A 144,179-nucleotide genomic window follows, 5' to 3' on the forward strand; every position below is an offset into this window, starting at 1 on the left:
ATAGGGATGTGAATGTGTTACGCTCGGGACGACAAAACGACCTTGACAGGGCAAACTTAGTAGTGCTACAATACCTAGATGTGCTAGAAGATTTCGTGACACTGCACAAAGAGACCATCGCAAAGAAGTACCGTGACCGTGGGGTGCATAGGACGGACGCTGAAGTTATTAGAGAGCACAACTCCACTTTCGTGTGTTGGTTCAAAGAGTGAGTTCTGGCTAATCCCTCGGAAGAGGGTTGTCCGAACGGAACACTCATATACGCCTTAGCACATGGCCCCTCGACCAACCTCGCGACTTATCAAGCATACAATATCAACGGATACACGTTCTACACGAAGGAGAAAGATATAAACAGTGATGACCAAAACTCAGGGGTGACGATGGAAGCCATGACCGGGAATGTAATTGAAAGATATTACGGAAGGGTCGAAGAGATATGGGAGCTTAACTACTCTGGATTGCATAGCACGACGGTGTTCGGTGTCAGATGGGCTAAGAATGTACACAGAGAAAACCGACATTTCACTACCATGTGTATACTTGACTCCGATAGCGGTACTGTCAATGCCATCACCAAAAATGAGGCATGGGTACACGCTAAACACGTGACACAATGTTTCTTCATAACTGATCCGATCAATCCCAGCCGTGTTGTCATGAGGAGAAGCAAAAGGAGTATCGCCGGAATGGATGGAGTCGTCAACGAGGAAGACTATGACCAGTACGGTGATCCGATGAGGGAAGAAGATGATGATGATGACGACGAAACATATGTCAAAATAAGAATGAAGATTACATTAACTACGAAAGATCGTAATCCCTGGAGAAGGAAAAGTCACGACCATGGGCTCAATTATTCGACAACGAACAAAAGAGGGAAGAAGATCAGTCTGAAGCATCGTCGTCGCCCAAGCTGACAAACTAATCCCCTAAGTTTGTGTGTGTCTAGCTATTTTGTATATTATACTAATTATTATCCAGAGGGTCAAATGATGTAAGATATATTATACTAATTATTATCCGGAGGGTAACAGTGGTATTGCTCAAACGACAGACCAAATTAAAGGAAGGAAAGTGCAAAAGAAAGATAACAAAAAGAAAAGTGCAAATGAAAGAAAAAGAAAAAGGAAAAGAAAAAGAAAGCAAGTTTTGCAAAATGTAATGAAAAGAAAAACAAAAAGGAACTAATAAGTTGTGGAAAATGAAATGCAAGAAAAATAAAAAAGAAAGAAAAAAAGTTAGCAGTAGCACGTTTTATCCAGGGCAGCGCTATAGCTAAGAAAAATAAAAAGAAAAAGAAAAGGAAAAAAATTAAAAAAATAAAGAAAAGAAGTTAGCAGTAGCGCGTTTTATCCTGGGCAGCGCTATAGCTAAGAAAAAGAAAAAGAAAATATAAAGAAAAAAGTTAGCAATAGCGCTGTTTTGCTAGACCAGCGCTATAGCTAACTTATCTATAGCGCGTTTTGCCCACACGCGCTATAGCTAACTTGCCTACAGCACCGGTCCGCTAGCTCCCATCTTTCCTATCTCTCACTCGCGCCGCTCGTCGATCCCCTTTTTTGTGACGCCACCGCCGACGCCGCACCGCCCACACTGCCGCCGACGCCGCCCCGCCCACGCTGCCGCCGACGCCGCCCCGCCCACGCTGCCGCCGACGCTGCCCTGCCCACGCCGCCGCCGACGCGGCACCACCCACGCCGCCGCCGATGCCGAACTCGACCTCAGCCCCAACCTTGACACCGGCTACCGACCCCCTCCCACTTTGGTATGGCCCCCGCCCCCTCTTCCTTCCTCTCTGACCCCTCAGCCCCGGCTCTCTCTCTCTCTCTCTCTGAACCCCTCTCGCTCCGGTATGTCTTTGCAGATCAACAAGGCTCAGCGACCCCGGCGACCCTAACGCCGGCCACCGACCCCGACCCCTCAGCGCCTCCCTCCATGAAGCAGCCGGCGACGCCCAGCAACGCCAGCGAGCACTTTGTGGACAGGTGCCTTTCCCTCCCCTCCCCCCTCCCCCTCCACGTGCGTACGAGCTTAATTTAATTGTTTTTAGTGTTAGTGTTAGCCCAGTGATGGTGCTTAGCTTAATTGCTATTAGTGTTAGTTAGTGTACTCTACTGGTTTCTGTGGTGGTTTCTGTTTTGACAGAGAATTAAAATGAGCTTTGACAGAATATTGAAATGAAAATTAGCTTATGTTGCTTTGTTTTGAAATGAAAATTAAAATTAAAATTACAGTTTTTGCAAATTAGCTTATGTTGCTGTCCATTTTGAAAATGAGGATTTTTAATGGAAGTGTTTGAAAATTTGGTCTCTCTCTCTCTGACCAAATTAGGTCTTTCTGCAGATCAAAGCTAGGCGCAGATCGACGAGGAGGAGAAGGACGCCCCCAACCCCCCCCCTCGGCCCCCTCTGCCCCGGCGACCCCTGATGTCTACTACACAACCTTCTTCTGTAGACGTTGTTGGGCCTCCAAGTGCAGAGGTTTGTAGGACAGTAGCAAATTTCCCTCAACTGGATGACCTAAGGTTTATCAATCCGTTGGAGGCGTAGGATGAAGATGGTCTCTCTCAAGCAACCCTGCAACCAAATAACAAAGAGTCTCTTGTGTCCCCAACACACCCAATACAATGGTAAATTGTATAGGTGCACTAGTTCGGCGAAGAGATGGTAATACAAGTGCAATATGGATAGAAGATAATAGTTTTTGTAATCTGAAAATATAAAAACTGCAAGGTAGCAATTGATAAAAGTGAGCATAAACGGTATTGCAATGATAGGAAATAGGGCCTAGGGTTCATACTTTAACTAGTGCAAGTCCTCCCAACAATAATAACATAATTGGATCATATAACTATCCCTCAACATGCAACAAAGAGTCACTCCAAAGTCACTAATAGTGGAGAACAACGAAGAGATTATGGTAGGGTACGAAACCACCTCAAAGTTATTCTTTCCAATCAATCCGTTGGGCTATTCCTATAAGTGTCACAAAAAGCCCTAGAGTCCGTACTAGAATAACACCTTAAGACACAAATCAACCAAAACCCTAATGTCACCTAGATACTCCAATGTCACCTCAAGTATCGGTGGGTATGATTATACGATATGCGTCACACAATCTCAGATTCATCTATTCAACCAACACATAGAATCTCAAAGAGTGCCCCAAAGTTTCTACCGGAGAATCACGACGAAAACGTGTTCGAACCCCTATGCATAGGTTCATGGGTGGAACCCGCAAGTTGATCACCAAAACATACATCAAGTGAATCACGTGGCATCCCATTATCACCACAGATACACACGGCAAGACATCCATCAAGTGTTCTCAAATCTTTAAAGACTCAATCCGATAAGATAACTTCAAAGGGGAAACTCAATCCATTACAAGAGAGTAGAGGGGGAGAAGAAACATAAGATCCAACTATAATAGCAAAGCTCGCGATACATCAAGATCGTGACAAATGAAGAACACGAGAGAGAGAGAGAGAGGGAGAGAGATAGATAGAGAGAGAGAGAGAGAGAGATCAAACACATAGCAAATGATACATAGCCTCAGCCCCGAGGGTGAACTACTCCCTCCTCGTCATGGAGAGCGCCGGGATGATGAAGATGGCCACTGGAGAGGGATTGCCCCTCCGGCAGGGTGCCGGAACGGGTCTAGATTGGCTTTCGGTGGCTACGGAGGCTTCTGGCGGCGGAATTCCCGATTTATTGTGCTCTATGATGTTTTTAGGGTATATGGAGATATATAGGCGGAAGAAGTACGTCAGGGGGGCCACGAGGGGCCCATGAGGGTGGAGGGCGCGCCCTAGGGGGGTGGGCGCCCCCTACCTCGTGGCCTCCTCGAAGCTTCCTTGACCTAGACTCCAAGTCTTCTGGGCTTCTTTCCTTCCAAAAATGAGTTCTGTGAAGCTACAGGTCAATTGGACTCTGTTTGATTTTCCTTTTCTTCGAAACCCTAAGTAAAAACTGGCAATGGGCTCTTGGTTAATAGGTTAGTCCCAAAAATGATATAAAATTAGATAATATAATATCATGGAACAATCAAAAATTATAGATACGTTGGAGACGTATCAGCATCCCCAAGCTTAATTCCTGCTCGTCCTCGAGTAGGTAAATGATAAAAGAAAGATTTTTTGATGTGGAATGCTAGTTGGCATAATTTCAATGTAATTCTTCTTAATTGTGGTATGAATATTCAGATCTGAAAGATTCAAGATAAAAGTTCATATTGACATAGAAATAATAATACTTCAAGCATACTAACTAAGCAATTATGTCTTCTTCAAATAACATGGCCAAAGATAGTTCATCCCTACAAAATCATATACTTTAGTCATGCTCCATTTTCGTCACACAAGAATGCTCTCATCATGCACAACCCCGATGACAAGCCAAGCAATTGTTTCATACTTTAGTAATCTCAAACCTATAAACTTTCACGCAATACATGAGCGCGAGCCATGGATATAACACTATGGGTGGAATAGAATAATGAGGGGGTTATGTGGAGAAGACAAAAAGGAGAAAGTCTCACATCAACGAGGCTAATCAATGAGCTATGGAGATGCCCATCGGTTGATGTTAATGCAAGGAGTAGGGATTGCCATGCAACGGATGCACTAGAGCTATAAATGTATGAAAGCTCAACAAAAGAAACTAAGTGGGTGTGCATCCAACTTGCTTGCTCACGAAGACCTAGGGCACTTGAGGAGGCCCATTGTTGGATTATACAAGCCAAGTTCTATAATGAAAAATTCCCACTAGTATATGAAAGTGAAAAAACAAGATACTCTCTATCATGAAGATTATGGTGCTACTTTCAAGCACAAATGTGGCAAAGGATAGTAGCATTGTCCCTTCTCTCTTTTTCTCTCTATTTTCATTTTTTTCTTTTTCATTTTTTTGGCCTTCTCTTTTTTTTATGGCCTTTCTCTTTTTTTGGGCCTTCTCTTTTTTATGGCCTTTCTCTTTTTTTATTCCTCACTCGGGACAATGCTCTAGAAAATGATGATCATCACACTTCTATTTATTTACAACTCAATGGTTACAACTCGATACTAGAACAAAGTATGACTCTATATGAATGCCTCCGGCGGTGTACCGGGATTGCGATGAATCAAGTGTGACATGTATGGAAAATTATGAACGGTGGCTTTGCCACAAATACAATGTCAACTACATGATCATGCAAAGCAATATGACAATGATGATGCGTGTCATAATCAACGGAACGGTGGAAAGTTGCATGGCAATATATCTCGGAATGGCTATGGAAATGCCATAATAGGTAGGTATGGTGGCTGTTTTGAGGAATATATAAGGAGGCTTATGTGTGAAACAGCGTAACATATCATGGGGTTTGGATGCACCGGCGAAGTTTGCACCGACTCTCAATGTGAGAAAGGGCAATGCACGGTACCGAAGAGGCTAGCAAGGATGGAAGGGTGAGGGTGCGTATAATCCATGGACTCAACATTAGTCATAAAGAACTCACATACTTATTGCAAAAATCTACATGTCATCAAAAACCTTGGCACTACGTGCATGCTCCTAGGGGGATAGATTGGTAGGAAAACAACATCGCTCGTCCCCGACCGCCATTCATAAGGAGGACAATCAAATAACACCTCATGTTTCAAATTTGTTACACAACGTTTACCATACGTGCATGCTACGGGACTTGCAAACTTCAAAACAAGTATTCCTCAAATTCACAACTACTCAACTAGCACGACATTGATATTATTAGCTCCATATCTCAAAACAATCATCGAGCATCAAACTTCTCTTAGTATTCAATACTCTATATGAAAGTTTTTACTATTCTTGAATACCTAGCATATTAGGATTAAGCGAATTACCATGCTTCTTAAGACTCTCAAAATAATATAAGTGAAGCATGAGAGTTCATCTATTTCTATAAAATAAAACCACCACCGTGCTCTAAAAGAATATAAGTGAAGTACTAGAGCAACGACAAACTACTCCGAAAGATATAAGTGAAGCTCAATGACTAGTTGAATAATTATGAAACTATGTGAAGACTCTCCCATTTAATAATTTCAGACCTTGATACTTTATTCAAACATCAAGAAAAACAAAAGAAAATAAAATGACGCTCCAAGCAAAACACATATCATGTGGCGAATAAAAATATAGCTCCAAGTAAAGTTACCGATGAACGAAGACGAAAGAGGGGATGCCTTCCGGGGCATCCCCAAGATTAGGCTCTTGGATATCCTTGAATATTACCTTGGGGTGCCTTGGGAATCCCCAAGCTTAGGCTCTTGCCACTCCTTATTCCATAGTCCATCGAATCCTTACCCAAAACATGAAAACTTCACAACACAAAACTTAACAGAAAACTCGTAAGCTCCGTTAGTATAAGAAAATAAATCACCACATCAAGGTACTGTAATGAACTCATTATTTATTTATATTGGTGTTAAACCTACTGTATTCCAACTTCTCTATGGTTTATAAACTCTTTTACTAGCCATAGATTCATCAAAATAAGTAAACAACACATGAAAAACAGAATCTGTCAAAAACAGAACAGTCTGTAGTAATCTGGATCAAACGTATACTTATGGAACAAATAAAATTCTCAAATAAATTGCTTGACCTTAGGAATTTATCTTTTAATTTTCTGAAAAAATAATTAACTAAATAGCACTCTCCAAATAAAAATGGCAGCAATTCTCGTGAGCGCTAAAGTTTCTGTTTTTTACAGTATGAACAACAATACTTTACCCAAGTCTTCCCAAAGGTTCTACTTGGCACAAACATTAATTAAAAGCATAAAACCACATCTAAGCAGAGGCTAGATGAATTATTTATTACTAAACAGGAGAAAAAAAATAAGGAATAAAAATAAAGTTGGGTTGCCTCCCAACAAGCGCTATCGTTTAACGCCCCTAGCTAGGCATGATGATTTCAATGATGCTCACATAAAAGATAAGAATTGAAACATAAAGAGAGCATCATGAAGAATATGACTAGAACATTTAAGTCTAACCCTCTTCCTATGCATAGGGATTGTGCGAGCAAACAACTTGTGGGAACAAGAATCAACTTGCATAGGAAGGTAAAATAAGCATAGATTCATGATTTTAAGCACATAGAGAGGAGACTTGATATTATTGCAACTCCTACAAGCATATGTTCCTCCCTCATAATAATTTTCAGTAGCATCATGAATGAATTCAACAATATAACCAGCACCTAAAGCATTCTTTTCATGATCTACAAGCATAGAAAATTTACTACTCTCCACATAAGAAAAATTCTTCTCATTCGGAATAGTGGGAGTAAACTCAACAAAATAATTATCATGTGAGGCATAATCCAATTGAAAGTTAAAATCATGATGACAAGTTTCATGGATATCATTATTCTTTATAGCATACAAGTCATCACAATAATCATCATAGATAGCGGGAATGCTCTCATCTTAATAAATTTGCACATCAAAACTTGGGGGACTAAAAATATCATCTTCATCAAACATAGCTTCCCCAAGCTTGTGGCTTTGCATATCATCAGCATCATGGATTTTCAAGGAATTCGTACTAACAACATTGAAATCATGCTCATCATTCAAATATTTAGTGCCAAACATTTTATAGATTTCTTCTTCTAGCACTTGAGCACAATTATCCTTTCCATCATACTCACGAAAGATATTAAAAAGGTGAAGCGTATGAGACAAACTCAATTCCATTTTTTTGTAATTTCCTTTTATAAACTAAACTAGTGATAAACAAGAAAGTAAAAGACTCGATTGCAAGATCTAAAGATATACCTTCAAGCACTCACCTCCCCGGCAATGGTGCCAGAAAAGAGCTTGATGTCTACTACACAACCTTCTTCTTGTAGACGTTGTTGGGCCTCCAAGTGCAGAGGTTTGCAGGACAGTAGCAAATTTCCCTCAACTGGATGACCTAAGGTTTATCCATCCGTAGGAGGCGTAGGATGAAGATGGTCTCTCTCAAGCAACCCTACAACCAAATAACAAAGAGTCTCTTGTGTCCCCAACACACCCAATACAATGGTAAATTGTATAGTGCGCTAGTTCGGCGAAGATATGGTGATACAAGTGCAATATGGATAGAAGATGATAGTTTTTGTAATCTGAAAATATAAAAATAGCAAGGTAGCAAGTGATAAAAGTGAGCATAAACGGTATTGCAATAATAGGAAATAGGGCCTAGGGTTCATACTTTCACTAGTGCAAGTCCTCTCAACAATAATAACATAATTGGATCATATAACTATCCATCAACATGCAACAAAGAGTCACTCCAAAGTCACTAATAGCGGAGAACAAACAAAGAGAGTATGGTAGGGTACGAAACCACCTCAAAGTTATTCTTTCCAATCAATCCGTTGGGCTATTCCTATAAGTGTCACAAAAATCCCTAGAGTTCGTACTAGAATAACACCTTAAGACACAAATCAACCAAAACCCTAATGTCACCTAGATACTCCAATGTCACCTCAAGTATCGGTGGGTATGATTATACGATATGCGTCACACAATCTCAGATTCATCTACTCAACCAACACATAGAACCTCAAAGAGTGCCCCAAAGTTTCTACCGGAGAATCACGACGAAAACGTGTGCCAACCCCTATGCATAGGTTCATGGGAGGAACCCGCAAGTTGATCACCAAAACATACATCAAGTGAATCACGTGGCATCCCATTGTCACCACAGATACGCACGGCAAGACATACATCAAGTGTTCCCAAATCTTTAAAGACTCAATCCGATAAGATAACTTCAAAGGGGAAACTCAATCCATTACAAGAGAGTAGAGGCGGAGAAGAAACATAAGATCCAGCTATAATAGCAAATCTCGCGATACATCAAGATCGTGCCAAATGAAGAACACGAGAGAGAGAGAGAGATCAAACACATAGCTACTGATACATACCCTCAGCCCCGAGGGTGAACTACGCCCTCCTCATCATGGAGAGCGCCGGGATGATGAAGATGGCCACCGGAGAGGGATTTCCCCCTCCGGCAGGGTGCCAGAACGGGTCTAGATTGGCTTTCAGTGGCTACGAAGGCTTCTGGCGGCGGAACTCCCGATCTATTCTGCTCTTTGATGTTTTAGGGTATATGAAGATATATAGGCGGAAGAAGTACGTCGGGGGGGCCACGAGGGGCCCATGAGGGTGGAGGGCGCGCCCCCTACCTCGTGGCCTCCTTGAAGCTTCCTTGACGTAGACTCTAAGTCTTCTGGGCTTCTTTCCTTCCAAAGATGAGTTCCTTCAAGTTTCAGGTCAATTGGACTCTGTTTGATTTTCCTTTTCTTCGAAACCCTAAAACAGGTTGGTATAATAAACCCTAAAACCCTTCCAAAGATGAGTTCCTTCCAATGATGATGCGTGTCATAATAAACGGAACGGTGGAAAGTTGCATGGCAATATATCTCGGAATGGCTATGGAAATGCCATAATAGGTTGGTATGGTGGCTGTTTTGAGGAAGATATAAGGAGGTCTTTGTGTGAAAGAGCGTATCATATCACGGGGTTTGGATGCACCGGCGAAGTTTGCACCGACTCTCAATGTGAGAAAGGGCAATGCACGGTACCAAAGAGACTAGCAAGGATGGAAGGGTGAGAGTGCGTATAATCCATGTACTCAACATTAGTCATAAAGAAATCACATAATTATTGCAAAAATCTACAAGTCATCAAAAACCTTGGCACTACGTGCATGCTCCTAGGGGGGTAGATTGGTAGGAAAACACCATCGCTCGTCCCGACCACCATTCATAAGGAGGACAATCGAATAACACCTCATGTTTCAAATTTGTTACACAACATTTACCATACGTGCATGCTACGGGACTTGCAAACTTCAAAACAAGTATTCCTCAAATTCACAACTACTCAACTAGCACGACATTGATATTATTAGCTCCATATCTCAAAACAATCATCGAGCATCAAACTTCTCTTAGTATTCAATACTCTATATGAAAGTTTTTACTATTCTTGAATACCTAGCATATTAGGATTAAGCGAATTACCATGCTTCTTAAGACTCTCAAAATAATATAAGTGAAGCATGAGAGTTCATCTATTTCTATAAAATAAAACCACCACCGTGCTCTAAAAGAATATAAGTGAAGTACTAGAGCAACGACAAACTACTCCGAAAGATATAAGTGAAGCTCAATGACTAGTTGAATAATTATGAAACTATGTGAAGACTCTCCCATTTAATAATTTCAGACCTTGATACTTTATTCAAACATCAAGAAAAACAAAAGAAAATAAAATGACGCTCCAAGCAAAACACATATCATGTGGCGAATAAAAATATAGCTCCAAGTAAAGTTACCGATGAACGAAGACGAAAGAGGGGATGCCTTCCGGGGCATCCCCAAGATTAGGCTCTTGGATATCCTTGAATATTACCTTGGGGTGCCTTGGGAATCCCCAAGCTTAGGCTCTTGCCACTCCTTATTCCATAGTCCATCGAATCCTTACCCAAAACATGAAAACTTCACAACACAAAACTTAACAGAAAACTCGTAAGCTCCGTTAGTATAAGAAAATAAATCACCACATCAAGGTACTGTAATGAACTCATTATTTATTTATATTGGTGTTAAACCTACTGTATTCCAACTTCTCTATGGTTTATAAACTCTTTTACTAGCCATAGATTCATCAAAATAAGTAAACAACACATGAAAAACAGAATCTGTCAAAAACAGAACAGTCTGTAGTAATATGGATCATACGTATACTTCTAGAACTCATAAAATCCTCAAATAAATTGCTTGACCTTAGGAATTTACCTATTAATCATCTGAAAAAAGAATTAACTAAATAGCACTCTCCAAATAAAAATGGCAGCAATTCTCGGGAGCGCTAAAGTTTCTGTTTTTTACAGTATGAACAACAAGACTTTACCCAAGTCTTCCCAAAGGTTCTACTTGACACAAACATTAATTTAAAGCATAAAACCAAATCTAAGCAGAGGTAGATGAATTATTTATTACTAAACTGGAGCAAAAAGTAAGGAATAAAAATAAAGTTGGGTTGCCTCCCAACAAGCGCTATCGTTTAACGCCCCTAGCTAGGCATGATGATTTCAATGATGCTCACATAAAAGATAAGAATTGAAACATAAAGAGAGCATCATGAAGAATATGACTAGAACATTTAAGTCTAACCCTCTTCCTATGCATAGGGATTGTGCGAGCAAACAACTTGTGGGAACAAGAATCAACTTGCATAGGAAGGTAAAATAAGCATAGATTCATGATTTTAAGCACATAGAGAGGAGACTTGATATTATTGCAACTCCTACAAGCATATGTTCCTCCCTCATAATAATTTTCAGTAGCATCATGAATTAATTCAACAATATAACCAGCACCTAAAGCATTCTTTTCATGATCTACAAGCATAGAAAATTTACTACTGTCCACATAAGAAAAATTCTTCTCATTCAGAATAGTGGGAGTAAACTCAACAAAATAATTATCATGTGAGGCATAATCCAATTGAAAGTTAAAATCATGATGACAAGTTTCATGGATATCATTATTCTTTATAGCATACAAGTCATCACAATAATCATCATATATAGCAGGAATCTCTCATCATAATAAATTTTCACATCAAAACTTGGGGGACTAAAAATATCATCTTCATCAAACATAGCTTCCCCAAGCTTGTGGCTTTGCATATCATCAGCATCATGGATTTTCAAGGAATTCGTACTAACAACATTGAAATCATGCTCATCATTCAAATATTTAGTGCCAAACATTTTATAGATTTCTTCTTCTAGCACTTGAGCACAATTATCCTTTCCATCATACTCACAAAAGATATTAAAAAGGTGAAGCGTATGAGACAAACTCAATTCCATTTTTTTGTAATTTCCTTTTATAAACTAAACTAGTGATAAACAAGAAAGTAAAAGACTCGATTGCAAGATCTAAAGATATACCTTCAAGCAATCACCTCCCCGGCAACGGCGCCAGAAAAGAGCTTGATGTCTACTACACAACCTTCTTCTTGTAGGCGTTGTTGGGCCTCCAAGTGCAGAGGTTTGAAGGACAGTAGCAAATTTCCCTCAACAGGATGACCTAAGGTTTATTAATCCGTAGGAGGCGTAGGATGAAGATGGTCTCTCTCAAGCAACCCTGCAACCAAATAACAAAGAGTCTGTTGTGTCCCCAACACACCCAATACAATGGTAAATTGTATAGGTGCACCAGTTCGGCGAAGAGATGGTGATACAAGTGCAATATGGATAGAAGATGATAGTTTTTCTAATCTGAAAATATAAAAACAGCAATGTAGCAAGTGATAAAAGTGAGCATAAACGGTATTGCAATGATAGGAAATAGGGCCTAGGGTTCATACTTTCACTAGTGCAAGTCCTCTCAACAATAATAACATAATTGGATCATATAACTATCCCTCGACATGCAACAAAGAGTCACTCCAAAGTCACTAATAGCGGAGAACAAACGAAGAGATTATGGTAGGGTACGAAACCACCTCAAAGTTATTCTTTCCAATCAATCCGTTGGGCTATTCCTATAAGTGTCATAAAAAGCCCTAGAGTTCGTACTAGAATAGCACCTTAAGACACAAATCAACCAAAACCCTAATGTCACCTAGATACTCCAATGTCACCTCAAGTATCTGTGGGTATGATTATACGATATGCGTCACACAATCTCAGATTCTTCTATTCAACCAACACATAGAACCTCAAAGAGTGCCCCAAAGATTCTACCGGAGAATCACGACGAAAACGTGTGCCAACCCCTATGCATAGGTTCATGGGCGGAACCCGCAAGTTGATCACCAAAACATACATCAAGTGAATCACGTGGTATCCCATTGTCACCACAGATACGCACGGCAAGACATACATCAAGTGTTCTCAAATCTTTAAAGACTCAATCTGATAAGATAACTTCAAAGGGGAAACTCAATCAATTACAAGAGAGTAGAGGGGGAGAAGAAACATAAGATCCAGCTATAATAGCAAAGCTCGCGATACATCAAGATCGTGCCAAATGAAGAACACGAGAGAGAGAGAGAGAGATCAAACACATAGCTACTGATACATACCCTCAGCCCCGAGGGTGAACTATGTTGGGGAACGTAGCAGAAATTCAAAATTTTCCTACGTGTCACCAAGATCTATCTATGGAGAAACCAGCAACGAGGGGAAGGAGAGTGCATCTACATACCCTTGTAGATCGCTAAGCGGAAGCGTTCAAGAGAACGGGGTTGAAGGAGTCGTTCTCGTCGTGATCCAAATCACCGGAGATCCTAGTGCCGAACGGACGGCACCTCCGCGTTCAACACACGTACAGCCCGGTGAAGTCTCCCATGCCTTGATCCAGCAAGGAGAGAGGGAGAGGTTGAGGAAGACTCCATCCAGCAGCAGCACAACGGCTTGGTGATGGTGGAGGAGCATGGCAATCCTGCAGGGTTTCGCCAAGCACCACGGGAGAGGAGAAGGACTTGGGAGAGGGGGAGGGCTGCACCAGAACATTGGTGTGCGGCTTCCCTCCCACCCCCTCATATATATAGGGGCAAGGGAGAGGGGGGCCGGCCCCCTCAGATCCCATCTGAGGAGGGGGCGGCGGCCAGGGGGGTTGCCTTGCCCCCCAAGGCAAGGGGGGGCGCCCCCCTTTAGGGTTCCCCCAAAACCCTAGGCGCATGGGCCCTAGGGGGGGAGGCGCCCAGCCCACTAAGGGGATGGTCCCTCTCCACATACAGCCCATAGGGCCCTCCAGGGCAGGTGGACCCCCGGAACCCCTTCGGTGGTCCCGGTACAATACCGGCAACCCCCAGAATTATTCCGGTGACCGTATGATGACTTCCCATATATAAATCTTTACCTCCGGACCATTCCGGAACTCCTCGTGACGTCCGGGATATCATCCGGGACTCCGAACAACATTCGGTAACCACATACAAACTTCCTTTATAACCCTAGCGTCATCGAACCTTAAGTGTGTAGACCCTACGGGTTCGGGAAGCATGCAGACATGACCGAGACGTTCTCCGGTCAATAACCAACAGCGGGATCTGGATACCCATGTTGGCTCCCACATGTTCCACGATGATCTCATCGGATGAACCACGATGTCAAGGACTTAATCAATCCCGTATACAATTCCCTTTGTCTATCGGTACGATACTTGCCCGAGATTCGATCGTCGGTATCCCGATACCTTGTTCAATCTCATTACCGGCAAGTCTCTTTACTCGTTCCGTAATACATCATCCCATGATCAACTCCTTGATCACATTGTGCACATTATGATGATGTCCTACCGAGTGGGCCCAGAGATACCTCTCCGTTTACACGGAGTGACAAATCCCAGTCTCGATTCGTGCCAACCCAACAGACACTTTCGGAGATACCTGTAGTGTACCTTTATAGCCACCCAGTTACGTTGTGACGTTTGGCACACCCAAAGCACTCCTACGGTATCCGGGAGTTGCACAATCTCATGGTCTAAGGAAATGATACTTGACATTAGAAAAGCTATAGCATACGAACTACATGATCTTGTGCTAGGCTTAGGATTGGGTCTTGTCCATCACATCATTCTCCTAATGATGTGATCCCGTTATCAATGACATGCAATGTCCATGGTTAGGAAACCGTAACCATCTATTGATGAACGAGCTAGTCAACTAGAGGCTTACTAGGGACATGGTGTTGTCTATGTATCCACACATGTATCTCAGTTTCCTAGCAATACAATTCTAGCATGGATAATAAACGATTATCATGAACAAGGAAATATAATAATAACCAATTTATTATTGCCTCTAGGGCATATTTCCAACAGTCTCCCACTTGCACTAGAGTCAATAATCCAGTTCACATCGATATGTGATTAACACTCAAGGTCACATCCCCATGTGACTAACCCCCAAAGAATTCTGGGTTTGATCATGTTAAGCTTGTGAGAGAGGTTTCAGTCAATGGGTCTGCTACATTCAGATCCGTATGTACTTCGCAAATTTCTATGTCATCTTGTAGATGCAACTACTACGCTACATTTGGAGCTATTCCAAATAACTGTTCTACTATACGAATCCAGTTTACTACTCAGAATAATCTGGATTAGTGTCAAAGTTTGCATCGGCGTAACCCTTTACGACGAACTCTTTTACCACCTCCATAATCGAGATAATTCCTTAGTCCACTAGTTACTAAGGATAACTTTGACCGCTGTCCTGTGATCCATTCTTGGATCACTCTTGTACCCCTTGACTGACTCATGGCAAGGCACACTTCAGGTGCGGTACACAGCATAGCATACTGTAGAGCCTATGTCTTAAGCATAGGGGACGACCTTCGTCCTTTCTCTCTCTTCTGCCGTGGTCGAGCTTTAAGTCTTAACTTCATACCTTACAACTCAGGCAAGAACTCCTTCTTTGACTGATCCATGTTGAACACCTTTAAGATCATGTCAAGGTATGTGCTCATTTGAAAGTACCATTAAGCGTTTTGATCTATCCTTATAGATCTTGATGCTCAATGTTCAAGTAGCTTAATCCAGGCTTTCCATTGAAAAACACTTTCCAAATAAATCTATATGCTTTCCAGAAATTCTACGTCATTTCTGGTCAACAACATATATTCATCAGAAATTCTATAGTGCTCCCACTCACTTCTTTGGAAATACAAGTTTCTCATAAACTTTGTATACACCCAAAATCTTTGATCATCTCATCAAAGCATACATTCCAACTCCGAGATGCTTACTCCAGTCCTTAGAAGGATTGCTGGAGCTTTGCATACTTATTAGCATCTTTCAGGATTGACAAAACCTTCCGGTTGTATCACATACAACCTTTCCTCAAGAAAATCGTCGAGGAAACAATGTTTTGACATCCTATCTGCAAGATTTCATAAATAATGCAGTAATCGCTAACATAAATCCAACAGACTCTTAGCATCGCTACGAGTGAGAAAGTCTCATCGTAGTCAACTCCTTGAACTTGTCGGATAACATCTTAACGACAAGTCGAGCTTTCTTAATGGTGACACTTACCATCATTGTCCATCTTCCTTTTAAAATCCATATGTACCTAACAGCCTTACGACCATCAAGTAGTTCTTCCAAAGTCTACACTTTGTTTTCATACATGGATCCTCTCTCGGATTTTATGGCCTCGAGCCATTTATAGGAATCCGGGCCCACCATCGCTTCTCCATAGCTCGTAGGTTCATTGTTGTCTAGCAACATGACTTCCAAGACAAGATTACGTACCACTATGAAATAATACGCATCCTTGTCATCCCACGAGGTTTGGTAGTGACTTGATCTGAAGTTTCATGATCACTATCATAAGCTTCCACTTCAATTGGTGTAGGTGCCATAGGAACAACTCCCTGTGCCCTGTCACACACTAGTTGAAGAGACGGTTCAATAACCTTATCAAGTCTCCACCATCCTCCCACTTAATTCTTTCGAGAGAAACTTTTCCTCGAGAAAGGACCCGATTCTAGAAACAATCCCTTATTGCTTTCAGATCTGAGACAGGAGGTATACCCAACTGTTTTGGGTGTCCTATGAAGATGCATTTATCCGCTTTGGGTTCTAGCTTATCAGCCTGAAACTTTTTCACATAAGCGTCGCAGCCCCAAACTTTTAAGAAATGATAGCTTAGGTTTCTCTAAACCATAGTTCATGCGTTGTCATCTCATCGGAATTACGGGGTGCCCTATTTAAAGTGAATGTGGTTGTCTCTAATGCCTAACCCATAAACTATCGTGGTAATTCGATAAGAGACATCATGGTATGCATCATATCCAATAGGGTGCAGTTATGATGTTCGGACACACCATCACACTATGGTGTTCCAGGCTGTATTAGTTGTGAAACAATTTCCACAATGTCTTAATTCTGTGCCAAACTCGTAATTCAGATATTCATCTCTATGATCATATCATAGATCTTTTATCCTCTTGTCACGACGATCTTTCAACTTCACCCTGAAATTACTTGAACCTTTCAATAATTCAGACTCGTGATTCATCAAGTAAATATACTCAACATCTACTCAAATTATCTGTGAAGTAAGAACACAACGATATCCACTACACGCCTCAGCACTCATTGGACTGCACACATCAAAATGTATTACTTCCAACAAGTTGCTTTCTAGTTCCATTTTACTGAAAACGAGGCTTTCAGTCATCTTGCCCATGTGGTATGATTTGCATGTCTCAAGTGATTCAAAATCAAGTGAGTCCAAACGGTCCATTTGCATGGAGTTTCTTCATGCATATACACCAATAGACATGGTTCGCATGTCTCAAACTTTTCAAAAACGAGTGAGCCCAAAGATCCATCAACATGGAGCTTCTTCATGCGTTTTATACCGGTATGACTTAAGTGGCAGTGCCACAAGTAGGTGGTACTATCATTACTATCTTATATCTTTTGGCATGAACATGTGTATCACTACGATCGAGATCCAACAAACCATTCATTTTAGGTGCAAGACCATTGAAGGTATTATTCAAATAAACAGAGTAACCATTATTCTCCTTAAATGAATAACCGTATTGCCATAGACATAATCCAATCACGTCTATGCTCAACGCAAACACCAAATAACAATTATTTAGGTTTAACACCAATCTCGATGGCAGAGGGAGCGTGCGATGCTTGATCATATCAACATTGGAAACACTTCCAACACATATCATCAGCTCACCTTTAGCTAGTTTCCGTTTATTCCGTAGCTTTTATTTCGAGTTACTAACACTTAGCAACCGAACCGGTATCTAATACCCTGGTGCTACTAGGAGTACTAGTAAAGTACACATCAACACAATGTATATCCAATATACTTCTATCGACCTTGCCAGCCTTCTAATCTACCAAGTATCTAGGGTAATTCTGCTCCAGTGGTTGTTCCCCTTATTACAGAAGCACTTAGTCTCGGGTTTGGGTTCAACCTTGGGTTTCTTCACTAGAGCAGCAGCTGAATTGCCGTTTCATGAAGTATCCCTTCTTGCCCTTGCCCTTCTTGAAACTAGTGGTTTCACCAACCATCAACAATTGATGCTCCTTCTTGATTTCTACTTTTGTGGTGTCAAACATCGCGAATATCTCAAGGATCATCATATATGTCCCTGATATATTATAGTTCATCACGAAGCTCTAGCAGCATGGTGGCAATGACTTCGGAGAAACATCACTATCTCATCTGGAAGATCAACTCCCACTCGATTCAAATGATTGTTGTACTCAGATAATCTGAGCACAAGCTCAACAATTGAGCTTTTCTCCCTTAGTTTGCAGGCTAAGAAAATCGTCGGAGGTCTTATACCTCTTGACGTGGGCACGAGCCTGAAATCCCAATTTCAGCCCTCGAAACATCTCATATGTTTCGCGACGTTTCAAAACGTCTTCGGTGCCTCAATTCTAAACCGTTTAACTGAACTATCACGTAGTTATCAAAATGTGTATGTCAGATGTTCGCAACATCCACAGACAACGTTTGAGGTTCAGCACACTGAGCGGTGCATTAAGGACATAAGCCTTCTATGAAGCAGTGGGGACAATCCTCAGTTTACGGACCTAGTCTGCATAATTGCTACTATCAACTTTCAACTAAATTTTCTCTAGGAACATATCTAAAACGTAGAACTGAAGCGCGAGCTATGACATGATTTGCGAAGACCTTTTGACTATGTTCAGGATAATTAAGTTCATCTTATGAACTCCCACTTAGATAGACATCCCTCTAGTCATCTAAGTGATTACATGATCCGAGTCAACTAGGCCGTGTCCGATCATCACGTGGGACGGACTAGTCAACATCGGTGAACATCTTCATGTTGATCGTATCTTCTATATGACTCATGCTCGACCTTTCGGTCTCTTGTGTTCCGAGGCCATGTCTGTACATGCTAGGCTCGTCAAGTCAACCTAAGTGTTTCGCGTGTGTAAATCTGGCTTACACCCATTGTATGTGAACGTAAGAATCTATCACACCCGATCATCACGTGGTGCTTCAAAACGACGAACTTTCGCAACGGTGCACAGTTAGGGGGAACACTTTCTTGAAATTTTAATGAGGGATCATCTTATTTACTACAGTCGTTCTAAGCAAATAAGATGTATAAACATGATAAACATCACATGCAATCAAATAGTGACATGATATGGCCATCATCACTTTGCTCCTTTTGATCTCCATCTTCGGGGCTCCATGATCATCATCGTCACCGGCATGACACCATGATCTCCATCATCGTGTCTTCATGAAGTTGTCTCGCCAACTATTACTTCTACTACTACAGCTAACAATTAGCAATAAAGTAAAGTAATTACATGACGTTTATGTTGACACGCAGGTCATAAATAAATTAAGACAACTCCTATGGCTCCTGCCGGTTGTCATACTCATCGACATGCAAGTCGTGATTCCTATTACAAGAACATGATCAATCTCATACATCACATATCATTCATCACATTCTTCTTGGCCATATCACATCACATAGCATACCCTGCAAAAACAAGTTAGGCGTCCTCTAATTGTTGTTTGCATGTTTTATGTGGCTGCTATGGGTTTCTAGCAAGAACGTTTCTTACCTACGCAAAGACCACAACGTGATATGCCAATTTCTATTTACCCTTCATAAGAACCCTTTTCATCGAATCCGATCCGACTAAAGTGGGAGAGACAGACACCCGCCAGCCACCTTATGCAACTAGTGCATGTCAGTCGGTGGAACCGGTCTCACGTAAGCGTACGTGTAAGGTCGGTCCAGGCCGCTTCATCCCACAATGCCGCCGAATCAAGATTGGACTAGTAACGGTAAGCATATTGAACAAAATCAACGCCCACAACTACTTTGTGTTCTACTCGTGCATAGTAACTACGCATAGACCTAGCTCATGATGCCACTGTTGGGGAACGTAGCAGAAATTCAAAATTTTCCTACGTGTCACCAAGATCTATCTATGGAGAACCAGCAACGAGGGGAAGGAGAGTGCATCTACATACCCTTGTAGATCGCTAAGCGGAAGCGTTCAAGAGAACGGGGTTGAAGGAGTCGTACTCGTCGTGATCCAAATCACCGGAGATCCTAGTGCCGAACGGACAGCACCTCCGCGTTCAACACACGTACAGCCTGTAGAAGTCTCCCATGCCTTGATCCAGCAAGGAGAGAGGGAGAGGTTGAGGAAGACTCCATCCAGCAGCAGCACAACGGCTTGGTGATGGTGGATGAGCATGGCAATCCTGCAGGGCTTCGCCAAGCACCAGGGGAGAGGAGAAGGACTTGGGAGAGGGGGAGGGCTGCACCAGAACATTGGTGTGCGGCTGCCCTCCCACCCCCTCATATATATATAGGGGCAAGGGAGAGGGGGCCCGGCCCCCTCAGATCCCATCTGAGGAGGGGGCGGCGGCCAGGGGGGTTGCCTTGCCCCCCAAGGCAAGGGGGGGCGCCCCCCTTTAGGGTTCCCCCAAAACCCTAGGCGCATGGGCCCTAGGGGGGGAGGCGCCCAGCCCACTAAGGGGATGGTCCCTCTCCACATACAGCCCATAGGGCCCTCCAGGGCAGGTGGACCCCCGGAACCCCTTCGGTGATCCCGGTACAATACCGGCAACCCCTCGAATTATTCCGGTGACCGTATGATGACTTCCCATATATAAATCTTTACCTCCGGACCATTCCGGAACTCCTCGTGACGTCCGGGATCTCATCCAGGACTTCGAACAACATTCGGTAACCACATACAAACTTCCTTTATAACCCTAGCGTCATCGAACCTTAAGTGTGTAGACCCTACGGGTTCGGGAAGCATGCAGACATGACCGAGACGTTCTCCGGTCAATAACCAACAGCGGGATCTGGATACCCATGTTGGCTCCCACATGTTCCACGATGATCTCATCGGATGAACCACGATGTCAAGGACTTAATCAATCCCGTATACAATTCCCTTTGTCTATCGGTACGATACTTGCCCGAGATTCGATCGTCGGTATCCCGATACCTTGTTCAATCTCGTTACCGGCAAGTCTCTTTACTCGTTCCGTAATACATCATCCCATGATCAACTCCTTGATCACATTGTGCACATTATGATGATGTCCTACCGAGTGGGCCCAGAGATACCTCTCCGTTTACACGGAGTGACAAATCCCAGTCTCGATTCGTGCCAACCCAACAGACACTTTCGGAGATACCTGTAGTGTACCTTTATAGCCACCCAGTTACGTTGTGACGTTTGGCACACCCAAAGCACTCCTACGGTATCCGGGAGTTGCACAATCTCATGGTCTAAGGAAATGATACTTGACATTAGAAAAGCTATAGCATACGAACTACATGATCTTGTGCTAGGCTTAGGATTGGGTCTTGTCCATCACATCATTCTCCTAATGATGTGATCCCGTTATCAATGACATGCAATGTCCATGGTTAGGAAACCGTAACCATCTATTGATGAACAAGCTAGTCAACTAGAGGCTTACTAGGGACATGGTGTTGTCTATGTATCCACACATGTATCTCAGTTTCCTAGCAATACAATTCTAGCATGGATAATAAACGATTATCATGAACAAGGAAATATAATAATAACCAATTTATTATTGCCTCTAGGGCATATTTCCAACAGTCTCCCACTTGCACTAGAGTCAATAATCCAGTTCACATCGATATGTGATTAACACTCAAGGTCACATCCCCATGTGACTAACCCCCAAAGAATTCTGGGTTTGATCATGTTGTGCTTGTGAGAGAGGTTTCAGTCAACGGGTCTGCTACATTCAGATCCGTATGTACTTCGCAAATTTCTATGTCATCTTGTAGATGCAACTACTACGCTACATTTGGAGCTATTCCAAATAACTGTTCTACTATACGAATCCAGTTTACTACTCAGAATAATCTGGATTAGTGTCAAAGTTTGCATCGGCGTAACCCTTTACGACGAACTCTTTTACCACCTCCATAATCGAGATAATTCCTTAGTCCACTAGTTACTAAGGATAACTTTGACCGCTGTCCTGTGATCCATTCTTGGATCACTCTTGTACCCCTTGACTGACTCATGGCAAGGCACACTTCAGGTGCGGTACACAGCATAGCATACTGTAGAGCCTATGTATTAAGCATAGGGGACGACCTTCGTCCTTTCTCTCTCTTCTGCCGTGGTCGAGCTTTAAGTCTTAACTTCATACCTTACAACTCAGGCAAGAACTCCTTCTTTGACTGATCCATCTTGAACACCTTTAAGATCATGTCAAGGTATGTGCTCATTTGAAAGTACCGTTAAGCGTTTTGATCTATCCTTATAGATCTTGATGCTCAATGTTCAAGTAGCTACGGAGGCTTTTGGCGGCGGAACTCCTGATCTATTCTGCTCTCTGATGTTTTTAGGGTATATGGAGATATATAGGCGGAAGAAGTACGTCAGGGGGGGCACGAGGGGCCCACGAGGGTGGAGTGCGTGCCCTAGGGGGGTGGGCGCGCCCCCTACCTTGTGGCCTCCTCGAAGCTTCCTTGAAGTAGACTCCAAGTCTTCTAGGCTTCTTTCCTTCCAAAAATGAGTTCCGTGAAGTTTCAGGTCAATTGGACTCCGTTTGATTTTCCTTTTCTTCGAAACCCTAAAATAGGGTAAAAACAAAACTGGCACTGGGCTCTCGGTTAATAGGTTAGTATCAAAAATGATATAAAAGTGTATAATAAAGCCCAATAATTTCCAAAACGGATAATATAATAGCATGGAACAATCAAAAATTATAGATACGTTGGAGACGTATCAACCCCGACCCCGATCCCAACCCCAAGGTGCGCCACCCCCTCTTCGCTCCCTCTTCATATGTCAGCACATAATGATGCAAGGGGGAGTGTTCATAATGTGGCTGTTAAAGTGTTCATAATGATGCAATGGGGAGTGGAGTCTGTGATGTTTGTTTCAGCTTCTTAGAGTGCTCATAATGTTGCTGTTAAAATGGTTGTTAGAGTGCTGAAATGTTTGCTGTTAAAAAAGTGACCTATGTTTTGCCGGAAATGTTGATTCATTTCCATTTCGGCAAATTTCAGGCGCTCTATATTTGCACTTTCTAGCAAAGGTCATGCCGAAATTTTACGTGAATTTCGGCATGACTTGTGCTAGAAAGTTGGACATATCGAGTGCTTGAGATTTGTCGCGAGGGGAATGAAACGACATTTCTGATAAAACAAAGGTCACTTTTTTGTCATTATTCACTTTTTTATATAAAGCTTGATAATTAAACGACTACGACATTGAACCCTAGGAAACATGACCAACACCGATGAGGCCGGAGGTTCTCAGTCCCAATTAGGTCGAGCACACGCCTACCTCGAGTTTCTGGCGGATCAGCAGAGACAGGAAGCTGGGTGTCCGGACCGCCTTATCATGACGGATGACGACGATGGTGGCGCCGGTGCCGACACTATGCCACCAACGACACCGGCATTGAGACTGGCGCTGATGATGTTCCTAACTATAGCACAGAAGGTGGGCCCTCCCAAGCCAGGGAGGGAAAGAAGGAAAAGAGGACACGACGCCCAAATGAGCTCGGCACCGGAAGACTGGTGGTCACGGTGGTGCACCTCGGCGAGTTCGAGCCAATAGAGCCGCGAGAAGTGGCAGCGTGTTGCGGCAACCAACTAGCATGCATCCTACGGGATACCGCTAACATCAACACCACAAAAATACGGAAGAATGAACATTTGAAGAAGCTTCTTCTAACTAGGTTGCACACAAGATTCCTGTTCCCCGGTCGGAATGACGAAGTCGACCCATGGGATGATGATGCCATGAAAAAAAATCAACAACAAAGCCCTAGGGAAGTTCAACAACGCATTGAGTGCTTGGAAAAATAGGGTGAAAAAGGCGATTCAGGTAGACCATGAAACCTACGCCGAGATTGTTGCAGACAATCCGAAAATTACGATAGAGGACTTTGAAAAGTTCAAGGAGACTTGCAATGAAGAAGCTGCCAAGGCCAGGTCGGAGAGAGGCAAGCAGCTCCAGGCAAAGAACATGGGGAACCACCACCTTGGATGTCGTGGTTACACGGGAAAGAGGCCCGTGTGGGCTAAGGAGGACGCAGAACATGAACGTCAGGGGATCCAAGACCCGTTGGCGGAGTTCACCGACCAGCAGGAGCACGACTTCATCAGGGCCCGATTCTCATGGGACCCCAAGAAAAAGATTTATTTTCACCGATGGGCCGACTAGGAAATTCATGAGAATACTGGTAATTATCCTTTTACCACCTTACATATTAGGTTCTGATCAACCAAGTCTACTACATTCTAGTCGCATTCATAAATGATTCACGGTCCATTTTGTAGAGAGAGCAACACAAGCTTGCGGCCGAGAGCGACTCGTCGACTCAGTCGACTCAGTCGTCGGCGAAGTACAAGTGGGACACTCCTTTTAACCGGGCCATGAACATAATGATGGGACACCCGCCCGGCCAGCGGCCGCAATATGGACGTGTGCACTGCGCCGGGGATGGGGCCATGTGGAAGTACTATTATAACGAGGACCCCGAGGCCAAAAGACATAGAAAGAAGTTCAGTCAAGTGACTATCGACGAGAGGGTGGCGTGGGCGATGGAGAAAGTAAAAGCTGAGACCAAAGCTGAGATAATCACTGCCTGTAGATCTGATATGGTGGCTGCCTTTACAATCTTGATTCCAACAGTGGTCACATGGGTGCAACAAAATCCAATCGCGCCACCAAGTGATTTTCCCATGCCCAGCTTCACCGGGAGCAACTCAATGAACACCGCACCCATACCCATACCTAGTATGGCAACCGCACCCGCACCTCCTCCGCCACCTGCTCCTGCGCATAGCTCTCAGAGCAACCCTAGCTCCGTCTTTGGCTTGAATGTCGGGCCGTCGACATTGGTTGTGCTCAACGCCCTCACGGTAAATACGCGTCATCGCACCTTCATCAACTCAACTAATTAATTAATCTTCAGTTGTCGTTCTTTTTGGATCTCTGACGCCGCACGTATATGTATTTGTAGGCTGACTCCACTCCGTGTACCCTCCTTTACAACATGAAGGGCGGGTTGGTGGATGTGGGGAAGGGTACTGTCGCTGTCAAAACCGGCGGATCTTGGGTAGGGGGTCCCGAACTGTGTGTCTAAGGCGGATGGTAACAGGAGGCAGGGGACACGATGTTTTACCCAGGTTTGGGCCCTCTTCATGGAGGTAAAACCCGATGTCCTGCTTGATTTATTCTTGATGATATGGGTATTACAAGAGTAGATCTACCACGAGATCAGAGAGGCTAAACCCTAGAAGCTAGCCTATGGTATGATTGTTGTTGTCCTACGGACTAAACCCTCCGGTTTATATAGACACCGGAGGGCGCTAGGATTACACAGAGTCGGTTACAATGGGAGGAGATCTACATATCCGTATTGCCAAGCTTGCCTTCCACACCAAGGAAAGTCCCATCGGGACACAGGACGAAGTCTTCAATCTTGTATCTTCATAGTCCAACAGTCCGGCCAAAGGTTATAGTCTGGCTGTCTGGACACCCCCTAATCCAGGACTCCCTCAGTAGCCCCTGAACCAAGCTTCAATGATGATGAGTCCGGCGCGCAGATTGTCTTCGGCATTGCAAGGCGGGTTCCTCCTCCGAATACTTCATAGAAGATTTTGAACACGAGGATCGTGTCCGGCTCTGCAAAACAAGTTCCACATACCATCGTAGAGAGAGAGTAATGTTTTCACAAATCTAATCTGCTGACGTATTCTATAGCGTGACATCACACCACAGCCAAGCCTTCATTCGAATTGTTTTTTACTGTCCCACCTCAGCGCGTTTTGCGAGGCGGTTTCCTTGGCACGTCTTGTCGAAGCAGAGATCGTGTCGCCTCCTCACGGGATTCTCATCAATATGGGTGTGGGTAACCCAACCGTGCCATTGATTACGGCGCTGAGGGATAAGCGAGTTTTACCAGGCTGCTGGGGACGCATAGTTTCGTCCGCCCATATAAAGGGATAAGGATTCACCTTTTCATCCATGCCTTCTTCCTCCTTTGCTCATCCATTTTCGCACACTTGAGCTCCAGCGCCCAAGTCCGCATTTCCCACCTCAACCTTCTGCAACCATGTCCGGAGCGGGAGGCAGGTGGATGGTCTCCTCCATCACGGAGGGACACATCAAGAAGCTGAGGAGAGCCGGATACCTGCCCGACGACATCGCGCACCGGCTCCCAGATTAGGGGCAGCTCATCCCCACCCCTAGGCCCCACGAGAGGGTAGTGTTTCTTACCCATTTCCTCCGCGGACAGGGATTCCCTCTCCACCCATTTGTCCGGGGGCTCATGTTCTACTACGGCCTAGATTTTCGCGATCTGGCCCCGAACTTTATCCTCAACATCTCGGTGTTTATCGTCGTGTGCGAGGCCTTCCTCCGCATCAACACTTCGGCTTATGGCTGAGGACCTTCAATGTCAAGCCGAAGGTAGTGAGCGGCCGCCAGGCGGAGTGCGGAGGAGCCATGGTGGGCAAGATGCCCAACGTCACACGGCTCGAGGGCTCCTTCGTGGAGACCATAAAGGGGTGGCAATCGGGGTGGTTCTACATCACCGAGCCGCGTGACCCTGAATGGGCAACGGCCCCCGAGTTCCGATTTGGCATCCCCACGCGACTCACCTCCTAGCAAGAGAAGGGCCTGTCCTGGGGTAGTTCGGGAGAGCGGAACGGACTCCAAACATGTATCCAAAACATGGTGAGCAAGAAGCTCAAACTCGTCAACATATTGCAGGTCATGCTCATCCGCCGGATCCTCCCGTGTCAACAACGGGCTTTCAACTTGTGGGAGTTCGACCCGGCCCAGCACCAAACTCTGAACAGGCTCTTCGACACAATACACGAGGATGCCTGGAAGGTGCTATTCAAGGGCGCCGAGGTTCCCCCTCCCACTATCGAGGATCGCGGATTCTGCGTGAAGCGCCAAGCCAGCGCGGTAAGCTGTTTTACCTCTTACAGGATACTCGTTTTTCATAGTTTGACTCTATGCGAGATCTAAGCTCCCGTACCTTTGACAGGATTGGCGGGAGACGGCTGGACAGATCGACTGTCCGGCTCCTTTGCCCGAAGGCCCAGCAGACGCCCACTTGACGGAGCTGCTGGTTCCGGCACCTTACGTGGTGCCGGAGAAGAAGGCCAAGAAGAAGGCCGCGGGAACCCGAAAGAGTTCCCGGCGCCCGGTGGTGTCGGACTCATCGTCTGATGACTCTGAGGCATACTCCTCCCACGAAGATGAGGAGGAGGAAAAAGAGGCTTCTTCCCCTCCAGTAGGGGGAGAAAAGAAAAGGAAGGCCGCCCCAACTGGGGAGGCCGGAGGGTCCCAGTGGGGAAGGACCCTTCCTCTGGACTACTCCACCAACGCCGCCGACAACAAAGAGGAGTGGCCGCCCAGGGCCAAGCCCCTGGCGAAGTCGTAAGTATTCGGACACCAGAGTGACTCGTAGCGTTCCTTTATTGCACAGCTTCCCCTAACGCCGAATATAATCATGCAGTCCGTCCCGAGCCCAAGTCGACATATCGTCGAGTGGTTCCTTGGATTCGTCAGACGTGAATAGCTTTTCACTTCTGATCGCTTCCACCCCTCGCCCTACGGACAACGCCGAGGTGTTGTCCCAAAAGGCTCCAAGCCAAGGGGAGGTGGTCCTAGAGGCGCCGCAAGGCGACCTTCCGGACTGGAGGCGAAAAGGGAGCAAGGCTCCCAAGGGCTCCAAGTCCGGCCCTGGGCCGAACACCGCACCGGAACCTTCAATGGTTCCGGACTCCGGCAGGCGCCCCCCCACTAAGAAGGTCAAGCCTACCGCACCGGTGACCTCCGTCCAACCGGAGGCACCGGATAACTTGCTAGAGGTGCTTAACGGCGCCTCCATCGACGAGGAGCACCGCACTATTATGAGTGCGGTGATCCATAAAGTTCAGTCCGCCAAAAGCGGGCTGACTGAAGCCTGTGCCAGCCTTCTAACAGGCTTTGAGGTATGTAAAAATATATGGAAATATTACCGCATAGACAGTAGCCCCTGATGTTCTGTTTGGTGTTCAGAAAGAAAAACCGAATAGAGGATCTAATAATATTCGCAGGAGTCTAACATAATTATGTCAATATGGGTATGCAGGCTGCGCTGCTGACCTCTGCCGCACTGACTGCGGAGGTCAATGCGTTGAAGTAGAGCCTCGGGCGGTCCGAGAAAGAACTCGGCCTTGCCAAGAAGCAGCTCGAGGAGAAAGAAGGTAAGTAATACCTTGTGTAAGTATATATTAAAAAGATGTGGTTGCAAAAAATGACAGGATCATCGTGGCTATGGCAGGGGCCACGAACGAGGTGGCGACCCTGAAGCAAGCGTTGTCCGAGGCCAAAAACAAAGCGGCCACGGAGCGCACCGCGCGAGGGAAACAGGAAGTGCGGGTGGAGGAGGTGCAGCAAGAGCTCCAGGCTCTCGTGAAAAAACACGATAGTTTGGAGCTTGACTCGAAGACGCGAGAGTACGAGCTCGCGGCGGCCCTTGAAGGCGCCAAGTCTGCCAAGGCCGAAGCCCAAAAAGCCCTCCAGGAAATTGAGGCGATGAAGAAGATAGCGGCGGGTAAGGCATTCATTATGCAAAGCAAGCACGTGAAAGTGAATTACTTGTTACTTACCCGAGTCCGGAGCTCTCTAGGAGCGTTCACAGATTTGCCCCGCAGCGTGTCAGATGCCGCCACCTACTACCGGGCCGAGGAAGGGAGCTCAACGGAAAAGGTGTTCTGGTCTCAGTATGCTTAGGCCGGACACCCGGTGCCCTTGAGCGACCAGCTGAAGCAGTTGGTCGAGCTCCATAAGGTGGCCGAACAGGCCATGAAGGGTCTTATAGTCTGGCTGTGGCCTGGAGAGGCCATGCCTGGGAGCTACTTTGGGCTGGTGAGGCGGCTGGCGGATGCCTGTCCGTGGCTTGAAGTCATCAAGCGCTCCGTCTACATCGAGGGCGCCCGCAGGGCGCTTGCCCGTGTTAAAGTACACTAGGGCAAGATGGATGCTGAGAAGCTGGTGCAGGACGGGCCACCGCAGGGCAAGGAGCATCACAGCCCCGAGATGTACTATGAGGGCGTCCTGAAGGGTGCCCGCCTTGTGGCGGATGAATGTTCCAAGGATGTAATTTTTTAGTGAACTCGCATTTGTGATCCTGTATGCTGAAAAAAATTCATATGCGCTATGCAACGCTTGTGTGAATTTAAAATATTACCTTCTGTACGGCCATTTATTAAATCTGAGAGATGGCGAGTCGTCGGCTTCTGCCCCCATGCCACGAGTGCTGGGGTGTTCGGGATAAACCTGAGCACTCTTTTTCCCATTCTTGGGTCCTTCGAGGGAGGTGCTCAGCACAACGAACAAGGCAATCGGACTATAATGCGTTATCGCTCTCACTTGGCCAGAGAATTCTATAATTTTAAATTTTGGCGAAGCCCCTAGTGTTTGGAAGACCGAGTTCGGGGCGCTATACACGCCTAGGCCAGACAAAGCCGAGTCCTCTCCCTAAGCGACATAAGTCTTCAGGGACTCGAAACCTCTCGAACAGCGACCAGCTCTCGCCCTATCATGACAGTCAATTTTAGCTTTCTCTACTGAGGTGCTTAGCCCAGCTGAACCGGGGCACAATCGCAGTAGTTCTCCCAGTGCTACCTTAGCCGATATAGCGGAACATAAGGTACCAAAACATAGGAGCCTGGCAAACCCAACTATTGACCAAAGACATGATTCGGAGCTGATGCATATAATGCTATAAGTTCGGAGTGCCGCACTTGTGAAAGGGTTCGGACTTCTTCATGTCGTATTATGGGGTGCTTGAGCCCCTGGCGTATTAGCCGTACCAAAGTGTACGGGTGCTAAATGTCATGAATGAACATATATACATAAAAAGGAATGAATAGAGAATGCAATAGTAGACTGAAGCTAAGCATTGTTTATTCGAAAAAGGTGCGTTAAAAGCAAGACGATACAAATAGTGCGATAAGCAAGAGATGGGACTATTTGACATGTCCCCTCCAAGGGCGAGCTGCGGGATAGTATTTAAGACAGGTATTTTGCTCGTTATAGAGACCACCTGGGAATTCCACAGTGTGACGTAGCTTTCTGCCTCCATGGTTGTTGTATCGTGTGTTCGGCAATTGTACTGCCGAACAGGTCTTCCAGAGAGCGAAGTCCCGAAAGTAAGAAAAAGTGATAAAATCGGCAGCCCCTAGTGCGGTTGAGCCGCGTTTTGGGCGTGCCGTGGTCGTGCCCCCCCCCCCCTTGTGCCCATGGTATTTTCAGAGCGTAATTATGTACGCGTAGCACGGATTTCACCGTTTCGTGAGGGCTGGGGTTGGGGCCACATTGCTATGCTTGCTCGGAACGTGCCAGGCGATCTTGTTGTAGGTTACTCCGAGCGCGCTTGACGGTGTCCGGACGTTTTATCGCCAGACTAGAGAATTGCCTTGAGAGGCTGCTTTGTACTTCCGCTGCGAGGGCCGCTGTGTGCTCCTCCGTTCGGAGAGAGCGCTCGGTGTTTCCATTGACTGTAATGACTCCCCGAGGTCCTGGCATCTTGAGCTTGAGGTATGCATAGTGCGGCACCACATTGAACTTTGCGAACGCGGTTCGCCCGAGCAGTGCGTGGTAGCCACTGCGAAACGAGACTATATCGAAGATTAACTCTTCGCTTCGGAAATTATCCGGGGATCCAAAGACCACTTCAAGTGTGACTGAGCCTGTGCAATGGCCTCTACACCTGGTATGACGCCCTTAAAGGTCGTTTTTGTGGGTTTAATCCTCGAGGGATCTATGACCATTTTGCGCATTGTATCCTGATAAAGCAGGTTCAGGCTGCTACCGCCGTCCATAAGGACTCGAGTGAGGTGGAATCCGTCAATAATTGGGTCTAGAACCAATGCAGCAAATCCTCCATGGCGGATACTAGTGGGGTGGTCCCTGCGATCGAAAGTGATCGGGCAGGAGGACCATGGGTTGAACTTTGGGGCGACTGGCTCCAACGCGTATACGTCCCATAATGCACGCTTCCGCTCCCTCTTGGGGATGTGGGTTGCGTATATCATGTTCACCGTCCGCACTTGTGGGGGGAAACCCTTCTGTCCTCTGTTGTTCGGCTGCCGGGGCTCCTCCTCGTCGTCGCTATGTAGCCCCTTTTCTTTGTTTTCGGCATTTAATTTGCCGGCCTGCTTGAACACCCAACAATCCCTGTTGGTGTGGTTGGCTGCCTTGTCGGGGGTGCCATGTATCTGACACGAGCGATCGAGTATATGGTCCAAACTGGACGGGCCCAGAGTGCTTCTTTTGAATGGATTTTTCCGCTGACCGGGCTTAGAGCCTCTGAATCCGGCATTAACTGTCGTGTCCTCCGTATTGTCGCTGTTAATGCGGCGCTTGTGCTTGTTGCGACATGACCTGCCATTGCTGTCCTTGGTATCCGAATTACCAGGGCTCTTTGACATGTTATTGCTGCGAGCCAGCCAGCTGTCTTCTCCCGCGCAAAAGCGGGTCATGAGTGTCGTGAGGGCGGCCATGGATTTCGGCTTTTCCTGTCCAAGGTGCCGGGCAAGCCACTCGTCGTGGATGTTATGCTTGAAAGCTGCTAGGGCCTCTGCATCCGGACAGTCGACGATTTGATTTTTCTTGGTTAGGAACCGTGTCCAGAATTGTCTGGCCGATTCCTCTGGCTGCTGAATTATGTGGCTCAGGTCATCGACGTCCGGTGGTCGCACATAGGTGCCCTGGAAGTTTTCAAGGAATGCGGCTTCCAGGTCTTCCCAACACCCAATGGATTCTGCTGGCAAGCTGTTGAGCCAATGCCGAGTTGGTCCTTTAAGCTTGAGTGGGAGGTATTTGATGGCGTGTAGATCGTCGCCACGGGCCATGTGGATATGAAGGAGATAGTCCTCAATCCATACCGTAAGATCTGTCGTACCATCGTATGATTCAATATTCACGGGTTTGAAACCCTCTGGGATTTGATAATCCATTACTTCATCTATGAAGCATAGAGGGTGTGCGGCGCCTCTGTACTGGGCTATATCATGACGCAGCTCAAATGAGTTTTGTCTATTGTGTTCGGCCCGGCCGGATTTAATTTTACTGTATCCGGCGTGATGGCTATCGTCTCGTGTCGTGGGGCGCCCACGTGATCCGTAGATCGATCTTGTTTGCCTTGCTTTGTCCTCCAATATATTTCGCAGGTCTAATGCATTTCCCCGTGCCTTGGTGTTTTTTTGAGTGACGCCGGGGTGCGGCTTGAGTTGTGGGCCGAGAGGCCTCTATGTCGCGGCCGCGAGGTGGTCGGTCAGCCGCTAGAGATGTGGGTTTAGATGCTATCTCCTCTAATCAGGGTAGCAACATGCGCTTTGAGTACCTTTTGGAGGGGCGTTCGAGTTCGTATTCCTCGGTCGCAAGGACTTCAGTCCATCTATCGGCTAGCAAGTCTTGATCAGCTCTAAGCTACTGCTGCTTTTTCTTAAGGCTACTCGCCGTGGCCATAAGCCTGCGCTTGAAGCGCTCTTGCTCGATGGGACCCTTAGGCACGACAAATTCGTCGTCGTCGAGGCTTGCCTCGTCTTCGGAGGGAGGCATGTAATTATCATCCTCTACCTCTCTATCTGCCGCTCTCTCAGGGGGGCTGGCTTCTCCATCCTCCTGCGCTGAATCTTGCTGGAGGGAGTTGTCTTCAGCACTGTCCGGGGTGTTATTATCTCCTGAGCTGGTATCATCGTTTTTGCTTTGGCGGGACTTAGAGCGGCGCCGCTGACGCCGGCACTTAGGTTGCTTCTTGGAGGGGTCATCCCCCGCTGTTCCGTCGCCATTGCCCTCTTTGGGTGTGTCCACCATATATATATATCATATGACGAGGTGGCTTTCCAGTGCCATATAGGCGCTGGTTCCTGTTCATCTCCTACATCGTCGTCCATACCGTCGATGTCTTCAGAGTCGAAGTTGAGCATGTCGGTCAAGTCACATCGACAGTGGCTATGAAGTGGGTGGTGGGTGGGCGTCGAATTTCTTCGTCGTCCGCATCCCAATCATGCCGGTCATAATCCGGCCAGGACTCTCCTGACAAAGAGAGAGACCTTAGTGAATTCAGTATGTCGCCGAGGGGTGAGTGCTGAAAGATATCCACGGCAGTGAACTCCATGATCGGCGCCCAATCGGATTCGATTGGAAGGGGCGCGGATGGTTCAGAGTTCGGAGGAGAGTCCGGCAATGTGGAGTCACGGGCCTCGCAAAGGATAAGGTTCGTGTTCGGCTCGATCGCCGTTGAGGCTGCAGCCTCCGCGCCGGGGTCTAGCCACCCGCCCTCGGTCGGTGCAGTTGGCTCCGAATTAAATGTTGGAGCGGATGCGGGTGCAGCCTCCAGGACACTGTTCGGCTGCAGAGCTAAATCATGCCCATCGTGACAGTGCGGCGCACTCGGCAGGGGCTCCAATCCATCGAAAATCAAGTCTCCGCGGATATCGGCCGTGTAGTTTAAGCTTCCAAACCTGACCTGATGGCCAGGGACGTAGCTTTCAATCTGATCCAGATGGCCAAGCGAATTGGCCCGCAATGCAAAGCCGCCGAATACAAAAATCTGTCCGGGGAGAAAAGTCTCACCTTGGACTGCATCGCTGACGATGATCGTAGGAGCCATCAAGCCTGATGATGAAGACACAGAGGAACTCTCAATGAAAGCACCAATGTCGGTGTCAAAACCGGCGGATCTCGGGTAGGGGGTCCCGAACTGTGTGTCTAAGGCGGATGGTAACAGGAGGCAGGGGACACGATGTTTTACCCAGGTTCGGGCCCTCTTGATGGAGGTAAAACCCTACGTCCTGCTTGATTTATTCTTGATGATATGGGTATTACAAGTGTAGATCTACCACGAGATCAGAGAGGCTAAACCCTAGAAGCTAGCCTATGGTATGATTGTTGTTGTCCTATGGACTAAACCCTCCGGTTTATATAGACACCGGAGGAGGCTAGGGTTACACAAAGTCGGTTACAATGGGAGGAGATCTACATATCCGTATTGCCAAGCTTGCCTTCCACGCCAAGGAAAGTCCCATCCGGACACAGGACGAAGTCTTCAATCTTGTATCTTCATAGTCCAACAGTCCGGCCAAAGGTTATAGTCCGGCTGTCCGGACACGCCCTAATCCAGGACTCCCTCAGGTACTATAGTGAAGCCTAAGAATCGATTGTTTCACCACCGGCAGATGCCTGATAACGCCTTAAGGGTCTCCGTGGCGAGTGTGAAAGCGGGCTACGAGGGTCTCCCTCGTCCTATACAAACCGATGGAGAGGATGACGAGACCCCCACGCAACTTGGGCAATGCAAAAATTGGCCGATCCTGTGGCCGAAAAATCTTCTTCGTGTCGAGGTGGCCGGGAGCACACCAATGGGACCAAAGGAAGGTATGACCACAACACCACCTACACAAGTACAACCATCGTCTGTGCTACTTGCTGAGATCGGGAGACATGAGGAAGGAGGGCCAACCGTTCCGCCGGCAGATGATGCCATCTGCCCCATGGAAGAGGATATGGATCATGACATGGAGGAGGCCGATGACCCTCTCCATTATCTCAATACTGCCTTTGATAACGAAGTAACGATGAGTCAACCATATGAATATGAGATGCATGTACCAGAGCCGGAACGTCCTTGTGAGTGCAAGAAGTCTTTGTTCATGCAATCCTCGCAGGACCGCCTCCAGATGCCGGCTCCACCCAAGCTCAACTAATTAGCCAGAGTCGTCCAAAACTGAGCCCGACAACACTAGGGGTGGTGCTCAGGGAGGGTCTGACAGACCCACCAGCACCTGAGGCCACCAAGAAGAAGCAGAGGAAGAGACCAGCATTGCCAGCACCTTGGTCGAAGGCGGCTGGCTGCTAGAACCAACATTGCCAGCCGCCTTCGACCAAGGTTGACCGTGTACCGATGAAACATGCGCCATTAATCCATGTCGCGGGAGAGCCAATGGTACCTGCGAATGCACTAGCTGCCATAGAAGGGGATCTCATGAGACTCCATGACCATGTGCTTTCGACAGAGAGAAGCCTCCTCGCCCCGGATGATCCAGGATACCCACTTTATACGGTTCATGTGCCAGGCAGTTGCAAGATGTATGTCCACACATGCCTCGCGGACCTCTTCTTCCTGAGGTTTGATTACATCTTCTAGATGTTTCAAATGAGGACACTCGATTTTACGTTCGTCTGCCTGTATGCGCTGCACATGAACTACATCGTCAGGAGAGAGCAAGTCACCGGTCTTGCGGTCGCGGACCCATACTACATGCATGAGGGCTTCTTGTCAATCAACGACGCCAACCGTCAATATGCGAGTCAGTACATCGAAGAATTCTTGGTCAGCAATAAGGACAAAGAAACGATTCTCCTACCTTATCATCCCATGTAAGTCATCCGCGGATAGCACTATAACACATACATTCTTTCGTGCATTTCAATAGTTACTTTGCACCCATGGAGGCTAAACTTGATCGTGTATTTTGCGCAGCGAGGGGTGTCGTGCCGTTCTCATTGTTCTTTACCCGCGTTACTCCCGCGCTCTATATTTGGACGCGTTGAAGAACATGCAGAAGAAAGATTACACACACATAAAGTATGTTCTGGACAGAGCTATGCTGGGCTTCAGCATGCGGGGTGGCTACATCCAATGCAAAAAAACAAGTAAGGCCAGGCTTTGTTTCAGCCACAAGACTGACTTCTGTTGCATCCAGCAACCGGCAAGAAGTGAGAATGATGGATTCTACGTCATCCATCTAATGATGGAGTACAGAAGGGATGTGTAATCACTTTGAATGAAATCTTCATCCGATACCCATATCCAAAGATCGGCCGAAGCCTTTGGAGCCGTGCCGGATAATCAACGTCAAAATGATTTCTACCGGATCCAACAGGAAATTGCGTCCATCGTCATGAAGGATGTCCTCGAAGAGAATGGGATGTTATACGGCGGCCCAATATCGCGAGCTGACGTCCGAACCCGCATTGCCCTACAGCGTCAGGACATGACGCCTTTCACTAAGCTTGGGTGCACCCTTCTAGATATGCACAGATGGGAAGAGTGCACTGCTTAAAAACAATGTGTCTGTTTAGTTACTTGTTACTTTCTGTACGACGAAACTTCGAATCTCTCAATACGACGAAACTATTAGATGTACAACAAAACTTCGAATCTCTCAGTACTTTCGGTACGATGAAATTTGTTAACTATCTTTACTATATATGTTGCTTCTGTTTAGTAACTGTTTTGTTGAATTCGCTTCATGGTGTATATATGTGCATCTCTGACACGTATATAGATCAACGATGGCGAGGAAGTGGTATGCCGTGTATGTAGGGCATGTTCCAGGTGTGTATGATGAGTGGCCAGAGTGTCAGGCCCAAGTCTCTGGCTTCTCCGGCGGAAGCCAGAAAGGGTTTGATAGCAGAGCGGAAGCCGAAGCTAGTTACTTGAGATTCATAGCACAACAGGGGATTCAGAACCAGCGCCGCTGCAAAAACTACTACATAATACCGCTTTTGATCATCGTGATCACTCTTATCGTGTATGTCTTAGTTTAGGTAGATGATGAAACATGTGTCTACAATGACAATGTAAGAGACATGTGATCATTAACTTGTATCGCTATTTCGAGATGATGATGAGATCGACATCATTTGTGTTGACACTATGTTGATATGATGAGACTATGTTGTACCACTTCGATGATGATGATGAGACATTCCTTTTTCATACAGTTCCAGTGTATGTGTATGTTGTAACTGTATAAAACCTGTAAAAATACGAATACAGCAACATAAAAAAAAGAAAATACTAGCAGTAGCGTGGGGTATTGGAGTAGTAGCAGCGCTGCTTACCAGTAGCGTTTTTTCGAAGGGGCACACTACTAGTATTAGCATTAGTGATGGACAGAGGCGCGCTACTGCTAGATATAGATAGCAGTAGCGCTGGTTCAAACAAGCGCTATTGCTAAAAAATAGTTGTAGCGTCGTAGCAGTAGCGCGCCTGCCCGCGCTACTAATAGCCAAAAAACCAGCGCTACTGGTAAGGGTTTTCCTAGTAGTGACTGGGATGTTCGCCTCGAAGAGGAGGTAGACCTCCCAATCGTGGAGCAAGCGGCGGCCGAAGCCATTGGCCGCCGCCGCGTCTCCAGGGAATCGCTCGGCCATTCGATGGGCTTGGGGAGAGAGGGGAGGGGAGGATCGTCGGCAGGCCGGCTGCGCACGGGAGAGAGGCAGAGCTCGGTGGCAACTGTGGGTTGGTGTGGCCAGAGGCGAGGGGTGGCGCTGGTTTTATAGCCCCACGCCGTGTGTACGCGTGGCGGGAGGGGAGGCGTCGCCGTGCCGCCCGTGAGGAATCAATGGCAAGGTTGTCCCTGCGGGAACCCGAGGCGCGTTTCTGAGGACAACGAGGCGCATGTCGCTGACTCGACGGGCCCGCGGCTCTTTCGCGCCAAAATCGCTCGCCCCGGCGCCCCCGAGCGCTCCCAGCGCGCCGGGTTCGGGCCTGGGTCCGTCGACGCCAGTTTTGGCCCAACCTAGCGAAAAACGGCCTCCTGGGGCGCGACTGGGCCGATTTTTGGGCGCCGGTGCTGAAAAATCGCGTGGGAAGGGCCTGTTGGGGGGCGCGGCTGGAAATGCTCTAAGATCTTAGCATTCGGTGCCACATTTTACATATATAATGTATAGACTACATAACTTCAATATACTAGTTTAGAAGATGTTACAATTACAGTACAAATAGTCTGAATATACCATTAAACTATTAGAAAAATAAGTGTACAAATTATCTTGCATTTTTAGATTGGGTGCCGCGGTCAATGGCTCCCATGGCACCCCATGGATCCATGGGGACAGGTATAACTGATATTAACTAGCTGATAATCTATCAATCGAAATATGTGGAAAGTGAATCACAAGATGACGGAGGTGGCAGCAACCGCGGCAAACCTTAGGCGGCCACAATAGCGACCAGTTTTTTTTTTGTTTTTTTAGGATAATAGCGTTCCAGTTTGGGGTGTGTGTCTACTGTGTAAAGTGAGGGCATATGAATTTTACTTTCCTTTTCCAATCCTTTTAAATCTGAAACTAAATTCCTTTTTATGTATCGAAGTAAATCACCATTCCTTTTTTTATGGGAAAACCATCATTTCCAGTAATATGTTTGATAAAAAATGTTCTACAAATCGTACATGATGATTTCAAAAATGGCATGTCCAACTTTAGTGTTTCAGCTTCCCCAGTTTCTGTTTCGAAGAAATATGCATTTTAGACCAATGCTTTGTCAAACCGGGCCCAGCTGGCCGGGGAATAAAAAAGTGATTTCTCATTTATCTCCGTCCAATAGAGAATCTACGTTCCTGATTGTAGGAGGAGAAAATAGAAGTATCTCATTTGGCTTTCAAACACGGTTTTTCTACTACAGAACAAGACCAAAAATAAGAGCAACTCCAACGGGCCAACCCAAATAGACGGCGCTTTTGTCCGCTTTTTGTCCGTTTGGGTTGGCCCGGCGGACACAAACGTCCGGTGCTGTGTTTGGGTCGGCGCGAGCGCCCAACGTTGACCCGACCCATTTCATCGGTGCGCCAAAAAAAGTATTGCAAGCATTTTGAAAATAAATACATGCATTTAATTAAACATAAAAGCCGGCCACGAAGGCCGGTGAAAGTCCATGTTATATTAATTAAAATACTAAAAACTAGATGACGCGCTGCCCTAGGCGTCCTCGTCGGTGGCGGCGTCTGCGTCGAGACCGGTGAGGTTGATCAACGTCGGCGCAGGGCCGACCCAGGGGAACGACGTGTTCCAGACGGCGGTGATGTCGTGCTTTGTCGTCTCTGCCTGCGTCGCCGCTGCCTGGGGCTGGCGCGCCTCCTCTTCGGCCTCGCGCTCGAGCATCTGCAGGCGCTGGCCCTCCCGGCGGTCCTCGGCAAGCCGAACGCGGCGCCAGTGGTCGAGGTAGGCCGCCTTCTGCTTCTCCGTCGCCCCGAGCCAGATCGGCGGAGCGCTGACCCACTCGCGGACTACTCCGGTCCAGGAGTAGCGCTCGATGTGGGCCGGGTCCTTCGGCTCGGCTTTGGGCGGGGACGGCGGGGCCACCGGTGGCACAATGCAGTCGCCCGCCGCGGAGAGGGCCATGGCCTCCGCCATGGCCGCCTCGAAAGCCGCCTCGTCCGCCTCCCTCCACCGCTCCTTCTCCTCGCTCTCCTTGATGGCCGCCTGGTAGGCGGCCTCGGCCTCCTGGTCCTCGTCGCGGACGACGAGCGCAGGCGGTGGCAGGCTGTGGTCAACGTCGCGGACGCAATGTCGCCTCGCCTCCTCGTGCTCGATGGCGAACCATCGAGCCCAGTTGAGCGAGTCGATGGCGACGCGCAGGTCGGCGCGCTGCTCCTCGCTCAGCAACGCCCGCCTGCGATACACCTCCTCCGCATGGGCTCTGGCCGTCCGCGGCGCCGCCGGCACTGGGATCCTCTCCGGATCCAAATGTCAGTCGTGCGGCAGCGTCACGTCCAGGTTCGGCAGAGGCACGCGGTGGTGCCAGTCCCACTCGGCCTGGTGCACCGGCACGTTGATGCGATGCCTCGGACGGGGAGCGCGCGCCGGCGCGGGGAGGGCGGGGAGGGAGGGGGAATGGCGGGCGGGGGCTTTGCCCTTGCGGCTGCTGCCGACGCCGGAGAAGAAACTCATGCTGGCGGTGGCTAGGGTTGTCGCCGGCGTGGGGGCAGGGGTGGCCAGATGGGGACGGGACGAGTGGTAGTGGATGAGGACGGCCCCGCCGCACGCCCGGCTTAAAAAAGGACGACCACCGTCGCTGACGCGTGGGCCCAAGGTGGGCGGTCGTCATAAATTATGTTGACCGTAGTAGTTGGACAGCCGCCAAGTGGGGACGCGGCGGACGGCGAGGAGACGCGTGGCGCGTCCGCTTCGCGTCTGCGCCGACGCATTCCATGCGCAATTTTGGGCCGGAAATGGGTCGGCCCAGACGCCGGGCAGACACGATTTGAGTTTGGGTCTGCGCGTTGGGCCGCCACTTTTGTCCGCGCCGACCCAAACGGACGCGGGCGGACGAAATGGGTCGCCCCATTAGAGTTGCTCTAAGGGGAGAGACCAAACAGTAAAAAAATAGCTTCACAATCCTAAAATCTGATCAGACGCTTCTCAGCAAAAATGCTAGACGTACAAAAGAATACATGGTTTTACAGGTTCTTTTCATCTAGAAACCAGTCACAAACTTGCCTCCTCTCACCTATTGACCAATCAAGTTAACCCTCTTTGTAAGGCCAACTTCACCGCCCGACCCATCTGGTCCGGCTTTGTCCGTATGGGGTAAAATCTGGCCCAACGAGCACACCCAAACAGACAAGCATGTCTGTTGGCGTTCGTTTTTGTCCTGCCCAACCCCAAAACCAGACCAAACACGCGCCACAAATGCTCCCGAGCGGACAAGAAACGGACGCTCTCCTCGTCCCTCTCGTCCGCTCCCGTCCGCTCGTGCCTTCTCTCTGGTCCACAAATCAGTGAGATTGTGCCGCCGCGCGCGCCCATTCCCGCCGCCGTCGCTGGAGGCCACTGCGCCCGCCGCCGTCGCTGGATGTCGATGCTCCCGCCGCCATCGCCGGAGGCGCTGCGCCTGCGCCCGCACCCACACCCTCGTGGCGCAACCACCAGCTCGCCGCGCAGGCCACCAACGCACGCGGCCGTACCTCCGCAGTGCAGCCAGCGCGAGCTCGCGGAGCCGGCAACGAGGTAGAGTGGGACGGGGCGGCGCGACGCGGGGCGTGCCGGCGGCGAGGCAGAGCGGGACGGGGCAGGGCGTGCCGCCAGCGAGGCAGATCAGGTCGGGGCGGGCGCGGCGCGGTGCGTGCTGGCGGCGAGGCGGCGCGGGACGGGACGGGGCGGGGACGGGGTGGCACGGCGGGCGCCGGCGGCGAGGCGGCAAGGGGCGGGACGATGAGCCTGCCTGGCCTGGTGCAGCTTGCCGAGGACATGGACGAGTGGATCGCCGGCAACCTGCGCCGCACGGGCTGGTCACCGTCACCTGCGACCCGCACAACCTGGAGCACGTCCTCAATGCGCGCTTCGACAACTAACACAAGGGCCCCTTCTGGCACGGCGTCTTCCAGGACCTGCCCGGCGACGGCATCTTCAACTCCGATGGCGACACCTGGCTCGCGCAGCACAAGACGGCCGTGCTCGACTTCACCACAGACACGCTTCGGACGGCCATGTCCCGCTGGGTCTCGCACTCCATCCAAGGAAGGCTCATGCTCATCCTTGCCGACGCGGCCAAGGTCAGGGCGCGGGTGGATCTCCAGGACCTCCTCCTCCGCCTCACCTTCAACAACATCTGCGGCCTGGCGTTCGGCGCGGCGCGGCGCGTGCTGGCGGCGAGGCGGGGCAGGGGCGGGATGGGGCCGCGCGGTTCGTGCCGGCGGCGAGTGTAGGCGGCGAGGCGGCGCGGGACGGGCCGGCGGCGAGGCAGAGCGACGAAGCAAGGCGGGATGGAGAGCTAGGCGGGGCGAGCGCATCCGTTTGGGGTCCAACGAGCCCTGCAGTGTTGGGTGGGGATGCATCAGTCGCCTGTCCGCCCCGTCCGCCGAATCACACCCCAAACGAAAGAAAGCGGACGTTTGGATGGGGTCTAGCACTGGAGTTGGCCTAAAACCTAACTCATTTGTACGTGTAGCGTTACTCCGCTTCTAAGCGATGATTGAAAATGTTCTCTTTCAGCCCCTTAGAAATAGCAAGACCAAACAAAAGAGTGTAACAGGACCACAGGGTATAGGAACCTCCGCCAACGGCCCTTGGGTTTCTCGAGAGTCCACATTCATAGCATAACTTAGTTTAAAATGTGTCATTTCGATCAGTGTCATGGCACAGGTTAATGTCCCATAATTTTCGGCCAAACACGAAATAGGATTTCATGCCGCTTTACATATAAAACAACAACCAAAGTACACGGCTGAACCATTGAAGCTACGTAGCTCATACTAGCTCTGCCTATAGATTGGCACGTATTCTGCTTACTCTGAAACAACAATCAGTATTAGCTTGGTAGCTAGAGGTAGCCCGCTCCCTAGTGCTTTCAAGTACGTACTAACTAATCAAGCGAAGATCAAGATTGCTGCCGTACCATGGCCTGGCAGCCAACGATCGCCACAGCATATACATGCTTTCGGCCATCGTCGTCTCCGGCAGCGGATCAGCTGCGCCGGCCGGCTCGCTGCTCATCGGCGCCCCATCGGCGGTCGGCCAACTACCCTCCCAACTCCTGGGACTACGACTCCGTCCTACTGTCTCTGAGCAACCCCCGCTATGATCTGGTAATCCCTTCAAGAATATGGAAGTTAGCAGATATATAGCCGATGAAGATTGTACTAAAAAAAGTAAATACATATGCGCATTCATGGACGGTACAGGTCGGCGGTCCAGGGAGCTTTGACAAGTTGAAGGCCGGCGTGAGGGAACGGCTGGTGACGGTGGGAAGAGGTGACGACCAGCCTGCAATGCTCAGACTCATCGACACAATGCAATGGCTCGGTATCGCCTACCACTTTGATGACGAGATCGTTGGTATCCTCACCTCGATCCATGGTACCAAACCTCACCCGTGCAGCTGGGAGGATAATGGTGATGTGGCTTCCGCGGCCTTGAGGTTCAGGTTACTTAGGGAAAAATTTATCCCAGTGTCCGATGCAGGTACCAAGCTAGTTACATACTGTAGCAAAACCAACCCCTTTTAAGGAAGACTTTACTTAACTTGAAATGTTACATGCATGGTACCCATGTAGAATCTCTGAAAACTCTCGCAAAGAATTACCTCACACGCACACTCCAGAGGGATGATATCAAGGGACTACTCTCACTCTATGAGGCATCATACCTGGCATTCAGAGATGATGAAACATTGGATGAAGCAAGAACATTTTGTGCCAATGGTCTCAAAGAGCTCCTGCCATCCTTGGATCCCCACTTACAGAGTAGTGTGGTTCATACTTTGGACATTCCCTTGCATCGGAGGTCTCCTAGACTAGAAGCAAGATGGTTCATAGAACACTATGCTAGTGATGTGAGTAATTCCGACCCGTTTCTTCTTCGATTTGCTATGAGAGATTTCGAGAGGGTGCAAACAGTGCATCAACAAGAACTTCAGAGACTTCTAAGGTAAGTACAATATGAGTAAGCTTCCAGAAAGACAGCGTGCGCTAAACGTAATTGATTACTTTCTTGTAGACTATATGTACATGATAGTGAAATTATTTGCCATGTTATGATTGATCATACATGTTTACACTAGTAGAAAAAGGATCAAACGTGAAGCACATTAGTGCCGATTTGTATTTGAACCGGCACTAATGTAACCGGCACTAATTGCCGGTTCCAACGGCTAGCCGGGCCGCTTTCATTAGTACCGGTTCGTGGCGAACCTTTAGCACCGGTTCGTGCCACGAACCGGTACTAATGAGAGTGGTGGCAGGATGTTGTCAGAATGGGGCCTCTCCAGCCCCTTTAGTACCGGTTCTTGGCACAAACCGGTACTAAAGGTCGTCCTACATAAACCCTTCGTCCACCCGAGCTCGCTCTGTTCTTCCCCTTTCCCCTCTCCTCTCTGTTCTTCCCCTCTTCCTCTCGAGCTCATCACACATTTTGCCCAAAATTTATCAAGATTTGAAGGCCCCCATCCATTCAAATGATCACAAAGGTTAGCAACTTTGTCCTTTCATCTCTCATTGCTAGATTAGCTCTTGCAATGCTTTATATAGTGATTAATTTGTGAGTTTAGTAATTTGGGAGGATATATATATATGTGCTAGTATTTGATTTATATGCAATTTGAGGTCAAAAATAACACTTAGTTTGCATATGTAGGTGTGGTTTACTTAGTGCCTTCTAAATCTCCATCGTAGCCACCGTCGATCGCCCGCACCGTCCCGTCGCCGGCACCACCTTGTGGTGAGCCTCTTGTTCATGAAATTTTATATAAAAATTGATGTTTGTGTGATTTGGATATATAGTTACTCGTATAATTATCTTACCCGTACGTTGTTTGTTATACATATAGTGTCATGGTTTTGATATCCGTCCCCGTCGGCCCTAGTCCTTGTTATGATTCGGATGTGGTATGTATATTCTCTTTTAAAACTAGTTGCATTTCGTGTTTATGACAAATTATGCCCATCAAGTTGACATAGAAATTTTTTCCAGGAGGTATGTGAACCGGAAATTCCAACCGACCCTATTGCCGAGAGGTTAAATTTAGTTGAAAGAGAAAACGAGTACTTGAAAGAAAAGTTGAAAAGAATTGAGGGCGTGCATACTTTTCTGCTTGCGGCTGAGGCAAACAAGCGGGCGGATGGTTTTATGCCTTGTCCATGTGCTCGCTGTAAGAATGGTCACAATTACTCTACGTCAAGAACCATTCACGTCCACCTGTTTAAGTCCGGTTTCATGCCCCATTATAATGTTTGGACCAAGCACGGAGAAAGAGGGGTTATGATGGAAGACAATGAAGAAGAAGAGGACGACGACAGCTATCCTGGCCATGGGTTCCCTGAATACGATGATACAACAATGGGGGAAGAAGCTGAGCCGGTAATGCGGGAAGAAGCTGAGCCGGCAATGCGGGAAGAAGCTGAAGAAGAGGCATCAGATGAGCCCGTTGATGATCTAGGTCGGGCCATTGCCGATGCAAAGAGAAACTGCGCAAGTGATTTGGAGAAGAAGAAGTTGCAGCGCATGTTAGAGGATCACAAAAAATTGTTGTACCCGAATTGCGTAGGTGACAAGAAAAAGCTGGGCACCACACTGGAATTGCTGCAATGGAAGGCAGAGAATGGTGTATCTGACAAGGGATTTGGAAAGTTGCTGGTAATGATAAAGGATATGCTTCCAAAGGACAACGAATTGCCCGAGAGTACGTACGAAGCAAAGAAGGCTGTCTGCCCTCTAGGGTTAGAGGTGCAGAAGATATATGCATGCCCTAATGATTGCATCCTCTACCCGAGCATCCCGTTAAATGATGAAGATTTTCCATGGCTACGACGCAAAGGGACACACGCGAAGAAAAAGTTTCACACCCAAAGATCTGGGATGTGATCGGCTTAACTATCATCACTTTCTTCTGTGTTTCACACCCAGGAGGGAATCTCTGTAATAGTTAGGGTAGCTAGTTATGTGTTTTGGCATTTGAAACGCGAAGAAATTTTATGTGCAAGCAAATTCTTTCATGCATTTACTGATTTTTTCAGCTAAATGACCCTGAAATTGAAAAGCATTTCAAATGAACTCGGAAAAGGTTGAAAGTTGGCATGGTATCATAATTTCACCCACATAGCATGTGCAAAAAAGTAGAGAGGGTTACCGCAAAAACTGGATGCACTTCGTGTACAAAATGGACAATCTGTTTCGAAGTATCAGGGTTTCGGACAAAAACTCATCCGTTACAAAGGCATTTCATTTTTTAAATAACCTAAGCATTACCAAATTGAATATAATGATAAAACACACTAATATTAAACATAAGAAAAAAGAATCACTGAAAAATCTATTTTCAAAGTTAAGTTGTTCACAAAAATAAATAAAGCAAAAAAATAAGAAAAAAAAGCCCACCTACTGGGCCACAGCGGCCTGCATACGACTAGAAACCCAAATTCAAGTTGGGCCAGGATGCAGGCCCGCTAGCCCAGTAGGCCCAACAGGGCATCGTAGAAGAGGTAGGCCCAGAAGGCCTGCTTAAGAGAGGAGCTCGAGACAGCAGCGACGGCGGGGCTTATAAGCAGGTGCGAGTGCCCCTCGGCTAGCGAGGTGGGACTAAACTTTTATGCCCCTCGCCTGGCAGCGCACACCCTTTAGTACCTGGTCGTGGAACCAACCGGTACTAAAGGGGGGGCCTTTAGTACCGGTTGGAGCCATCAACCGGTACTAAAGGGGGTCGCTTCCCGCCGCTTGGGCTATATAAGAAAACACTTCAAAATTTCGTCAGTTTCTCATCTCTCCCTCTACTTCTTCTCCTCTGCACCGTCGCCCGCCACCCCCGCCGTCTCCATATCCCTCGTCGCCGCCCCGGTCCGTCGCAGCCCCCGTCGCCGCCCCGTCCCCGTCGTCGCCGCCCCGTCGTCCCGTCCCCGTCGTCACCGCCGCCCCGTCCCGGCCGCGTCGTCACCGTCCCCGTCGTCGTCGCCGCCCCGGCCCGTACGTCCCCGTCCCCGTCGTCGCCGCCCCGTCGTCGTCGCGCCCGTCGTCGTCCCCGTCGCCGCGCGCCCCCCGTCGCCGCCCCCCGTCGCCTCTCGCCTCGCCGGCCGGTGAGCGCGCACACACACATACATTTTTAGTTATAGATTTTTCTGTTTTTTAGAAATTGTTAGACATTTTTCTATTTTTTAGAAATAGTTAGAAATGTTAGAATTGTTAAAATAGTTAGAAATGTTAGAATTGTTAGAATTTTTTCTGTTTTTTAGTTATAGAAATAGTTATAAAAAAGTTAGAATTGTTAGAAATTTTTCTGTTTTTTAGTTATAGAAATAGTTATAAAAAAGTTAGAATTGTTAGAAAATTTTCTGTTTTTTAGTTATAGAAATAGTTATAAAAAAGTTAGAAATTTTTCTTTTTTTAGTTATAGAAATATTAGAAATGTTATAGAAATGTTAGTTATATATAGCATTGTTAGAAATGTTATAGAAATGTTAGAAATTTTAGTTATCAAAATCCAATCATTAAAAAAATGTTACTTTTTGCGGGCATATAGCTAGTATTTGTTGTCGACGATGCCCGGCCCGCATCCTCGCCGTCGACACGTCTGCGACGACGTCCAGCTGACCCATGTCCGGGACTGGGCTCCGCCGGGCTGGCACTGGGAGGTGCTGCCTGGAGGGGCGCGCCGCTTGATGAGGAACCCGACCCCGGGTCCCGTCGTCGATCCTGATCTCGTTTGGTGGCGTTCGCGTGGGCCAGTTTCGGTGCGGAGGGAGCCGGCCCCGCCGGAGGTGGTACGTCGTCGTGTCAGGGAGGAGGACGAGCACGTCCATCGCTACATGGTTGCGTTAGAGGGCGGCAGGTTCTCCAATACCTGGCAGTTTCTTCAGGGATCTCACTTCAGCTATGATCCTGTGAGGGTTCCTTCTCTTTGGGTGTCCACCGCCCGCGCCGCAGGAACCGCGAGTGTCCTAGATTCTTCTGTAGTATTCAATCTTTATTAGCTACCTAGCCAGTGATGTATTTGATATTATATCTATTATTCGAGACGATGTATTCGAGATTATATCTATTATTCGAGATGATGTATTCGAGATTATATCTATTATTCGAGACGATGTATTCGAGATTATATCTATTATTCGAGACAATGTAATTTGAATACTAAATTGTTTTATATTTCTTTTGGCATAGTTAAATAAAAGCTATGTCGGACAATACCGACAGAGAGAGAGAACAGACCATGTTCGATATCATACGCGGGTCAGATGATGATCAGAATGAAGAAGATTTTGACGGCTCCGAATTTCTAAACAACGCCAGAGAGGGTGATATGATATTCGATCGCGACGACCGAGAAGATGAAGTCATGAACTACGACGAAGAACATGTTGATCCTGAAACAACAAACACCGGCGAGGTATATATATTTATATAAGCAGGAATCTGGTGATCATCGCATGTTTTAAATGAGTTGAAGATATATTAACGAATCGATCTTTCTTCTTTCAGCCATCCGGATCGAGCAAATCTTCAGGCAAAAGGACGAAATGAGGCCCGAACAAAAAGTTGAAGGAGGGCGTAAAGTACAATATCGAGGCATTCAAACCTAATGGCGAACCATTAGCGCCTAAGAAGATTGCGGACAAGTTCGTTCGTCAGTGCGGAGTTCTTGTGAAGGACCAACTCCCGATCTCCCTTCAAGAATGGAGAAAGCCAGCAAAGCCATGTCCAAATGTTACTTTTGTCGATGAGAATCAAAAAAACTGCTTTGGGATACTCTCATGGAACATTTCACCCTACCAGATCATTTCACAGAAGCAGATGTGCGGAAAGTCAAGGATGCTGCTTTTAGGAAGATGGCGGTTGCATTCAAGAACCACAAGAGAACGACGTGGGAGAAGTACGTCAAGGGAGGAAGGAAGACTCCAGTATTCGAGGGGATACTAGAGAATCAAAGTGCTCATTGGGACGATTTCGTGAAATTCAAGGATTCAGAATTAGCTAAGGAACGGTCGAGAATAAACAAGAAGAATGCCGAAAAAAGGGATAAGTTCCATAAGCTGGGGCCAGGTGGCTACGCGGTGGCAATGCCTAAGTGGGATAAGTCTGAGAAAGAGATGGAGGATGCAAGTGTCACTCCGGTTACTAAGAGCTGGCCCCCCAGGTGCAGGACTTGGTTCTATGCGCAGGGGGGGAGTTGGACCCGAAGACAGGCAATGTTTCGACGAAGGCATGTCTGAACGGAGCCGACGATGCGCTACTTGTTGCAATAGAAAAGGCTCGATCAGGGGTGTTCCAGCCCAACAGAGAGAACGACGAGCTTACGCGTGCCCTGGGAAATCCTGAACACCCGGGAAGAACACGAGGCAAGGGCGCTATTCCGTGGTATGAGGGGTTTTCGGACTGGAACGCCGACTATAGAACCCGTGCGAGAAAGAAGATTGCGGAGGAGAAGAAGAGGAACATGGAGGAGGAGCAGAGGAAGCGGGACTATGAACGCCTTCAAGGCCTAGAAGCAAGTCAAGCGGAATTGGCAGCTAAATTCCAGCGGCAGCAGGAGCAGATCGACTCACTTAGCCAGCAAAGGGGGTCTCAGCAGCTGCAGCAGCTAGCGGATGATCCAGCATTGGATACCACCACCCCATCCATGCCGAGAAGCAGCGTGGGTTCCGCCCCGGGCGACGCACTGCTGGATAGATACCCCGTGGATGATATCGCGGAGAACACTAACTGCGAGCTACACTTCAAAATTAAGAACATATCCTTGAAGGTGGCGGACGGTGTTGCTTATACAAATTCCCCCGATGCAACCTTCCATTGCAACCCGATTCCAGCAGGCTATGCTCGTGTCGTGGTTGATGAGGTGGTGGACCAATATTCGGGGCTAGAGCTTGACATTCCTGGAGGTGACGAGGAGCACACACTCGGAGATGCCAAACATCGTATCATCCTATGGAGACAGGATTGCATCATCTTTCGAAGGCCACTGACACCGCGTCACCCGACTCCTCGTCGAAGTCCGCCACCGAGTCAGCAGACTCCCACTCCTCCAAGTCCACCAACGCGTGAGGCCACTCCTCCTCCTCCAAGTCCGGCAAAGTGTCAGGCCACTCCTCCTCCAAGTCCGACACAACGTCAGACGTCCACTCCTCCTCCAAGTCCGGCACAACCTCAGGCCACTCCTCCTCCAAGTCCGGCACAGCTTCAAGCCACTCCTCCTCGTCCAACTCAGCCCCGTCAGCCGTCTCCGCCGCCTCAGCAATCGCAGAAGAGACACCCCGCAGCTATGGTGCGTAGCGGTACGAGTCGAGGTGATAGTACAGGAAGTACAGGCGGAGGCAAGCGATATAAATATGGTCCAAACCTCAGTACTCCTCTTCCTGTGAGGGCTTACGACAGGACCGAGGAGCAAACCAATGCCATAGTGCGGGCAGAAGTCGACGCCCATTTTGGACCGAAACCGCCACCGCCGCCAAGGGAGAAAGTGCCTGTGGAAGTAGTTGACCACTTCATTCGTATGGCTCAAGCACCAGCTCCTAAGCCTGTTGACACAGACTATGAGCGCCACATCAGGAAGTTACATCGACAACGTCTACAGAAGGAGGCGAGCTCGAGCAAGAGCAAACAACAAGCAGCTGTCAAAAAATGCGGGAAAACCGTTGCCCAGCTGGGAAAACAGGCGGCGCAATCGATCCCCCCGCTTGTTGTGCCGCCAACAACACGTGACAGTACGCGTGCCCAATATTATTGTGGCCAAACAGTTTACGTTCCCGAGGTGGGCGATGTGGTAATAACCCAGGAGCATATAATGCAGGCTGAAGAACTCAAGATCACTGTTGGACAACTCCTCGAGATCGAGGACATGCCTCTGATTACAGAGGAGGAAATAAAACGGAAATTTGTCCAGGGCCAACCTTTGGTCAAGCCAGAAGATGTCAACAAGCTCCCAACGAGAATGTATGAATTGCATCAATGGTACATGGACATTATCAAGAGATCCGATCAAGAGTCCCTCATGGTGTATGTCAAGAAGGATGATTACTACCATCACAAAGCTGTGGTCGTTGAGTATTCTGAACTGTTTCAGTTATACAATCAAGCCGCACTCGACAAATCTATCGTCAGTTGCTATTGTCTGTAAGTGATTTCTTTCTATAATTTAAGTCTCAAGCTAGCTGTAGTGATCCTTTTGATCAATCATTACGTGTAATTATCCTCACTATATTCTTTTCTGTGGTATTATGCAGGATGAAGATGTATCAAATGAGAAAAGGTGGACGCTATGGCATTGGGTTCATTGACCCAAACACCGTTAATGAATACACATGGAAAATAAACAAGCATCATGAAAAAGAGGTAGAGGACAGCATGTTCGAGTTCTTGAAGCGCCTCAAATACAATGAAGATATACTACTTCCTTACAACTTCCAGTGAGTCACACTTTCTTGTACTACAAATTCTCTGTTTTTGCCTACTAGCTAGCTACATGTTTTTGCTTACATATGCCCGCTTAATTAAGACATGCAAACATGTGTGCATGCAGATTTCACTGGATCTTGTGTATCATTAAAGTTGACGCCGGAACAGTTGAAATACTGGATCGCTACTCAAAGCAAATAGTGACTATAACATCTTGTTTGGGATAGTCAATAGGTAATTTCAATCATTATTAACTATATATCTCGGCCTATTTAGTTCGTCATTTCATGATATGAACTATTTAGTAACCCCTTTATTCATATTTTTTTGTCGGCGGGCAGGGCTTGGGCAAGGTTCATCAGCGTCACGGAAGGAGAATGGAAACCAAAGCTGAAATGGTTTCGAGCCAAGGTAAGTAATTAAGTAGTACTAGCTAGCTAGCTAGCTGCCATCTCTTTAATTATCATGCTTGATTAATTATTATCTGATCAAATTAAATTCCATTCTCGTAATAAAGGCCCTGAAGCAGGCGCAGGGGACTGATCTATGTGCATTCTGCGTTTGCGAGAACATTCGCATGATGGCGTCCGAAAGGAGCAGATCTCAAAGACAGGAATGGGTACGCTTGTCAGAACACTATTCACAATTTTTACACCATTATCGATATCTAGTCACACAACTAATACACATGCATATTGATCTCCTTCTTAACAGTTCAAAGAGGTGCGGGACAAGCTCCTAGAAACGGAGCGCGTAGAAGCACTTCAAGAGGAAATAGTAGGATTTTTTCTCGACCAGGTCATAAATCCGAAGGGAGAATACTATTACCTGCTACCGCCCCCATCGACCAAGTCATGAACCACTTCCAATTGTCATCGTGCTCCGAAGGCACCAATCAGGCTAATGCCACTGGCTCCGAAGGCAACATGCATATGTAGGAGAAATTGTATATAGCTATACATGTGTGTATGTGTGAACTAATATGGTGGTTTGTGAGACATGATTGATGATATATATATGATTGGTTCTACTAGAAATTCTATTTATATATATATATGCATAACGTGTACAATGTGTAGTACCGTAAAATACCAGCAAACGAAAAAGAATTAAAATGGAAAACACAAAATTAAATGAAAAAGAAATCATAAAACCAAAAACTCCCCCAAACATTTTAGTACCGGTTGGTGTTACCAACCGGTACTAAAGGGCTCCCGGCCCCCGGAGCTGGCTTGTGCCACGTGGTTCCCCTTTAGCACCGGTTCGTGCTGAACCGGTACTAAAGGGGGGGGGCCTTTAGTGCCGAAACGTTAGTGCCGGTTCCTAAACCGGCACTAAAGGGCCTTACGAACCAGTGCTATTGCCCGGTTCTGCACTAGTGTTAATGTAGATGGAGGACGGAGACTGGACTTGGTGAGAAGTTCGGGTTTGCAAGAGATCGTCTCGTAGAGTGCTTCCATTGCGCGAATGGAATTGTCTGGGATCCAAACCTTGGATCATGCCGGGAGGTGCTTGCCAAAGTTATTCATCTAGCCGTACACTTGGATGACATATATGATGTGTATGGAACCCTGGACGAACTCATCCACTTCACTGACGCGATTGGAAGGTAGAATTTAAAATATAAAACACCCAATAATTTCAATTTGACTTCTGCTGAAATAAATACATTTCAGGTGGGAACAAAGTCCTAGGGAAATTCTTCCTGAATATATGCGAGCACTTTACTCTGTTATGTATGACACATCCAATGAGGTGTCTGAAAATGTGATGAAAAAACATGGCTTCAATGTTATTCCTTTTCTCCGTGATGCGGTAAGCACTAAGTCCTATGCTTTATCACTAACAACACAATGAACTTCTTAATAACGTATGTACTTTTTCACTAAAAATTCCAACAAATTTTATGTAATATTATAGTGGCAAGGCATGGCGAAATCATTCTTGGTGGAGGCAAAGTGGCACCATGGAAATCACATACCAACCCTAACCGACTACTTGGAAAATGGGTCGGTTTCATCTACTGCACCACTATTGTTGCAACATGCATTTCCCATGCTCAACATGGAGTTCACACCAAAGTTTCTTGATATATCCCAAAGCTACCCAAGATTAATTCAATCTACATCACTGGTTTTGCGGCTATGCAATGATTCCGCGACACACTCCGTACGGAAAATTCTTATTTCTATTTGTTCCTTCATGTTCCATTATCATAATCTCATGTGATATATTTATGTTTTTATATTTTGATAAATGTTTATTGCAGGCTGAACTTGAGAGACGGGACACACCATCTTCCATAGCTATCCACATGTTGGAGAACGACACCAGTGAGCAAGAGTCTCGGAAAGCCATGGAAGATCTTATGATGGATGCTTGGAAGTCAATTAATGAAGATGCTTTCTTACATTGCCAATTTTCTAGATCTCTTGCCATGGCTTGTGTGAATTTGGCTCAAACCTCACATTGTGTTTATCAAGGTGGGGATGGTTTTGGGGCACCAGATGGTAAAAAAAAAGGAGCAAATCTTGTTTTTGCAGCCTTTTAATGCCGACAAAAAAGAATGAATGTAAGCCCTCAAATATTGATAGGAGTTTCTCCTTTCAAGTCGTAAATATGACATTTCACCAAATAAATATGTTATGTGTAGTTGTTGTATGTACTGGTCGTGCTTTCTACTAAATTGTTAAAACGGCAATGTCTTTGCTAAAATCCCTTTGAGCATGGGCCCATGTAAGCACTTGAGAAGGAAGGTAGATAGCGAAAAGGCAAGTCAATGTTTCAAAACCATTTGGGACTACCTATATGCAGCGATCCAGGCGAGACTCTGATGAAGTAACTACGGGCGGAATAGATAATTAATAAGAGAATGTAAATTAGTAAAGGCTTTGGATTTTTTATGGCCTCTTTTATTGAATAGAGGGTGCAAATCCTGGGGTTCTGCATCGAATGATGCCCACAACCATCTACTATATCGGAGTTTTAAGATCTAAACACCTCGCATGGGTACAAAAGGCTAAAGTGCAAAAGAAAAAAAAAGACAAACCATCTGTAAGTTAATGGAGCGGTACACGGTATCGAGGGACCAGCGGGCGCCTTTTTTGGTGGAGCGGTACTTCATCCTTCACATTGATGACGGCGGATCTCGGCGGCGTGGTGCAGTGGAGACTCGGCGCCCGATGCGCGGTGATGGACTCGCGCAGGTGGAGGTAGTTGTCTGGCGTCAAGATGGCGTCGATGGCGAAGTGGCCTGACAAGGTAGAAGCCTCAATATCTGCTCTGAAGATGGACCTGTGGAAGATGGCTGCGATGACACATGTGAGTGCGTCAGACCAGTTTATGCCCCAGACCCGGTATGTGGCTCGGCTGGGGCTTCTGGCTTTTGATAATAGGTTTAGGTGAGTAGACCGGGTATGTGGCCCAGGTAGCACCCCTTCATCATATGGATAGGAGTAATGGCATATGTTGCCAAGATGGCGGATTCAGACATATTGTTGTAATACTTTGTAAGGTCTTCGAGAATAATCAATAAAGTGGTCGTATGCATCTCCCAGATGCAGAGGCCGGAGGTCATCCTCCTTTTCTAAAAAAAATGTAAGTTAATGGATCACCATTACACGACGCATCATCCTTCACTAATCCATTCAATGGACCACCATCCACATTGGATGAATATAGCCTCTAAGTGATAAAAGAACCCATAGTTACTTATTTTAGCAAGGCCTAGGCAGAAAATTAAGAGCTCAACAATTGTAAAAGTTTTGTGTTTTGGACTTATAATTACTTTTAATGTCTAGAAGGGTTCATATTAGGGAGTTTAGCTTAGTACTCCCAATGTACGAGTTTAAATGTCCATCCGGTCTCGATCCGGTGTCCATAACTCCAAGCCCAGTTGTGATTGACGCATTGCTTTTTCCGCTAGGTTCTGCTAGCACTACAATGTTGATTGGCAAAAATTAATAAGTTTGAGAAAAGCGCGGCGCACACAAACACAAACTAGCGATGAACTGAGTGTCATAAACACATCACCCATGTTACAAAAACTGAAAACTTGTGCTAGAAATTGAAACATGTGGGATCGTTAACTCAACTCCCATTATTGTGAAAAGAGAGACATATGCAGTGTCGTGTACACCATTCTAATTACCAAATCATGTGCAATAACTGATATCACCACAAGCGTTTTTATGGAGATAAGAGCATCTCCAACAGCCGCCCCAAAAGGTGCGCGCGGTAAACCGTGTTTTTAGCGCGCGCGGGACGTTTCGACGCGCTCGAGCGGTGGCGGGAAACACACGCACGCGGGAACCGTTTCCGCGCACGCGGGAAAAGGCGGCAGCTCGCGCGCTGTTTCTGGCGCACCGCTTCCGGCGCGCCTTTAAATTGCGGCGCTCGCCATGCGCCTATTCCACACACTTCTCTTCCTCTTCCGCTGCCACGCGCGCCTCCATCGCTTCCTCGTTGCTTCCGCTGCCACGCACGCATCCACCGCTCCAGCGCCCCGCCATCGACGTGCCACCATGCCGCAGCGCCGCCGAGGACCGTCGGGCTGCCGCGGCGTCCGCCAACGCCCCAACGGCGGGTACTACTCCGAGATACGGTCCGGCGAACTCCGGCTCGGCCTCGGCACCTTCGAGACGGCGCACGAGGCCGCCCGCGCGTACGACGCGGCGGCGTGGCGCTTAGGCAGGCCGCGCCCGTAGATGAACTTTCAGGATGTCTACACGCTCCAGCAGGCGCTGGACGTCGCCCCACCGCCTCGTCTTATCACGGCACAAGACCGTGCGGAGCACGCTGAGAGGCAGCGCCGCCTCCTCGTCGCCCAAGAGGATGAGCGGGTCATGGCGGAGTGGTGCCGGCGCCACCCGGAGGACGTCACTCACGAGCAAGCCTACTGGGCAAGGCGCCGCGATGAGCGGTTGGACAGGCGTCGGCGGAAGGCCCTGGCGATATCGCAGTGCGAAATCGTTCAAAATGGTGAGCAGACGATCTTTACGTCTGATGATGATCGTTGGGAGGACATGTGACTCGATACCTCGGACCAGACCAGCGACGATGGCGATAATGATGATGGTGACGATGACTGTGAGTAGGCTGTAGTTGCACTATCTAGTAGTTTATGTGGTTGCACCGTGGTTTTAACTATCTATGCTATGGAACTATGTAAAATATCTATGTATCGTTTTTTATCTATGATTTTATTTATCGTTTTATTAAAAAATGTACGCAATGTTTAGCACGCGCTGCATTTTAGCGCGGCCACTGGAGCTACGCGCGCGCGCTTAATTTTGACGCGGCTGCTGGAGCCAGCGCTGCCGACCGCGCCAAACCAGGCGAACGGCGCGCGGCAAATGAGTTTTTAGCGTGCGGCACGTTGCGTGGCTGTTGGAGATGCTCTAAGCATGTGCATTGTATCATGAACAATACAACACTAAACATAAGAAGACGAAAAACAGAAAAAGACCCAAAATATCATGCAGTTCACTTGGACTTGTGTCGTTGTTCATTTTCCTCTCATTTGAATTGCACTCGACCCGTGCACTATCATGTGTTTCGGAATCAGTCAGTTGTAGTGTGCTTGGTCCTCGGATGTAGCTCACATGGTGTCTGACTAAAAAAATCAAAATGCAACTCGGGCTCAATTTAATTTTAAAATTGCTCTTAAATCATAATTAATTAGGAAGAGTGTTCTGCACGAAAGGGTTACACCTCGTAGATATATTTCCAATGTTGTATCATTGGCATCATTTTGTCAAGCGGTTCAATTTTTTTTTTGCAAAATACTCTCGCTGCCACTTGATGGACACGAAACTGTATTCTAAATTCATTTAAAACCATAACGAATTGTAAAAGGTGTTATACACAAAAAAGTTTTGCCTAATACATAAGTTTTCAACGGTATGTCCCACGCCTCATTTCAACAAACGGTTCAAAAATTATAGCAAAAACAGTACCAAAATAACCGCAGGCAGTTCTCTCTATCGATATTGCAGTATAGTTGCCCGTCAGATGCAGTTCACTTCGTTAATTTTTTAGTCTGCAAAAAATAGAGTGTCCGCGCTTCGGTAAATTAGAAACTAGTCTTAAATCTTAAGGAATTAGAGAAAGTATTTTACATGAAAAAAAATTGCCTCGTCGATACCTTTCCAACAGTCTCACGTTCAATGCAATATGGAGAATTCACCTTTGTTTTCCACTAGTAGAAAATAGGGCTTTGGTCCAGGCAGGGTCAGCCCATTAGTCCCGGTTCATGAGCCCAGGGGGCCGGCCGGGCCACGTGGGCCATTGGTCCCGGTTCATCTGGACCTTTTGGTCCCGGTTGGTGGGATGAACCGGGACCAATGGGCCTCGCTCCTGGCCCGCCACCATTGGTCCCGGTTGGTGGCTTGAACCGGGACCAAAGGCTCCCCTTTAGTCCCGGATCATGTCACCAACCGGGACCAATGACGTGCCTATATATACCCCTCGCTCGCGAGCAGAGTGCTCTGTTTTTCTCTGGCCGAGGGGAAGAGGGCTTGGTGGTGCTCTAGCTCACCTCCTATGCACACAAGGTGTTCGATGGAATGCCCGAGCCACACTACTTAAGCTTTCTCCTCTCCAAGCTCGACCTCCAAACTCCATTTTCCATAATATTTGTCTAGGTTTAGCGGTCCGTCACGCCCCGTCCCTGTCTTCATCGCCGTCGATCACCCGTGCCGAGCTCATCGCCGGCACCACCATGGTGAGCCTCTTGTTCTTATCTTCTTTCTGAAAGGAAAAATATTCTTACTTGTATGTTTACATAGATACTTGTATTATTTTCTTACTTTTATTATTGCATCTTATATAGTGCGATGGTTTTGGTATCCTCCCCCGTCGGCCCTCGTCCTGTCTATGATTCAGATGTGGTATATATATTATCTTTATAACTATTGGTTCATTTATTGTTTATGAAAATTATGCCGACCAACGTGACATAGATTTTATTTATGTAGGATGTATGTGAATCGGAAATGCCAACCGACCCTATTGTCGAGAGGTTAAATTTAGTTGAAGAAGAAAACAATTTGTTGAAGGAAAAAACAAAAAAATGAGGAGGAGAAGATGATATTGGAGTTGCATGTTGTGGATGTCGTCGATGATCACAAGATCAAGATGGATGCAATGCGCTTGAAGATTAGAAAGATTAGAAAATATGCCATTCATACCGAGGCTTGGTATCATTATGCCGTTGGATCAATTGTTACCTTGGTTGCGATTATGATCGCATTTGTTTTCGCATTGAAATGTTTTACGTAGTTTCAATGTATGGTTTAATTAATTAGATGCTCTGGAGAGCTATATGTTGTTAGATGAGAACTATGTATGCACTTTGGTTTTAATGTGATGATGAACTTCTATTAATTTGGACACTTAATTATATATAATGCACGCAGATGAACCGGCAATGGATGTACGGTGACAGACACACCCGCGAGTACATTAAGGGTGTGCATGAGTTTCTCGATGCGGCTGAGGCAAACAAGCAGAATGGTTTTATGTGTTGTCCATGCACTGAATGTGGGAATACGAGGTCTTACTCTAACCGGAAAATCCTTCACTCCCACCTGCTTTACAAGGGTTTCATGCCACACTATAATGTTTGGACGAGGCACGGAAAAATAGGGGTTATGATGGAAGACGGCGAAGAAGAAGAGTACGATGACAACTATGTGCCCCCTAAATACGGTGATGCTGCAACGGGGGGAGCTGGTGAAGATCAAGAGGAACCGGACGATGTGCCCAATGATGCTGCAACGGGTGAAGCTGCTGAAGATCAAGAGGAACCAGACGATGTGCCCCATGATGATGATCTCCGCCGGGTCATTGTCGATGCAAGGACGCAATGCGAAAGTCAAAAGGAGAAGCTGAAGTTCGATCGCATGTTAGAGGATCACAAAAAAGGGTTATACCCCAATTGCGAAGATGGCAACACAAAGCTCGGTACCGTACTGGAATTGCTGCAGTGGAAGGCAGAGAATGCTGTGGCTGACAAAGGATTTGAGAAGCTACTGAAAATATTGAAGAAGAAGCTTCCAAAGGATAACGAATTGCCCGACAGTACATACGCAGCAAAGAAGGTTGTATGCCCTCTAGGATTGGAGGTGGAGAAGATACATGCATGCCCTAATGACTGCATCCTCTACCGCGGTGCATACAAGGATCTGAACGCATGCCCGGTATGCGGTGCATTGCGGTATAAGATCAGATGAGATGACCCTGGTGATGTTGACGGCGAGCCCCTCAGGAAGAGGGTTCCTGCGAAGGTGATGTGGTATGCTCCTATAATACCACGGTTGAAACGTCTGTTCAGAAACGAAGAGCATGCCAAGTTGATGCGATGGCACAGTGAGAACCGAAAGAAAGATGGGAAGTTGAGAGCACCCGCTGACGGGTCGCAGTGGAGAAAAATCTAGAGAAAGTATTGGGATGAGTTTGCAAAGGACCCAAGGAATGTATGGTTTGCTTTAAGCGCGGATGGCATTAATCCTTTCGGGGAGCAGAGCAGCAATCACAGCACCTGGCCTGTGACTCTATGTATGTATAACCTTCCTCCTTGGATGTGCATGAAGCGGAAGTTCATTATGATGCCAGTTCTCATCCAAGGCCCTAAGCAACCCGGCAACGAAATTGATGTGTACCTAAGGCCATTAGTCGAAAAACTTTTACAGATGTGGAATAGAAACGGTGTACGTACGTGGGATGAGCACAGACAGGAGGAATTTAACCTTAAGGCGTTGTTGTTCGTGGCCATAACCGATTGGCCCGCTCTCAGTAACCTTTCAGGACAGACAAACAAAGGATACCACGCATGCACGCACTGTTTAGATGACACTGAAAGTATATACCTGGACAAATGCAGGAAGAATGTGTACCTGGGCCATCGTCGATTTGTTCCAACCAACCATCAATGTCGAAAGAAAGGCAAGCATTTCAAAGGCGAGGCAGATCACCGGAAGAAGCCCGCCATGCGCACCGGTGATCACGTGCTTGCTATGGTCAATGATTTACACTATGTAATCTTTGGAAAGGGTCTCGGTGGACTAGCTGTTCCGAATGACGCTGAGGGACACGCACCCATGTGGAAGAAGAAATCTATATTTTGGGACCTGCCCTACTGGAAAGACCTAGAGGTCCGCTCCTCAATCGACGTGATGCACGTGACGAAGAACCTTTGCGTGAACCTGCTAGGCTTCTTGGGCGTGTATGGGAAGACAAAAGATACACCTGAGGCACGGGAGGACCTGCAACGTTTGCACGAAAAAGACGGCATGCCTCCGAAGCAGTATAAAGGTCCTGCCAGCTACGCTCTTACGAAAGAAGAGAAAGACATCTTCTTTGAATGCCTGCTCAGTATGAAGGTCACGACTGGCTTCTCGTCGAATATAAAGGGAATAATAAATATGCCAGAGAAAAAGTTTCAGAACCTAAAGTCTCATGACTGCCACGTGATTATGACGCAACTGCTTCCGGTTGCATTGAGGGGGCTTCTACCGGAAAACGTCCGATTAGCCATTGTGAAGCTATGTGCATTCCTCAATGCAATCTCTCAGAAGGTGATCGATCCAGAAATCATACCAAGGCTAAGGAGTGATGTGGCGCAATGTCTTGTCAGTTTCGAGCTGGTGTTCCCACCATCCTTCTTCAATATCATGACGCACGTCCTAGTTCATCTAGTCGACGAGATTGTCATCCTGGGGCCCGTATTTCTACACAATATGTTCCCCTTTGAGAGGTTCATGGGAGTCCAAAAGAAATATGTCCGTAACCGCGCTAGGCCAGAAGGAAGCATCTCCATGGGCCATCAAACAGAGGATGTTATCGGGTTTTGTGTTGACTTCATTCCTGGCCTTCAGAAGATAGGTCTCCCTAAATCGGGGTATAAGGGGAGACTGACTGGAAAAGGCACTCTTGGAAGAGACTCAATAATATGCAGGGACGGATATTCTTGGTCTCAAGCAAACTACACAGTTCTACAGAACTCTACCTTGGTGACCCCGTATGTCGATGAACACAAGAACAGTCTGCGCTCCAAACACCCGGAGCAGTGCGACGATTGGATTACATGTGAACACATCAGGACTTTCAGCAGTTGGTTGGAAACACATCTCAGAGGTGACAACACTGTTTGTGATGAGTTGTACTTGTTGTCCAGGGGACCATCTTTGACTGCATTGACTTACAAAGGATACGAGATAAATGGGAATACATTTTACACGATCGCCCAAGATCAAAAGAGCATCAACCAAAACAGCGGTGTCCGCTTTGATGCAGCAACTGAGAGCGGAAAGGACACATATTATGGTTACATAGTGGACATATGGGAACTTGACTACGTACCTGATTTTAAGGTCCCTTTGTTTAAGTGCAAATGGGTCAATCTGTTAGGTGGCGGAGGACAGGTAGACCCACAGTACGGAATGACAATAGTGGATCTAAAAAATCTTGGGTACACTGACAAACCGTTCGTCCTAGCCAATGATGTGGCACAGGTTATCTATGTGAAGGACATGTCTACCAAACCGAGAAAAAGAAAAGATAAGGAAGCGAATACATCATACGATGAGCCAAAGCGCCACATAGTTCTTTCAGGAAAAAGGGACATCCTGGGAGTGGACGGCAAGACAGACATGTCTGAAGATTATGAAAAGTTTCATGAAATTCCTCCCTTCAATGTCAAGGCTGACCCAAGCATCCTGATAAACAATGAAGATTATCCATGGTTACGGCACAATAAGCAAATGACACAAGCGAAGAAAAAGTGAAGACTTTCTCCCGCAACTATTATGATGATACCATGCCAACTTTGTAACACACGAACATGCTACCATTGTCCGTTTTGTACATGCACATGCTATGTGGGTGAAATTATGATACCATGCCAACTTTTAAATTTTTCAGAGTTCATTTGAAATGCTTTCATGTCTTATGGTTCGTCCCTCGTAATACCATGACCATTAGTCCCTGGCCCATGCCAACTTTCAACTTTCAACTTTCTAAAACTAATGGCACTAACAGAAAGTTTATAATTTTGCTCCTCGCCCCTGGCCCATGACCATTAGTCCCGGTTTGTGCCACAAACCGGGACTAAAGGGTTGGTCCTCGTTGCGGGCAGAGTTTAGTCCCACCTCGCCAACCGAAGGGGGCTCACACCGGTTTATAACCCCTTCCCTCTCTGCCTTGTTGAGCTCCTCTCAAAGTGAAAATAGATGCCCTAATAGAGAAAAGTTTAACCTAAATTCATAGTGAATTTCTCTGAAATTCATAGAAATTTACTAGGAATTTAGGTTGAATTTTCTCTATAAGCGCATCTATTCTCATTTTTTTAGTAAGTTAATCACAAACTTGTGATTCAAACAATTTTCAAAGAATTCAAATTTTAACTATTCAAATTTGAAAACTAATGGCACTAACAGAAAGTTTATAATTTTTCTAAAACTAATGGCACTAACAGAAAGTTTATAATTTTGCTAACCTAAAAGCAAACAGAATTAAAAATTAAAGCAAAAAACAAAAGAAAATAAATAATGCAAAAAACAAATCAAAAAAACAGGAAAAAACAATTTTTATAGTAAAGTTAATCACAAAATAAAATAAATAAAGCAACAAAGAAAACTAAAAAAGTGTTTTCAAATTTGAAAACTAATGGCACTAACAGAAAGTTTATAATTTTTCTAAAACTAAAAGCAAAAGGAATAAAAAAATAAAGCAAAAAACAAAAGAAAATAAATAATGCAGAAAACAAAACAAAAAAACTGGAAAAAATAGCCACAATAAGTATTTTGTTGTAAGTAGAAACAAAATAAAATAAATAAAGCTACAGAAAGTTTATAATTTTGCTGACCTGAAAGCAAAAAGAATTAAAAATAAAGCAAAAAAAAAGAAAATAAATAATATAGAAAACAAAACAAAAAAACTGAAAAAAAAATAAAAATAGCAAAAATAAGTATTATGTTGTAAGTAGAAACAAAATAAAATAAATAAAGCAACAAAGAAAACAAAAAAAAAGAAAAAAATCTGGAAAAAAGTGAATTATCCTATCTAGGACTCCGTTCCAAAATAACTTTCGAGAGCTTCGTACCATCATGCACCTGTTACTTTCGCCTAATGATGAAGACATGGTTTTGTTGAATCCTTTTACACTAGGCAACCTCCCGACCCCTCGGAGATCCTCTCGAACATGAGAGGAAGAAGAGGATAAAAAAAGAAGAGGAAGAAGAAAAAAAAGAGGAGAAGAAAGAATAGAGGAGTTTCTCCTCTATTCATTCTTCTCCTCTTTTTTTTCTTCTTCTTCCTCTTTTTTTTATCGGGAACGAGGGTCGTCGAGGGACATAGATGTAGTGTCGTCGTTGTCGATATACCCCCTCCCGATAGCTTCAACACGTGGGGGGGTCGATATTACCCCCTCCTTGAAGCGTTCTCGAGACCACCCCAAACCCTTGAAGCGTTGTCGAGGCCACCCCAAACCCTAGAGAAGCAGCGTCGAGGCCACTAATTAATATATATGATTCCTTACTATGATTAGGTAGCTAGTTCTATGTTTGCCACTAATATATCCATCTGTCATGTTTGAATAATAATTGCCATGTTGTAAATATTTGTAGAAACTATGGACACCGTCCGAGACGAAGCAAAAGAAGCGTTGTTGAGGGACATAATCGCAGAAGGAAGTGATGCCATCTCGTTCTTTCTCAACGACACCGATGGTCTGGAAGGAGAGGGTGAAGAAGCTGGCTACGGTGACCTAATGCCGGTGCAAGAAGAAGAACATGAGGACGGCTCCGGTGACCCAATGCCGGTGCAAGAAGGAGACCGTGATGACGGCTCCGGTGACCGAACCGAGTCCGGCCAGGTATATATATTAGTTAAGCCTGTGCTGACTAGCTAATTGATGCATTCATTGTTTTGGTATGTACACATATTAATTAAGTCTTTGTTCTTTTTCCTAGACCTCCGGATCGAGCACAACTTCGGTAAAGAGACGAGGCACGAAGAAAAAGTTGAGCTCGGATGAAAGGTTTGAGATCATAGCAATCGCGCCCGATGGCCAACCGATTGAACCCATCCGAATAAAGAACGCATTTGTTGCTCAGTGCGGGGTTCTGGTTAGGGACAAGATCCCGATCAGCATCCAGCAATGGTTTAAGCCGGCTACAGAAGACCCTGAGGTGTCTTATGTCAATGATATGCAGAAAAATGATCTTTGGACTGAACTGAAGTCAAATTTCACCCTACCGCCAGAGGATAATCCAGAGAAGCCAGTTAAAGAGCAATTAATCAAGTCTTTTGCTCTTAAGAGGATGGCAGAACTATTCAGGAGGTGGAAGAAAGAGCTGAATAAGTTTGTCGAAAATAATGAGACACCAGAATTCAAGGGCAGATATGAGAAGATCAGAGATCACTGGCCCACATTTGTGGCCCACAAGACATCGGAAAAGAGTAAGAAGATGTCGGTGACAAACAAGCAAAATGCTTTGAAGAAGAAGCATCACCATCGCACGGGGTCAGGTGGCTACCTCGTAGCCCGGCCTAAGTGGGCCAAGACTGAGAATGATCTGGTTGATAAAGGGATCGAACCAGAGACAATTAACTGGCCAGACCGTTACCGGACTTGGTTCTTCGGGGCTGGCGGAACCTTGGATCCTGTAACAGGGAAGTGCATTTGGACGAACGATCAAATGGACATACCAGTCAGGAAGCTTAAGTAGTATATCGAAGCAGCGCAGCAATGGACATTCTTTCCAGACAGAGAGAACGACGAGCTCACAATGGCCCTCGGGAATCCTGAGCACCCTGGACGGACACGAGGCACGCCAGGCTCCATTCCGTGGAAGGTTGGGTTTCCGGACGCAGGCGGTTACAAATCCCATGATAGGAGGAAAAAAGTGCAGCAGACCCAAATGCAGGCGCTGCAAGAAAGGGTACAAGTGATAGAGGAACGAGAAGAAAATCGCAGCAAACGTACTGCCGAAGCTTCCCCCGAATCTACCCCGCCATCTCAGCGGAGAAGCAGCGTGACTTCCACCGAGCTGCTTCAGCCGGAGCATGCCTTGACGGCTCCTGCCAGCTATCCCGTGGATGCTATCACGGAGTCTCAAAATTGCCACCTTATGACGCAATTGATGAATTTGAAGGTCAAGGCGGCTGTTGGCTCTGTTTATCCTACTGAACCCGGCGCAACTTTTCACTGATGGTGGATGAAATAACGGAGGGATTTGAGGACCTCCAGCTTGACCACCCTACCGGTGAAGGGGAGACTAGGCTGGGGTCTGCTCTGAAGACTCCATGCCTATGGAGGAAGGAGCTCATCAACCTTCCGAACTGGACGCCTCCGCCTCCTCCTCCTCCTCCGGCAAGTCAGGGCACTCCGCCTCCTCCACCGCCTCCTCCTCCGGCGAGTCAGGGCACTCCGCCTCCTCCATCGCCTCCTCCTCCGGCGAGTGACGATCAGGGCACTCGACCGGCTCCTTCTCCAGCGCGTGGCGGCACTCCACCTCCTTCTCGGCCTGCGCCGACGCGCCCGAGCAGCCAGCCTCCTCCTTCTCCGCCTCGTCAGCAAGGGCGGAAGAGACCTGCCGCCGCTCCGGCTGCTCCGGCGCGTCGTAGTCCTTCTCCTCCGCCTCGTAAAAAAGTAAAGAAGACAACCGCTCCGTCTGCTCGGCCGGCGTCTAGCAGTACAGCTAGAGGCGGGAGGACATACAGATTCAGTCATTCTCTGAAGACTCCAGAGAAGTTACCATACGAGAGGACCCCGGAGGAGAATGCTGAGATCGCTCAAACCGAAGTGGATGACTGGTTTCAAGGGTTGAAAGCAAAGAGACATCCACCTCCGGAGGAGAAGGTAGATCCGGTGAAAGCGAAGCGCACTCTGGCTGCCCTGACAAAACCACCCAAGTCTCCGCCGAAAGGAAACTATGACCACATTATTGGAAAGGAATTTGCCGAAGCGGAGCGGTCGGGAAGTACTGTCAGTGATCAAAGGCTGAAAGAACGACGAGCTAGGAAACAAATTGCCCAGCTCGGCGAACAAGCGAAGCAATCGTGCCCCCCGCTCAAGGTGCCTAGCGACAACGTCGCTAATGATCCGAGGATGGTGCCCGGTTATAGCAATCTTGGCGATTACCTGCCCGACGATGTACATTATGAACCCATGGAGGTGCAGATACAAAGATACGAGTACGGGAAGCCTCTCGTCAAAGATGAAATATCTCTATCAACGATGATGCGAAGATTGCATGATTGATACTTGAAAATCTGCAGAGACTCTGGGGGAGGAGTACTTTGTATGTGAAAGTTAAAAAGGAGCATGACCTCGTTGGAATTGAACTGTTGCCTGTTTCATTTGAGGAGTTCTTTCATTTTTTCAATCAATTGGCCCTCGATAAAACAACGGTCACCTGCTACTGTCTATAAGTAGTACTACTTCTATCATTAAGTCTCACTATATAGCTCAGCTCTTTCATTGCATGTATTTATAATCATCCTCACTATATTATGCAGATTGAAGATCGCCGAATTGAAGAAAAGACCATTCGGTGATATTGGGTTCATTAACACATATCTCATAGATGCAACTCAGGTTAAATTTCATGCCGCAGCTACGGAGGCCAACTTGCTACGATCGTTGGTAATAAATGAAAACAAAGATATAATACTCTTTCCTTACAACTTCAAGTGAGTGTTACTGTCTTGTGCGTATTCGGTTTCCCTTATATATTAGTCAAGGTTATAGTAATGTAATTGATGAGTTATGCATGCGTGTGTAGTTTCCACTATATTCTCCTAGAGATTAAGCTTCAGCAGGGACTAGTAACCGTTTTAGACTCAAGACGAAAAGATCCCCAGGACTATGCAGACATGACTCAAATACTCGAGAAGTAAGTTAAATCGATCATTATCTACCATATCAGCAACTTTGTTCATTTCCTGATATATCAAGTAATTGTTTTCTTTGTCCGGCAGGGTTTGGAGAAAATTCACCAGAAAAGCTCCGGGACTGCCGAACGAGCTGCAATTTAGACACCCGAAAGTAAGTACTATAGTAGCATGTTCCGCGCATCTACTAGTGATTCAAGCGCTAGTTTCATCAATACCATTTGGCATTCTTGCTTATCAGTTTGATTGACCTCTATTTCTTGTAAAGTGGTTGTGGCAGGAACAAGGGAATGATTTCTGTGGATACTACGTTTGCGAGTCCATCCGCCACACGACCTGTGAGCGGGGCTATACTGACGAATAATATGAAGTACGTAAATAACAACATTCACAATTTTATTTTATTACCATCATTTGTGTTGAGTTTCATTCATTCATATATATATGTATTGACCCCCTTCTTTAAATTAGATGTTTCGGAAGCGGGATGAACTCCTAGCACCAGCTCGCATGCGAGCAATTCAAGAGAAATTGGCGGCATTCTTTCTTGACCACGTGATCGCTGAAGACGGAGAATACTATGTGGACCCTGAGTCCGTATGATTATATTTGTAAGAGATAATTATTGTATATATGTAGCCGATAGTGTCGGATAGATATACGAGAACTTGTTGTTCGACCAATCTCTTGGAGAAGGAGAGGTGGTCGATATCACTTCTCTCTGTATGCATATATGTTCATGACGATCTTCTGTTTCCTTCGTTTGCTTACTAGCTAGTTAGCGTGTCTAGTCCTCTCTATACGTATGTATAGTACGTAGCGTCGACCAAGCACGGACATAAGAGAGGACACTTCTCTCTATTAATTATAGCTAGCTAACACAATATATGAAACTATGAAACACCTAAATTGACCCCCCAAAACCCCCAACCCCCCCCCCCTTTCAAAAAAAAACTAAAATCCCAGCCACAGAAATGCTGACGCGTGGATGCCTATTGGTCCCGGTTGGTGCCATCAACCGGGACCAAAGGGTCTCCTGCCTGGGCTCCGCGCACTGCCCACGTGGAGGCCCATCTGTCCCGGTTCTGGATTGAACCGGGACTAAAGGGACAGGGCATTAGTACCGACCCTTTAGTCCCAGTTCCAAAACCGGGACAAAAGGCCCTTACGAACCGGGACAACAGGCCATTTTTCTACCAGTGTTCGTTAGAATAATCGAATGACAGCAAATTAAATTAATCTGTACCAAAAAATGAGCACCTATCAATTAGAGATATTCTTGAGTTTGATCATCTTCGTGACCTTTTCCATTTGCCAATATCAGAGAAGGTCTTTGCTGAGATAGCTCATATGGAGTCATTTCTTCGGATCGATGGCAGTTTTATGGAAATTTACCTCCTGGAAGGTATCATTTTTGGACTTTCACAGCACAACCTGCCAAAGTAGTGGAGAGTTAGCCTTAGCCTTGTTGTGGAATCTTGCACTGAGCCAGGTCTCTTGTGGGTGTCGGTGGACCCGTACGTTCACTGTCCGGAGTCGTTCTCTTCCACAGACACGCACTAGCTGCAGGTAGCAGTCACATGATGCACGGGTGTCGCTGTGTCTGGTCCATAGCTGGCGGGAGATGTTGACGAGTTACCAGCATTCAAACTGCGAGCGAGCCGCACACTAGCTCTGACCATTGATTGACTAGTCTATTACACATGCATATTTCTCCCTAATTGGCATGCATCCATAGCTCGTGTTATACGTGAGTTCAGTGCAAAGTACCAGAATCCAATTTACTCTTTTTTTAGGGGAATTCCTAAAGACCTAGTAGAAGGGAAAAAAGTTTGTTACTCTCTCGGTTCCAAATTATACGTACTACATACGTCTGGATTTATCAGTCCCCTTCGTATTTTAGGTCAAAATTTGACCTAGTATTTGACTAGCAAAAATGTTCATGCATGTCATCAAATATTGTTTTCTTGGATTCATATTTAAATGTAACTTTCAATGATATTATGTTTGCTACGTATAACTTATATTTTATTAGTTGAGGTCATGGTTAAAATATGACCAAATACGAGGGGACTAGTAAATCAGGATGGGGGTAGTAGCATATTAGTTTTAGTGAGGACATACCATTAGACAAAAATGTATACATTTGCCGAATAAGGATACCTTTTTTTCTTCTGGAAAGCGTTGTTGCTCAACCGACTGATTAGTTGCGTGCGTTGGCCATCTTCGGAGCCGTCCAATCCGAGTTTTATTGTTCTGCACTCAGCACACTGCCCCACCGCACAAACGTCTTGCAACATGGCTCGTGTTACAAACAGGTTGCAGACAGGCCGACCAATGGGAGCGGCAGTGAATGGATCAACAACATGGCTCGTGTTGCAATGGTAGAAAATGTTATGATATGGAGCGCAACATGGCTCATCTTGTAAACCCCTCAACACAACACGAGCCGTGTTGCATGGTATTTGGGGCGTTTAGCTATATCTTGATGTATGTGTGTGTGTGTGTGTGGGGGGGGGGGGGGGGGGGGGGAGGCAACTGTGGGAGACTTGTTGCAATCGTAACGTACGTCATGTTGCAATGGTAGAAAGTGCTTCAAAACGGAGCTCAACACGGCTCGTATTGCAAACCCCCAAGCACAACACAAGCCACGTATTGCAAACAGCTGGGGGAGCAGCTTGCCAGCGCGGCAACCATCAGACGATTATTGTCCATGCCATCCAATGGCTACAAAGGCGACGGAACCGATTGGATCATCACCCATCCGATGCAAAGCATTCCTTCTCCCTAGCGAACCCACCTTAGGATTTATTTTTTTGAGCTAAATATATCAGTGGTGCTTGAACTTGCCATAGATGTTTATTTTGGTGTCTAAACTTGAAAAATACACCGAAATAGTTCTAAAACTTGGTACGAACGTGCAAATACGGTGCCAATGTTGTCCGTAGATGTAATATACGTCGTCTTGCCATTGTATATGGCTGACGAAAATTAACATAAAAATTTGGACTGCATGAATCGAACCTGCTACCTGAACTTCGGGGATCCCTGTGCTAGCCACCAGAACAAACATGTTTTGTCAACAAAGAGAGTCCCTCAAGTATTATGTATTGAACAAAAAAACTCTTATGTGCATAAATTGACTGCAGCCAGTGGCCCATGTTGGAAACATTTTTTTAAATGTAAAAAGTATGTAAATAATAATCATAATAATAAAAGTTAGATTCAAATATTCATGTGTTATTAATATTTACCTCATGTTACGCAAATATCGGTGTGCACACAGAGTAAATATATAGAGGTATGCAATAAAAAAAACTTACTTTTAGAAATATTAACTAATTATTTGGAAAATACTATTTTAAATATAACATATGAGTGTTTCAAACTGTTCGTAAACAAACATTGAAAATACACAGTCATGGATTATATTTAACATTGATATACAAATATATAAAATGTACAGTCATGAATAATATATATGAATTATAACAATGTTTGAATAATATAAATAATTCATTTCTTTTAGATTACCATTTGTAAATATTCATTCAATTATTCAAACATTTAAATAATTATTCACATATTTTAAATTTTTATATTTACAAATATTTTTAAACAATCATGTATTATATTTAAAAAGGAATTTTCTAAATAATAAGTCAATATTTCTAAAACTTACAGGAACATTTTTAGTAAGTTATTTTATTAAACTCCTCTATATATTTATTTTTTGTGCACACGGATATTTGTGTAGCATGGGGTAATTATTACTCACACATATTTGAATCTTCATTTTATTATTATGATTAGTACTAATATGCTTTTCACTTTTTTTGAAAAAATAACGTGTGCAAAATGGGCCACTGGCTACAGCCAATTTATGGGCACAAGACTTTTATATAAAATACATATAAATGGAGTTGCCATTTTTATAACCAGTACATGTTTGGTAATAGTGGGTATCGCAACTAGCGGGCACACATCAGGTTGCTTGTTCGATTCCTGTCCGCATTTTTTCATTCTTCATATTAATTTTTCTAATGTACTGACATGCGGGTCCACTAGTTATAGAGTCAAGTAATAATTTTGTTTCCTAGCTACAATTGAGGCCTACGCCATGTCAGTGCCACATCATCCATATACGGGCCATGTGGACGCACTTTACATCTACAGATGGGATTATCACCGTATTTGCACGTTCGTGCCAAGTTTTAGAACCAGTTCGGTGTATTTTTCAAGTTCAGGCACTAAAGTGAACATCTATGACAAGTTAAAGCACCACTAGCGTATTTACCTCATTTTTTTTCTTGACACATACTTCAAGTTTTGTGGAGTATTTCAACGTGAGAGGTGTGTGAGGGGTGCCCCGTGTCTTAGTGAGTAACAATACGTTCTTGCATGCATTGGATATGGGACGACTTAGTGAGGTCCGTTAAACACAATAGCTCATTATCCACCCCCCCCCCCCCCCCCCCCCCCCCGTGTTGCAATGGGGGACAATTTTATTCTAGTGGTTCAGTGTAGGAATTTTTTATCGGGTTGAAATAAAGATACATTGTGGGAAGTGAATCCATAGGCAAAGGTAAACAAAGATATGGTGTGATAGAGATTGTATATGTACAACTACGGGATTTGTTTCCTTAGAAACATGGAAGTGAGGATCGGCTTCAAAAGTAATAATGTTTTTTTTGCATGGTTCGAAAAAATATCGGTTGGACGGGGCAGCTATTCATTGGATGGGTGGAAAAGACGGAAGCGAAAGCAACAAATTCACTTTTAATAGTACATAATATATCTGAAATTTTTGAAATATATATTATTTAATTTAAATTATTAATTTCATAATAAACATGTTTATGTGTGCTAAAAAGATCTGTTCAAGTATCAAAGGTAAAAAAATAATCGTGAAAAGAAATGGTTATAAGTTTTCAAATTTTCCTATATGTGAAAAGAAATTATGTATGTGTTAAAATAAATTAGTTGTGTATTCCATAAATAGTCCACGTAGAAACAGTGCCCAAAATAATCAAATTATGTATTTATTTGAAGATTCTATTGTATAAGAAAATAAGTGTTCACATGTTGTAAAACAAGTTTTATTTAGTATAGTTTTTTAGAAAAAATATTTTCTAAAATAAATGTTAATATTTTATTAAAAGCTGGTCATGTTTTGGAAAAAACAATTGCATATACCAAAACATTTGTGAATATAAAATGTTCATGTTTTGTTTTGAAAATGTCCTTGTATGTGCCCATATATCTTACTACTAAAGAAAATTTCACACTTCTCTAAATAAATGTTTGCATGGCTCATTAAAATATTGCAATAAAAATAAATAAAATAAATAATAAAAGCATAGAAAATATAAAGACATAAATGATAAAAATAAATGAGAATAAAAATGTGCTATTGGTCCTATTGTCCATTCATCCACGTGAGCGCTCCCCTACAACAAAAGGAAAAATCAAGTGTTGGCACATTTGTTCCTTTCATGAAAATGAAAAAGGAATTCGCGCGCGGAAGGGGGAGGAGAAAATGCCGAGGTCGGGGTCGGTCGGACACGCATCTCAGTCGGGGTCGGGACAAGTTGCGTTTTAAGGGTGGACATGCTACTGGGCAGGTCAATGATGGACATGCAACTGGGCCTCGCGTGCGAATGCGTGTCGATGATGAACATGTAACTAGGTCGAGCGAGTTGCATGCCGAGGATTGACATGTAATAGGGCCAGGTCAGGATAAGTTGCATGTCGACGATGGACATGCAACTGGGTCTCGTGTGTGAGTTGCATGTTGATGGGCATGTAACCAGATCAGAGTCAGCCAAGTTCCATGTCAGAGATGGACATGCAATTGGGTCAGGGGTCAGGCAAGTTTCGTATCGAGGATGGACACAAATTGTGTATCAAAGGTGGACATGCAACTGAGTTAGGGTTGGACAAGTTGCGTATGTAGGATAGACATGAAATTAAATTCGAGACCGGTTAAATCTGTGTCGAAAATAGACATGCAACTAGACCAGACAAGTTTATGTGTCAAAAGTTACACGTACAGCTACAGTGCACAGAATTTGTAATATCCCTGAGTTATATATAAAGCTGTTGAATCAGAAAAGAAGAAGAAAAAACTCCAGTTGACGGAATGGTTGAAGCCCCCATCACAAAAATGGCGTTGGAGAAAAAGTAATGGCACAAATAGACAACTAACGAGTAGGCTTTCCCATCTCCTTTTTACTCTGTTCTCTTAATTTCTCAAGGCATCGACAATTCGTGCGTGGTCAGCTAAAAAGAAATACAAACGTGGCAAAGGCACAGCCGAGGTAAAACGATACGAGCACAAGCCGTCGCGGCAGCACAAAGAAAAAGCACGAATCTTGCCGTTATAAGTCGAACAATGAAGAAATTAGATGAGATGTGAATTAGCAAAACTTTTGATTAAAACTATTTAAGAAAGATTCACAAAATCCCTACTTTAATACTAAAAGATATACATTATATAAGCATTTCTACAAACAGTATGCATGACTTACGGTGAAGTTGTGAATACATAGTCTTATTTTCACTGTTCTCTGGAAAAGAAATGTTGACATCTAGGTATTGGTCTATATTAGTGGACATATAGGGTCCGACATCGGCCATATTGGTCGAAATTTCGGTCTATATGGGATGATATGTGTAAAAATGATATTTACAGAATGATAGGTTATATCTATGTTGGTAGACCCCCAAACTGATATATCGGTTGCATCGGCTTCGATTTAGAAGCATGGAGGTAACCATGTCCATCTTTAACAACGAGCGCCTTGTATCTGTATATGCAGGGGTACCTACAAACTAAGTGGCAAAAAAAGCAACCCTTATTTCAGCAGCCACCACTTGCAGGTTCAATTGAGCTTCGTAGGCCATTGCCCCTCAGCGCTGTGCAGTGCTCCTCCGCTTCCGGCTGCGAGCAGACAATAACTACTGCCATCCCATTCACGTGTGCCTCTTGCATGATATTAACAGCATTGTCGACGGTCATCCCAGGGATAACCTTCATCAGGACTTGGACAACGTACTCCCGCCTGTTTTCATTATCATTGTGCAGGACAACGCGGAATGGAGGTGACATCTTCCGGGATTTCCTGCAAGTGAAAAAGGATGCGAGAATATCTTGGTGTTCTAAGATTTATAACCAATGCAAGTAAATGTGCCAAAAATTTCACCCAAAAAACGGGCAGATATCTTGAAATTAGTTTATCAGATCTCAAAGTTGAACCTGGTAATACTGAAGATCTGTCAGTTTTATTAAACTATTTATGTTATTGCCTCATATTATGTTAGCTCAAGCGTGTTGCTTATTCTCAGATCTTATGCATCACATTTTTCTGCCATTTTTTGTGATTTATTATACCTAGTAATATATTTTATAATCCAACGAATAAGATGGCAACTGATTGTTAATTATATCAATTTCACAACAATAAAGCAAAATTCAACAATCATATGATGTACCCCCTCCGTCACATAATATAAGATCATTTTGCAAGCTAAAACAACATGCAAAATGATCTTATATTATCAGACGGAGGGAGTAAGATTAAACACATATTATTATTTTTCAAGCTATAATGCCTTGCAAAATAATACTTATTATTTTTGTTCAAGCTATAATGCCTTGCAAAATAAACCACAAGATAGTCCTCCTCATGCCTGATGGCCATTGCTGTTTCACGAAAAGTCAAGCTAGGCTCATTGATCTGTCATTGTTCCTTATGTCCTATACCACAAGACATTAAATGTGAATATTTCAACCCTGAAATTGAAATGTGCAGATTTTTCTTTAAAACGAGGCAATGCTTACATGCCTATATCTGGTACTAGAACGACGTGCCTACATCTGGCACTAAAACAGCACTCCTAAACGTACAACCCACCCCGCACAAGAAACTTCATAGTGACAGTTCTAACAGTAAACAGGCCGGGAAATATAGCATTCATGACAACATCTCTATAGTAAAGGCATTTCGAGTCTTCACTGGGACCACCATATGTGCATTGCAGATCATTAACTTCATGACAAGTTGACATAACTTGACAAGTACAGTTATATATTGATGAAAACAAAAACATATACTAGTTATAAAACAGTTAAGCTAGATAAACTAAAGACCCTTGCTGCTATGAATAAGTGTGGCTCATAGCTTTGCCTTGTGAAGAAATAAACTGGCTTTGTGCTGTGGCAGTAATAACAATGACTAGGGAGTGGTTAAGTATTGGGCGTTTCAAGTGAAGCAGCTCACACCACTAGGATAAATAACATTCTTATTTGTTTGGCATCACCTGAAGTAGTAGATTGTAGTTTTCAGTTTCCATCAGTAGGTGGGAAATTACACTCAACTTGGCAGGGTTTAGAATCTATTTCTGAGATCTGAACCGATACTGTAAAAATAATCTATCAACTTTTTCCAAACAAAAGACATATCCAGTTCTTGGAATTTGCAGTTACAAAGGGGAAAAAAAGATTTATGCAGAGGCCAAGGGGAAACCATCTTTTTCGAAAAAAGAAGGAAAAAGATTCACAATAAACAGAAATAGACTTACTTCTTATCGAATTCAGATTGACGGCCAGGAGAAACTTTCTCTGCTGGTCGATCAAGCACACCACCACCTTTGCCTGGTGCAGCTGCTGTGATTACAATGGGGGTGGCAACATTTGTCTGTAGAAAGAACATGTATTTCCTGGGAACATGGACAACCAAAATGAAAGATGAAAAAAAATCCTGCAAGGGCAAACACGGATAAAGACTGCATAACAAACAAATCTTTCACCAATGTATTTTTTTCCCAAGAATGAATCTTCCATCTAAACTAAAAGTTCTTGAAGGGGTTTGTAACAGCTCTTGCTCACAGTTCAAGCTCAGCTTTGTCCTCACTTGTCATAACTAAAAACTAAAGGGGTTTCAACACTATACAGTTGAAAGGATGAAAGCCACTGTTTTGATTGCACAAGTCCTTGAACAAGAGTGGACGGGTACAAAAATACAGTATATTAAAAAACAACAAGGGTTCTGTTGAAGTCAAATATTCAGTCTCACCAATAAGATACCGAGACTTGCATCACATTTGGAATGACACAAAAAAGATACTTCATCGGAAAGAGGTCTACGAAGACTTGGGCAAACATCGACGTTCACTGGCTCATTTGGCAAAGAAAATAGAGTGCGTGATAAGAAGTTAATCAATCAGTGGAGTATTCAGGAGCAGCAATTTAATCATTCGAATGTTTTGTGATTTTTTTAGATAATATTATAGTAGTCTTAGACTTTGTATTTTGATGAGCCTCCACTGAAGCAAGCTGCAGGCAACAACAGCTATTTGAACAGGGTGAACCCTCTCTTCTATTGACAGTACAGCAACAGCAGTTCCTTATAATGAAATTGATGAATTATGGCCTAATCTTGGAGCGATTTTCAAGAAAAGTGATGCCGAAAATCGATAACGGCAGCAGTTACTCCCGGAAAAGCTTTCAAAGCTATCACTGAACTGGAATGAGGGAATCTAATCTATTCACCTGCTGTTCTACAACAGAAACCCCTATTACTAGCCTTATCTTATCGGCCAAGCCTGAGGGCCGAGGCGCCATCCAAGACAATCCATTAAAACAGAAAGCATCCATGAAAAAGAAAAGGAGAGGGGCGCGGTCGTACCTGCCACCCAGCGGTTGTTGGGGGAGCGGTTCGTGGAGAGGGCGATAGAGGGCGGAGGGGAGGCCGGCAGGGGAGCATCCTGGCAGCATAGCGGCCGGGGCGGGGGCCGGAGCGGAGCAGCGGAGGCTGAGCCGGCTGCCGGAGGCCGGGGCGCAGGGGAGCGACGAGGTTGGGCGGGGGATGCCGGGAGGGCGGCCGGCCAGCGGTGGAGGAGATAATGCAGGTGAAAGTGCGGTTCTTTTTTTGTTGGAGGGAGGAGATAATGCAGGAGAGAATGTACGGCTGCTGTGACCCTGTGAGGCTGTGAGATAATGCAGTAGGAGCGCTCGCCGATGAGCCGGCCCAGCGCGCGGGGCCTTAAGCGCCAGTTTTTCGTTTTTTTTATTTATTTTCTTCACTTTTGTTTATATATATATATATATTTAATTCTGTTTTTAAAAAAAATTAATCATGCATTTGAAAAAAATGTTAAACATGTACAAAAAAAATTAGATCTCAAAAGTAGAGAAAGTAGATCTCAAAACGCATTGGAAAAAATGTTAATCATGCATTTCAAAATTGCTAAACATGTACCCCCTTCGTCCGGAAATACTTGTCCGAGTAATGGACGTATCTAGATGTATTTTAATTCTAGATACATCCATGTGTATCCATTTCTACGACAATTATTTCGGGACGGAGGGAGTACAAATATGTTTCAAATGGACATGAAAAGTGCAAAACATGTATGAGAAAAGGTAGATCTCAAAACATAAATATGTAAAAATGTTAATCATGTATTTTTTTTAAAAAGTTAACCATCTATAAGCAGATATTCTTGATGTAAAAAAAGAAAGTACAAGGTGTATGTAAAATGTACAATGTGTATAAAAAAGTAGACATCAACAGATAAGAATTACTAGTTAAGAGTATACCTTGCAAAGGTCATTTACACCTTCTTAGGCACTGGCAAGTGGCACGTTACATGGGCACCACTTTGTCGCGACATGAGAGTTTTCTCTCTTTTTTTTGTAGATTCATTTTCAAAATGTTTTATCTCGTGAACTGTATGTTCAAATGCCGAATCGTTTTCACCGTTTGATTTCTCATGTCGAGATCTTCAAAACTCGATCACATGTTAAAAGGTTTCGATCAAAACAATCACGACAAAAAGGGCAGCCGAAAGCACAATTTTCCCAACTTTTTTCCCTTTTCGAAAAGCACAGGTGTGTGCCACCACGAGATGCAAATTTACGCTTCTCGTGGAAGCAAAACAAATCATGATTTTTTCCCTTTCCTCGTAGAATTAAATCTGTGCCTTCACGAAACAGAAAAAGAACTCACGCAAAAGGAAATTAAGGTGTTTTTTTCTTTTCTGATGCGGAAGCAAAGTTGTACTTCCGTGGAAGCAAAAAATTAATCATGTAAAAAAATATTCTTGGACTTTCCTCTTTTTTTTTGAGAAGCACACTTCTCGTGGACGCAAATTTGTTACTCCGCCATAAGCAAATTTGTGGTTCTCGTGGAAGCAAAAAAGAAAAGGAAAAAATGATGCAAAAAAAGATTGGTGATTTTCTCTAAAACCTAGGAAAACCATGCGTAAACCGGTAAGCGGAAAAACCCTAAAAAAACCATATAAAACCCAAAAATACATACAGAAAACTAAAATAAATAAAATCTAGAGGGAGCGCTAGCACGCGACATGTGGCAGGGGCAAAACGCACCACTGGTCGTTCTCTGAGCCCACAAAAGTGACCCTTTAGTTAGTTGCTCTCGTATTAATCATACACGGCAGCCACCCCCACCAAAGGGTCCGGCCCATTTAGCACTTTAGCAGTAGTCTCGTTCTTCTCGCCTTTTTGTTACCGGCTCTTTTCTTTTTCTTTCCTTTTTCTTTTTAGGCCAGGTTTTCGGTGTTTCTTTTACAAACTTTTTACATTGTCATTTTTCCCCAGTTCATTGTTTCGATTGTCATTTTTCCCCAGTTCATTGTTTCGCAAATTCATGATTCCTTCTTAAATTCGTGAACACTCTTCAAATTTGTGAATCTTTTTCCAAATCTATGAACTTTTTCACATTCACAATTTTTTAAAATAGGTGATCTATTTTTTCAACTTTGCAATTCCTTGCAAATCCATTATTTTTTTCAAAATCCCCGAATCTTTTTCGAATTTTTGAACTTTTTTCTAAATTGTTGATCCTTTTTTGGACCATGTTTTTTTAAAAGGCATGAACATTGTTTTTTCAAATTCATGAAGTTTTTCAAAATTTTGAACCTTTTCATATTTGTGATTTTTTTTCTAAACATATGAGGTCTTCTGAGATGTTTTTCCAAATTTCATGTTATTTTACTAATCGTTGACCATTGACTGTTCAAACGACTGACACCGAGAGAAGCGAAAGAACAAGCATGCGCGTCGCCGACCAAGTTCCCATTGTTGTTAATTTGCGCCAGGGCCCGGTGATCTCGCGCATGTGCGCCAGGGAAGAAAAGTGGCGTAAAGGTGCCACATAGGAGGTATCTAGGAAAACAAGCCCCGACCGTCCAAAGGACAAAATCTGCGCAAAAAAAGAGGAAATGAGGATCGGGTCGGCCCGCATTAGACCCATGAGTCGAAGCAGGAGGAACGACCCCTCACCTGTCGTTGATCATTATGTCGATTCATGGAAACTACCTTGGACAACTCAAGTTCCAGGAAAAATACACATGTTCTTATGGAGACTTGCAAAACATGCACTTTCGGGTGAGGACGCACGAGCACACTGAAACATGGCACCGTGGTGCACTTGTGGTCTTCATGGTGATGGTGTCATGGACTAGGGGGTGCTAACCATGTTGGCTCCTGCACATATGGGTCGGCCAAGGACCCCAAAATGACCAACCAGTGGGCCACGTTCATTGGGCCCTAGGAGAATCAAGATGGAATCTTCTGAAGACTTGGTGGGCGATCGTCGGCACATTTACCCATAGATGTAACCGACCTATGTGGAACCCTAGGCACCTCCGGTTTCTATATAAGCCGATAGATGAGGACCGTAGACGCCAAATCATACACACACGATCTCGTGGTAGATCAACATGTACTCCTGTACCCCCTCAATCAATACAATCAAAGCAGGATGTATGGTGTTATTTCTTCGAGAGAGCCTGAACCTGGGTAAAACATGTGTCTCTGTTACCATCACACCCAGGCTACTAGATCGGGACCCCCTATACGAGATCTGCTAGATTTGACTCCGTCATGTGGTACCCCGGATTCATGGCGTCATTCCATGCCAAAGTCCTCGATGTCTAGCTGCGTCTAGGCATTAGTTGATGGAGAGTTGGCGAAACACCTTCGTGCAATTACACTGCCGAGCACCAAGCAATTGATTTATTCTATGGTTGCCACACCGTCACACGATGCGTTCATTCGTCTAGCAATTACATTATGGGCTATCTGGTGGGCTAGGAGGAAGGCTATTCATGACCAAGTGCGAGCCCACCCGCCACTCACCAGTTCATCACTCGATTCATCAATAAGCTGAATGTGCTACCAACAAAAGGTACGAAGGATCCTGCTGTACCAAGAGTAACAATATAGCAAAACCTAAGGCACCCCTGCCAGGGTTTGGAAAGATCCATGTCGACGTAGAAATCTCAAGAGCGCATGCAAAGGGATTAGTAGTGGAGTGTGTCGAGATACAACTGGTAAATACCTTGGAAGCTCGGCCCTGGTGATCATGGGCATTACTGACGTAGCAACTTTGGAAGGTATTGCATGTAGAGATGGTTTATGCTTGGGGGAAGATCTGATGCTACAAAACTTCATCATAGCCTCAGACACAAAGCAGGTGGTCAATGACATTGACAAAGGTAGCAACAGAGAATATGGATCTATCATTAGTGAGATCAAGCTTAAGGCATTATCTTTTAATTGTAACATTTCTTTCGAAGGTAGAGCTGCAAATATCGACGCAGATACGTTAGCCAAGTTTTCACATTCCTTTCATCAGGGACGACATGTTTGGTTGTCTGAACCCCATGATCCGTTTCTTATACCACAATATGTGGAATTCGAGCAATAAAACTCGGTTGAACCCCTAAAAAACTTTCATCGGTTATTTTTATTTGTTTAAAAAACAAAATCTCTCATCAAATTTCGATTCACGTGCAAGCAAACAGGAGGGCCTCCTTCAAAAAATAAAATAAAAAACATGAGGTCTCCTTCCTCTCAAAAAACGGTCGCTAGGACTTACCAGATGCACATGCAGTCGTACGATTGTCGTTGTCTGTGTTGATCTTCTCTGTTGCCATAGACGCAAGCGCACACGTAAGCTAGAGACTTGATGCAAACCTAAGCAACAGACGTACTCGATGTTAAATCATGCGCACGCAAAGACACAAATCATTATGCTGTCACTGTGGTAGTATAGTAAGCATAAATATTACCATAAAACTAAAAAAGGATAACTGTTGCCATATGACACATTGCGCACATCAATTGAATACACGGTTTCTTGTGTCACCGCTGAAAATCTGGATCAAAGACATACTAATTTCTATGGCTCTACTATGAAACAAAATCAACACCTACAAATATTACTATTAGCCCTGCACACCACCCACCAAGACTACATAGTATCTACTATGCATTCAAAGAAATTAGATACCTATCAATAGTTACTGTTTTTTTTGCAAATTAATAGTTATTGTTTGTAGCTTATGAAAGGCCCCAAGAACAATTCACTGATTTGATTTTGGTCTCACAATAAGGTGCCAAGAAGCCAACCCCACCTTGGTAAGCACAATGCGATATTTGGGCCAAATTCGCCCATATCTTGGCAAAAGGTCTAGGAAACCAGCAATGTTGGTAGTTGTCTTCATTAATTGACTTTCAAACATCCATGGTAAGGCCTTCCAAAGCTTTGTGAGACTGTTGGTCATCAGGGCTATTCTCTGACATGCGGATATCTATGGAAGATGATGCATCCCCTCTCTTCAGGCTGTTGTACATATTTTCACACAATACACATGGAGATAAATATCATGAGACCTCACAAAAAGATCAACGGTCGGACATGTTGGCAGAGGGGTTCGGCTATGGTGTGCGTGGTCGAGGGTAGAGGGGGTCGACAACGATGTTGGTCGGGGAGGAGGTCTTGAGAGGAGGCTTTGATTTGTGGCGGAACTAGTTGGGGCTGCGAATATAATTTTTTTTGGTCCGGATTATGTTGGTCCCTTGCGCCCTCTTTCATGCCAGCATGTTTGGACCCAAGTATTTCATACTCGCGCCATACACGATCCCGTCAAGCAATGTGCCATGCTTGTGCTTTGGCTGCAGATATAATGACGACAAATATTGTTGGTAGTGTATAATAACAAGATCTCCAATAGATGGTTTGCCTTTATTCAGGTATTTCTCTCTACAGTTAACCCCCAATCAACAGTTATGTTGTAGCAAGTTGTGTTGTGTTGGTAACTGTAACGTGGGCAAAGTTCAAAAAAAAAACTGTAACGTGGGCAACTTGGTAACATATTTGTGTGATATTACTAATTATAGCATGAATAACTGGGTAACTACATAATTTCCATGTTGGTAACGATGACATTTGCAACTGTGTAACTACAAAATAATCATGTTGGGAACAATAGCATATACAATTGGGTAACTTAATAATTGTCTCGTTGGTGACTATAGCATATGCACCTGGCACACATAGTTGTCATATTGATAGTTGTAGCATATGAGCATAAGAATGCCAGTAACAGTATGTGCTAACTTATTACCATCGTGGCCTGGTAGACCATGACCGTTGGATCTGAGGAGAAACACTGACATCAACCTCGTTCCTAGGGCGATGAACAAATTGTCCTCCGGCAAGTCTCCTCATCTACCATTTCACGACTTATTTTAAATTGGGCCAGTGATCTTGGTTGTGTTGCGTACATACAAATAAGCTATGGGTTACAAGACATACAAAAAAAAGTTGTTGGTCTACTTGGCTATTGGCTATAAGGACCAAACACTTGAGGTCAAGAATTCAATTCCACCCTTAAGCATTTAGCCAAGCCGTTCGGCTCTAAACCTAAAAATGAAACGTCTGCCAGCTAACTTTCTCATTCTGAAAATGGACTATGCACCAAACGTTTTGTTGTCCCATTCTTAAAACGTCGCTGAGTGGTTTGCTTGGAACGTTTAATCGTCCCATTCTTAAATTGGGCATATGTTTCTCTCTCTCTCTTTCTCCTTTTCAAGGCATCGTACATCTCTCTCTCTCTATCTCTCTCTCTTTTTCCAAGTTTGCATATATGTATTTTTTGAAAATGGAGGCATACCCCCGGCCTCTGCATCATGATGATGCATACGGCCCTCTTATTAAAAATCCAGAAATAAAGGCACTAGTAGAAAACAGGGCTATGGTCCAGGCCGGCTCAGCCCATTAGTCCCGGTTCAGTGTAGAACCGGGACCAATGTGGGCATTGGTCCCGGTTCGTGAGCCCAGGGGGCCGGCCGGGCCACGTGGGCCATTGGTCCCGGTTCGTCTGGACCTTTTGGTCCCGGTTGGTGGGACGAACCGGGACCAATGGGCCTCGCTCCTGGCCCACCACCATTGGTCCCGGTTGGTGGCTTGAACCGGGACCAAAGGCTCCCCTTTAGTCCCGGTTCATGCCACCAACCGGGACCAATGAGGTGCCTCTATATACCCCCTCGCGCAAGAGCAGAGCACAGTGCTCTGTTTTTTCTGGCCGAGGGGGAGAGGGCTTTGTGGTGCTCTAGCTCACCTCCTATGCACATGAGGTGTTCGATGGAATGCCCGAGCCACACTACTTAAGTTTTCTCCTCTCGAAGCTCGACCTCCAAACTCCATTTTCCTCGAGATTTGTCTAGATTTAGCGGTCCGTCACGCCCCGTCCCCGTCTTCACCGCCGTCGATCACCCGCGCCGATCTCATCACCGACACCATCGTGGTGAACCTCTTGTTCTTATCTTCTTTCTGAAAGGAAAAATATTCTTACCTGTATGTTTAGATAGATACTTGTATCATTTTCTTACATTTATTATTGCATCTTATATAGTGCGATGGTTTTGGTATCCGCCCCCGTCGGCCCTCGTCCTGTCTATGATTCGGATTTGGTATGTATATTATCTTTATAACTATTGGTTCATTTATTGTTTATGAAAATTATGCCGACCAACGTGACATAGATTTTATTTATCTAGGATGTATGTGAATCGGAAATGCCAACCGACCCTATTTTCGAGAGGTTAAATTTAGTTGAAGAAGAAAACAATTTGTTGAAGGAAAAAATAAAAAAATTGAGGAGGAGAAGATGATATTGGAGTTGCATGTTGCGGATGTCGTCGATGATCACAAGATCAAGATGGATGCAATGCGCTTGAAGATTAGAAAGATTAGAAAATATGCCATTCATACCGAGGCTTGGTATCATTATGCCGTTGGATCAATTGTTACCTTGGTTGCGATTATGATCGCATTTGTTTTCGCATTGAAATCATTTACATTGTTTCAATGTATGGTTTAATTAATTAGATGCTCTGGAGAGCTATATGTTGTTAGATGAGAACTATGTATGCACTTTGGTTTTAATGTGATGATGAACTTCTATTAATTTGGACACTTAATTATATATAATGCACGCAGATGAACCGGCAATGGATGTACGGTGACAGACACACCCGCGAGTACATTAAGGGCGTGCATGAGTTTCTCGATGCGGCTGAGGCAAACAAGCAGAATGGTTTTATGTGTTGTCCATGCACTGAATGTGGGAATACGAGGTCTTACTCTAACCGGAAAATCCTTCACTCCCACCTACTTTACAAGGGTTTCATGCCACACTATAATGTTTGGACGAGGCACGGAGAAATAGGGGTTATGATGGAAGACGGCGAAGAAGAAGAGTACGATGACAACTATGTGCCCCCTGAATACGGTGATGCTGCAACGGGGGGAGCTAGTGAAGATCAAGAGGAACCAGACGATGTGCCCAATGATGCTGCCACGGGTGAAGCTGCTGAAGATCAAGAGGAACCAGACGATGTGCCCGATGATGATGATCTCCGCCGGGTCATTGTCGATGCAAGGACGCAATGCATTAGTCAAAAGGAGAAGCTGAAGTTCGATCGCATGTTAGAGGATCACAAAAAAGGGTTATACCCCAATTGCGAAGATGGCAACACAAAGCTCGGTACCGTACTGGAATTGCTGCAGTGGAAGGCAGAGAATGCTGTGGCTAACAAAGGATTTGAGAAGCTACTGAAAATATTGAAGAAGAAGCTTCCAAAGGATAACGAATTGCCCGACAGTACATACGGAGCAAAGAAGGTCGTATGCCCTCTAGGATTGGAGGTGGAGAAGATACATGCATGCCCTAATGACTGCATCCTCTACCGCGGTGCATACAAGGATCTGAACGCATGCCCGGTATGCGGTGCGTTGCGGTATAAGATCAGACGAGATGACCCTGGTGATGTTGACAGCGAGCCCCTCAGGAAGAGGGTTCCTGCGAAGGTGATATGGTATGCTCCTATAATACCACGGTTGAAACGTCTGTTCAGAAACGAAGAGCATGCCAAGTTGATGCAATGGCACAGTGAGAACCGAAAAAAAGATGGGAAGTAGAGAGCACCCGCTGACGGGTCGCAGTGGAGAAAAATCGAGAGAAAGTACTGGGATGAGTTTGCAAAGGACCCAAGGAATGTATGGTTTGCTTTAAGCGCGGATGGCATTAATCCTTTCAGGGAGCAGAGCAGCAATCACAGCACCTGGCCCGTGACTCTATGTATGTATAACCTTCCTCCTTGGATGTGCATGAAGCAGAAGTTCATTATGATGCCAGTTCTCATCCAAGGCCCTAAGCAACCCGGCAACGAAATTGATGTGTACCTAAGGCCATTAGTTGAAGAACTTTTACAGCTGTGGAATGGAAACGGTGTACGTACGTGGGATGAGCACAGACAGGAGGAATTTAACCTTAAGGCGTTGCTGTTCGTGACCATCAACGATTGGCCCGCTCTCAGTAACCTTTCAGGACAGACAAACAAAGGATACCACGCATGCACGCACTGTTTAGATGACACTGAAAGTATATACCTGGACAAATGCAGGAAGAATGTGTACCTGGGCCATCGTCGATTTCTTCCGACCAACCATCAATGTCGAAAGAAAGGCAAGCATTTCAAAGGCGAGGCAGATCACCGGAAGAAGCCCGCCATGCGCACCGGTGATCACGTGCTTGCTATGGTCAGTGATTTACACTACGTAATCTTTGGAAAGGGTCCCGGTGGACTAGCTGTTCCGAATGACGCTGAGGGACACGCACCCATGTGGAAGAAGAAATCTATATTTTGGGACCTACCCTACTGGAAAGACCTAGAGGTCCGCTCCTCAATCGACGTGATGCACGTGACGAAGAAGCTTTGCGTGAACCTGCTAGGCTTCTTGGGCGTGTATGGGAAGACAAAAGATACACCTGAGGCACGAGAGGACCTGCAATGTTTGCACGAAAAAGACGGCATGCCTCCGAATCAGTATAAAGGTCCTGCCAGCTACGCTCTTACGAAAGAAGAGAAAGAAATCTTCTTTGAATGCCTGCTCAGTATGAAGGTCACGACTGGCTTCTCGTCGAATATAAAGGGAATAATAAATATGCCAGAGAAAAAGTTTCAGAACCTAAAGTCTCATGACTGCCACGTGATTATGACGCAACTGCTTCCGGTTGCATTGAGGGGGCTTCTACCGGAAAACGTCCGATTAGCCATTGTGAAGCTATGTGCATTCCTCAATGCAATCTCTCAGAAGGTGATCGATCCAGAAATTGTACCAAGGCTAAGGAGTGATGTGGCGCAATGTCTTGTCAGTTTCGAGCTGGTGTTCCCACCATCCTTCTTCAATATCATGACGCACGTCCTAGTTCATCTAGTCGACGAGATTGTCATCCTGGGGCCCGTATTTCTACACAATATGTTCCCCTTTGAGAGGTTCATGGGAGTCCTAAAGAAATATGTCCGTAACCGCGCTAGGCCAGAAGGAAGCATCTCCATGGGCCATCAAACAGAGGATGTTATCAGGTTTTGTGTTGACTTCATTCCTGGCCTTAACAAGATAGGTCTCCCTAAATCGCGGTATGAGGGGACACTGACTGGAAAAGGCACTCTTGGAAGAGACTCAATAATATGCAGGGACGGATATTCTTGGTCTCAAGCACACTACACAGTTCTACAGAACTCTACCTTGGTGACCCCGTATGTCGATGAACACAAAAACAGTCTGCGCTCCAAACACCCGGAGCAATGCGACGACTGGATTACATGTGAACACATCACGACTTTCAGCAGTTGGTTGGAAACACGTCTCAGAGGTGACAACACTGTTTGTGATGAGTTGTACTTGTTGTCCAGGGGACCATCTTTGACTGTATTGACTTACAAAGGATACAAGATAAATGGGAATACATTTTACACGATCGCCCAAGATCAAAAGAGCACCAACCAAAATAGCGGTGTCCGCTTTGATGCAGCAACCGAGAGCGGAAAGGACACATATTATGGTTACATAGTGGACATATGGGAACTTGACTACGGACCTGATTTTAAGGTCCCTTTGTTTAAGTGCAAATGGGTCAATCTGTTAGGCAGCGGGGTACAGGTAGACCCACAGTACGGAATGACAACAGTGGATTTGAAAAATCTTGGGTACACTGACGAACCGTTCGTCCTAGCCAATGATGTGGCACAGGTTATCTATGTGACGGACATGTCTACCAAACCGAGAAAAAGAAAAGATAAGGAAGCGAATACATCATACGATGAGCCAAAGCGCCACATAGTTCTTTCATGAAAAAGGGACATCCTGGGAGTGGACGGCAAGACAGACATGTCTGAAGATTATGAAAAGTTTCATGAAATTCCTCCCCTCAATGTCAAGGCTGACCCAAGCATCCTGATAAACAATGAAGATTATCCATGGTTACGGCGCAATAAGCAAATGAGACAAGCGAAGAAAAAGTGAAGACTTTCTCCCACAACTATTATGATGATACCATGCCAAATTTGTAACAGACGAACATGCTACCATTGTCCGTTTTGTACATGCGCATGCTATGTGGGTGAAATTATGATACCATCCCAACTTTCAACTTTTTCAGAGTTCATTTGAAATGCTTTCATGTCTTATGGTTTGAAACTTTGATACTTCAAAAGTGATTGTCCATTTTGTACATGAAGTGCATCAAGTTTTTGTCGTAACCCTCTCTATTTTTTGGAACATGCTATGTGGGTGAAATGATGATACCATGCCAACTTTCAACCTTTTCAGAGTTCATTTTGAAATGCTTTCCAATTTCAGAGTCATTTAGCTCAAAGAATGAATTAATAGCAAACAGAATAAACTACAAAACTTTAATGAAAATAAAAACAATCAATTAAAATATTATGTTATGATCAACTAAAATAAAACTATAATATTCTTCAATAGCAAAAAGAATATAATTTTTGTGACCTAAAATCAAACTATAAGTATTTAATTGTAAGTATAAATAAAAAATAAATAGCAAAGTAGAAAAAAAATTCTAATTTTATAGTAAAGTTATTCATAAACTAGTGATTCACACAAATTTTTAAAAATTCATATTTAAACTATTTAAAATTTAAAACTAATGGCACTAACAGAAAGTTTATAATTTTTGTGACGTAAAAGCAAAAAGAAATCACTAAAAAACTGTAAGTATTTAGTTTTAAGTAGAAATAAAAAAATAAATAGAAAAAAAATTCTATTTTTATAGTAAAGTTATTCATAAACTAGTGATTCACACAAATTTTATAAAATTCCAATTTAAACTATTCAAAATTTTAAAACTAATGGCACTAACAGAAAGTTTATAATTTTTGTGACCTAAAATCAAAAAGAAATCACTAAAAAACTATAAGTATTTAGTTGTAAGTATAAATAAAAAATAAATAGAAAAAAATTTCTATTTTTATAGTAAAGTTATTCATAAACTAGTGATTCACACAAATTTTATAAAATTCCAATTTAAACTATTCAAAATTTTAAAACTAATGGCACTAACAGAAAGTTTATAATTTTTGTGACCTAAAAGCAAAAAGAAATCACTAAAAAACTGTAAGTATTTAGTTGTAAGTAGAAATAAAAAAATAAAAAACCAAAAAGATATAGAAATAAAAAAGAAAAAACCAAAACAAATGCCTCCTACTGGGCCTCCACGGCCTGAATACGACTAGAAACCCTACATAGGCCAGGATTCAGGCCCGCAGAAGGCCCAATAGGCCCACAGGCAGTAGCAAGTTTAGGCCCGAAAGCCTGCCTTAGAGAGGAGCTCGAATGGGTAGGCACACCAGCGCTTATAAACCAGTGCCGGCGCCCTTCAGCTAGCGATGTGGGACTAAACTTTTGGGCTCGGGGCAGCAAAGGCCATTGGTCCCGGTTGGTGGCACCAACCGGGACTAAAGGGGGCATTGGTCCCGGTTCGTGGCACCAACCGTGACCAATGCCCCCCTTTAGTCCCGGTTGGTGGCACCAACCGGGACCAAAGGCCGCCGCTTCCCGCCCTTTGGGCTTCTGAAAATTGGCCTTTGGTCCCGGTTCGTGGCACCAACCGGGACTAAAGGGGGGCATTGGTCCCGGTTTGTGCCACGAACCGGGACCAAAGCCTTTTCTATATAAGCAAAGACTTAGCGTTTTTTCAGATTTCATCGCCGGTTCCCCGCCCCGACAACGCCGTCAGGCTGCTCGTGCTCGCCGTCGCCCCGCGCCCCTGCCCCGTGCTCGCCGTCGCCGTCGCCCCGCGCCCCTGCCCCGTGCTCGCCGGCGCCCTGCCCCTGCCCCGTCCCGCCCCCGCGCACCGGCGCCACCGCCGCCCCCGCCGTCGCCTCGAGCTCCCCTGCTACGGGCTCGCCGTCGCCGCCCCGTGCTCGCCGTCGCCCAGCCCCTGCCCCGTCCCGCCCCCGCGCGCCGGCGCCCTCGCCTGCCCCCGCGCTGTGAGCCGCCGCTCGGCTCTGTTTTTTTATTTTTATTACTTTATTTTTTTGTTCATATGTGATGTATATGTGTATGTGGCTATAATGTATATGTGTATGTGAACAATGCAAAAGATTGTTTTTTAGAAAAATTAGGATTTTTTTCTGTTCATAGATTTTTTTGGTGATATTAATTATTGTAAATATGCAAATGTTTGTATATTCATATGAACAATGAATTAGGCAATACTACTTCTTGTATTTTTAAGAAGGAAGAAGAAGAAAAAGAATGAGAGGAAAAAGGAAATAAGAAGAGGAAGAAAGGAGAAGAAGAGGGGAGAGGAAGAAGAGGAGAAATAAATAAGAAGAAGAAAAAAGAAGAAAAAGAAGAGGAGAAGAAGAAAGGAATAGAGGAGAAGAAGAGAAAAATAGAATATATATTCTATTTTCTCTTTTCTCCTCTATTCCTTTCTTCTTCTCCTCTTTTTTTTCTTCTTTTTTTTCTTCGACACGTGGGGGGGGGGGTCGAGAACGCCGGACATTCATGAGAGAGGCGAGGAAGAAGAGGAACAAGAGGGAGAAGAAGAGGAAGTCTTCTCCTTTATTCTTTCTTCTCTTCTTTTTTCTTCTTCTTCTTCCTCTTTATTTTATCGGGAACGAGGGTCGTCGAGAGGTCGAGGAGCGGTAGAGGAGAAACCCTAAATTGAAAGTATCGTCGGTGTGAGATACATGTACCGTCGGTGTCGGACACTACACCCACATCCCACAAGTGGCGCGGGCTTCGACGCCCATGTCACTTGTGGGACGTGGATGTAGTGTCCGACACCGAAGGCCACATGTATCTCACACCCACGATACTTGCTAGCTATTTAGGGTTTCCTCTACCGAAAAGAAGAGGAGAAATAAATAAGAAGAAGAAAAAAGAAGAAAAAGAAGAGGAGAAGAAGAAAGGAATAGTGGAGAAGAAGAGAAAATAGAATATATTCTATTTTCTCTTTTCTCCACTATTCCTTTCTTCTTCTCCTCTTTTTTTTCTTCTTTTCTTCTTCTTCTTCTTCTTCTTCTTCTTATTCTTATTAGCCGGAAGTAGAGAGAGGTTTCCTAGTGTCAAAGTATTGAAGAAATCCATGCCTTCATCATTAGCCGGAAGTAACCAGGGCATGTTGGTACGAAGTTCTGCAAAGTTGTTCTGGAATGGAGTCCCGGATAGAATAATCCGCCTTTTGGTACGAATTCAGCAAAGGCCTTCCAAATAGCGATATTCGGAAGGCTCTTGCTGAACTTTGTACCAAAAAGCGAATTATCCTATCTGGGACTCCGTTCCAGAACAACTTTGAAGAGCTTCGTACCATCATGCACATGTTACTTTCGCCTAATGATGAAGACATGGTTTTGTTGAATCCCTTGACACTAGGCAACCTCCCGACCCCTCGGCGATCCTATCGAACATGAGAGGAAGAAGAGAATAAAAAAAGAAGAGGAAGAAGAAAAAAAAGAGGAGAAGAAAGAATAGAGGAGATCCTCTATTCTTTCTTCTCCTCTTATTTTTCTTCTTCTTCCTCTTTTTTTTATCGGGAACGAGGGTCGTCGAGGGACATAGATGTAGTGTCGTCGTTGTCGATATATACCCCCTCCCGATAGCTTACTATGATTAGGTAGCTAGTTCTACGTTTGGCACTAATATATCCATCTTTCATGTTTGAATAATAATTGCCATGTTGTAAATATTTGTAGAAACTATGGACACCGCCCTAGACGAAGCAACAAAAGAAGCGTTGTTGAGGGACATAATCGCAGAAGGAAGTGATGCCATCTCGTTGTTTCTCAATGAAACCGATGGTCTGGAAGGAGAGGGTGAACAAGCTGGCTATGGTGACCTAATGCCGGTGCAAGAAGAAGAACATGAGGACGGCTCCGGTGACCAATGCCGGTGCAAGAAGGAGACCGTGATGACGGCTCCGGTGACCGAACCGAGTCCGGCCAGGTATATATATTAGTTGAGCCTATGCTGACTAGCTGATTGATGCATTCATTGTTTTGGTATGTACACATATTAATTAAGTCTTTGTTCTTTTTTCTAGCCCTCTGAATCGAGCACAACTTCGGTAAAGAGACGAGGCCCGAAGAAAAAGTTGAGCTCGGATGAAAAGTTTGAGATCATAGCAATCGCGCCCGACGGCCAACCTATTGAACCCCTCCGGACAAAGAGCGCATTTGTTGCTCAGTGTGGGGTTCTGGTTAGGGACAAGATCCCGATAAGCATCCAGCAATGGTTTAAGCCGGCTACAGAAGACCCTGAGGTGTCTTATGTCAATGATATGCAGAAAAATGATCTTTGGACTGAGCTGAAGTCAAATTTCACCCTACCTCCTGAGGATAATCCAGAGAACCCAGTTAAAGAGAAATTAATCAAGTCTTTTGCTCTGAAGAGGATGGCAGAACTATTCAAGAGGTGGAAGAAAGAGCTGAATAAGTTTGTCGAAAATAATGAGACACCAGAATTCAAGGGCAGATATGAGAATATCAGAGATCACTGGCCCGCATTTGTGGCCCACAAGACATCGGAAAAGAGTAAGAAGATGTCGGCGACAAACAAGCAAAATGCTGCGAAGAAGAAGCTTCACCATCGCACGGGGTCAGATGGCTACCTCGTAGCCCGGCCTAAGTGGTCCAAGACTGAGAATGATCTGGTTCATATAGGGATTGAACCAGAGACAATTAACTGGCCAGACCGTTGCCGGACTTGGTTCTTCGGGGCTGGCGGAACACTGGACCCTGTAACAGGGAAGTGCATTTGGACGAACGATCAAATGGACATACCAGTCAGTAAGCTTAAGCAGTATATCGAAGCAGCGCAGGAAGGGACGTTCTTTCCAGACAGAGAGAACGACGAGCTCACAATGGCCCTCGGGAATCCTGAGCACCCTGGACGGACACGAGGCACGCCAGGCTCCATTCCGTGGAAGGTTGGGTTTCCGGACGCAGGCGGTTACAAATCCCATGAGAGGAGGAAAAAAGTGCAGCAGACCCAAACACAGGCGCTGCAAGCAAGGGTAGACGCGATAGAGGAACGAGAAGCAAATCGCAGCAAACGTACTGCCAAAGCCTCCCCCGAAGCTACCCCGCCATCTCAGCATAGAAGCAGCGTGGCTTCCACCGAGCTGCTTCAGCTGAAGCATGCCTTGACGGCTCCTGCCAGCTATCCCGTGGATGCTATAACGGAGTCTCAAAATTGCCACCTTATGACGCAATTGATGAATTTGAAGGTTAAGGCGGCTGTTGGCTCTGTTTATCCTACTGAACCCGGCGCAACTTTTCACTGCCGGCCGATTCCAGAAGGATATGCTAGGGTGATGGTGGATGAGATAACGGAGGGATTTGAGGACCTCCAGCTTGACCACCCTACCGGTGAAGGGGAGACTCGGCTGGTGTCTGCTCTGAAGACTCCATGCCTATGGCGGAAGGAGCTCATCAACCTTCCAAACTAGACGCCACCGCCTCCTCCTCCTCCTCCGGCGAGTCAGGGCACTCCGCCTCCACCGCCTCCTCCTCCGGCGAGTGACGATCAGGGCCCTCGGCTGGCTCCTTCTCCGGCGCGTGGCGGCACTCCGCCTCCTTCTCCGCCTGCGCCGATGCGCCCGAGCAGCCAGCCTCCTCCTTCTCCGCCTCGTCAGCAAGGGCGGAAGAGACCTGCCGCCGCTCCAGCTGCTCCGGCGCGTCGTAGTCCTTCTCCTCCGCCGCTTAAGCAAGTAAAGAAGACAACCGCTCCGTCTGCTCGGTCGGCGTCTAGCAGTACAACCAGAGGCGGGAGGACATACAGATTCGGTCCTTCTCTGAAGACTCCAGAGAAGTTACCATATGAGAGGACCCTGGAGGAGAACGCCGAGATCGCGCGAGAAGAAGTGAGGAACTTCTTTGAAGGGGTGAAAGCAAAGAAACATCCACCTCCGGAGGAGAAGGTAGATCGGGTGAAAGTGAAGCGCACTCTGGCTGCCCTGACAAAACCACCGAAGTCTGATCCGCCGAAAGGAAACTATGACCGCATTATTGGAAAGGAATTTGCCGAAGCGGAGCGGTCGGGAAGTACTGTCAGTGATCAAAGGCTAAAAGAACGACGAGCTGGGAAACAAATTGCCCAGCTTGGCGAACAAGCGAAGCAATCGTGCCCCCCGCTCAAGGTGCCTAGCCACAACGTCGATAATGATCCGAGGATGGTGCCCGGTTATAGCAATCTTGCAGATTACCTGCCCGACGAAGTACATTATGAACCCATGGAGGTGCAGATACAAAGATACGAGTACGGGAAGCCTCTCGTCAAAGATGAAAGATCTCTATCAACGATAATGCGAAGATTGCATGATTGGTACTTGAAAATCTGCAGAGACTCTGGGGGGAGGAGTACTTTGTATGTGAAAGTTAAAAAGGAGCATGACCTCGTTGGAATTGATCTGTTGCCTGTTCCATTTGAGGAGTTCTATCAGTTTTTCAATCAATTGGCCCTCGATAAAACAACGGTCGCCTGCTACTGTCTGTAAGTAGTACTACTTCTGTCATTAAGTTTCTCTATATAGCTTAGCTCTTTCATTGCATGTATTTATAATCATCCTCACTATATTATGCAGATTGAAGATCGCCGAATTGAAGAAAAGACAAGTCGGTGATATTGGGTTCATTAACACATATCTCATAGATGCAACTGAGGTTAAACTTCATGCCGCAGCTACCGAGGCCAACTTGCTACGATTGTTCGTAATAAATCAAAACAAAGATATAATACTCTTTCCTTACAACTTCAGGTGAGTGTTACTGTCTTGTGCGTATTCGGTTTCCCTTATATATTAGTCAAGGTTATAGTAATGTAATTGATGAGTTATGCACGTGTGTGCAGTTTCCACTATATTCTCCTAGAGATTAAGCTTGAGCAGGGAGTAGTAACCGTCTTGGACTCTAAACGAAAAGATCCCAAGGAGTATGCGGACATGACTGAAATCCTCAAGAAGTAAGTTAAATCGCTCATTATCCACCATATCAGCAACTTTGTTCATTTCCTGATATCAAGTAATTGTTTTCTTTGTCCGGCAGGGTTTGGAGAAAATTCACCAAAACAGTTCCGGGACTGCCGAAGGAGCTGGAATTTAGACACCCGAAAGTAAGTACTATAGTAGCATGTTCCGCGCATCTCCTAGTGATTCAAGCGCTAGTTTCATCAATACCATTTAGCATTCCTGCTTATCAGTTTGATTGACCTCTATTTCTTGTAAAGTGGTTGTGGCAGGAACAAGGGAATGATTTCTGTGGATACTACATCTGTGAGTCCATCCGCCACACGACCTATGAGCGGGGCGGGTACTCTAACGAACAATATGAAGTACGTAAATAACAACATTCACAATTTTATTTTATTACCATCATTTGTGTTGAGTTTCATTCATTTATATATATATATATATATATGTATTGACCCCCTTCTTCAAATTAGATGTTTCGGAAGCGGGATGAACTCCTAGCACCAGCTCGCATGCGAGCAATTCAAGAGGAATTGACGGCATTTTTTCTTGACCACGTGATCCCTGAAGACGGAGAATTCTATGTGGACCCTGAGTCCGTATGATTATATTTGTAAGAGATAATTATTGTATATATGTAGCCGGTAGTGTCAGATAGATATACGAGAACTTGTTGTTCGACCAATCTCTCGGAGAAGGAGAGGTGGTCGATATCACTTCTCTCTGTATATATGCATATATGTTCATGACGATTTTCTGTTTCCTTCATTTGCTTACTAGCTAGCTAGCGTGTCTAGTCCTCTCTATACGTATGTATAGTACGTAGCGTCGACCAAGCACGGACATAAGAGAGGACACTTCTCTCTATTAATTATAACTAGCTCACACAATATATGAAACACCTAAATTAACCCCCCAAAACCCCCAACCCCCCCCCCCCCCCCTTTAAAAAAAATAAAAACCCCAGCCACAGAAGTGCTGACGCGTGGATGCCTATTGGTCCCGGTTGGTGCCACCAACCGGGACCAAAGGGTCTCCTGACTGGGCTCTGCGCACTATCCATGTGGAGGGCCTTTAGTCCCGGTTCTAGATTGAACCGGGACTAAAGGGGGGAGGTATTAGTACCGACACTTTAGTCCCGGTTCCGGAACCGGGACTAAAGGCCCTTACGAACCGGGACTATATGCCCTTTTTCTACCAGTGAGGGTATCTCGTGTGATATACAGCAGATGTCACAACCTTGTACGCACTCTCTCTCAACAACCACAAATCAACCCGTGATCGTCGTGCAACTGTGTTTGCTTTGAATGTCCCCTTCTCTCGTCCACACACACACACGCTGCTTTGAATGTTCTCTTTTCTTCTCTCATCCACACACACACACATGCTGTCTGTCTGTTATACATGATCGTACATATTGCCACTATGGACTACTCCCTCCGTTTCTAAATATGGACTACGTACTGACTACATACATAGTGAAATGAATGAATCTACACTCTAAACTATGCCTATATACATCCGTACAGTCCATATTAAAATCTCTAGAAAGACTTGTACTCCCTCCGTTCCAGAATACATAACTCAACTTTGTAAACTTTAGTACAAAGTTGGGTCATCATTTTGGACAGAGGGAGTAGTATTTAAGAACAGAGGGAGTACATAGCAATCATGGTACATACTGTCAACAACCATAAATTGAGCCTGGGAGCGAGTCATTAAGTCTCTCTCTCTCACACACGCACGCGCACATTCCAAGTCACCATATATAGAGTGACATTCTCATACGTCCTCCTGACAACCACAAGTTAACGCGTGATTGAGAGAGCATGATTGATTTGATTCTTCTTCACAGAGAGAGAATCTTTCTGCAGTACATGACCATATGTAGCCAAGCCATTGAAGACCGGCCAGTGACCATGACTGATAGTCACTCACATGCTCACAGCTAAAAGACGGGATACAGTAAAGATGATGCCCTCGCAAATGCGAGTTACATTAATTATAGCATGAATCATCGATTGTTTCTTTATTTCCGCACAAATGTAGCATCTCCCTCTAGTATATTGCCAAGGACTAAATGCTGCCTCATGACATTTTGCACACATAGTTCCAGATAATATTACCAATATATAATTGAGAAAAGTGATTCAATCTACTAATTATATCATATATAGAGATACGCGGCCAGCCGTGGTTGAGCTTGCAAAACAAGGGGTTCAAGTAGGGCAAGGTTTGCATTGCCTTCCTGTAGACTGATATTTTTAACGCCTACCAGTTTTGTCCAAGTGAAGGCCTGCAGCATCCTTGCAAATAACATCATTGTGATCGAGGTGCCAAGTGAAACCCCAGGACAACCCCTTCTCCCACTGCTAAACGAAATGAAACGTAGGCCCGGCTCAGTGAGAAGAACATTCACGGTATTCAAATGCCTCTCAGGGCGAAACTCAAGTGGTTCGCTCCAGATCTTGGGGTTTCGGCCAAGTCCAAGCCGGCTTAAAAGGATGTGGCTATCCTTTGGGATGGTGTAGCCGGCGATAGTGGTGTCCACCATTGCAACATGGGGTAAATTAAGAGCATGGTATGGGTGTATGCGGAAGGCCTCCCGGATACACGATTTGAGATAATTTAGCCGAGGAATGTCAGACTCCTGGACTAGTCTATCTTTACCAACGACAGCGTCGAGTTCATCTGTCACTTTTTGCATGATCTCCGGCCTGTTCATCATCTCGGCGAGCGCCCACTCAACCGCATTTGATGGGTTGTCGACTGCTGCAAGCACCATTTCCTACATCGGTCGATGTTGGAATAAATAAAGCAATAAATACAATACAAGAAAAAAAAGGTCAATGCATATATAATATACTCCCTCCGTAAAGAAATATAAGAGTGTCTAGATAGATCTAGACGCTTTTATATTTCTTTACAGACAGAGTATGCTTGAAGAATAGTGAATGAACTTTCTGTTGAGGTAGATCCTACTAACCGCTGTTTGGGCTCTTATTTCTTGTAGGGATAGCAACGGTTGTCCATCTGCATCTTTAAGATGAACCAGGACATCCAGAAAGTCTCTCGCCCCTTTATCTTCACCACATTTCTCAAGAGTGGATGATCTTTCATGGATCCGTTCCTGTATGATAGGGTCATGCAACCGGCTAATTGTTCTCATGACATCCATGGAAACCTCCTCATGGCCATCCAAGTCGAGGCCTACCAGGGCTGGGATGTAGTCAGACACACAGAAGCTGTACACATGGTTGAGGGCCGTGAAAAGAGCGGCAACATGTGCCTCCTCCTCCTATCCAGGCCCATTAGTCGACGAAGATGGTAGGTTACTAAAGTATCTCTTACCGAACAAGCCTTCTTATGAGGTTACAACAGAAATGTTGTGCCACATGGCGCACGTTAACAATGTTTTTTGCATGTGGCATCATGCCACAACAAACGGTGTTGTTAATGTACCTTACAAGGTGGTCATACTCCTCCTTCCTTAGGTGGTGGAGCTTCTGCTCCATGGACGAGGTGAGGCTCTCCAAGGTGAGGACGCGCCTCATCTTCTTCCACTGCTCTCCTTGCGGTGACAAGACGGAGCCCTTGTACCCGAAGCTGAATGTACCCGAGGGGAAGGTGGTGGGACGGGAGGCGAAAACTTCATCCTTCTTCCGTAGTACCTCACAAGCTATCTCTGGGCATGTCACAACAATGACATGAGTAGCTCCGAGACGGAGGCACAAGATGTCTGTGTTCATCTCCTTGAGAAGGCGATGGATCCACCGGAACACTGCCGGCTTGTTCCAAAACATCTGGTGCGTGTTCCCAATGATGGGCAGTGTAGCAGGCCCCGGCGGCAGCAGACCTCGTCGTGCTGGTTGCCGCTGGGACAATACCACTCTTTTGCTTTTTCTGAGACAATACACCAGCAAGGTAGCCATGCCCATGATAACCAGCATACCAAGAGTCATACTGCATGAGCTGGTCAGGATGCTATATGCCTATATGGAGTTATGGACTAGAATAGATGGAAAGCTGTGGAATAGATAGGTTGGGGGTGACAAAGGGGTGTTTTAATACTTGTGTTCGAAGGCACTCTTGCTTGGTGCATCTAACTTGGTTAGCTCTGGGTATTTGTAGGACATCCGGGGAGCTAGCTAGCTTGGCTGCAGTTCCTCCACGCGGTTCCATGCATCGTGGTCGTGGACGCACTCGCGTTCATATAATTATCTGGATAATTAGAGATATACTTCAGTTTGATCATCTTTGTGAATTTTTCCATTTGCCAATATTAGAAAAGGCCTCTGCATGCGGAGGTAGTTCATATGGTGTCCTTTATCCAGACCCTTTCTCAGGTATAATTTCTGGATTTACTGCAGAACCGTTGCTTAAGCGATTATTGGTTTGTTTATTCATCCCTGAATTACACTTGTTTCGTGCGTGGCCTGCATTCCTTGGACATGAGAAAATATCTCTTCTTTCACTGTCAATTTGTCCTAGTAACCAGTGGCGGAGGGTCTTGGTGACCATCCCGGTCCCCTCGCCTCTACGAAATCTTTCCGCCTCTTAACGTTTCAAAATGTTTCCATTGGCACCTCATAAAATTGCTGCATGCTCCGCCACTTATGTGACAACAGTACACGCATTCCACGGTGGAGGTCAGCCTCAGCCTTGATTTGTAATCTTCCGCTGGGGCCGGGTTTCTTGTGGGTGTCCATCAACCCGTACATTCACTGTCTGGAGCCATTCTCTCTTCCACACACGCATTAGCACCATCTAGCACATGATGCAGTGTCTGGTTTGTAGCTAGTCTCAATTCTTCCATGAGCGTACGAGAGATGTTGACGAGTTACCACGGCTCAAACCGCGAGCGAGCGGCATACTATGACCATTGATTGATTAGTTACACATGCATATTACATGGTGGACAAGAAAATATTGCAATAGGACATCCCCAATAATTGTAAGGGCATCTCCACCGATGACTCGCAAACTAGACACCGAATCCGTCAGTGGACAGGGAGGATCAGTCCGCGGACGATGAAGGAGCCGGCCATCCAAAGAGCTATCCAGTATATGTCCACCAGTAAAGGGCAATTTGAAATTCAAATAAGTTTCCGTAGCGCACGCCAGGTCACCTCAGAGAAAAGCAGCGGCGCCGTGTTGACGTCGACAATGAACAACACATCGCCGGATGCCGGGGATTGCCTCCCCAACTACTTGGTGGCCTAGTAGTATGGGGCCTTATAATGCTCCGGCCATGGCGGCGTCCGCACGGCCGGTGAGGCCCCGCGGCCTGGGCCCCGACTGTTAAAGATATCTTATGGCGGCTATTATGGATATCTTATGGCGGCTGTTATGGATGTCTAGCTAAAGAACGTACACGATTTATTAGAAGTTGATGCATGTAACTCTCTTCTTTAACTCTCTTGTAAACCTCCGTGCATCTATCTTTATCTCAATGTGCTATGCACAATTGTAACAATCAAGTTTATGCATTTATGGTATAAGCCCCATCCAATGAATATATAATATGCGGGATCTCCACTAGGAGAGTTGAGACGCTTTACCCATCTTGACATGGTATCAGAGCTGGATTGCAGGGTTGTAAACCATCACCAACACTACTGTCCATTTCAGAAAAACTCTCTCTTGCTGAAGGAGAAATCCTGAGTCAAGAGGACAATGGTGTTGGTGATGGTTTATAGCTCTGCAATCCAGCTCTATTCAAAAGATGAGTTGCATATTTTTCTTGGGAAAGATGAAGACCACCTTCCTTGTTTTTCTTGACTTCAATACCAAGGAAGTAATGCAGGTCACCTAGATCCTTGAGGGCAAATTCTGAATTCAAATCCTTTAACAATGCAGTTACTGCCTCATTTGATGAGCTTGTGACAATGATATCATCAACATATATAAGCACAAATATGGATGTTTTGAACTTGTTGTAAATAAATAGTGATGTGTCAAATTTAGAAGGAACAAAACCAAGCGTTTGCAACTTTGAACTCAGACATGAGTACCATGCTCTAGAGGCTTGCTTCAACCCATAAAGAGATTTATCAAGCCTGCACACATGAAAAGGTTTATTCTTATCTTCAAATCCAGGAGGTTGTTTCATGTACACTTCCTCTTCCAGAACACCATGAAGAAACGCATTCTGCACATCTAGCTGTCTGAGACTCCAGCCTCTCGATACGGCAATAGACAAAACAAGATAAATACTAGCAGCCTTAACAACATGAATGAATGTATCCTCATAATCTATGCCCTACCTCTGTTTGAATCCTTTAGCAACAAGTCTAGCCTTGTAATGATCTATTGTACCATCCGACTTTCTCTTTATCCTGAACACCCATTTGCAGTCAATTAAATTTGTACCTCGATGTGAAGGAACTAGGTGCCATGTCTTGTTTTTCTGAAGTGCTTGGAACTCTTCCTCCATAGCTTTTCTCCACTTGGGATCCACACTTGCTTCTTGAAAAGTACTAGGTTCTCCTGTTGAACACGCCAAGCCAAATTTAACTTTATAATTTACAGGTTGAGTTACCCTTGTTCGAAGTCTTGTACATGCCAGAGTATGTTGCTGGACTGTTGTAGATAACCCAGGCATAGAAAATCCCATAGACTGCTCCTGGATAGAGGATCCATGCAATCCCGAGGTTGCTGCTGTGACATGTGCCACTGTCGGATCTTCTCTGGCCATATGTGTGGGCGAAGCTTCAGTGGATGGCGCAGAAAACCCAGGCGGGCCAGCTGGATCAGGCTGGGATCCCGCACATGCAGCGGGCTGGCGCACCGTCCGCCTGACGTAGACTCATGGGTCCAGGCCAAACAGCATGGTCGGCCGGTCCCCTCATGGCGAGGCACGCGTGGATGACGGCCCCCCAGGCGAGGACGTGGCAGGCGGGGGTTGGCGAGCAGCCGCTCCTAGCGTGGATTCTGTGCTGTAGCGCTCCGATCCCGGATCGGATCGTGCTTGCGCTGACACCGCCGTTCCCGAGGCAGATTCAGGAGCGGCCCTGTCACGTTGCCGAGGACACATGAAATATGGGCCATTTTGGCCATTTTCTTCACCATTTAACGCCAAATTGTTTTCTGTTGCTTCAATACTTGAGCCTGCGTCATCACAAATCTCATTTGCACGGTTAGAAGAGTTAGTCAAGTGGTCAGTACAGTTGTCGTTCCCTTGATGAAAACCAGACAAATGAGGTGGTAGTAGAAGGATTTCTTGGCCAAGTAGGGCACCAGCGTTAGGATTTAGATGAGCAAAAGGGAAGACAGTTTCATCGAAAACCACATCATGAGAAATATGTACTCGACCTGTATGAACATCAAGGCACTTGACACCTTTGTGTTGCGCACTACAACCCAAGAAAACACATTGTTTTGAGCGAAACATGAGTTTGCGAGTATTGTAGGGACGAAGCACTAGTAGAAAAGGGGGCAATGGTCCAGGCCAGGTCAGCCCATTAGTCCCGGTTCAATCCAGAACCGGGACCCATGGGGGCATTGGACCCAGTTCGTGAGCCCCGGGGGCCGGCCGGGCCACGTGGGCCATTGGTCCCGGTTCGTCTGGACCTTTTGGTCCCGGTTGGTGGGACGAACCGGGACCAATGTGCCTCGCTCCTGGCCCACCACCATTGGTCCCGGTTGGTGGCCTGAACCGGGACCAAAGGCTTCCCTTTAGTCCCAGTTCGTTCCACGAATCGGGACCAATTAATTGCCTATATATACCCCTCGCCCGCGAGCAGAGCACTCCCACTGCTCTGTTTTTCCTGGCCGGCGAGGAGAGAGCTTTGTGGTGCTCTAGCTCACCTCCTATGCACACAAGGTGTTCGATGGAATGCCCGAGCCACACTACTTAAGCTTTATCCTCTCCAAGCTCGACCTCCAAGCTCCATTTTCCTCAATATTTGTCTAGGTTTAGCGGTCCATCACGTCCCGTCCCCGTCTTCACCGCCGTCGATCGCCCGCGCCGATCTCGTCGCCGGCACCACCGTGGTGAGCCTCTTGTTCTTATCTTCTTTCTGAAAGGAAAAAATTCTTACTTGTATGTTTATATAGATACTTGTATAATTTTCTTACTTTTACTATTGCATCTTATATAGTGCGATGGTTTTGTTATCCGCCCTCGTCGGCCCTCGTCCTGTCTATGATTCGGATGTGGTATATATTATCTTTTCATAACTGTTGGTTCATTTATTGTTTATGACAATTATGCCGACCAACGTGACATAGATTTTATTTATCTAGGAGGTTGTTGAACCGGAAATTCCAACCGACCCTATTGTCGAGAGGTTAAATTTAGTTGAAGAAGAAAACAATTTCTTGAAGGAAAAAATAAGAAAAATTGAGGAGGATAAGATGGTATTGGAGTTGCATGTTGCGGATGTCGTCGATGATCACAAGATCAAGATGGATGCAATGCGCTTGAAGATTAGAAAGATTAGAAAATATGCCATTCATACCGAGGCTTGGCATCATTATGCTGTTGGACAAGTTGTTACATTGGTTGCGATTATGATCGCATTTGTTTTCGCATTGAAATGTTTTACATAGTTTTAATTTATGGTTTAATTAATTTAGATGCTCTGCAGAGCTTTATGTTGTTAGATGAGAAATATGTATGTACTTTGGTTTTAATGTGATGATGAACTTCTATTAATTTGGTCACTTAATTATCTATTCATGATGTTCTGTAATGATTTTTGACACACATAATTATATATAATGCACGCAGATGAACCGGCAATGGATGTACGGTTCAAGACACACCTCCGAGTACATTAAGGGCGTGCATCTCCCATTGATTAAGCTTGAGCGGGGACTAGTAATCGTCTTCCACTATGTTCTTCTGGAGATTAAGCTTGAGCGGGGACTAGTAACCGTCTTAGACTCGAGACTAAAAGATCCCGAAACCTATGCGGACATGACTAAATTTCTCAACAAGTAAGTTCAATCGATCATTATCGCACCATATCGGCAACTTTTTGTTCATTTCCTAATATCTCAAGTAATAATAATAATTTTTTGTCTTGCAGGGTTTGGAAAAGTTCACCGCAAAAGCTCCGGGACTGCCGAAGGAGCTGCGATATACATACCCGAAAGTAAGTACTACTGGCTAGCTAGTTGCGCGCATCTCCCGTTGATTCTATAGCTATTCTTTCATAAATGCCATTTATAATGCTTCATTATCAGTTTGATTGACCTCTATTTCTCGTAAAGTGCTTGTGGCAGGAACAAGGTAATGATTTCTGTGGATACTACGTGTGCGAGTTCATGTACAACGCGACTTTGAAAAATAAGCGGGGCTACTCTAAAAGACAATATGAAGCCTGTAAGCAATAATATTCACAATTTCATTTTATTACACCATCATTTCTGTTGAGTTTCATTCATATATATGTATTAATTAACCCCTTCTTCAAATTAGACGTGGCAGATGCGGAATGAACTCCTAGAACCAGATCGCATGAAAGCAATTCAAGAGGAATTGGAGGGATTCTTTCTTGACCACGTCATCAATAAAGCCAGAGAATATCATGTGGAAGTTGATTTCAATTGCTAGGGGATTGTAATTAAGAGATCTTACATATTGTATATGTATGTAGCCAGTAGCGTCGGATAGATAATACGAAAACTTGTTGTTCGACCAATCTCTCGGAGAAGGAGAGGTCGATCGATCACTTCTCTCGGTATGCATGACGAACTTCTGTACTTAATGGTTCCCTTCATTTTCTTACTAGCTAGCATGTCGAGGGCCTCTCTATGTATAGTACATAGCGTCGACCAAGCACGGACATAAGAGAGGACACTTCTCTCTATTAATTAGCTAGCTAACACAATATATGAAACACCTAAATTAACCCCCCAAAACCACCAACCCCCTCCCCCCCTTTCAAAACAAAAAACAAAAACCCCAGCCACTGGAATGCTGACGCGTTGATGCCTTTTGGTCCCGGTTGGTGCCACCAACCGGGACCAAAGGCCCCCCTGCCTGGGCTCGGCGCACCGGCCACGTGGAGGCCTATCTGTCCAGGTTCGTGTTAGAACCGGGACTAAAGGGGTGAGGTATTAGTAACGACCCATTAGTCCCGGTTCATGAACCGGGACTAAAGGCCCTTACGAACCGGGACAAATCCCCCCTTTTCTACTAGTGAAGGTTTGGCCAGCAAGCGCATCCAAAGACACAAAGAGAGTTATAGTTTGGTCGAGTATGAAGGAGTCGTTGCATGGGAGTTTCATTGTTGATGACATGACTGGGTAGCATATTGATGAGATGAACTGCAGTGAGAAATGCCTCATCCCAAAATTTGAGAGGCATGGAGGCACCTGCTAGGAGAGCAAGTCCTACCTCAACTATATGCATATGCTTGCGCTCGGCAGATCCGTTTTGTTGGTGGGCATCAGGACATGAAACATGATGCAAAACACCCAACTTTTGGAAAAACGAGTTTAACTTCTCGTATTCACCACCCCATCAGATTGGACAGCAAGGATTTTAGTGTCAAATTGGCGTTCAACAAGTGCTTGAAAATTATGAAAAACTTGAAAAATGTCAGAACGTTTTTTAAGAAGGTAGATCCAAGTGAATTTACTGTAGTCATCTATGAAACTAACATAGTAAGTATGTCTACTAACGGACGAAGGAGCTGGGCCCTATACATCAGAAAAAAATAAGTTGCAATGGCTTGGTAGAAATACTAGTGGAAACATGATAGGGTAATTAATGAATACTAGTGGAAAGAGGATGGTACTAAGTACAGAAGTTTGGTGGGTGCACTTCAGTATTTGACTCTCACCAGACCTGATATTTCCTTTGTTGTCAATAAGGTTTGTCAGTTTCTGCATGCACCAACTACAGCTCATTGGACTGCTGCCAAACATATACTGAGATATGTGAAAAATACTCTGAGTATTGTCCTAACCTTCAGCAAGTCATCATCCACACTTGTTAGTGTGTTTTCTGACTCTGGGCAGGTTGCATAGATGATAGAAGATCAACAAATGGTTTTGCAGTCTTCTTTGGACCTAATTTGATCTCATGGTGTGCAAAGAAACAAGCCATAGTTTCCAGGTCAAGTAGTGAGGCAGAATACAAAGCATTGCAAATGCAACACCAGAGATTATATGGATCATGTCCATGCTTAACGAATTTGGCATATGTCACACACCAACCCCATGTCTTTGGTGTGACAATCTTGGTGCTACATACCTATCTGCTAATCCTATCTTTCATGCAAGAACCAAACACATAGAGATTGACTATCATTTTATGAGGGAAAGAGTTGCTAATAAGGAGTTGCAGATTTGGTTTGTTCATTCAAAGGATCAAGTTGCAGATGGTTTTACAAAAGCCTTGGCCACATGACCGTTTGCGAAATTCAAGCGTAATCTTAACTTGGGAAGTTCAGATTAAGGGAGGGTGTTAAAGATATATTATGGCGGCTGTTATGGATATCTTATGGCGGCTGTTATGGATGTCTAGTTAAAGATCAAGATTAAACATACACGGTTTATTAGAAGTTGATGCCTATAACTCTCTTCTTTAACTCTCTTGTCAACCTCCGTGTATCTCTCTTTCTCTACACATGCTATGCACAATTGTAACAATCAAGTGTATGCATTTATAGGATAAGCCCCACAATAGCAGGCACCAGGAGAGTTGAGATGCTTTTACCCATCTTGACACCGACCTCCACCACGTGCGCAACCTACACACCCACCGCCTCGTCCGCCACTAGCACGCACGCCACCGGCCTTGTTCTTCTTGAGCTTTTCCTCCTTTGCAGCCTTAGTTTTGACGTGGCGATTATGTCAGGCAAGCGTGATGCTCGGATCCTCCACCACCTCCATCTCTTTCAGGGTATCCTCCGGGTCCATGCACCGGCGGTGGGAGAAAAGAAGGGAATGGGGAAAAGGGCATGAATTTGGTGGAGAGTGGTGGGATGGAAGAAAAGAGTGGGGGATTTTACCGTGAAAACAGTGCGGCCAGTTACAAAAGCACTGACTCCGCCTCAGTTTTTGGTGGGTTGGGTGTGTCGAACTCCTACGTGGCTCGTGTCCAGACTCAGGCAAAGCCCCTCTAGTTTGTTTCGACTTTGTAGGAAGATTATGGTCCGGAGTTCTCCGCAGACCGATGAGTGTCTGCGTTGGATGGCTTGTGCGTGGTCCAGATAGCTGCGTCCGGATGGATACAGGCGGTTTGAGGGTCAGTGTTGGAAATACCTTAAGATAGATGTTGGTAGATTTTGTCACATAGGATTCATACAGTGAGAGTAATGGTTGTATATACATGAACAAACAACTTTGCACAAGTCATTGAAATTATTCGGATTTTATCATATTTATTATTTCCAATAATTCCTATGATATATCCAAAGACAAATTCATGCATGACAATGGAGTGTGAAAAGTTTAGTCCCAACCCAGTTGTGATTGATGGTGTGTTTAACCCACATATATTATAGGTTGCTTCACACACCATTATGATGTTGAGAGGAGCACACATACATGCACACTCCTCCTCCGCTGCTGCTCGCATCGCACACGTGTCGTGTTTCTGATCAAGCAGAGCAATGCCAAACTAGGACAAATGGCATATGTGTGAAAAATCACAAAACTGGCCCTTTAGCCAAAGTTCAGCACAAAATGGCCCTCTTTTCAAAATATTTCATAAACTGGCCCTTTCCTCATGGCGCCTGCACCTGGGGCGCCATGCTAGACATCATAACGCCCCAGTCAAGGGCGCCATGTCGCGGCGCTGACCAGCCACGTCGGTACGCCTGGGCCCATCTGTGGTTGCATGACGCCCCAAGTGCGGGGGCGCTATGGGCGTGACCATGACGCCCTGGCAGGGGCGCCATGCCCCTTCGATGAAATTGCCCCTGCCGCCATGATTCACTACAGAGAGAGACATAGGCTCGTCTCTGTTCTTCCTCTCGTCGCCCAGCCCGCCGCCCCTCTCTTCCCTCCTCCAAATCAGCGGCCAAGAAGGACAGATCGAAGGGGAAAACCGGTGGATCTTCTTCCCCTCCTAATCCTCTAGGTAATCCCCCAACTTTCTCCTCTTTTTATTGGTTAATTTTTTTGCATTCACCCCATGTGTAGGAACCCTAGTTCATCCACTTTTTCAAAATTTTTTGATATTTGCATTTGTATTAGAAATGTATGGCTAGGGATATGTATGGTATGATTAGTATTTGGTACTTGTAGTGGTTTTTTTTAGTTTTTATGTATTTGGTAGCAAATTTCACATAGAGAATAGAAGGTTGTGTGCAAATGTGTGTGTGTGCATATTCACTTGTATGGATGATTTGGCTTAGGTATAGATTTGTAGTTGAATGTATCCATTTGTTGTATGGATATGGATATTTTCACATGTATGTATGTTTATATTTCCATTATTCTGGATATTTAAAAATGAAAAGGAGGCTTATGATGTACATTGTAATTTTGTAGGATGGCTTCTCTGATCCATCCATCGTACGATCTACTTCATCGTGCACAGTTCATGGCAGATGAAAGAAGGGTTTTTGATCAGCTTCACTTGAGGTCTGGTGCAGTTCATGAGAAGATGGAATATGACGACTGTCGGTGTCAAAACCGGCGGATCTCGGGTAGGGGGTCCCGAACTGTGCGTCTAGGCGGATGGTAACAGGAGACAAGGGACACGATGTTTTACCCAGGTTCGGGCCCTCTCGATGGAGGTAAAACCCTACGTCCTACTTGATTAATATTGATGATATGGGTATTACAAGAGTGGATCTACCACGAGATCAAGGAGGCTAAACCCTAGAAGCTAGCCTATGGTATGATTGTTGTTCGTCCTATGGACTAAAACCCTCTGGTTTATATAGACACCGGAGAGGGCCAGGGTTACACAGAGTCAGTTACAATGGTAGGAGATCTACATATCCGTATCGCCAAGCTTGCCTTCCACGCCAAGGAAAGTCCCATCCGGACACGGGACGAAGTCTTCAATCTTGTATCTTCATAGTCTTGGAGTCCGGCCGATGATGATAGTTCGGCTATCCGGACACCCCCTAGTCCAGGACTCCCTCAGTAGCCCCTGAACCAGGCTTCAATGACGACGAGTCCGGCGCGCATATTGTCTTCGGCATTGCAAGGCGGGTTCCTCCTCCGAATACATCATAGAAGATTGTGAACACCAGGATAGTGTCCGGCTCTGCAAAATAAATTCCACATACCACCGTAGAGAGGATAATATTGACACAACTTCAATCTGCTAACGTATTTCATAGCATGACATCACGCCATGGCCAAGCCTTTACTTGAATTGTTTTTATTGTTCCACCTCAGCGCGTTTAGCGAAGCGGTTTCCTTGGCACGTCTTGTCGAAGCAGAGATCGTGTTCCCCTTATTCCGGGATTCCCATCAATACGGACGTGGGTAACCCAACCGCGCCATTGATTGTGGCGCTTGGGAGATAAGTGAGTTTTACCAGGCCGGTGGGGACGCATGGTTTCGTCCGCCCATATATAAGGGGATAAGGATCCACCTTTTTACCTACGCCTTCTTCCTCCTTTGCTTATCCATCTCCGCGCACTCGAGCTCCAGTGCCAAGTCCGCACATCTCACCTCAACCTTCTCCAACCATGTCTGGAGCGGGAGGAAAGTGGATGGCCTCCTCCGTTACGGAGGGGCACATCAAGAAGCTGCGTAGCGCCGGATATTTGTCCGGCGATATCGCGCACCGGCTCCTCGACGAGGGGCTGCTCATCCCCACCCCTGGGCCTCATGAGAGGGTGGTATTCCTTCCCCATTTCCTCCGTGGACTGGGCTTCCCACTCCACCCCTTCGTCCGGGGGCTCATGTTCTATTATGGCCTGGATTTCCATGATCTGGCCCCGAATTTCATCCTCAACATCTCGGCGTTTATCGTTGTGTGCGAGGCCTTCCTCTGCATCCAGCCCCACTTCGGCTTGTGGCTCAAGACCTTCAATGTCAAGCCGAAGGTTGTGAAGGGCAGCCAAGCGGAGTGCGGAGGTGCCATGGTGGGCAAGATGCCCAACGTCACTTGGCTCGAGGGCGCCTTCGTGGAAACCATCAAGGGGTGGCAATCGGGATGGTTCTACATCACCGAGCCGCGTGACCCTGAATGGGCAGCGGCCCCCGAATTCAGATCTGGCATCCCCACGCGGCTCACCTCCTGGAAAGAGAAGGGCCTGACATGGGGCGATTCGGAGGAGCTGACCGGACTCCAAGCCTGCGTCCAAAAGCTAGTGAACAAGAAGCTCAAGCTTGTCAACGTAGTCCAGGTCATGCTCATCCGCCGGATTCTCCCGTGCCAACAACGGGACTTCAATATGTGGGAGTTCGATCCGGCACAGCACCAGAACTTGAACAGGCTCTTCGACACTATGTACGAAGAGGCCTGGAGGGTGCTGTTCAAGGGCGCCGAGGCTCCCGCATCCGCTACCGAAGATCGCGGATTCAGCTCGCAGCGTCAGGCTGGCGAGGTAAGCGATTTTACCCTTTATGGGACACTTGTTTTCCATAGTTTGACTCTATGCGGGATCTAAGCTCCCTCTCCTTTGACAGGACTAGCTGAAGAAGGCCGAGCAGACTAACTGTCCGGCTCCTTTGCCAGAAGACCCAGCGGACGCCCGCTTAACGGGGCTGCTGGTTCCGACACCTCATGTGGTGCCGGAGAAGAAGGCCAAGAAGAAGGCCACGGGAACTCGGAAGAGTTCCAGTCGTCAGGTGTTATCGGATTTATCGTCCGATGACTCCGAGGCGGACTCCTCCCACGAGGACGAGGAGGAGAAGAAAGAGGCCTCTCCCCTAGCGGGGGAAGAGAAGAAAAGGAAGGCCTCCCCAACGAGGGAGGCCGGAGGGTCCAAGAAGGGAAGGACCCTTCCCCCGGACTGTTCCGCCAACGCCGGCGACGGCGACGAGGATTGGCCTTCAAGGGCCAAGCCCCTGGCGAGATCGTAAGTATCCGAACTCCCGAATAGCTCATAACTTTTCTTTTCGTCACATGGTGTCTTTCTAATGCCGCATACAACCCTGTAGTCCGCCCAAGGACGATCTTCCCGCTTTGTCGAGCGGGTCCTTGGGTACGTCGGATGTGGATAGCACTTCACTTCCGACCGCCTCCTCCCCCCGTGATGACGCCGAGGTGGGATCCCGAAAGGGGACCCACCAGGAGGAGGAGGCCCCAGAGGTGCCGCAAGGCAACCTCCCGGACTTTGGACCGGACTCCGCACCGGAACCTGCAGTGGTTCCTGAGTCCGGCGGGCGGCCCCTTCGTAAGAAGGGAAAGACTGTGGCGCCGGCGGCCTCCGTCCAACCGGAGGCGCCGGATAACTTGCTGGAGGCGCTCAATGGTGCTTCCATCGAAGAGGAACACCGCACTGTCATGAGTGCGGTGATTCAGAAGGTTCAGCTCGCCAAGAGCGGGCTGACCGAAGCCTGCAGCAGCCTTCTAACAGGCTTTGAGGTAAGAATTTTAAGATATGTACTCAGTTCGGTGTTCGGAAGGAAAAGCCAGACTGAGGATCTAAAAAGATATACGCAGGAGTCTTAACAAAAAATATGTCAATATGGGAATGCAGGCTGCGCTGCTGACCTCTGCCGCACTGACTGCGGAGGTTAATGCCTTGAAGAGGAACCTCGAGCTGTCTAAGAGCGAGCTCGGTCGTGCCAAGAAGCAGCTCGAGGACAAGGAAGGTGAGCAACACCTTATTTAAAGTTGTACCTTACAGAAAAGGATTTGGTTGCAAGAGGAATGACAAGGATAACGTGGGTATTCCAGGGGCTACGAACGAGGTGGCAACCCTGAAGGAGGCGGTATCCGCGGCTGAACGCAATGCGGCCGTGGAACGCGCCGAGTGAGAGAAGCAGGAGGCGCGGGTGGCGGAGGTACGGCAAGAGCTCCAGGCTCTCGTGGAAAAACACGAGAGTTTGGAGCGTGACTCGAAGACTCGGGAGTCCGAGCTTGCGTCGGCTCTTGAGAGTGCCAAAGCCGCTAAGGCCGAAGCCCACAAGGCCCTTCAGGAGATTGAGGCATTGAAGAAAATAGCGGCGGGTAAGGCATTCTTCATGCAAAGCAAGCATGTAAAAGTGAATTACCTGTTACTTACCCGAATTCGGAGCTCTCTAGGAGCGTTCGCAGATCTGCCCCGTAGCGTGTCCGACGCTGCCGCTTTCTACAGAGCCGAGGAGGGGAGCTCGACGGAGAAGGTGTTCTGGTCTCAGTATGCTGAGGCCGGACATCCGGTGCCCCTTAGCGACCAGCTAAAGCAGCTGGTCGAGCTCCACAAGGTGGCCGAACAGGACATGAAGGGCCTTATAGTTCGGCTGTGGCCCAAAGAGGCCATGCCTGGGAGCTACTTTGGCCTGGTGCGGCGGCTGGTGGATGCTTGTCCGTGGGTTGAAGTCATCAAGCGCTCCGCCTGCATTGAAGGTGCCCGTCGGGCCCTTGCCCGTGCTAAGGTGCACTGGGGCAAGATGGACGCTGAGAAGCTTGTGACGGACACGCCACCGCCGGGTAAGGAGTATCGCACGCCCGAAATGTATTATAAGGGTGTCCTGAAGGGTGCCCACATTATTGCTGGTGAGTGCTCCAACGATGTAATATTTGAGTAGACTCGCATTTTGTTAACCTGTGCGCTGAAAACTTTGTTCATATGCGCTAAGCAACGCTTTTTAATTTAAAATATTACCTTCTGTGCGTCTGTTTATCAAATCTGAGAGATGGCAAGTCGTCGGCTTCAGCCCCCATGCCACGAGTGCTGGGGTGTTCGGGATAAACTTGAGCGCTCTTGTTCCCATTTTTGGGTCCATCTAGGGAGGCGCCCAACACGACGAACGAGGCAACCGGACTTATAATGCTTGAACACTCTCACTTAGCCATAAAATTCTATAATTTTAAATTTCGGCGAAGCCCCTAGTGTTCGGAAGGCCGAATTCGGGGCGCTATCCACGCCTGGGACGGACAAAGCCGGTTCCTCGCTCTAAGGGCATAAGTCTTTAGGGACTCGAAAAAACCTCTCGAACAGCGACTGGCTCTCGCCCCATCATGACGGTCAGTTTTAGCTTTCTCCACTGAGGTGCTCGCCCAGCTCAACTGGGGCACAATCGCAGTGGTTCTCCCAGCGCTACCTTAGCCGATATAATGGAACGTAAGGTACCAAAACATGGGAGCCGGGCAAACCCAACTATTGACCCAAGACATGATTCGGAGCCGATGCATATAATTCTATAAGTTCGGGGTGCCGCACTTGTGAAAGTGTTCGGACTTATCACACCATAATGTGGGGAACTTAAGCCCCTGATGTATTTTGCCGTACCAAAGTGTACGGATGCAGCATGTCATAGATGAACACATGTGTAAGAAAGGAATGTAGTGGTAGGCAAAAAGCGATGCATTGTTTATTTAAAAGGTACTGCCATGAATGCAGAATGATACAAATAGTGCGATAAGCAAGGGATGGAACTATTTAACATGTCCCCCTCCAGGGGTAGGCTGCGGAATGGTGCATAAAACAAGTATAATGCTCATAATGGAGACCACCTGGATACTCGGCGTGGCCTTTCTTCTTCCCTGGCTGTTGCATCGTGAGTTCGGCAGGTCTACTGCCAGACAGGGCCTCTGGTAAACGGAGTCCTGAGGATAAGAAAAAAAAGAAAGAAAAAAAAGGAAAAAGGGATGACACACTTGGGAGCCCTTGGTGTGGTTGAGCCGCACTCTGGGCCTGCCGTGGTCGTGCCCCTCCCCCTATGCCCATGGTATCTTCAGAGCATAGTGATGTACGCAAAGTACTGGTTTTGCAATTTGGCAAGGGCTGGGGTTGGGGCCGCATTGCTATGTGTGCTCGGAACGTGCCAGGTGGTCTTGTTGTAGGTTACTCCGGGCGCGCTTGGCGGTGTCCGGTCGCTTAACGGCCGGACTCGAGAATTGCCTTAAGAGGCTGTTCTGCACTTCTGCCGCGAGAGCCGCTGTATGTTCCTCTGTTCGGAGAGAGCGTTCAGTGTTTCCGTTGACCGTGATGACTCCTCGAGGGCCTAGCATCTTGAGCTTGAGGTATGCGTAGTGTGGCACCACGTTGAATTTTGCGAACGCGGTTCGTCCGAGCAGTGCGTGATAGCCGCTGCGGAACGGGACTATGTCAAAGATTAACTCCTCGCTTCGGAAGTTATCCGGGGATCCGAAGACCACTTCCAGTGTCACTGAGCCTGTACAATTGGCCTCTACACCTGGTATGACGCCTTTGAAGGTCGTCTTTGTGGGTTTAATCCTTGAGGGGTCTATGCCCATCTTGCGCACTGTATCCTGGTAAAGCAGGTTCAGGCTGCTGCCTTCGTCCATCAGGACTCTAGTGAGGTGAAACCCGCCGATGATTGGGTCTAAAACCAACGCGGCGAATCCGCCATGGCGGATGCTGGTGGGGTGGTCCCTTCGATCAAAAGTGATCGGGCAGGAGGACCATGGATTGAACTTTGGGGCGACTGGCTCCATCGCGTATACGTCCCTGAGTGCACGCTTCCGCTCCCTTTTGGGTATGTGGGTTGCGTATATCATGTTCACCGTCCGCACTTGTGGGGGGAAACCCTTCTGTCCTCTATTGTTCGGCGGCCGGGTCTCTTCCTCGTCATCGCTATGCAGCCCCTTGTCATTGTTTTCAGCAATTAACTTGCCTGCCTGCTTGAATACCCAACAATCCCTGTTGGTGTGATTAGCTGGCTTTTCAGGGGTGCCGTGTATCTGGCACGAGCGGTCGAGTATTCGGTCCAAGTTGGACGGACCCGGAGTAGTTCTTTTGAATGGCTTTTTCTGCTGACCGGGTTTGGAGCCTCTAAATCCAGCGTTGACTGTCGTATCCTCGGTATTATCACCGTTAATGCGGCGTTTGTGCTTGTTGCGACGCGACCTGCCATTACGGTCCTTGGTATCCGGACTGCCAGAATTTTTGTTGAGGTTGTTACTGCGGGCTAGCCAGCTGTCCTCTCCCGCGCAGAAGCGGGTCATGAGTGATGTGAGGGCTGCCATGGATTTCGGCTTTTCCTGTCCTAGGTGCCGGGCAAGCCACTCGTCGTGGATGTTATGCTTGAAGGCTGCAAGGGCCTCTGCATCCGGACAGTCGACGATTTGATTTTTCTTGGTTAGGAACCATGTCCAGAATTGTCTGGCCGATTCGTCTGGCTGCTGAATTATGTGGCTTAGGTCATCAGCGTCTGGTGGTCGCACATATGTGCCCTGGAAGTTATCAAGGAATGCGGCTTCCAGGTCCTCCCAACACCCAATTGATTCTGCTGGCAAGCTGTTAAGCCAATGCCGAGCTGGTCCTTTAAGCTTGAGCGGGAGGTATTTGATGGCGTGAAGATCATCACCGCGGGCCATGTGGATATGAAGGAGATAGTCTTCGATCCAAACCGCGGGGTCTGTTGTGCCATCGTAGGATTCAATGTTCACGGGTTTGAACCCTTCGGGGATTTGATGATCCATTACTTCGTCTATGAAGCATAGTGGGTGTGCGGCGCCTCTATATTGGGCTATATCATGACGTAGCTCAAGCGAGCTTTGTCTACTGTGTTCGGCCCGGCCAGAGTTGCTGTATCCGGCGCGACGGTTATCGTCGCGTATTGTGGGGCGTCCACGCGATCCGTAGATCGATCTTGATTGTCTTGCCTTATCCTCCAATATGTCTCGCAAGTCCGGCGCATTCCCTTGTGGCTTTGTACTTTTCGAGCAATGCCGGGGTACGGCTTTAGTGGAGGGCCTGGAGGCCTCTCTCTCGCGGCCACGAGGTGGCCGGTCGGCCGTATTGTGCGCTAGTGATGTGGGTTTGTATGCTTCCTCCTCTAATCGGGGAAGCAGCTTGCGTTTGGGGTAGCTTTTAGAGGGGCGTTCGAGTTCGTACTCTTCGGCCGCAAGGACTTTGGTCCATCTGTCGGCTAGCAGATCTTGGTCAGTTCTAAGCTGTTGCTGCTTTTTCTTGAGGCTACTTGCCGTGGCCATAAGCCTGCGTTTAAAACGCTCTTGTTCGACAGGATCCTCAGGCACGATGAATTCGTCGTCATCGAGGCTTGCCTCGTCTTCGGAGGGAGGCATGTAGTTATCGTCTGCTACCTCCTTGTCTGCCGCTCTCTCATGAGGGCTGGCTTCTCCATCCTCCTGTGCTGAATCTTGCTGGAGGGGGTTGTCTTCGACACTATCCGGGGTGTTGTTGTCTCCGGTGCCGGAATTTCCATTCTTACTGTGGCGGGATTTAGAGCGGCGCCGCTGACGCCGGCGCTTAGGCTGTTTCTTGGAGGGGTCTTCCTCTGTTGTTCCGTCGCCGTTCCCATCCTTTGGGATGTCCACCATGTATATGTCGTATGACGAGGTGGCTTTCCAGTGCCCCGTAGGCGTTGGTTCTTGGTCGTCTCCGGCATCGTCGTCCATACCGTCGATGTCTTCAGAGTCGAAGTCTAGCATGTCGGTTAGGTCGTCGACAGTGGCTACAAAGTGGGTGGTGGGTGGGATTTGAATTTCTTCGTCGTCCACGTCCCAACCGTCCTGACCGTGGTCCGGCCAGGGCTCTCCTGATGATGAGAGATACTTTAGTGAGTTAAGGATGTCGCCAAAAGGCGAGTGCTGAAAGACGTCCGTAGCAGTGAACTCCATGATCGGCGCCCAATCGGATTCGATTGGTAGAGGCGCGGGAGGTTCGGAGTCCGGTGAGGAGTCCGGCACCTCGGAGTCACGAGCTTCACAAGGGACAGGGTCGGTATTCGGCTCCATCGCCGTAGAGGTAGCAGCCCCTTAGGCGGTGTTTAGGCACCCATCCTCGATCGGCGCAGTCGGCTCCGAGTTAAGGGTCGGAGCGGACTCTTGTGCGGCCTCCAGGGCACTGTACGGCGGCGGAGCTAGGTCATGCCCATCGTGACAGTGCGGCGCGCTTGGCTGTGGCTCGAATCCCACGGATGTCGGCTGTGAAGTTCAAACTTCCAAATCTGACCTGATGGCCAGGGGCGTAACTTTCGATCTGCTCCAGATGGCCGAGCGAATTGGCCCGCAGTGCAAAGCCGCCGAATACAAAGATCTGTCCGGGGAGAAAAGTCTCACCCTGGACCGCGTTGTTGTTGATGATCGAAGGAGCCATCAGGCCTATGAGCGACAACACAGAGGAACTCTCAATGAAAGCACCAATGTCGGTGTCAAAACCGGTGGATCTCGGGTAGGGGGTCCCGAACTGTGCGTCTAGGCAGATGGTAACAGGAGACAAGGGACACGATGTTTTACCCAGGTTCGGGCCCTCTCGATGGAGGTAAAACCCTACGTCCTGCTTGATTAATATTGATGATATGGGTATTACAAGAGTGGATCTACCACGAGATCAAGGAGGCTAAACCCTAGAAGCTAGCCTATGGTATGATTGTTGTTCGTCCTATGGACTAAAACCCTCCGGTTTATATAGACACCGGAGAGGGCTAGGGTTACACAGAGTCGGTTACAATGGTAGGAGATCTACATATCCGTATCGCCAAGCTTGCCTTCCACGCCAAGGAAAGTCCCATCCGGACACGGGACGAAGTCTTCAATCTTGTATCTTCATAGTCTTGGAGTCCGGCTGATGATGATAGTTCGGCTATCCGGACACCCCCTACTCCAGGACTCCCTCAACGAGCGATACACGGAGTATATCCGGAAGACTGGGCTTCTCCCATTTGTCTCACTCGTGTCTCGTTCGATGCCGAAGATGAATCCTTGTGCGATCATGGCACTAGTTGACCGTTGGTGCCCTGAGACACATACTTTCCACTTCTTTGCTGGAGAGATGACGGTGACTTTGCAGGATGTTACAATGATCACTGGACTTCCTATCAAAGGAGAGCCTATTTGTTTTAGCACTGATTCAGAGGGATGGCGTGAGACTATGGTGGGACTCATTGGGAAGGATCCGGGGGTGCAAGGGAAGTCAGCCGATGCAAGTTATCATTGGATTGCCGAGAACTTTAGTAAGTGCCCGAATGATGTTGATGATGAAACGGTGCAACAGTATTGCAAGGCATGCTTATGGTATGTAGTCAGCCAGAATCTTTTCTCCAATGGCATGGGCGTGAATGCTTCCTTTATGTGGTTAAAGTTGTTTGCTGGGTGGGAACATGGACTGAGTTGGGGTACGACGGCACTAGCTTATTTGTATCGGCAGGTAACTAGTTTTGCATAGTATCTTAACAATGTAGATATTTTATATGGTTTTACTGACATATCTACTATTTGTGTGTAGTTGGACGAGGCTTGCCGTAGGGGCGTGGATCCAAAGAACACCACAAAGGCAAAGGAAGCCAATATCGATGGTCCCATGCTTCTCTTGTCGGTCTGGAGTTGGGAACGCTTGCCAGTTGGGCGGCCAACGCCTGCGGGTCTTGGTTATGAGCCATGGGATGATCATGATGACCCGGACCGTATGCCTACATGGGCGTATAAGTGGGACAAGGTTGAAGGTTTTGTTGGCAATTCAAAGACCATGTATTTGCACTATTGCAACGAGCTCGACATCATGACCCCGGAGCAGGTTAGTTTGTTGACTGTGTTGCCCCTTTGGTTTTCCAAAATTCATAGTAAGCATCTATTTTATTATTTGACACTACAGGTGACCTGGGAGCCATACGGAACGACAGGTAATATTGGCAGAAGTCTCACTTTCAGATTGAACCGAAAGTGCTATGAAGAAGCAAACCTATGGCGGATGCTTTGCCCATTGATTTGTTACTATGACGTTGAGTTTCATCAGCCACAGCGGGTTATGACACAGTTTGGCTTATATCAGGAGACCCCGCCAAAGTACAAGGACACTTCGATACATCTGCATAGGTAAATGCTTAATACTACTTGAAGGTATTCTTTTCATTGTTTCATGCTACTAATGAACACGATGAATTTGAATAAGCAGCTTGGACAAGATGAAGCAGAAGAGTATAAAGAAGTGGAATCGTGAGCATGACATGTATATCCAGGAGTTCAAGCACAAGATCAATAATATTGAGCTCTCATTGCGTGAACCTACTTCTAAGCCTCCCCCACAGGCTTTCAATACGGAAGCATTCAACCACTATCTCGTGTGGTTTCGTTCTGTTACTCGTACTCAAATAAACCCGCCGGCATTTGATCCAAATGACATATTGCATGAACCCAATCCGGGGTTTGACCGGATGGCCAACATGCAGTACAACAAACTTATAAGAGATGGTAGATGGTATGAATCGGCGCCCGTTGTCCGCTTTGTGGTAAGCTACCATTATCTCTAGTTGGAACCATAAGAAAGATTGAACCGAACATGATTTATTTTGTCGTTTTGAATAGCAATCCGAGCTCTCGAAGCATGTGAACGACGCTAGCGAGGCACTCAAGTACCCTCCAGGTGATGAGGCGTACAGCAAGCTAAAAGCTTTTGTTGAGGTATGACGCTTCGTAAATTGATTTCCATACACACTTGTTAATGTTTATCTCCTTACTTTGACATGTTGATTTCACAGCGGAGCAAGTCTTGGGCACGTGGCCTGGGTGCTCTACTAGGCTGCCGCTCCATTGATGTCGCCATGCCTTCTATGTCGAGGTCGAGATCATCATCAAGTGCCAAGACGACTCGGTTGATGGCGAGGGGGAGGAGGGCGATGAACAGACGCATGATGAGATCAACACCTCACAGATGCCCGATGCACCCCAGCAGAGTCAAAGGCGTGGAAAGTATACTCCGCACAAATACGACAGGAAGGCACGTAAGGACCCGGTGATCGAGGCCGCTTCAGAGGAGGAGGAGGAGGAGGAGGAGGTGGAAGTGCCGCTGCAGAGGAGAAGGCGCTTAGTGAAGGGGAAGGATGCCGCACTGGCTAAGAGGGGGAAAGGAAGGAAATGATGCATTTGTCTTGAACTATGTAGGAAACTTGATACATTTGTGGTGAACTATGTATGATACTTGATGCATTTGTGGTGAACTATGTATGAAACTTTGTCTTGAACTATGCATGAGACTTGATTCATTTGTGATGGTTCTCTTCCACTTAATGTATGAGACTTTATGCATTGGTGACTTGATCCATATTATTAAACAGAAATAAGACATCAGACCATACATAAGTTCACACATAAATGCGGGACATAGAAAGTTTCATGGACATACAAACGGTTCATGTCACACATAAATGTGGGACATACAAAAGGATCACGTCATACATAAGTTCACACATTCCACACACCTAACATGACCAACACATACATAAGATTCACGCCCCAAGCCAGTAAGCAAAGCCACGTCCTTGAGATACACCTTCACCACGGCCACGTCCTCGAGCTCCATCGTCACCACGGCCACATCCTCGAGCTCCACCGTCATCACGGCCACGTCCTCGAGCTCCACCGTCACCACGGCCACGTCCTCGAGCTCCACCATCACCACGGCCACGTCCTTGAGCTACACCATCACCCTGGCTCACACCACCATCACCGTGGCTCACACCACCATCACCAGCATCACCATCTCGTTTTGATCTCTTTCTTTTTCCCCTTGAGCTACAACCTCTACTGTTGTGCCCCTCATTGTTACATTCACTACAACGGTTGATATCACGAGGCTCTGCGAAATGTTGGCTCCCCCATTCCTTACGGAATCCACCACCCCAATCATCCATGTCACCCAAGAAACGCTTTGTCTTCCGTCTTCCACGTGTCACCACCTTCATTTCCAAATCAGGGTATAGTGGGGGTCCATGGTATTCCGGCCATTTAGATTGGTCTAGATAGGGATGAAACCTCGCAGCCCATGTATTTTTGACCGCATTGATCAAATACTCCTCCAATCTTACATTGTTGGTCATGTGGATACTCACATTTCTAGTGCGAGATGCATCCAACAAGTGAGAGCACGGGAGATGATACAATGTAGGCCTCTCGCATGAACACGCGCCCATCTTAAGATAAACCTTGAAGGAGCCACCTCCATACGGCACGCCGTCACGCGACATTCCACCGTGCTCATCAACTTGGTAAATCAATTCTATGTTATCAAAGGACTGGATTTTGTGTGAATCCGCCTTCCTTGCTTGGTATTCCATCCAATCATCGACCTTTGGTGTATACTTGTACATCTTTTTGGCCTTGTTTTTCTAGGACATCAAGTTGGATGTTTCTTCACTATACTTTTGAAAATAGACATTCAACTTCTGGAATGTATATATACTCTACTATTGCTGTCACCGGCAATGACGGACACCCTTTAGTACCATGTTGAAACATTCAGCCATGTTGTTTGTCATGTCACCGTACCTCACTCCATCGTTGTCAAAAGCCCGTGCCCACTTTCCTTTATCGGCAAGATTCCTATTTAGGAAATCTTTGCCACCATTGTTTGCTTTGGCATACACTTTGTCCCACAATTTCTCAAAATGTCTAGTGGTGAATGCGAGACAACAATCATGAAGAAGGTCAGACAGTTCCTTGTCTCCACATGCTCGGTAAAAGTTGGAAACAAAATGCCTCATGCACCACCTATGGTGCACGCGAGGATGTCCTGGAATGTCAATCTCCACTGCATTGAGTATCCCCGGGTGGCGGTCCGAGATGATGCAAACCTCTCTTTCAGGTCCAATTACCTTGGTCCTCACTAGACTAAGAAACCACTCCCAGTTGTCATTGTTCTCTGCCGACACCAAAGCAAACGCCAACGGAACCAATTTGTCACCACCATCATTAGCCACGGCGATCAACAATGTGCCCTTGAACTGGCCGGTCATAAATGTGCGATCCACGGACATAACCGGCCTACAATGCTTGAAGGCCCTAATGCATGGCTCAAAAGTCCATAATGCACGTCCAAATATACGAACATTTGCGTCGTTGTATATCCTTGTTCTCACGCCATCTAGCTCCACCATATAGTACATGCCAGGATTTTCTGCCGCCATCGCTTTCAACACCATCGCGAGGCAGTTGTATGATTCTTCCCAACCACCATACAATATCTCAAAGGCAGCTTGCTTGGCCTTCCATGCCTTCCCATACTTCACCTCGTACCCAAAAACATCCTTCACCATCTCCATCAAAGCCCAAATGGGATATGTCGGTAGTATCTTTATGGAGGCTGAAAATCGATATGCAATGAATTTGGAGGTCAATTGACGGTGATCATCCTTTACATTAGCATCATCAATATCCTTGCCACTACATCGATGGTGAAACACAGAACTTGTAATCTTCCATTGTGGCCCGCCTTTGACACATCTTGCACGGATAACCCAAGGGCAATGATTCTTGTGTTCCTCACATTTGACCACATAATGCACTTTCGAGTTTGACTTCTCCATAATGAATGGCTGATGAGACTTAACCGCGTAGTCCTTGGCCCATATTTGAAGTTCTGTCAAGCTTTCAAAGATTGTTCCTTCACTAACACCATACACACTTGCTTTGGTATCTCGCTTTGAAGTTAACCTTGGTGCAAGAATTCTACTTGTGCCACCATCAACAATCGCCTTATCGGCCAGGCTTAGATCACGAAACAATGATGTCTTATGACTATGGCCTATTACCTTCTTGAAAGCATTAGCTTCTTTAGCCGTCTAACCATCCTCATCTATTTCTTCATCCGGGCCTTCATCCTCCGAGTCCCACGCATAGGACCTATTGTATGGAATCTCATGGTCCATGTCCTCTTCCATGCAATTTGCCTCAACATCACCAACATAATGGTCATGAAGATAAGCCTCCGATTCATCACCCTCAAACTCACCACCATCCATGTGCAAGTCTTCATTATCAACTTGGTCATTCCCGTCGGGGCTCAAACATTGGGTCATTGGAGGTTGGCTCATTGTGGTGTCATGCACATCCGGAGTGACATGTGTTGAATCTCGAACCGGGATTCTAACATCATATGAAGATGCACACCGATTCAAATCAATGTGCAGCCGAGCACGAACAACCTTTGTGGCCAATAACTCAAATGATTTATCTTGTGAGGCCAACACACTCTCTTTATATGCTTCCCGATGAAACTCGGAGTCAAGAGGCATTATCTTCCAACGAATATGTTGCCCATACCCAACATTATACCTTACGATTAAGTCTACTCCATCGCTTTCTTCCATCCAATTCAACCTTCTTCGAAGCTCAACCAAAACCTCCTCAAGGCTAGGACTTGTGGGAAACACCATCACTACTGGCTTCTTCTTCGGGTCACCATACTCCGCATCTCCCTTCTCAAAGGAGACAAAGTTCACATGATGCACATTGACGATCCTCGCCATCTAGAATCATAAACACCAAAATGCATCAACAAAAATAGCAAAATTGGATGACCTAGGGTTTCCCCAAATCCCCACAATGTGGAGATTTCAATCAACAAAAAGAGGAGGAATGATGGAGATGAAGGAAATATGCCCTAGAGGCAATAATAAAGTTATTATTTATTTCCTTATATCATGATAAATGTTTATTATTCATGCTAGAATTGTATTAACCGGAAACATAATACATGTGTGAATACATAGACAAACAGAGTGTCACTAGTATGCCTCTACTTGACTAGCTCGTTAATCAAAGATGGTTATGTTTCCTAACCATGAACAATGAGTTGTTATTTGATTAACGGGATCACATCGTTAAGAGAATGATCTGATTGACATGACCCATTCCATTAGCTTAGCACCCGATCGTTTAGTATGTTGCTATTGCTTTCTTCATGACTTATACATGTTCCTATAACTATGAGATTATGCAACTCCCGTTTACCGGAGGAACACTTTGGGTACTACCAAACGTCACAACGTAACTGGGTGATTATAAAGGAGTACTACAGGTGTCTCCAAAGGTACATGTTGGGTTGGCGTATTTCGAGATTAGGTTTTGTCACTCCGATTGTCGGAGAGGTATCTCTGGGCCCTCTCGGTAATGCACATCACATAAGCCTTGCAAGCATTGCAACTAATGAGTTAGTTGCGAGATGATGTATTACAGAACGAGTAAAGAGACTTGCCGGTAACGAGATTGAACTAGGTATTGGATACCGACGATCGAATCTCGGGCAAGTAACATACCGATGACAAAGGGAACAACGTATGTTGTTATGCGGTATGACCGATAAAGATCTTCGTAGAATATGTAGGAGCCAATATGGGCATCCAGGTCCCGCTATTGGTTATTGACCGGAGACGTGTCTCGGTCATGTCTACATTGTTCTCGAACCCGTAGGGTCCGCACGCTTAAGGTTACGATGACAGTTATATTATGAGTTTATGCATTTTGATGTACCGAAGGTTGTTCGGAGTCCCGGATGTGATCACGGACATGACGAGGAGTCTCGAAATGGTCGAGACGTAAAGATTGATATATTGGAAGCCTATGTTTGGATATCGGAAGTGTTCCGGGTGAAATCGGGATTTTACCGGAGTACCGGGAGGTTACCGGAACCCCCCGGGAGCCATATGGGCCTTAATGGGCTTTAGTGGAAAGGAGAAAGGGGCAGCCCAAGGTGGCCGCGCGCCTCCCCCCTCCCCTAGTCCTATTAGGACTAGGAGAGGTGGCTGGCCCCCCTCTCCCTCTTTCCCCCTCGGGGAATCCTAGTCCAACTAGGATTGGGGGGGGGGAGTCCTACTCCCGGAAGGAGTAGGACTCCTCCTGCGCCCTCCTCTTGGCCGGCGCCCCCTTCCCCTTGGCTCCTTTATATACTGAGGTAGAGGCACCCCAGAAATAGACAAGTTGATCCACGTGATCTATTCCTTAGCCGTGTGCGGTGCCCCCAGCCACCATATTCCTCGATAATACTGTAGTGGAGTTTAGGCGAAGCCCTGCTGCTGTAGTACATCAAGATCGTCACCACGCCGTCGTGCTGACAGAACTCTTCCCCGACACTTTGCTGGATCGGAGTCCGGGGATCGTCATCGAGCTGAATGTGTGCTCGAACTCGGAGGTGCCATAGTTTCGGTGCTTGATCGGTTGGATCGTGAAGACGTACGACTACTTCCTCTACGTTGTGTCAACGCTTCCGCAGCCGGTCTGCGTGGGTACGTAGACAGCACTCTCCCCTCTCGTCGCTATGCATCACATGATCTTGCGTGTGCGTAGGAATTTTTTTGAAATTACTACGAAACCCAACAGTGGCATCCGAGCCTAGGTTATTTATGTTGATGTTATATGCACGAGTAGAACACAAGTGAGTTGTGGGCGATATAAGTCATACTGCCTACCAGCATGTCATACTTTGGTTCGGCGGCATTGTTGGACGAGACGACCCGGACCAACATTACGCGTACGCTTATGCGAGACCGGTTCCCCCGACGTGCTTTGCACACAGGTGGCTTGCGGGCGACTGTCTCTCGAACTTTAGTTGAACCAAGTATGGCTACGCCCGGTCCTTGCGAAGGTTAAAACGGAGTCTATTTGACAAACTATCGTTGTGGTTTTTATGCGTAGGTGAGATTGGTTCTTGCTTAAGCCCGTAGCAGCCACGTAAAACTTGCAACAACAAAGTAGAGGACGTCTAACTTGTTTTTGCAGGGCATGTTGTGATGTGATATGGTCAAGGCATGATGCTGAATTTTATTGTATGAGATGATCATGTTTTTTAACCGAGTTATCGGCAACCGGCAGGAGCCATATGGTTGTCGCTTTATTGTATGCAATGCAATTGCGATGTAATGCTTTACTTTATTACTAAACGGTAGTGATAGTCGTGGAAGCATAAGATTGGCGAGACGACAACGATGCTACGATGGAGATCAAGATGTCGCGCCGGTGACAATGGTGATCATGACGGTGCTTCGGAGATGGAGATCACAGGCACAAGATGATGATGGCCATATCATATCACTTATATTGATTGCATGTGATGTTTTATGCATCTTATCTTGCTTTGATTGACGGTAGCATTATAAGATGATCTCTCACTAAATTATCAAGAAGTGTTCTCCCTGAGTATGCACCGTTGCCAAAGTTCATCGTGCCCAGACACCACGTGATGATCGGGTGTGATAAGCTCTACGTCCATCTACAACGGGTGCAAGCCAGTTTTGCACACGCAGAATACTCGGGTTATACTTGACGAGCCTAGCATATGCAGATATGGCCTCGGAACACAGAGACCGAAAGGTCAAGCGTGAATCATATATAGATATGATCAACATAATGATGTTCACCATTGAAGACTAATCCAGCTCACGTGATGATCGGTTATGGTTTAGTTGATTTGGATCACGTGATCACTTAGAAGATTAGAGGGATGTCCATCTAAGTGGGAGTTCTTAAGTAATATGATTAATTGAACTTTAATTTATCATGAACTTAGTCCTGGTAGTATTAGCATATCTATGTTGTAGATCAATAGCTCGCGTTGTTGCTTTCATATGTTTATTTTGATATGTTCCTAGAGAAAATTGTGTTGAAAGATGTTAGTAGCAATGATGCAGATTGGATTCGTGATCTGAGGTTTATCCTCATTGCTGCACAGAAGAATTATGTCCTTGATGCACCGCTAGGTGACAGACCTATTGCAGGAGCAGATGCAGACGTTATGAACGTTTGGCTAGCTCAATATGATGACTACTTGATGCTTTAAGTGCACCATGCTTAACGGCTTAGAATCGGGACTTCAAAGACGTTTTGAACGTCATGGACCATATGAGATGTTCCAGGAGTTGAAGTTAATATTTCAAGCAAATACCCGAGTTGAGAGATATGAAGTCTCCAACAAGTTCTATAGCTAAAAGATGGAGGAGAATCACTCAACTAGTGAGCATGTGCTCAGATTGTCTGGGTACTACAATCGCTTGAATCAAGTGGGAGTTAATCTTCCAGATAAGATAGTGATTGACAGAATTCTCTAGTCACCATCACCAAGTTAGTAGAACTTCGTGATGAACTATAATATGCAAGGGATAACGGAAACAACTCCCAAGCTCTTCGTGATGCTGAAATCAGCGAAGATAGAAATCAAGAAAAACATCAAGTGTTGATGGTTGACAAGATCACTAGTTTCAAGAAAAGGGCAGAGGGAAGAAGGGGAACTTCAAGAAAAACAGCAAGCAAGTTGCTGCTCAAGTGAAGAAGCCCAAGTCTGGTCCTAAGCCTGAGACTAAGTGCTTCTACTACAAAGGGACTGGTCACTGGAAGCGGAACTACCCCAAGTGATTGGCGGATAAGAAGGATGGCAAAGTGAACATAAGTATATTTGATATACATGTTATTGATGTGTACTTTACTAGTGTTTATAGCAAACCCTCAGTATTTGATACTAGTTCAGTTGCTATGATTAGTAACTCGAAACGGGAGTTCCAGAATAAACAGAGACTAGTTAAGGGTGAAGTGACGATGTGTGTTGGAAGTGGTTGCAAGATTGATATGATCATCATCGCACACTCCCTATAATTTTGAGATTAGTGTTGAACCTAAATAAGTGTTATTTGGTGTTTGCGTTGAGCATGAATATGATTTGATCATGTTTATTGTAATACGGTTATTCATTTAAGTAAGAGAATAAATTGTTGTTCTGTTTATATGAATAAACCTTATATGGTTACACACCCAATGAAAATAGTTCGTTGGATCTCGATCGTAGTGATACACATAATCATAATATTGAAACCAAAAGATGCAAAGTTAATAATGATAGTGCAACTTATTTGTAGCACTGTTGTTTAGGTCATATTGGTGTAAAGCGCATGAAGAAACTCCATGCTGATGGGCTTTTGGAATCACTTGATTATGAATCAGTTGATGCTTGCGAACCATGCCTCATGGGCAAGATGACTAAGACTCTGTTCTTCGGAACAATGGAGCGAGCAACGGATTTGTTGGAAATCATACATACTGATGTATATGGTCTGATGAATATTGAGGCTCGCGACAAGTATCATTATTTTCTGATCTTCACAGATGATTTGAGCAGATATGAGTATATCTACTTAATGAAACATAAGTCTGAAACATTTGAAAAGTTCAAAGAATTTCAGAGTGAAGTTGAAAATCATCGTAACAAGAAAATAAATCTGATCGTGGAGAAGAGTATTTGAGTTACGATTTTGGCCTTCAGTTAAAAATAATGTGAAATAGTTTCACTACTCATGCCACCTGGAACACCACAATGTAATGGTGTGTCCGAACGTCATAACCGTACTTTATTGGATATAGTGCAATCTATGATGTATCTTACCGATCTACCACTATCGTTTTAGGGTTATGCATTAGAGACAGCTGCATTCACGTTAAATAGGGCACCATCTAAATCCGTTGAGACGACACAGTATGAACTATGGTTTAGCAAGAAACCTAAGCTGTCATTTCTTAAAGTTTGAGGTTGCAATGCTTATGTGAAAAAGTTTCAACCTGATAAGCTCAAACCCAAATCGGAGAAATATGTCTTCATAGGATACCCAAAGGAGATTGTTGGGTACACCTTCTATCACAGATCCGAAGGCAAGAATTTTATTGCTAAATTCGGAAACTTTCTGGAGAAGGAGTTTCTCTCGAAAGAAGTGAGTGGGAGGAAAGTAGAACTTAATGAGGTAACTGTACCTCCTCCCTTATTGGAAAGTAGTACATCACAGAAACCGGTTTCTGTGACACCTACACCAATTAGTGAGGAAGCTAATGATGATGATCATGAAACTTCAGATCAAGTTACTACCGAATCTCGTAGGTAAACCAGAGTGAGATCCGGACCAGAGTGGTACGGTAATCCTATTCTGGAAGTCATGTTACTAGACCATGACGAACTTGCGAACTATGAGGAAGCGATGATGAGCCCAGATTCCGCAAAATGGTTTGAGGCCATGAAATCTGAGATATGATCCATGTATGAGAACAAAGTATGGACTTTGATGGATTTGCCCGATGATCGGCAAGCCATAGAAAATAAATGGATCTTCAAGAGGAAGACGGACGCTGATAGTAGTGTTACTATCTACAAAGCTAGAATTGTCGCAAAAGGTTTTCGACAAGTTCAAGGTGTTGACTACGATGAGAGTTTCTCACTCGTATCTATGCTTAAGTCTGTTCGAATCATGTTAGCAATTGCCACATTTTATGAAATCTGGCAAATGGATAAACAAAACTGCATTCCTTAATGGATTTATTAAAGAAGAGTTGTATACGATGCAACTAGAAGGTTTTGTCGATCCTAAAGGTGTTAACAAAATATGCAAGCTCCAGCAATCAATCTATGGACTGGTACAAACATCTCGGACTTGGAATATACGCTTTGATGAGTTGATCAAAGCATATAGTTTTATACAGACTTGCGGTGAAGCCTGTATTTACAAGAAAGTGAGTGGGAGCACTACAGCATTTCTGATAAGTATATGTGAATGACATATTGTTGATCGGAAATAATGTAGAATTATTCTGTAAAGCATAAAGGAGTATTTGAAAGGAGTTTTTTCAAAGAAAGACTTCAGTGAAGCTGCTTACATATTGAGCTTCAAGATCTATAAAGATAGATCAAGACGCTTGATAAGTTTTTTCAATGAGTACATACCTTGACAAGATTTTTGAAGTAGTTCAAAATAGAGCAGTCAAAGAAAGAGTTCTTGCCTGTATTACAAGGTGTGAAGTTGAGTAAGACTCAAAACCCAACCACGGCAGAAGATAGAAAGAGAATGAAAGTCATCCCTATGCCTTGGCCATAGGTTCTATAAAGTATGTCATGCTGTATACTAGATCTATTGTATACCCTGCACTGATTTAGCAAGGGAGTACGATAGTGATCTAGGAGTAGATCACTGGACAGCGGTCAGAATTATCCTTAGTAAAATAAGGATATGTTTCTCGATTATGGACGTGACAAAAAGGTTCGTCGTAAAAAGTTACGTCAATGCAAGTTTTGACACAGATCTGGATGACTCTAAGTCTCGATCTAGATACATATTGAAAGTGAGAGCAATTAGCTAGAGTAGCTCCATGTAGAGCATTGTAGACATAGAATTCGCAAAATACTTACGGATCTGTATGTGACAGACCCGTTGACTAATATTATCTCACAAGCAAAACATGATCACACCTTAGTACTCTTTGGGTGTTAATCACATAAAACAATGTGAACTAGATTATTGACTCTAGTAAACCCTTTGGGTGTTGGTCACATATCGATGTGGACTATGGGTGTTAATCACATGGTGATGTGAACTATTGCTGTTAAATCACATGGAGATGTGAACTAGATTATTGACTCTAGTGCAAGTGGGAGACTGAAGGAAATATGCCCTAGAGGCAATAATAAAGTTATTATTTATTTCCTTATATCATGATAAATGTTTATTATTCATGCTAGAATTGTATTAACCGGAAACATAATACATGTGTGAATACATAGACAAACAGAGTGTCACTAGTATGCCTCTACTTGACTAGCTCGTTAATCAAAGATGGTTATGTTTCCTAACCATGAACAATGAGTTGTTATTTGATTAACGGGATCACATCGTTAAGAGAATGATCTGATTGACATGACCCATTCCATTAGCTTAGCACCCGATCGTTTAGTATGTTGCTATTGCTTTCTTCATGACTTATACATGTTCCTATAACTATGAGATTATGCAACTCCCGTTTACCGGAGGAACACTTTGGGTACTACCAAACGTCACAACGTAACTGGGTGATTATAAAGGAGTACTACAGGTGTCTCCAAAGGTACATGTTGGGTTGGTGTATTTCGAGATTAGGTTTTGTCATTCCGATTGTCGGAGAGGTATCTCTGGGCCCTCTCGGTAATGCACATCACATAAGCCTTGCAAGCATTGCAACTAATGAGTTAGTTGCGAGATGATGTATTACAGAACGAGTAAAGAGACTTGCCGGTAACGAGATTGAACTAGGTATTGGATACCGACGATCGAATCTCGGGCAAGTAACATACCGATGACAAAGGGAACAACGTATGTTGTTATGCGGTATGACCGATAAAGATCTTCGTAGAATATGTAGGAGCCAATATGGGCATCCAGGTCCCGCTATTGGTTATTGACCGGAGACGTGTCTCGGTCATGTCTACATTGTTCTCGAACCCGTAGGGTCCGCACGCTTAAGGTTACGATGACAGTTATATTATGAGTTTATGCATTTTGATGTACCAAAGGTTGTTCGGAGTCCCGGATGTGATCACGGACATGACGAGGAGTCTCGAAATGGTCGAGACGTAAAGATTGATATATTGGAAGCCTATGTTTGGATATCGGAAGTGTTCCGGGTGAAATCGGGATTTTACCGGAGTACCGGGAGGTTACCGGAACCCCCCGGGAGCCATATGGGCCTTAATGGGCTTTAGTGGAAAGGAGAAAGGGGCAGCCCAAGGTGGCCGCGCGCCTCCCCCCTCCCCTAGTCCTATTAGGACTAGGAGAGGTGGCCGGCCCCCCTCTCCCTCTTTCCCCCTCGGGGAATCCTAGTCCAACTAGGATTGGGGGGGGGGGGAGTCCTAGTCCTGGAAGGAGTAGGACTCCTCCTGCGCCCTCCTCCTGGCCGGCGCCCCCTCCCCCTTGGCTCCTTTATATACTGAGGCCGAGGCACCCCAGAAACAGACAAGTTGATCCACGTGATCTATTCCTTAGCCGTGTGAGGTGCCCCCAGCCACCGTATTCCTCGATAATACTGTAGCGGAGTTTAGGTGAAGCCCTGCTGCTGTAGTACATCAAGATCGTCACCACACCGTCGTGCTGACGGAACTCTTCCCCGACACTTTGCTGGATCGGAGTCCGGGGATCGTCATCGAGCTGAACGTGTGCTCGAACTCGGAGGTGCCGTAGTTTTGGTGCTTGATCGGTTGGATCGTGAAGACGTACGACTACTTCCTCTACGTTGTGTCAACGCTTCCGCGGTCGGTCTGCGTGGGTATGTAGACAGCACTCTCCCCTCTCGTTGCTATGCATCACATGATCTTGCGTGTGCGTAGGAATTTTTTTGAAATTACTACGAAACCCAATAGGAGAATACCTTGAGGGGTCGAAGGGAAGGATAAATCGCCGATTTGGAGTTCCGATTCACGAAATTTTGTGGGCATTAGGTAGGGGCTTGATTGGGGCGGCCGGGGTGGAGAAGGGGAAAAGTGAGGGTTTGTGGAGGGGAAAACAGGGGAGACTCTATTTTGTTCACGCAAGGGGCATGGCGCCCTGAGCAGGGGCGTCATGACCATCAACACGGCGCCCTGGCCTGGGGCGCCATGGTGGCAAGCCCTGCCAACGTGGCAAGTCAGCGCTGACCAATATGGCGCCCCTGACCGAGGCGTTATGATATCTAGCATGGCGCCCCTGGTGCAGGCGTCATGCGTGTAGGGCCATTTTATGAATTTTTTTCAAAAGAGGGCCATTTTGTGCTGAACTTTAGCCAAAGGGCCAGTTTAGTGATTTTTCATGGCATATGTATGTGTTTTTTATCTTTTTATCACGCAATAAAGGCGTCGAAACATTTTCGTACTACTGAAAAACGAGCCTAAATGGTTGTGGCTGTTTCACTCTCCTCTTTGTCTCTATAAGTGTAGCCTTCTAGAGTCTATAGGTTGCTTCTCTTCCACCAACACTGCCACTTCGGTTTCAGAGCTATGTGCCACCTAGTGCTTTCCCATTTGCTTCTTTGTGTGTGCCGCGTTGTGATAACATGGCTCCGAAAGACTGACTTATGATCATGTAAGAGAGACAGGCGTTGAAGTTTTTTGGGGATCGTTCTCGTGCGACTTCTAGATTCTTCTCCACCATATGGATGCGCACGACCACTTCCCCGACACCAACAATCTCTTCGGCGATATGGCTACTAACACAAATTCCTCTTCTTTCACCACACTATATGTGTTCTTGTCCCTCCAACTAGGGATTGTGTTTGGACTACTAGGAATAGACATTGATATGATGCTTCTCGCTTATTTACCCAATTGCACGACTTGTTCAGTACTTTGTTACTGGAACCAATTATCATTTCTATTATGATTTCATGTTTGGTCTATTTTTTTGAATTAAACTTAATGGGAAATAGCTCTTCAACAATCCAAAAACCTGATTTGTTTAGGCAGTTTTCTCCAATTGCTTTTCCCGCAACCCTCAAACCTGCCACGTCCAAGGATGTGAATTACAAGAGATGGCATGTCAGGGTAGTTCTTTGGTTAACCACCATGAACTATTTTGATGCTTCCAAGGGCATACCGGAGGGACCACTAACTCGCAAACAGAGCAATTTTTCTAGGCTACAGACGCCTTTTTTGCATGTGTTGTTTTGAGTGTTGCTGGCGACAAGATGGTTGATCTCTCCATGACCATTGTGGTAAATTTCCTATTGACTCTTTCAATATGTCATTATTATGCTTAGTGGATTGACATGAGTGCCAATATACATGTGTGTTTTGATATCTCCATGTTTTTTTCTTATCAGGTCACAAGGACTGCAACCGTGCTGATCGGAAACATGTCCCATGCTTCTATTCATGGTGTTGGTACAGATGATCTAAAGTTTACTATGGGAAAGAGCATTCAGCAGTTACAACTTAGACATTTCTGAAGTGTGGGAGTCCAATGCTGAAGCTCATAATATTGCTAAGTAACCCCTTTCTCTTGATCATGGTTACCACCTATGGATTGGGCAACTGCCTGGGTCCCTATGGACCCCTATGTTTGTTAATGTTGATCAATAAAGCTTGTGAAGTTCTAAAAAAGGCTTTGAATGTCTACTTGGTCTCAATCACACACACCCGTCGACTTGCTCAATGACATTTATGCATTGTCGAACAATTAGGGAGAACCATGATGAGCCATTTCACCTATGAAAAAAACGATGCATAAGTCAAATGAATGCAAAGTAACTCACAAGAAGTAGAAGAAAAAAGGAACTAAAGTACATGAAGTGATAGCCGAGGAACGAGATGTGGGAGCACCAAGAGGCCATTGACAAGGAGGAGTGAAATAATGGACGGCAAGAAGGCCCATGGTCCTTGGGACTCTTCTTTATTCCCCTTTTATGTTAATTTTCTAAGTTTTCTCTTTTGTATATGGACTGTTGTTGTGTCTACAAGGCCCAAGGTCACTTCAAACACCCCGTCTATGACACACTATGATTCAATTTGATGACCAAACACACGTGCATGAATTCTGTGGGCTAGCCCAGTTCAAGCACCTGTATTGTTCTCCTCACTTCATACGGTTTTCCAATGGTTTTGTCTTAGGTTTTTTTGTTTTCTTCCTATTTTCAAATGGTTTTCTCATATTTTCTATGTTAGATTTATTCCCAAAATCTGCCAAAAAAATCATGAATTAAAAATTCTTACATTGAAAAATGTTCTTGACTTTAAAAAATGAATATGAATTCCAAAAATGATCACTAATATTTTTTCAAAAACCAGAAATTTAGCAAACATTTTGGTATTTTAAACATGATTGTGTATTAAAAAACTTATGACAAATTTTTAAAAAGTGTATGAATTTAATAAATACTCACAAATTTAAAGATTTACATGTATTTCAAAATTGACCCCCAGATTTTAAAAAACCTCAGATTTATTTTATATAAATATTAATGCATTTAGAAAATTCTCAAGGATTTACATATGTTCGCTACATAAAAATTCTTTATGAATTTTACAGAATATTCTTGAATTATAAAAAAGGAAAAAAACAAAACCAAAAAAAAGTAAAAATGGAGAATGGAGAAAGAAATGAAATGAGAAAAAGGAGAAATTCATTATATATATCCAACCAAAAAATGAGAAAGTCAATGAATGGACAACTATCAGTTACCCTACTTGGGGTGGCCTAGTAGTTGGCTTTGCTCGACATGTTCACACAATGAGTATCAAATAGGAAGTCCTCCCCTAAAAAAAGGAAGTCCATCATCCAAAAAGACCAATGATACGGGCAGAAAAAGCTGAGCATTACCTTCCATTGTCCAAAAAATGGAAGAAAAATGAGGGAGAGGATTGGGCCAACGTGCTAAAGACCCATGTACTATCTGCTGCTCTTTGCGGGTGATTGGCGGGGAAACACACAGACGGTCGGCCAACTCGTGCATGCAGTGAAGCTAGCTTGAAACAAGGTACTGTAGCAAAACCAGACGAACACTGACACATATTGAACTGACTACTGTAGCAAACTGGAGCGAGGCAGTATAGCGAACTGACCTGATTTATTGTTGTGATTTTTTTAGGAAAACAATTGACAACAAGCTTTGAAAACACGAACATTTTTTACAATTTCAAAATAATTTAAAATCAAAATTTTATTTTGAAAAATATGATTTTTTTTTTCAAAATCCCAAACAATTAAAAAATTTCTAACACTTTTTGATTATTCCAAACATTTTATAAATCAAAAACACAATTTTAATATTTTGAATTGTTTTCTAAAAATTCTGAAAAGTTCTTTGAAAATCACAAACTTTTTTTGAAAATGCGAAAATAAATAAATTATGCAAACAATATTATTTGCATTTGCTAATCACGATCATATTTTAAATTTGCCAATATTCTTTGAAAACACGGATATTTTCAGTTTTATGAACATTTTTTGAAATTTGAGAATTTTTGAAACAAAATGATGAAAGAAAAAAAACTGAAACAAAAAAGAAAAAAGGACAAAAGAACCCAATTAACAAGATAGAAAAAAACAGTTGAGGAACCATCTGGAAGGTTTCCAAAACCCTTCAGGAACCAACCAAAAAGTTCAAAAAATAGGGGTTCCTTCAGCAACTAACTAGCCCTAAATGGGCCCGTCCATATAACACTTGTGGCTAGCCTGTGTTTTTCAGCGACTACTTGACGGAAAGGTCGCCGAATAGGAAACACTGAACCCCACAACTCTCGTCGATCGACTTGATTAAAAAAAACAAAAGTTATCATCGATTTACAATGAGTCAATTACACTGGTGGTGCTAGAAGTTGGTGCAAATGACCACTTTGATGCTAGAACTTCCGGCATACATTGAACTGGTGCAATAACTTGGCTCTAGTATACAAATACCATGCAAATTTCGTTTGTGTACGCCCGAGCCGCTAACTAGGCATGCTAGCGTGGCATGGGACTAGCTGTCGGTGATTGAAAGGCAAAGGGGGGGGGGATTTTTTTGTGAAAACTCCCTCGATTTTCTGTGTCTCACAAAGAGCCCCTGCCGATGTTGCAAAGGTGGAGTTTCAGTTTTTCTGAAAAATTAACACAAAAAAGGAGTCTTCTGCGACTCAAACCACGACCTGTGGCTAGCACACAGTCAGTCTTGCCCATTACACCCGTTCAACAGTCATATCGTCAATGGATAACTATTCTTTATGTAATGGAACAAAAGGGGCTCTTGGAGGTTAAATGGGCAGCCGGTGCGGCCCATTTGCACCAGCTTGTTTCTTTTGGAAATTTGTAAAAGGTATGTAAATTCTGATCTCTGTATTAAGATAACATACAAATGAAATAACTTGCTTTTAAAAACACAAGTACTATTTTAAAAATATTCATGTATTTAAAATAATTGTTATGTATTATAAAAATGTTTGTATAATTTAAAGCAATGCAATGTGAATATTAGTAGTTACAATTTTGAAAAACAATGGTTGTGTAATAAAATTATATGCATACATATAAAAATGTTTGTATAATTACAAACATTTCAATAATTATATGCAAATTTTGTGAAATTTAAATATAATCTGCAAATGTATTTTTTTATTAATTAGTTTCTATTAAAAAACATTTAAATGACCTTATTTACTAAACATTTTTATATAATACATGGCTGTATATTGAAATGTTTTTATTTACTAATCATTGTCTTTATGTATAATATTTATATCCTCAAAAAAAATTATAACATAGGAATATATATTTGAACATTATTTTCATTAATTACTTTTTACAAATTCTTAAAAAACTAGTGCGTGCAAAATGGGCGGGACTATTTGCAATATTTTTAAGCCCCACATGCGTCCAGTTTATACTACATCAAGCAGCAGATCGTATTTCCGATACGTCGAGGCCATCCTTTTCCTGTTTAATTCCTATACTGATGTACTGACAGATGGGATCCGTGCCTCATAGAGGTGAAAAAATGCCACTTGACACGTAGACAAGTTTTCTTTATAAGGAATAAAAAACCAAGGGGGGTTTTGCACAAAAAAAAAGGCCATACGACCTCCTGTCTGCTTTACAGTAACTGACAACAGGCCCCACGCCATGCTCACGTGCCAAGTCAGCATCGATTTCATATCAAACATGATTTTGCACCGTATTTGCACGTCCGAACCAAGTTATTGTACTAGTTCAATGCATGCCACAAGTTCTAATACCAAAGTGACCGGTTGCGTCAAGTTCTGGCACCGCCGGTGTAATTGACTCATTTACAATCAAGTGTTGATTTGTTGTATCCCAATAGTGGTGCACCCTTGTCTGTCTAGTTTGCGTCAAGATTCATGCTCTTCTTATATAAAAAGTTATCTTTTTTGTTTCTTTGAAACAAGAGATCATTTGACCATGAAACTTTACCGGTCAACTATACACAAGTGAATCTCATTGTGTAAAATGTTTTTGATTTTTTGATGAAACATAAATTATTCAAATTTCAAATTCTGAATGAGTCGTATTTTACCAATTATGTTACGCGAAAAAGTCGAAAAACTTTTTTGCACATAGTAGTACATGTGTGATATTGATCTGCAAAGTTTCGAGTTCAAAGGTTCTTTTATTTGGGAGAAATAAAAAAATTGCTTGCACAAATTTTGATGCAAAAATGAACGGGGAGGATAGAGTGTACAATGGTATGGGGTACAACCAGAATTTTCCCTTTACGATTCGCATGCACGCAAAATACGAGGGCCTCATCTTGTCGATCCTACTATATGCACAGGAGCCAGGAGGTCCTACAATCGTCGCTGTTTGTCTCGATCTTCTCTATTGCCATAGACGCAAGCGCATATGTAAGCCATAGACTTGATGCAAACGTAAGTAACTGACGTACTTGATGCTCGTGCCTACACAGAAGAAACAAATCGTTATGCTGAATGGTTAGCTAAAATATTGCCATATACTCCCTCCGTCCGGAAATACTTGTCATCAAACTGAATAAAAGGGGATGCATCTAGATGTATTTTAGTTTTAGATACATCCTTTTTTGTTCATTTTGATGACAAGTATTTTTGGACAGAGGGAGTACAACTAAAAATGAGTGAACCATGCTGGAATTTTGTTTATTTTGAGCCTAGTCCAATAGCAGTTTCAGAAATTCCTAATAAGTCCTAGAGGCCCATGCAGCCCATTCATGAAAGGCAAGAGGTGGAACTAAAGTTTAGTCCCACATTGCTAGTTTAGAGGGAGTTGTACCTTTTTATAAGGGAGGTTCTTTCCCCACTTGTATGAGCATGAGAATAAGAGGGACGTCCACACGCGCTCCTCCTCCGCCGCCCGCCGGCGCTGCGGCGGGGAATGAGCCGATGTCTAAATTTTTGCCACACACGACTAGTATACGAAAGGTCACACGGAAGCTGAAGAGATTTTTTGCGAAAGTGGAGTTCGAATGCGAATGGTGCAGCCCTCTCGCCTCCTTCTCTTGCGCCTATAAAAGGGAGGTCGCTCTTCTGAGAGAGACGCACCAGAACAACACAACCCTCCCGCCTCAGAGTTCCCGACCACTAAGCTACTGCTATGATCTTCCCCATCCCGGCTTGCGGCATGCACCGCAGGTCGGGACAGTAGGCCTCCAAAACCGCACCTTTTGAGTCCTGCACGGGAGAAGGATGATAAGGTTTTGGGGGAGCACTTCGCGCAACTACGGACTTCTTCGTCACGGACACCCCGGACTCTGACGACTACTTCCCCGACGATGACTTCTTCCCCGACGTCCACGACCTCCTCGACGACATGGCTGGCGAGGATACTGACCCCAAGTCCAGCGCTTCTGCTGTTGCTGTCCTGTACGTGTTCTTCCTCTTTCTATTGGAGGTCCTGCTACAGTTCCTTGTTCTAGTATTTGCCCTAGATATGTTAGACTATATTTCATATATGCAACATGCTATACTGTCTGCTCTAGATATGTTTAGTTATGGTTCATATATGAAGATGTTGTTTACCTTCTCTTTGTCAAATCGCATGGCTTGTTTTATCACTGCTATACTAGTCATGTTTTATCTAGTATTTCTGTCAATAAAATCATTCGGTAAATTGATCATATTCCCAACAAACTAATCCGTGGTTGGATGATTAGGAGGACAATGCTAGCCATAACCCATCAGAGTTCATGTCCTAGAGGTTCTCGGATTTTCCTGAGTTTATTTCATGCTTTCCAACAATGTGCGTTTAGTGGGAGATATGTCCCCGCCGACTACGAAGGCGTCTGTGGCGACTTCGTCAATCTCAAGATGATGTGCCGACTCAATCTCTCAGGATGCTCATAGGGATAGGGTGTGCGTGCGTGCATTCATAGGGATGAATGTATGTGCGCGTGTATGAGCATCTGTGTTAAAATAAACTAAAAAAGGTAAATATTGCCCCACGATAAATTACGTACATCAATCGAATACATGGTCTCTTGAATCACTGCTGAAATTCTTGAGCAAAGGCGTCCTCATTTATATTGCTCTATTATGAAACAAAATCAATACCTACAAATAAATTAGCCCTGTACACCACCCACCAAGATGAAATAGTATCTACTCCTACTATGCATTCAAAGAAATTAGACACCTACCAATAGTTACTGTTATTTTTTTGCAAATTAATAGTTCTACTGTTATGAAAAATGTTCTATTGTTTCTCGCTTATGAAAGGCCCCAAGAACAATTCGACCCCACCTTGGTAAACACAGTGCGATATTCAGGCCATAGTCACGGATGTGTTGGCAAAAGGTCTAGAAAACCAGCAATGTTGGTAGGTGTCTTTGTTAATTGATGACGAATCATCCATGGTATGGTCTTCATAGCTTTTCGAGACTCTTGCTCATCAAGCTATTCTCCAACATATGGCTAGCTATGGAAGATGGTGCATCCCCTCTCTCTAGTTCAGCCTATCGTACATACTTTCACACAATACACGAAGGTAAATATCATGAGACCTCACAAAAAGATCCACGGCCAGACATGTTGGAGGAGGGGTTCGGCCATGGTGGATTCGGTCGAGGGTGGAGGGGGTCGACAATGACATTGGTCGGGGTGGGGGTCTGGAGAGGAGGCTCTAATTTGGGTAGAACTGGTTATGGCCATGAATATTACTATTTTTCGTTGTTTTCGACTCTTGCGTCCTCTTTCTTGCCAGCGCGTATTGACCCAATTATTTCATTCCCGCGCCACAGACGGTCCCGGCAAGCAGTGGGCCATGCTTGAGCTTTGCCAGCAGTTGCAATGAAAAACAATATTGTTTGCAGTGTATATGTCCTCATTTGTCAACTCCCGCCGGCAATTCTCTGCCCTTAAGTATTTCTGGTGGCAGTAACATGATTTTGGTTGCCTTTATTCAGATATTTCTCCCTACAGTTAATTGCTACCAATCAACAATTATGGTGTAGTGAGTTGTGTTGGGTTGGTAACTGTAACGTGGGCAACTTGGTAACATATTTGTGTGATGTTACTAATTATAGCCCGAACAACTGGGTAACTACATAATTGCCATGTGGGTAACGATGATATATGCAATTGTGTAACTACATAATAATAATCATGTTGCTAACTGTAGAATTTACAACTAGGTAACTAAATAATTGTCGTGTTGGTGAGTTCAGCATAGGCACATGGTAACTAGTACATTATTGCCAAGTTGATAGTTGTAGCATATGAACATAAGAATGCCGGTAACAGTATGGTTCACATAATCACCATCTTGACCTGGTAGACCATGACCATTAAATCTGACGACAAACACCGACATCAACCTCGTTCCTAGGGCGATGAACAAATTGTCATATGGGTTATCACCTGCTCATCCCATTTCATGATTTTTTTCGTTTAAATTGGGTCGCTTATTCTTGGGTTTTTGCTTACGTACAAATAAGCTATCAGTTACAAAACTTAGAAAAAAAGTTGTTGGTCTAGTTGGTTATGGGCTAGAACGACCAAACATTAATTCTTTTTTGGATTAATCTTCAAATCTGCAAATCTTTATGTCGCTATGAACACACGCAAGCCCAACTAAAAAAGAGCATGAGCATCTCTTCTCCTTGCGATTGGCCCGTCAGGCCGTCAGTGCATGCACTTATTAGCTGTTGTATTTTTGGATTTGTGATGGTGATTTGGAGGATTAATCTTCTGTATTTTTTGATGGATTTCCATGGTCTGCACAGCTCCGATGAAGATCAGTACCAATGGTGAGCTCGAGCCTCCTATATGTTCTGGATTTCTTTCTTTGTGATCAGATTAATTTCCTGTTCTTATGTTGTGTTTGCACGTTTTGTGCCGCTTGCTGGTAGTTCCGAGGTGCTTGCTAGCTTGAACTTGGCGAGAACGGCGACCTACGGACTACAACAACAACGCTTCTGCAGTTTAAGGTCAAGTGCTCCTGTGTTGATCTTCAGTTTGTTATTTTCCTACGAAGATGTACATGCTGGAACACTGTGCAGCCCAATTCCATGTTGTTCTCCGGATAAGTATAAATGACTGAGAATGAATTAGCGCTTCTTGATGTGCAGCCTAATCCTAATTCTGGTTTCATATAAAACCATCTGGCAGGTTTGGTACGTATGAGCCCCATCTTTTACAAAATTTTGATTTTTATCTGCACTACACATGCATTGCATTGCATTCTGCATATCTTAGATAGCCAAATCATGTTATTTCTTATGTGTGCTACACAGCCTAACAGATAATCTTGCAGCACCCATACGAACTTTCTTAAACATTGGGTTAATTTTCTGAAAAAAATATTGGGCAATTATTCTCCTTCTGCATGGAAAAAATAAATAGATTAATTGACTTCACAAAGTAACAATTTGGTCCACTGTTTACATAAATTTAATTGTTACTACTACTCGTATTTCCATTGTAGGAATCATATGCATGGGTCCTCTCACACAGGTGATTTCTTTTGTTGGGAATAAAAGAAACATGTGATATGTTAATGGTTACACCAATACATCCTGTATATCAGGGTTGTGACCTTTCATCGCAAAGTTGATCAAAGTTTTCATTATTGAGTACATACAATAGCTGATTCATCGTATGCTTCCACCCGTTAGTTTGTAAACACTTTCTCTCAGCGCCCGAGATGGCTTATGAGAATGTTACTTCTTTTCATAGTGGAACACTTGAGGAGGGTTACTAAATTGCTTCATGTATCTATATTACATGTTATGTAAATCTTTTTCCCTTGAAAAAATAGTTCTATAAGCCCAAATTTTCTATTCATTTTATATAATCGTTCCCGCAGCAACGCGCGGGGTATCTTCTAGTTGGCTATAACGACCAAACATTAATTCCTTTTTTTAGCGGGAGACGAAACATTAAATCCACCCTCAAGCATTTATAGCGACATAAAAGTTGGGAGGGAGAAACCAACATAGATGAACAAACAGTTCGGCTCTAAGCCTAAAAATGAAATTTGTCAGCTAACTTTAGCGATTCTTATAAAATGAACTATGCACCAAACGTTTCGTTGCAGCATCGTCGCTGAGAGGTTTGCTTGGTCATATGTCTCTCTCTTGCTCCTTTTCATGGCATCGTACATGTCTCCCTCTCTCACTTTCCAAGTTTCCATATATGTTGGCACAGGAGAGAGGTATCTCGTGTGATATATATGTACATCAGATGTGACAACCTTGTACGCGCTCTTAACGTCCACAAATCAACTCTCGATCGTGCGGGTGTGGTTTCTTTGAATCTTCTCTTCTCTCGTCCATACCGATGCTGCTTTGAATCTTCTCTTTTTTTCTCTCGTCCACAAACATAGGCTATTTGTTTGCAGTACATGACCACAAATTGAGCAGCCATATATAGAGTGAAATTATGACACTCGCACGTCCTCTGACTACCAATAATTAATGCGTGATAGAGCGAGCGTGGTTGCTTTGATTCTTCCTCACAGAGAATCTTTCTGCAGTACACGGTCATATGTAGCCAAACCATTGAAGACCGGCCAATGACCATGACTGATAATCACTCACAGGCTCACAGCTAGAAGACGAGCCAAGGTTGGTCGTGTGTCCCAGTCAAGTTGGCCTGTACCTGGAGACATGTACAAATGTGTATTTGATACACTAAGAAGGGTTGATATTTTGCTGGCCAATCTAACAGAAGTTGGATTAGTAGTTCCTCATTCAATCGCGCAGCCATGGATAATGGATAGTTTGAGATTCTGACACACTTAATTTTCACACTACTTCTTTCAGCCCCATAAGGAGTTTTCTAATGTGACCACACCTATAAGGAGTTTTCTAAAGGCTGTGTGGACTGGGATTTGGGTTATCAGGACGGTGTCGATCGGTCCAAATACAAGAGCATCTCTAATATTTTTCCTAAATTCATTATGGCCTATATATATAATTGACAACCCGATTTTAGAAAAATACATACAGATCACAATAAATCAAAATAATAATATTGAGCTTAGGAACAAAATTCAGCTCACGTGCATGTTTTAAAAATATTTTATTTAGAATATCTATTACGGGCCTTTATAATAGTTTCCTACAATACTTTATGGTTCAGATAGTCCCCATAATTTCTTTTAGAAGACCCGTATATGCAATGAAGCTCTATCAAAGGTATTCCAACATTACTTTCAAGAAGTCATATCTCCGCTTTTGTCTGAGTTGAAAACCAGTTTGAACATTCCAACATTGCATGAAACAATGATATGCAGGTGCTATGCTTCTATTAACATCCTAATTTGGAAAAGTGGGATGTTACATGACTAGAGGTTTTAGCTATGGGAATCATCTCTGTTGATCTCCTCTAATGGTCGTTTTTGTACTTGTCTAATCCGATTGATCGAGTACTACCGCTTACCTAAATGGAGGTGACGAAGACGATGTTTATAACTATAGGGACTTTGGATATAGTGCCTACTATGGAATGGTAGACTTCACAAAGCTCGGTGACTCGGAATGGCAAGCCATTTCCAGTGCCACCTATCTTCCTTAATAGATGTTCAATCATGCGTATTAGGGCTTGTAGCGGCAGACGTAGTACCAGTGCTCATCGTTCCTTCTGGATGCTCGTCTGGTGATGTACCACATATGAAAAATTGCTATTCCATGAGCATATTTAGGAGATATCATAATCTTGAACTTTTCAGGCATATCTATAAAGAAATACAAAATAAATATCAGATTTGCGCATTGCAATTAATTACTCTTTCATAGAAAATTTAAAGGGATAATCCAAGAACATTCTTCGGAATATCAAGATCCAACTGTGGAAACGAAGCGTGTAAGATCCGCTCATACATTTTTCCCAAGCTTAACTATTAATCGTGCATGAGCATGAATGATCCATAAGGAATGTAAAGTTTAATCTTGTAATTTGAAGAAGTTAGTGTTATAGCGTTCTTCGTTGCCGCCCATCTACTTAATCAAGGTGACATGATCAATATCATGAAATTATTCTCTTTCCTCCTCCACAACAAAAGTACCCAAGGCTTCCCTTCCATCAACGCCACTGATGGCCTTTTTTATTAGATTTAACATCTTGGTTGGGGTTGTGTGGAGACGACGATGTCCCTCAGTAGGAATAATTTCTCCACATTATATCCCCGTCCGAATGGTGCGTCTAGCATCGTCAGAGGGGGTGTAGAGATGTGTCTCCGTCGGATCTCATGGGATTCGTCCTATGCTAGTCTTTGGTGGATCTATTTGGAACCGGTCTTCCTTCGTCTTTGTTTGGGTGCTTACACGTTTGATCCATTTGAACTACAAATGTTTTCATCAGCCATGGTCGCTACTCTGGTGCGCTAGCCCTATGAGGCCTTGACACAATGACTTCCCCACTATCTACTACAACAAGGTTTGTACGGCTTCGGTGAGGGGCGATG

At 45.3% G+C, this 144,179-nt stretch overlaps 2 protein-coding genes and 2 pseudogenes across 3 annotated transcripts; 2 read left to right on the forward strand and 2 right to left on the reverse strand.

The window, feature by feature from the left end:
- Positions 1-42,256: 42,256 nt before the first annotated feature.
- LOC147982879 (alpha-terpineol synthase, chloroplastic-like) lies at positions 42,257-53,286 on the forward strand. Its single transcript, XM_087540579.1, has 7 exons — positions 42,257-42,445; positions 42,542-42,821; positions 42,914-43,286; positions 52,126-52,344; positions 52,412-52,550; positions 52,656-52,904; positions 53,005-53,286. The coding sequence occupies exons 1-7, from the start codon at positions 42,257-42,259 to the stop codon at positions 53,284-53,286; spliced, it is 1,731 nt and encodes a 576-aa protein (XP_087396705.1).
- A 1,849-nt stretch (positions 53,287-55,135) lies between these two features.
- Positions 55,136-55,765, forward strand: LOC147982880 (uncharacterized; annotated as a pseudogene).
- A 17,338-nt stretch (positions 55,766-73,103) lies between these two features.
- Positions 73,104-76,609, reverse strand: LOC125530781 (ATP-dependent Clp protease adapter protein CLPS1, chloroplastic). Its single transcript, XM_048695184.2, has 3 exons — positions 76,322-76,609; positions 75,216-75,353; positions 73,104-73,756 (listed from the first exon to the last, which is right to left on the reverse strand). The coding sequence occupies exons 1-3, from the start codon at positions 76,408-76,410 to the stop codon at positions 73,495-73,497; spliced, it is 489 nt and encodes a 162-aa protein (XP_048551141.1). The 5' UTR covers positions 76,411-76,609; the 3' UTR covers positions 73,104-73,494.
- Positions 76,610-95,836: 19,227 nt separating this feature from the next.
- On the reverse strand, positions 95,837-98,514 carry LOC147982881 (tyrosine N-monooxygenase-like; annotated as a pseudogene). Its single transcript, XR_015614910.1, has 2 exons — positions 97,276-98,514; positions 95,837-97,077 (listed from the first exon to the last, which is right to left on the reverse strand). The product of XR_015614910.1 is annotated as a tyrosine N-monooxygenase-like (transcript).
- Between the last annotated feature and the right edge of the window lie 45,665 nt (positions 98,515-144,179).

This window comes from Triticum urartu, chromosome 2A (genome assembly GCF_056163025.1).
Source record: "Triticum urartu cultivar PI428250 chromosome 2A, HENAU_Tu73, whole genome shotgun sequence".
NCBI classification, from domain to species: domain Eukaryota; kingdom Viridiplantae; phylum Streptophyta; class Magnoliopsida; order Poales; family Poaceae; genus Triticum; species Triticum urartu.

Bases quoted from the DNA above. Each gene is read 5' to 3' on its own strand.
- LOC147982879 (XM_087540579.1), top strand. From the start codon at position 42,257: ATGGCCTGGCAGCCAACGATCGCCACAGCATATACATGCTTTCGGCCA. The intron at 42,822-42,913 runs GTACCAAGCTAG...GTACCCATGTAG, and splicing joins TATCCCAGTGTCCGATGCAG to AATCTCTGAAAACTCTCGCA. The intron at 52,345-52,411 runs GTAGAATTTAAA...AATACATTTCAG, and splicing joins TTCACTGACGCGATTGGAAG to GTGGGAACAAAGTCCTAGGG.
- LOC125530781 (XM_048695184.2), bottom strand. From the start codon at position 76,410: ATGCTGCCAGGATGCTCCCCTGCCGGCCTCCCCTCCGCCCTCTATCGC. The intron at 75,354-76,321 runs GTACGACCGCGC...CCATGTTCCCAG, and splicing joins CAACAACCGCTGGGTGGCAG to GAAATACATGTTCTTTCTAC. The intron at 73,757-75,215 runs GTAAGTCTATTT...TTTCACTTGCAG, and splicing joins CAATCTGAATTCGATAAGAA to GAAATCCCGGAAGATGTCAC.